This window comes from Pimephales promelas, chromosome 14 (assembly GCF_988280905.1).
Source record: "Pimephales promelas chromosome 14, fPimPro1.hap1.1, whole genome shotgun sequence".
Taxonomy (NCBI): domain Eukaryota; kingdom Metazoa; phylum Chordata; class Actinopteri; order Cypriniformes; family Leuciscidae; genus Pimephales; species Pimephales promelas.
This window is the reverse complement of record NC_142782.1, coordinates 12847398-12991576: the sequence shown is the minus strand read 5'-3', so window position 1 is coordinate 12991576 and position 144179 is coordinate 12847398. Positions and strand designations below refer to the sequence as shown.

Below are 144179 nucleotides of genomic sequence, written 5' to 3'. Positions count from 1 at the left end.
CTCTGGAAGGGGCTAGAGCCTCAATTTTTGCACTCAGGTCTAAGTCTCATGACCCTCTATCAGAATCCAGAGTTTTGGGAAGATTGGAGAAACTTAATTTTTCGCCCCCCCAAAAAAAACGTAAGGGGTACCACTGTCGTTTTTTTTTTCGGGCCGAATTTTTTTGTTTCGATATCTCAGCTCTGGAAGGGGCTAGAGCCTCCATTTTTGCACTCAGGTCTAAGTCTCATGGCCCTCTATCAGAATCCAGAGTTTTGGGAAGATTGGAGAAACTTAATTTTTCGCCCAAAAAAAAAAAACGTAAGGGGTACCACTGTCGTTTTTTTTTCGGGCCGAATTTTTGAGTTTCGATATCTCAGCTCTGGAAGGGGCTAGAGCCTCCATTTTTGCACTCAGGTCTAAGTCTCATGGCCCTCTATCAGAATCCAGAGTTTTGGGAAGATTGGAGAAACTTAATTTTTCGCCCCCCCAAAAAAACTTAAGGGGTACCACTGTCGTTTTTTTTTTCGGGCCGAATTTTTGAGTTTCGATATCTCAGCTCTGGAAGGTGCTAGAGCCTCCATTTTTGCACTCAGGTCTAAGTCTCATGGCCCTCTATCAGAATCCAGAGTTTTGGGAAGATTGGAGAAACTCAATTTGTCGCCCAAAAAAAAAAAAAAACCTAAGGGGTACCACTGTCGTTTTTTTTTTTTCGGGCCGAATTTTTGAGTTTCGATATCTCAGCTCTGGAAGGGACTAGAGCCTCCATTTTTGCACTCAGGTCTAAGTCTCATGGCCCTCTATCAGAATCCAGAGTTTTGGGAAGATTGGAGAAACTTAATTTTTCGCCCCCAAAAAAAAACGTAAGGGGTACCACTGTCGTTTTTTTTTTTCGGGCCGAATTTTTGAGTTTCGATATCTCAGCTCTGGAAGGGGCTAGAGCCTCCATTTTTGCACTCAGGTCTAAGTCTCATGGCCCTCTATCAGAATCCAGAGTTTTGGGAAGATTGGAGAAACTTAATTTTTCGCCCCCCAAAAAAAACGTAAGGGGTACCACTGTCGTTTTTTTTTTTCGGGCCGAATTTTTGAGTTTCGATATCTCAGCTCTGGAAGGGGCTAGAGCCTCCATTTTTGCACTCAGGTCTAAGTCTCATGGCCCTCTATCAGAATCCAGAGTTTTGGGAAGATTGGAGAAACTTAATTTTTCGCCCAAAAAAAAAAACGTAAGGGGTACCACTGTCGTTTTTTTTTCGGGCCGAATTTTTGAGTTTCGATATTTCAGCTCTGGAAGGGGCTAGAGCCTCCATTTTTGCACTCAGGTCTAAGTCTCGTGGCCCTCTATCAGAATCCAGAGTTTGGGGAAGATTGGAGAAACTTAATTTTTCGCCCAAAAAAAAAAAACGTAAGGGGTACCACTGTCGTTTTTTTTTTTCGGGCTGAATTTTTGAGTTTCGATATCTCAGCTCTGGAAGGGGCTAGAGCCTCCATTTTTGCACTCAGGTCTAAGTCTCATGGCCCTCTATCAGAATCCAGAGTTTTGGGAAGATTGGAGAAACTTAATTTTTCGCACCCCCAAAAAAAACGTAAGGGGTACCACTGTCGTTTTTTTTTTCGGGCCGAATTTTTGAGTTTCGATATCTCAGCTCTGGAAGGGGCTAGAGCCTCCATTTTTGCACTCAGGTCTAAGTCTCATGGCCCTCTATCAGAATCCAGAGTTTTGGGAAGATTGGAGAAACTTAATTTTTCGCCCCAAAGAAAAAAACGTGAGGGGTACCACTGTCGTTTTTTTTTCGGGCCGAATTTTTTAGTTTCGATATCTCAGCTCTGGAAGGGGCTAGAGCCTCCATTTTTGCACTCAGGTCTAAGTCTCATGGCCCTCTATCAGAATCCAGAGTTTTGGGAAGATTGGAGAAACTTAATTTTTCGCCCCCCAAAAAAAACGTAAGGGGTACCACTGTCGTTTTTTTTTTTCGGGCCGAATTTTTTAGTTTCGATATCTCAGCTCTGGAAGGGGCTAGAGCCTCCATTTTTGCACTCAGGTCTAAGTCTCATGGCCCTCTATCAGAATCCAGAGTTTTGGGAAGATTGGAGAAACTTAATTTTTCACCCCCCCAAAAAAAACGTAAGGGGTACCACTGTCGTTTTTTTTTTTTCAGGCCGAATTTTTGAGTTTCGATATCTCAGCTCTGGAAGGGGCTAGAGCCTCCATTTTTGCACTCAGGTCTAAGTCTCATGGCCCTCTATCAGAATCCAGAGTTTTGGGAAGATTGGAGAAACTTAATTTTTCGCCCAAAAAAAAAAACGTAAGGGGTACCACTGTCGTTTTTTTTTTTTCGGGCCGAATTTTTGAGTTTCGATATCTCAGCTCTGGAAGGGGCTAGAGCCTCCATTTTTGCACTCAGGTCTAAGTCTCATGGCCCTCTATCAGAATCCAGAGTTTTGGGAAGATTGGAGAAACTTAATTTTTTGCCCCAAAGAAAAAAACGTGAGGGGTACCACTGTCGTTTTTTTTCGGGCCGAATTTTTGAGTTTCGATATCTCAGCTCTGGAAGGGGCTAGAGCCTCCATTTTTGCACTCAGGTCTAAGTCTCATGGCCCTCTATCAGAATCCAGAGTTTTGGGAAGATTGGAGAAACTTAATTTTTCGCCCAAAAAAAAAAACCGTAAGGGGTACCACTGTCGTTTTTTTTTCGGGCCGAATTTTTGAGTTTCGATATCTCAGCTCTGGAAGGGGCTAGAGCCTCCATTTTTGCACTCAGGTCTAAGTCTCATGGCCCTCTATCAGAATCCAGAGTTTTGGGAAGATTGGAGAAACTTAATTTTTCGCCCAAAAAAAAAAACGTAAGGGGTACCACTGTCGTTTTTTTTTTTTCGGGCCGAATTTTTGAGTTTCGATATCTCAGCTCTGGAAGGGGCTAGAGCCTCCATTTTTGCACTCAGGTCTAAGTCTCATGGCCCTCTATCAGAATCCAGAGTTTTGGGAAGATTGGAGAAACTTAATTTTTTGCCCCAAAGAAAAAAACGTGAGGGGTACCACTGTCGTTTTTTTTTCGGGCCGAATTTTTGAGTTTCGATATCTCAGCTCTGGAAGGGGCTAGAGCCTCCATTTTTGCACTCAGGTCTAAGTCTCATGGCCCTCTATCAGAATCCAGAGTTTTGGGAAGATTGGAGAAACTTAATTTTTCGCCCCAAAAAAAAAAAACGTAAGCGGTACCACTGTCGTTTTTTTTTCGGGCCGAATTTTTGAGTTTCGATATCTCAGCTCTGGAAGGGGCTAGAGCCTCCATTTTTGCACTCAGGTCTAAGTCTCATGGCCCTCTATCAGAATCCAGAGTTTTGGGAACATTGGAGAAACTTAATTTTTCGCCCCCAAAAAAAAACGTAAGGGGTACCACTGTCGTTTTTTTTTTCGGGCCAAATTTTTGAGTTTCGATATCTCAGCTCTGGAAGGGGCTAGAGCCTCCATTTTTGCACTCAGGTCTAAGTCTCATGGCCCTCTATCAGAATCCAGAGTTTTGGGAAGATTGGAGAAACTTAATTTTTCGCCCCAAAAAAAAAAAAACGTAAGCGGTACCACTGTCGTTTTTTTTTCGGGCCGAATTTTTGAGTTTCGATATCTCAGCTCTGGAAGGGGCTAGAGCCTCCATTTTTGCACTCAGGTCTAAGTCTCATGGCCCTCTATCAGAATCCAGAGTTTTGGGAACATTGGAGAAACTTAATTTTTCGCCCCCAAAAAAAAACGTAAGGGGTACCACTGTCGTTTTTTTTTTCGGGCCAAATTTTTGAGTTTCGATATCTCAGCTCTGGAAGGGGCTAGAGCCTCCATTTTTGCACTCAGGTCTAAGTCTCATGGCCCTCTATCAGAATCCAGAGTTTTGGGAAGATTGGAGAAACTTAATTTTTCGCCCCAAAAAAAAAAAACGTAAGGGGTACCACTGTCGTTTTTTTTTTTCGGGCCGAATTTTTGAGTTTCGATATCTCAGCTCTGGAAGGGGCTAGAGCCTCCATTTTTGCACTCAGGTCTAAGTCTCATGGCCCTCTATCAGAATCCAGAGTTTTGGGAAGATTGGAGAAACTTAATTTTTCGCCCCCCAAAAAAAAAACGTAAGGGGTACCACTGTCGTTTTTTTTTTCGGGCCGAATTTTTGAGTTTCGATATCTCAGCTCTGGAAGGGGCTAGAGCCTCCATTTTTGCACTCAGGTCTAAGTCTCATGGCCCTCTATCAGAATCCAGAGTTTTAGGAAGATTGGAGAAACTTAATTTTTCGCCCCAAAAAAAAACTTAAGGGGTACCACTGTCGTTTTTTTTTTCGGGCCGAATTTTTGAGTTTCGATATCTCAGCTCTGGAAGGGGCTAGAGCCTCCATTTTTGCACTCAGGTCTAAGTCTCATGGCCCTCTATCAGAATCCAGAGTTTTGGGAAGATTGGAGAAACTTAATTTTTCGCCCCAAAAAAAAAAACGTAAGGGGTACCACTGTCGTTTTTTTTTTCGGGCAGAATTTTTGAGTTTCGATATCTCAGCTCTGGAAGGGGCTAGAGCCTCAATTTTTGCACTCAGGTCTAAGTCTCATGACCCTCTATCAGAATCCAGAGTTTTGGGAAGATTGGAGAAACTTAATTTTTCGCCCCCCCCAAAAAAAACGTAAGGGGTACCACTGTCGTTTTTTTTTTCGGGCCGAATTTTTTTGTTTCGATATCTCAGCTCTGGAAGGGGCTAGAGCCTCCATTTTTGCACTCAGGTCTAAGTCTCATGGCCCTCTATCAGAATCCAGAGTTTTGGGAAGATTGGAGAAACTTAATTTTTCGCCCAAAAAAAAAAAACGTAAGGGGTACCACTGTCGTTTTTTTTTTCGGGCCGAATTTTTGAGTTTCGATATCTCAGCTCTGGAAGGGGCTAGAGCCTCCATTTTTGCACTCAGGTCTAAGTCTCATGGCCCTCTATCAGAATCCAGAGTTTTGGGAAGATTGGAGAAACTTAATTTTTCGCCCCCCCAAAAAAACTTAAGGGGTACCACTGTCGTTTTTTTTTTCGGGCCGAATTTTTGAGTTTCGATATCTCAGCTCTGGAAGGTGCTAGAGCCTCCATTTTTGCACTCAGGTCTAAGTCTCATGGCCCTCTATCAGAATCCAGAGTTTTGGGAAGATTGGAGAAACTCAATTTGTCGCCCAAAAAAAAAAAAAACCTAAGGGGTACCACTGTCGTTTTTTTTTTTTTCGGGCCGAATTTTTGAGTTTCGATATCTCAGCTCTGGAAGGGACTAGAGCCTCCATTTTTGCACTCAGGTCTAAGTCTCATGGCCCTCTATCAGAATCCAGAGTTTTGGGAAGATTGGAGAAACTTAATTTTTCGCCCCCAAAAAAAAACGTAAGGGGTACCACTGTCGTTTTTTTTTTTCGGGCCGAATTTTTGAGTTTCGATATCTCAGCTCTGGAAGGGGCTAGAGCCTCCATTTTTGCACTCAGGTCTAAGTCTCATGGCCCTCTATCAGAATCCAGAGTTTTGGGAAGATTGGAGAAACTTAATTTTTCGCCCCCCAAAAAAAACGTAAGGGGTACCACTGTCGTTTTTTTTTTTTCGGGCCGAATTTTTGAGTTTCGATATCTCAGCTCTGGAAGGGGCTAGAGCCTCCATTTTTGCACTCAGGTCTAAGTCTCATGGCCCTCTATCAGAATCCAGAGTTTTGGGAAGATTGGAGAAACTTAATTTTTCGCCCAAAAAAAAAAACGTAAGGGGTACCACTGTCGTTTTTTTTTCGGGCCGAATTTTTGAGTTTCGATATCTCAGCTCTGGAAGGGGCTAGAGCCTCCATTTTTGCACTCAGGTCTAAGTCTCGTGGCCCTCTATCAGAATCCAGAGTTTGGGGAAGATTGGAGAAACTTAATTTTTCGCCCAAAAAAAAAAAACGTAAGGGGTACCACTGTCGTTTTTTTTTTTCGGGCTGAATTTTTGAGTTTCGATATCTCAGCTCTGGAAGGGGCTAGAGCCTCCATTTTTGCACTCAGGTCTAAGTCTCATGGCCCTCTATCAGAATCCAGAGTTTTGGGAAGATTGGAGAAACTTAATTTTTCGCACCCCCAAAAAAAACGTAAGGGGTACCACTGTCGTTTTTTTTTTCGGGCCGAATTTTTGAGTTTCGATATCTCAGCTCTGGAAGGGGCTAGAGCCTCCATTTTTGCACTCAGGTCTAAGTCTCATGGCCCTCTATCAGAATCCAGAGTTTTGGGAAGATTGGAGAAACTTAATTTTTCGCCCCAAAGAAAAAAACGTGAGGGGTACCACTGTCGTTTTTTTTTCGGGCCGAATTTTTTAGTTTCGATATCTCAGCTCTGGAAGGGGCTAGAGCCTCCATTTTTGCACTCAGGTCTAAGTCTCATGGCCCTCTATCAGAATCCAGAGTTTTGGGAAGATTGGAGAAACTTAATTTTTCGCCCCCCAAAAAAAACGTAAGGGGTACCACTGTCGTTTTTTTTTTTCGGGCCGAATTTTTTAGTTTCGATATCTCAGCTCTGGAAGGGGCTAGAGCCTCCATTTTTGCACTCAGGTCTAAGTCTCATGGCCCTCTATCAGAATCCAGAGTTTTGGGAAGATTGGAGAAACTTAATTTTTCACCCCCCCAAAAAAAACGTAAGGGGTACCACTGTCGTTTTTTTTTTTTCAGGCCGAATTTTTGAGTTTCGATATCTCAGCTCTGGAAGGGGCTAGAGCCTCCATTTTTGCACTCAGGTCTAAGTCTCATGGCCCTCTATCAGAATCCAGAGTTTTGGGAAGATTGGAGAAACTTAATTTTTCGCCCAAAAAAAAAAACGTAAGGGGTACCACTGTCGTTTTTTTTTTTTCGGGCCGAATTTTTGAGTTTCGATATCTCAGCTCTGGAAGGGGCTAGAGCCTCCATTTTTGCACTCAGGTCTAAGTCTCATGGCCCTCTATCAGAATCCAGAGTTTTGGGAAGATTGGAGAAACTTAATTTTTTGCCCCAAAGAAAAAAACGTGAGGGGTACCACTGTCGTTTTTTTTCGGGCCGAATTTTTGAGTTTCGATATCTCAGCTCTGGAAGGGGCTAGAGCCTCCATTTTTGCACTCAGGTCTAAGTCTCATGGCCCTCTATCAGAATCCAGAGTTTTGGGAAGATTGGAGAAACTTAATTTTTCGCCCAAAAAAAAAAACCGTAAGGGGTACCACTGTCGTTTTTTTTTCGGGCCGAATTTTTGAGTTTCGATATCTCAGCTCTGGAAGGGGCTAGAGCCTCCATTTTTGCACTCAGGTCTAAGTCTCATGGCCCTCTATCAGAATCCAGAGTTTTGGGAAGATTGGAGAAACTTAATTTTTCGCCCAAAAAAAAAAACGTAAGGGGTACCACTGTCGTTTTTTTTTTTTCGGGCCGAATTTTTGAGTTTCGATATCTCAGCTCTGGAAGGGGCTAGAGCCTCCATTTTTGCACTCAGGTCTAAGTCTCATGGCCCTCTATCAGAATCCAGAGTTTTGGGAAGATTGGAGAAACTTAATTTTTTGCCCCAAAGAAAAAAACGTGAGGGGTACCACTGTCGTTTTTTTTTCGGGCCGAATTTTTGAGTTTCGATATCTCAGCTCTGGAAGGGGCTAGAGCCTCCATTTTTGCACTCAGGTCTAAGTCTCATGGCCCTCTATCAGAATCCAGAGTTTTGGGAAGATTGGAGAAACTTAATTTTTCGCCCCAAAAAAAAAAAACGTAAGCGGTACCACTGTCGTTTTTTTTTCGGGCCGAATTTTTGAGTTTCGATATCTCAGCTCTGGAAGGGGCTAGAGCCTCCATTTTTGCACTCAGGTCTAAGTCTCATGGCCCTCTATCAGAATCCAGAGTTTTGGGAAGATTGGAGAAACTTAATTTTTCGCCCAAAAAAAAAAACCGTAAGGGGTACCACTGTCGTTTTTTTTTCGGGCCGAATTTTTGAGTTTCGATATCTCAGCTCTGGAAGGGGCTAGAGCCTCCATTTTTGCACTCAGGTCTAAGTCTCATGGCCCTCTATCAGAATCCAGAGTTTTGGGAACATTGGAGAAACTTAATTTTTCGCCCCCAAAAAAAAACGTAAGGGGTACCACTGTCGTTTTTTTTTTCGGGCCAAATTTTTGAGTTTCGATATCTCAGCTCTGGAAGGGGCTAGAGCCTCCATTTTTGCACTCAGGTCTAAGTCTCATGGCCCTCTATCAGAATCCAGAGTTTTGGGAAGATTGGAGAAACTTAATTTTTTGTCAAAAAAAAAAAAACGTAAGGGGTACCACCCAAAAACGTCGACTTCAGCTGTATTAACACTTAATACAGCTGAAGTCGACGTTTTTGGGTGGTACCCCTTACGTTTTTTTTTTTTTTTGGGCGAAAAATTAAGTTTCTCCAATCTTCCCAAAACTCTGGATTCTGATAGAGGGCCATGAGACTTAGACCTGAGTGCAAAAATGGAGTTTCTAGCCCCTTCCAGAGCTGAGATATCGAAACTCAAAAATTCGGCCCGAAAAAAAAAACGACAGTGGTACCCCTTACGGTTTTTTTTTTTGGGGCGAAAAATTAAGTTTCTCCAATCTTCCCAAAACTCTGGATTCTGATAGAGGGTCATGAGACTTAGACCTGAGTGCAAAAATGGAGGCTCTAGCCCCTTCCAGAGCTGAGATATCGAAACTCAAAAATTCGGCCCGAAAAAAAAACGACAGTGGTACCCCTTACTTTTTTTTTTGGGGGCGAAAAATTAAGTTTCTCCAATCTTCCCAAAACTCTGGATTCTGATAGAGGGCCATGAGACTTAGACCTGAGTGCAAAAATGGAGGCTCTAGCCCCTTCCAGAGCTGAGATATCGAAACTCAAAAATTCAGCCCGAAAAAAAAAACGACAGTGGTACCCCTTACGTTTTTTGGGGGGGGCGAAAAATTGAGTTTCTCCAATCTTCCCAAAACTCTGGATTCTGATAGAGGGCCATGAGACTTAGACCTGAGTGCAAAAATGGAGGCTCTAGCCCCTTCCAGAGCTGAGATATCGAAACTCAAAAATTCGGCCTGAAAAAAAAAACGACAGTGGTACCCCTTACGTTTTTTTTTGGGGGGGCGAAAAATTAAGTTTCTCCAATCTTCCCAAAACTCTGGATTCTGATAGAGGGCCATGAGACTTAGACCTGAGTGCAAAAATGGAGGCTCTAGCCCCTTCCAGAGCTGAGATATCGAAACTCAAAAATTCGGCCCGAAAAAAAAAACGACAGTGGTACCCCTTACGTTTTTTTTTTTGGGCGAAAAATTAAGTTTCTCCAATCTTCCCAAAACTCTGGATTCTGATAGAGGGCCATGAGACTTAGACCTGAGTGCAAAAATGGAGGCTCTAGCCCCTTCCAGAGCTGAGATATCGAAACTCAAAAATTCGGCCCGAAAAAAAAACGACAGTGGTACCCCTTACTTTGTTTTTTTGGGGCGAAAAATTAAGTTTCTACAATCTTCCCAAAACTCTGGATTCTGATAGAGGGCCATGAGACTTAGACCTGAGTGCAAAAATGGAGGCTCTAGCCCCTTCCAGAGCTGAGATATCGAAACTCAAAAATTCGGCCCGAAAAAAAAAACGACAGTGGTACCCCTTACGTTTTTTTCTTTCGGGCGAAAAATTAAGTTTCTCCAATCTTCCCAAAACTCTGGAGTCTGATAGAGGGCCATGAGACTTAGACCTGAGTGCAAAAATGGAGGCTCTAGCCCCTTCCAGAGCTGAGATATCGAAACTCAAAAATTCAGCCCGAAAAAAAAAAAACGACAGTGGTACCCCTTACGTTTTTTTTTTTTTTGGGCGAAAAATTAAGTTTCTCCAATCTTCCCCAAACTCTGGATTCTGATAGAGGGCCACGAGACTAGACCTGAGTGCAAAAATGGAGGCTCTAGCCCCTTCCAGAGCTGAGATATCGAAACTCAAAAATTCGGCCCGAAAAAAAAACGACAGTGGTACCCCTTACGTTTTTTTTTTGGGGCGAAAAATTAAGTTTCTCCAACCCCAAAACTCTGGATTCTGATGGAGCCATGAGACTTAGACCTGAGTGCAAAAATGGAGGCTCTAGCCCCTTCCAGAGCTGAGATATCGAAACTCAAAAATTCGGCCTGAAAAAAAAAAAACGACAGTGGTACCCCTTACGTTTTTTGGGGGGGGCGAAAAATTAAGTTTCTCCAATCTTCCCAAAACTCTGGATTCTGATAGAGGGCCATGATGAGACTTAGACCTGAGTGCAAAAATGGAGGCTCTAGCCCCTTCCAGAGCTGAGATATCGAAACTCAAAAATTCGGCCCGAAAAAAAAAACGACAGTGGTACCCCTTACGTTTTTTTTTTGGGGCGAAAAATTAAGTTTCTCCAGTCTTACCAAAACTCTGGATTCTGATAGAGGGCCATGAGACTTAGACCTGAGTGCAAAAATGGAGGCTCTAGCCCCTTCCAGAGCTGAGATATCGAAACTCAAAAATTCGGCCTGAAAAAAAAAACGACAGTGGTACCGCTTACGTTTTTTTTTTTTGGGGCGAAAAATTAAGTTTCTCCAATCTTCCCAAATCTCTGGATTCTGATAGAGGGCCATGAGACTTAGACCTGAGTGCAAAAATGGAGGCTCTAGCCCCTTCCAGAGCTGAGATATCGAAACTCAAAAATTCGGCCCGAAAAAAAAACGACAGTGGTACCCCTTACGTTTTTTTCTCTCGGGCGAAAAATTAAGTTTCTCCAATCTTCCCAAAACTCTGGATTCTGATAGAGGGCCATGAGACTTAGACCTGAGTGCAAAAATGGAGGCTCTAGCCCCTTCCAGAGCTGAGATATCGAAACTCAAAAATTCGGCCCGAAAAAAAAACGACAGTGGTACCCCTTACGTTTTTTTTTGGGGGCGAAAAATTAAGTTTCTCCAATCTTCCCAAAACTCTGGATTCTGATAGAGGGCCATGAGACTTAGACCTGAGTGCAAAAATGGAGGCTCTAGCCCCTTCCAGAGCTGAGATATCGAAACTCAAAAATTCGGCCTGAAAAAAAAAAAACGACAGTGGTACCCCTTACGTTTTTTTGGGGGGGGGCGAAAAATTAAGTTTCTCCAATCTTCCCAAAACTCTGGATTCTGATAGAGGGCCATGAGACTTAGACCTGAGTGCAAAAAAGGAGTCTCTTGCCCCTTCCAGAGCTGAGATATCGAAACTCAAAAATTCGGCCTGAAAAAAAAACGACAGTGGTACCCCTTACGTTTTTTTCTTTCGGGCGAAAAATTAAGTTTCTCTAATCTTCCCAAAACTCTGGATTCTGATAGAGGGCCATGAGACTTAGACCTGAGTGCAAAAATGTAGGCTCTAGCCCCTTCCAGAGCTGAGATATCGAAACTCAAAAATTCGGCCCGAAAAGAAAAAACGACAGTGGTACCCCTTACGTTTTTTTTTGGGGCGAAAAATTAAGTTTCTCCAATCTTCCCAAAACTCTGGATTCTGATAGAGGGCCATGAGACTTAGACCTGAGTGCAAAAATGGAGGCTTTAGCCCCTTTCAGAGCTGAGATATCGAAACTTAAAAATTCGGCCCGAAAAAAAAACGACAGTGGTACCCCTTACGTTTTTTTTTTGGGGGCGAAAAATTAAGTTTCTCCAATCTTCCCAAAACTCTGGATTCTGATAGAGGGCCATGAGACTTAGACCTGAGTGCAAAAATGGAGGCTCTAGCCCCTTCCAGAGCTGAGATATCGAAACTCAAAAATTCGGCCCGAAAAAAAAACAACAGTGGTACCCCTTACGTTTTTTTTTTTGGGGGCGAAAAATTAAGTTTCTCCAATCTTCCCAAAACTCTGGATTCTGATAGAGGGCCATGAGACTTAGACCTGAGTGCAAAAATGGAGGCTCTAGACCCTTCCAGAGCTGAGATATCGAAACTCAAAAATTCGGCCCGAAAAAAAAACCACAGTGGTACCCCTTACGTTTTTTTTTTTTGGGGCGAAAAATTAAGTTTCTCCAATCTTCCCAAAACTCTGGATTCTGATAGAGGGCCATGAGACTTAGACCTGAGTGCAAAAATGGAGGCTCTAGCCCCTTCCAGAGCTGAGATATCGAAACTCAAAAATTCGGCCCGAAAAAAAAAAACGACAGTGGTACCCCTTACGTTTTTTTTTTTTGGGCGAAAAATTAAGTTTCTCCAATCTTCCAAAAACTCTGGATTCTAATAGAGGGCCATGAGACTTAGACCTGAGTGCAAAAATTGAGGCTCTAGCCCCTTCCAGAGCTGAGATATCGAAACTCAAAAATTCAGCCCGAAAAAAAAAAAAAGGACAGTGGTACCCCTTACGTTTTTTTTGGGGGGGGGGGCGAAAAATTAAGTTTCTCCAATCTTCCCAAAACTCTGGATTCTGATAGAGGGCCATGAGACTTAGACCTGAGTGCAAAAATGGAGGCTCTAGCCCCTTCCAGAGCTGAGATATCGAAACTCAAAAATTCGGCCCGAAAAAAAAAACGACAGTGGTACCCCTTACGTTTTTTTTTGGGGGGGGGCGAAAAATTAAGTTTCTCCAATCTTCCCAAAACTCTGGATTCTGATAGAGGGCCATGAGACTTAGACCTGAGTGCAAAAATGGAGGCTCTAGCCCCTTCCAGAGCTGAGATATCGAAACTCAAAAATTCGGCCCGAAAAAAAAAAACGACAGTGGTACCCCTTATGTTTTTTTTTTTGGGCGAAAAATTGAGTTTCTCCAATCTTCCCAAAACTCTGGATTCTGATAGAGGGCCATGAGACTTGGACCTGAGTGCAAAAATGGAGGCTCTAGCCCCTTCCAGAGCTGAGATATCGAAACTTAAAAATTCGGCCCGAAAAAAAAAACGACAGTGGTACCCCTTACGTTTTTTTTGGGGGGGCGAAAAATTAAGTTTCTCCAATCTTCCCAAAACTCTGGATTCTGATAGAGGGCCATGAGACTTAGACCTGAGTGCAAAAATGGAGGCTCTAGCCCCTTCCAGAGCTGAGATATCTAAACTCAAAAATTCGGCCCGAAAAAAAAAACGACAGTGGTACCCCTTACGTTTTTTTGGGGGGGGGCGAAAAATTAAGTTTCTCCAATCTTCCCAAAACTCTGGATTCTGATAGAGGGCCATGAGACTTAGACCTGAGTGCAAAAATGGAGGCTCTAGCCCCTTCCAGAGCTGAGATATCGAAACTCAAAAATTCGGCCCGAAAAAAAAAACGACAGTGGTACCCCTTACGTTTTTTTTTGGGGGGGCGAAAAATTAAGTTTCTCCAATCTTCCCAAAACTCTGGATTCTGATAGAGGGCCATGAGACTTAGACCTGAGTGCAAAAATGGAGGCTCTAGCCCCTTCCAGAGCTGAGATATCGAAACTCAAAAATTCGGCCCGAAAAAAAAACAACAGTGGTACCCCTTACGTTTTTTTTTTTGGGGCGAAAAATTAAGTTTCTCCAATCTTCCCAAAACTCTGGATTCTGATAGAGGGCCATGAGACTTAGACCTGAGTGCAAAAATGGAGGCTCTAGCCCCTTCCAGAGCTGAGATATCGAAATTCAAAAATTCGGCCCGAAAAAAAAAACGACAGTGGTACCCCTTACGTTTTTTTTTGGGGGGGCGAAAAATTAAGTTTCTCCAATCTTCCCAAAACTCTGGATTCTGATAGAGGGCCATGAGACTTAGACCTGAGTGCAAAAATGGAGGCTCTAGCCCCTTCCAGAGCTGAGATATCGAAACTCAAAAATTCGGCCCGAAAAAAAAACAACAGTGGTACCCCTTACGTTTTTTTTTTTGGGGCGAAAAATTAAGTTTCTCCAATCTTCCCAAAACTCTGGATTCTGATAGAGGGCCATGAGACTTAGACCTGAGTGCAAAAATGGAGGCTCTAGCCCCTTCCAGAGCTGAGATATCGAAACTCAAAAATTCGGCCTGAAAAAAAAACGACAGTGGTACCCCTTATATTTTTTTTTTTTGGGGCGAAAAATTAAGTTTCTCCAATCTTCCCAAAACTCTGGATTCTGATAGAGGGCCATGAGACTTAGACCTGAGTGCAAAAATGGAGGCTCTAGCCCCTTCCAGAGCTGAGATATCGAAACTCAAAAATTCGGCCCGAAAAAAAAAACAGGACAGTGGTACCCCTTACGTTTTTTTTTTTGGGCGAAAAATTAAGTTTCTCCAATCTTCCCAAAACTCTGGATTCTGATAGAGGGCCATGAGACTTAGACCTGAGTGCAAAAATGGAGGCTCTAGCCCCTTCCAGAGCTGAGATATCGAAACTCAAAAATTCGGCCCGAAAAAAAAAAAACGACAGTGGTACCCCTTACGTTTTTTTTTTTTTGGGCGAAAAATTAAGTTTCTCCAATCTTCCAAAAACTCTGGATTCTAATAGAGGGCCATGAGACTTAGACCTGAGTGCAAAAATGGAGGCTCTAGCCCCTTCCAGAGCTGAGATATCGACACTCAAAAATTCAGCCCGAAAAAAAAAAAACGACAGTGGTACCCCTTACGTTTTTTTTTTTTTTGGGCGAAAAATTAAGTTTCTCCAATCTTCCCCAAACTCTGGATTCTGATAGAGGGCCACGAGACTTAGACCTGAGTGCAAAAATGGAGGCTCTAGCCCCTTCCAGAGCTGAGATATCGAAACTCAAAAATTCGGCCCGAAAAAAAAAACGACAGTGGTACCCCTTACGTTTTTTTTGGGGGGGCGAAAAATTAAGTTTCTCCAATCTTCCCAAAACTCTGGATTCTGATAGAGGGCCATGAGACTTAGACCTGAGTGCAAAAATGGAGGCTCTAGCCCCTTCCAGAGCTGAGATATCGAAACTCAAAAATTCGGCCCGAAAAAAAAAACGACAGTGGTACCCATTACGTTTTTTTTGGGGGGGGCGAAAAATTAAGTTTCTCCAATCTTCCCAAAACTCTGGATTCTGATAGAGGGCCATGAGACTTAGACCTGAGTGCAAAAATTGAGGCTCTAGCCCCTTCCAGAGCTGAGATATTGAAACTCAAAAATTCGGCCCGAAAAAAAAACGACAGTGGTACCCCTTACGTTTTTTTTGGGGGGGGGTGGGCGAAAAATTAAGTTTCTCCAATCTTCCCAAAACTCTGGATTCTGATAGAGGGCCATGAGACTTAGACCTGAGTGCAAAAATGGAGGCTCTAGCCCCTTCCAGAGCTGAGATATCGAAAATCAAAAATTCGGCCCGAAAAAAAAAACGACAGTGGTACCCCTTACGTTTTTTTTTTTTGGGCGAAAAATTAAGTTTCTCCAATCTTCCCAAAACTCTGGATTCTGATAGAGGGCCATGAGACTTAGACCTGAGTGCAAAAATGGAGGCTCTAGCCCCTTCCAGAGCTGAGATATCGAAACTCAAAAATTCGGCCCGAAAAAAAAAAAACGACAGTGGTACCCCTTATGTTTTTTTTTTTGGGCGAAAAATTAAGTTTCTCCAATATTCCCAAAACTCTGGATTCTGATAGAGGGCCATGAGACTTAGACCTGAGTGCAAAAATGGAGGCTCTAGCCCCTTCCAGAGCTGAGATATCGAAACTCAAAAAATCGGCCCGAAAAAAAAAAACGACAGTGGTACCCCTTACGTTTTTTTTTTTTTTGGGCGAAAAATTAAGTTTCTCCAATCTTCCAAAAACTCTGTATTCTAATAGAGGGCCATGAGACTTAGACCTGAGTGCAAAAATGGAGGCTCTAGCCCCTTCCAGAGCTGAGATATCGAAACTCAAAAATTCAGCCCGAAAAAAAAAAAAGACAGTGGTACCCCTTACGTTTTTTTTTTTTGGGCGAAAAATTAAGTTTCTCCAATCTTCCCCAAACTCTGGATTCTGATAGAGGGCCACGAGACTTAGACCTGAGTGCAAAAATGGAGGCTCTAGCCCCTTCCAGAGCTGAGATATCGAAACTCAAAAATTCGGCCCGAAAAAAAAAACGACAGTGGTACCCCTTACGTTTTTTTTGGGGGGGCGAAAAATTAAGTTTCTCCAATCTTCCCAAAACTCTGGATTCTGATAGAGGGCCATGAGACTTAGACCTGAGTGCAAAAATGGAGGATCTAGCCCCTTCCAGAGCTGAGATATCGAAACTCAAAAATTCGGCCCGAAAAAAAAAACGACAGTGGTACCCATTACGTTTTTTTTGGGGGGGCGAAAAATTAAGTTTCTCCAATCTTCCCAAAACTCTGGATTCTGATAGAGGGCCATGAGACTTAGACCTGAGTGCAAAAATTGAGGCTCTAGCCCCTTCCAGAGCTGAGATATCGAAACTCAAAAATTCGGCCCGAAAAAAAAACGACAGTGGTACCCCTTACGTTTTTTTTGGGGGGGGTGGGCGAAAAATTAAGTTTCTCCAATCTTCCCAAAACTCTGGATTCTGATAGAGGGCCATGAGACTTAGACCAGAGTGCAAAAATGGAGGCTCTAGCCCCTTCCAGAGCTGAGATATCGAAACTCAAAAATTCGGCCCGAAAAAAAAAACGACAGTGGTACCCCTTAGGTTTTTTTTTTTTGGGCGAAAAATTAAGTTTCTCCAATCTTCCCAAAACTCTGGATTCTGATAGAGGGCCATGAGACTTAGACCTGAGTGCAAAAATGGAGGCTCTAGCCCCTTCCAGAGCTGAGATATCGAAACTCAAAAATTCGGCCCGAAAAAAAAAAACGACAGTGGTACCCCTTATGTTTTTTTTTTTGGGCGAAAAATTGAGTTTCTCCAATCTTCCCAAAACTCTGGATTCTGATAGAGGGCCATGAGACTTAGACCTGAGTGCAAAAATGGAGGCTCTAGCCCCTTCCAGAGCTGAGATATCGAAACTTAAAAATTCGGCCCGAAAAAAAAAACGACAGTGGTACCCCTTACGTTTTTTTTGGGGGGGCGAAAAATTAAGTTTCTCCAATCTTCCCAAAACTCTGGATTCTGATAGAGGGCCATGAGACTTAGAACTGAGTGCAAAAATGGAGGCTCTAGCCCCTTCCAGAGCTGAGATATCTAAACTCAAAAATTCGGCCCGAAAAAAAAACGACAGTGGTACCCTTACGTTTTTTTTGGGGGGGTGAAAAATTAAGTTTCTCCAATCTTCCCAAAACTCTGGATTCTGATAGAGGGCCATGAGACTTAGACCTGAGTGCAAAAATGGAGGCTCTAGCCCCTTCCAGAGCTGAGATATCGAAACTCAAAAATTCGGCCCGAAAAAAAAAACGACAGTGGTACCCCTTACGTTTTTTTTGGGGGGGCGAAAAATTAAGTTTCTCCAATCTTCCCAAAACTCTGGATTCTGATAGAGGGCCATGAGACTTAGACCTGAGTGCAAAAATGGAGGCTCTAGCCCCTTCCAGAGCTGAGATATCGAAACTCAAAAATTCGGCCCGAAAAAAAAACAACAGTGGTACCCCTTACGTTTTTTTTTTTTGGGGCGAAAAATTAAGTTTCTCCAATCTTCCCAAAACTCTGGATTCTGATAGAGGGCCATGAGACTTAGACCTGAGTGCAAAAATGGAGGCTCTAGCCCCTTCCAGAGCTGAGATATCGAAACTCAAAAATTCGGCCCGAAAAAAAAACGACAGTGGTACCCCTTATGTTTTTTTTTTTTGGGGCGAAAAATTAAGTTTCTCCAATCTTCCCAAAACTCTGGATTCTGATAGAGGGCCATGAGACTTAGACCTGAGTGCAAAAATGGAGGCTCTAGCCCCGTCCAGAGCTGAGATATCGAAACTCAAAAATTCGGCCCGAAAAAAAAAAACGACAGTGGTACCCCTTACGTTTTTTTTTTTGGGCGAAAAATTAAGTTTCTCCAATATTCCCAAAACTCTGGATTCTGATAGAGGGCCATGAGACTTAGACCTGAGTGCAAAAATGGAGGCTCTAGCCCCTTCCAGAGCTGAGATATCGAAACTCAAAAATTCGGCCCGAAAAAAAAAAAAACGACAGTGGTACCCCTTACGTTTTTTTTTTTTTTGGGCGAAAAATTAAGTTTCTCCAATCTTCCAAAAACTCTGGATTCTAATAGAGGGCCATGAGACTTAGACCTGAGTGCAAAAATGGAGGCTCTAGCCCCTTCCAGAGCTGAGATATCGAAACTCAAAAATTCGGCCCGAAAAAAAAAAAAAACGACAGTGGTACCCCTTACGTTTTTTTTTTTTTGGGCGAAAAATTAAGTTTCTCCAATCTTCCAAAAACTCTGGATTCTGATAGAGGGCCATGAGACTTAGACCTGAGTGCAAAAATGGAGGCTCTAGCCCCTTCCAGAGCTGAGATATCGAAACTCAAAAATTCGGCCCGAAAAAAAAACAACAGTGGTACCCCTTACGTTTTTTTTTTTTGGGGCGAAAAATTAAGTTTCTCCAATCTTCCCAAAACTCTGGATTCTGATAGAGGGCCATGAGACTTAGACCTGAGTGCAAAAATGGAGGCTCTAGCCCCTTCCAGAGCTGAGATATCGAAACTCAAAAATTCGGCCCGAAAAAAAAACGACAGTGGTACCCCTTATGTTTTTTTTTTTTGGGGCGAAAAATTAAGTTTCTCCAATCTTCCCAAAACTCTGGATTCTGATAGAGGGCCATGAGACTTAGACCTGAGTGCAAAAATGGAGGCTCTAGCCCCGTCCAGAGCTGAGATATCGAAACTCAAAAATTCGGCCCGAAAAAAAAAAACGACAGTGGTACCCCTTACGTTTTTTTTTTTGGGCGAAAAATTAAGTTTCTCCAATATTCCCAAAACTCTGGATTCTGATAGAGGGCCATGAGACTTAGACCTGAGTGCAAAAATGGAGGCTCTAGCCCCTTCCAGAGCTGAGATATCGAAACTCAAAAATTCGGCCCGAAAAAAAAAAAAAACGACAGTGGTACCCCTTACGTTTTTTTTTTTTTTGGGCGAAAAATTAAGTTTCTCCAATCTTCCAAAAACTCTGGATTCTAATAGAGGGCCATGAGACTTAGACCTGAGTGCAAAAATGGAGGCTCTAGCCCCTTCCAGAGCTGAGATATCGACACTCAAAAATTCAGCCCGAAAAAAAAAAAACGACAGTGGTACCCCTTACGTTTTTTTTTTTTTTGGGCGAAAAATTAAGTTTCTCCAATCTTCCCCAAACTCTGGATTCTGATAGAGGGCCACGAGACTTAGACCTGAGTGCAAAAATGGAGGCTCTAGCCCCTTCCAGAGCTGAGATATCGAAACTCAAAAATTCGGCCCGAAAAAAAAACGACAGTGGTACCCCTTACGTTTTTTTTGGGGGGGCGAAAAATTAAGTTTCTCCAATCTTCCCAAAACTCTGGATTCTGATAGAGGGCCATGAGACTTAGACCTGAGTGCAAAAATGGAGGCTCTAGCCCCTTCCAGAGCTGAGATATCGAAACTCAAAAATTCGGCCCGAAAAAAAAAAAAAAACGACAGTGGTACCCCTTACGTTTTTTTTTTTTTTGGGCGAAAAATTAAGTTTCTCCAATCTTCCAAAAACTCTGGATTCTAATAGAGGGCCATGAGACTTAGACCTGAGTGCAAAAATGGAGGCTCTAGCCCCTTCCAGAGCTGAGATATCGAAACTCAAAAATTCGGCCCGAAAAAAAAAAAAACGACAGTGGTACCCCTTACGTTTTTTTTTTTTTTTTGGGCGAAAAATTAAGTTTCTCCAATCTTCCAAAAACTCTGGATTCTGATAGAGGGCCATGAGACTTAGACCTGAGTGCAAAAATGGAGGCTCTAGCCCCTTCCAGAGCTGAGATATCGAAACTCAAAAATTCGGCCCGAAAAAAAAACAACAGTGGTACCCCTTACGTTTTTTTTTTTTGGGGCGAAAAATTAAGTTTCTCCAATCTTCCCAAAACTCTGGATTCTGATAGAGGGCCATGAGACTTAGACCTGAGTGCAAAAATGGAGGCTCTAGCCCCTTCCAGAGCTGAGATATCGAAACTCAAAAATTCGGCCCGAAAAAAAAACGACAGTGGTACCCCTTATGTTTTTTTTTTTTGGGGCGAAAAATTAAGTTTCTCCAATCTTCCCAAAACTCTGGATTCTGATAGAGGGCCATGAGACTTAGACCTGAGTGCAAAAATGGAGGCTCTAGCCCCGTCCAGAGCTGAGATATCGAAACTCAAAAATTCGGCCCGAAAAAAAAAAACGACAGTGGTACCCCTTACGTTTTTTTTTTTGGGCGAAAAATTAAGTTTCTCCAATATTCCCAAAACTCTGGATTCTGATAGAGGGCCATGAGACTTAGACCTGAGTGCAAAAATGGAGGCTCTAGCCCCTTCCAGAGCTGAGATATCGAAACTCAAAAATTCGGCCCGAAAAAAAAAAAAACGACAGTGGTACCCCTTACGTTTTTTTTTTTTTGGGCGAAAAATTAAGTTTCTCCAATCTTCCAAAAACTCTGGATTCTAATAGAGGGCCATGAGACTTAGACCTGAGTGCAAAAATGGAGGCTCTAGCCCCTTCCAGAGCTGAGATATCGACACTCAAAAATTCAGCCCGAAAAAAAAAAAACGACAGTGGTACCCCTTACGTTTTTTTTTTTTTTGGGCGAAAAATTAAGTTTCTCCAATCTTCCCCAAACTCTGGATTCTGATAGAGGGCCACGAGACTTAGACCTGAGTGCAAAAATGGAGGCTCTAGCCCCTTCCAGAGCTGAGATATCGAAACTCAAAAATTCGGCCCGAAAAAAAAACGACAGTGGTACCCCTTACGTTTTTTTTGGGGGGGCGAAAAATTAAGTTTCTCCAATCTTCCCAAAACTCTGGATTCTGATAGAGGGCCATGAGACTTAGACCTGAGTGCAAAAATGGAGGCTCTAGCCCCTTCCAGAGCTGAGATATCGAAACTCAAAAATTCGGCCCGAAAAAAAAAACGACAGTGGTACCCATTACGTTTTTTTTGGGGGGGGAGAAAAATTAAGTTTCTCCAATCTTCCCAAAACTCTGGATTCTGATAGAGGGCCATGAGACTTAGACCTGAGTGCAAAAATTGAGGCTCTAGCCCCTTCCAGAGCTGAGATATTGAAACTCAAAAATTCGGCCCGAAAAAAAAACGACAGTGGTACCCCTTACGTTTTTTTTGGGGGGGGGTGGGCGAAAAATTAAGTTTCTCCAATCTTCCCAAAACTCTGGATTCTGATAGATGGCCATGAGACTTAGACCTGAGTGCAAAAATGGAGGCTCTAGCCCCTTCCAGAGCTGAGATATCGAAAATCAAAAATTCGGCCCGAAAAAAAAAACGACAGTGGTACCCCTTAGGTTTTTATTTTTTGGGCGAAAAATTAAGTTTCTCCAATCTTCCCAAAACTCTGGATTCTGATAGAGGGCCATGAGACTTAGACCTGAGTGCAAAAATGGAGGCTCTAGCCCCTTCCAGAGCTGAGATATCGAAACTCAAAAATTCGGCCCGAAAAAAAAAAAACGACAGTGGTACCCCTTATGTTTTTTTTTTTGGGCGAAAAATTAAGTTTCTCCAATATTCCCAAAACTCTGGATTCTGATAGAGGGCCATGAGACTTAGACCTGAGTGCAAAAATGGAGGCTCTAGCCCCTTCCAGAGCTGAGATATCGAAACTCAAAAATTCGGCCCGAAAAAAAAAAAACGACAGTGGTACCCCTTACGTTTTTTTTTTTTTTGGGCGAAAAATTAAGTTTCTCCAATCTTCCAAAAACTCTGTATTCTAATAGAGGGCCATGAGACTTAGACCTGAGTGCAAAAATGGAGGCTCTAGCCCCTTCCAGAGCTGAGATATCGAAACTCAAAAATTCAGCCCGAAAAAAAAAAAACGACAGTGGTACCCCTTACGTTTTTTTTTTTGGGGCGAAAAATTAAGTTTCTCCAATCTTCCCCAAACTCTGGATTCTGATAGAGGGCCACGAGACTTAGACCTGAGTGCAAAAATGGAGGCTCTAGCCCCTTCCAGAGCTGAGATATCGAAACTCAAAAATTCGGCCCGAAAAAAAAACGACAGTGGTACCCCTTACGTTTTTTTTGGGGGGGCGAAAAATTAAGTTTCTCCAATCTTCCCAAAACTCTGGATTCTGATAGAGGGCCATGAGACTTAGACCTGAGTGCAAAAATGGAGGATCTAGCCCCTTCCAGAGCTGAGATATCGAAACTCAAAAATTCGGCCCGAAAAAAAAAACGACAGTGGTACCCATTACGTTTTTTTTGGGGGGGCGAAAAATTAAGTTTCTCCAATCTTCCCAAAACTCTGGATTCTGATAGAGGGCCATGAGACTTAGACCTGAGTGCAAAAATTGAGGCTCTAGCCCCTTCCAGAGCTGAGATATCGAAACTCAAAAATTCGGCCCGAAAAAAAAACGACAGTGGTACCCCTTACGTTTTTTTTGGGGGGGGTGGGCGAAAAATTAAGTTTCTCCAATCTTCCCAAAACTCTGGATTCTGATAGAGGGCCATGAGACTTAGACCTGAGTGCAAAAATGGAGGCTCTAGCCCCTTCCAGAGCTGAGATATCGAAACTCAAAAATTCGGCCCGAAAAAAAAAACGACAGTGGTACCCCTTAGGTTTTTTTTTTTTGGGCGAAAAATTAAGTTTCTCCAATCTTCCCAAAACTCTGGATTCTGATAGAGGGCCATGAGACTTAGACCTGAGTGCAAAAATGGAGGCTCTAGCCCCTTCCAGAGCTGAGATATCGAAACTCAAAAATTCGGCCCGAAAAAAAAACAACAGTGGTACCCCTTACGTTTTTTTTTTTGGGGCGAAAAATTAAGTTTCTCCAATCTTCCCAAAACTCTGGATTCTGATAGAGGGCCATGAGACTTAGACCTGAGTGCAAAAATGGAGGCTCTAGCCCCTTCCAGAGCTGAGATATCGAAACTCAAAAATTCGGCCCGAAAAAAAAAACGACAGTGGTACCCCTTACGTTTTTTTTGGGGGGGGCGAAAAATTAAGTTTCTCCAATCTTCCCAAAACTCTGGATTCTGATAGAGGGCCATGAGACTTAGACCTGAGTGCAAAAATGGAGGCTCTAGCCCCTTCCAGAGCTGAGATATCGAAACTCAAAAATTCGGCCCGAAAAAAAAACAACAGTGGTACCCCTTACGTTTTTTTTTTTGGGGCGAAAAATTAAGTTTCTCCAATCTTCCCAAAACTCTGGATTCTGATAGAGGGCCATGAGACTTAGACCTGAGTGCAAAAATGGAGGCTCTAGCCCCTTCCAGAGCTGAGATATCGAAACTCAAAAATTCGGCCTGAAAAAAAAACGACAGTGGTACCCCTTATGTTTTTTTTTTTTGGGGCGAAAAATTAAGTTTCTCCAATCTTCCCAAAACTCTGGATTCTGATAGAGGGCCATGAGACTTAGACCTGAGTGCAAAAATGGAGGCTCTAGCCCCTTCCAGAGCTGAGATATCGAAACTCAAAAATTCGGCCCGAAAAAAAAAAAACGACAGTGGTACCCCTTACGTTTTTTTTTTTGGGCGAAAAATTAAGTTTCTCCAATATTCCCAAAACTCTGGATTCTGATAGAGGGCCATGAGACTTAGACCTGAGTGCAAAAATGGAGGCTCTAGCCCCTTCCAGAGCTGAGATATCGAAACTCAAAAATTCGGCCCGAAAAAAAAAAAAACGACAGTGGTACCCCTTACGTTTTTTTTTTTTGGGCGAAAAATTAAGTTTCTCCAATCTTCCAAAAACTCTGGATTCTAATAGAGGGCCATGAGACTTAGACCTGAGTGCAAAAATGGAGGCTCTAGCCCCTTCCAGAGCTGAGATATCGACACTCAAAAATTCAGCCCGAAAAAAAAAAAACGACAGTGGTACCCCTTACGTTTTTTTTTTTTTGGGCGAAAAATTAAGTTTCTCCAATCTTCCCCAAACTCTGGATTCTGATAGAGGGCCACGAGACTTAGACCTGAGTGCAAAAATGGAGGCTCTAGCCCCTTCCAGAGCTGAGATATCGAAACTCAAAAATTCGGCCCGAAAAAAAAACGACAGTGGTACCCCTTACGTTTTTTTTGGGGGGGCGAAAAATTAAGTTTCTCCAATCTTCCCAAAACTCTGGATTCTGATAGAGGGCCATGAGACTTAGACCTGAGTGCAAAAATGGAGGCTCTAGCCCCTTCCAGAGCTGAGATATCGAAACTCAAAAATTCGGCCCGAAAAAAAAAACGACAGTGGTACCCATTACGTTTTTTTTGGGGGGGGCGAAAAATTAAGTTTCTCCAATCTTCCCAAAACTCTGGATTCTGATAGAGGGCCATGAGACTTAGACCTGAGTGCAAAAATTGAGGCTCTAGCCCCTTCCAGAGCTGAGATATTGAAACTCAAAAATTCGGCCCGAAAAAAAAACGACAGTGGTACCCCTTACGTTTTTTTTGGGGGGGGTGGGCGAAAAATTAAGTTTCTCCAATCTTCCCAAAACTCTGGATTCTGATAGAGGGCCATGAGACTTAGACCTGAGTGCAAAAATGGAGGCTCTAGCCCCTTCCAGAGCTGAGATATCGAAACTCAAAAATTCGGCCTGAAAAAAAAACGACAGTGGTACCCCTTACGTTTTTTTTGGGGGGGCGAAAAATTAAGTTTCTCCAATCTTCCCAAAACTCTGGATTCTGATAGAGGGCCATGAGACTTAGACCTGAGTGCAAAAATGGAGGCTCTAGCCCCTTCCAGAGCTGAGATATCGAAACTCAAAAATTCGGCCCGAAAAAAAAACGACAGTGGTACCCCTTACGTTTTTTTTTTTGGGCGAAAAATTAAGTTTCTCCAATCTTCCCAAAACTCTGGATTCTGATAGAGGGCCATGAGACTTAGACCTGAGTGCAAAAATGGAGGCTCTAGCCCCTTCCAGAGCTGAGATATCGAAACTCAAAAATTCGGCCCGAAAAAAAAACGACAGTGGTACCCCTTACTTTGTTTTTTTGGGGCGAAAAATTAAGTTTCTACAATCTTCCCAAAACTCTGGATTCTGATAGAGGGCCATGAGACTTAGACCTGAGTGCAAAAATGGAGGCTCTAGCCCCTTCCAGAGCTGAGATATCGAAACTCAAAAATTCGGCCCGAAAAAAAAAACGACAGTGGTACCCCTTACGTTTTTTTCTTTCGGGCGAAAAATTAAGTTTCTCCAATCTTCCCAAAACTCTGGAGTCTGATAGAGGGCCATGAGACTTAGACCTGAGTGCAAAAATGGAGGCTCTAGCCCCTTCCAGAGCTGAGATATCGAAACTCAAAAATTCAGCCCGAAAAAAAAAAACGACAGTGGTACCCCTTACGTTTTTTTTTTTTGGGCGAAAAATTAAGTTTCTCCAATCTTCCCCAAACTCTGGATTCTGATAGAGGGCCACGAGACTTAGACCTGAGTGCAAAAATGGAGGCTCTAGCCCCTTCCAGAGCTGAGATATCGAAACTCAAAAATTCGGCCCGAAAAAAAAACGACAGTGGTACCCCTTACGTTTTTTTTTTGGGGCGAAAAATTAAGTTTCTCCAATCTTCCCAAAACTCTGGATTCTGATAGAGGGCCATGAGACTTAGACCTGAGTGCAAAAATGGAGGCTCTAGCCCCTTCCAGAGCTGAGATATCGAAACTCAAAAATTCGGCCTGAAAAAAAAAAACGACAGTGGTACCCCTTACGTTTTTTGGGGGGGGCGAAAAATTAAGTTTCTCCAATCTTCCCAAAACTCTGGATTCTGATAGAGGGCCATGAGACTTAGACCTGAGTGCAAAAATGGAGGCTCTAGCCCCTTCCAGAGCTGAGATATCGAAACTCAAAAATTCGGCCCGAAAAAAAAAACGACAGTGGTACCCCTTACGTTTTTTTTTTGGGGCGAAAAATTAAGTTTCTCCAGTCTTACCAAAACTCTGGATTCTGATAGAGGGCCATGAGACTTAGACCTGAGTGCAAAAATGGAGGCTCTAGCCCCTTCCAGAGCTGAGATATCGAAACTCAAAAATTCGGCCTGAAAAAAAAAACGACAGTGGTACCGCTTACGTTTTTTTTTTTTGGGGCGAAAAATTAAGTTTCTCCAATCTTCCCAAATCTCTGGATTCTGATAGAGGGCCATGAGACTTAGACCTGAGTGCAAAAATGGAGGCTCTAGCCCCTTCCAGAGCTGAGATATCGAAACTCAAAAATTCGGCCCGAAAAAAAAACGACAGTGGTACCCCTTACGTTTTTTTCTCTCGGGCGAAAAATTAAGTTTCTCCAATCTTCCCAAAACTCTGGATTCTGATAGAGGGCCATGAGACTTAGACCTGAGTGCAAAAATGGAGGCTCTAGCCCCTTCCAGAGCTGAGATATCGAAACTCAAAAATTCGGCCCGAAAAAAAAACGACAGTGGTACCCCTTACGTTTTTTTTTGGGGGCGAAAAATTAAGTTTCTCCAATCTTCCCAAAACTCTGGATTCTGATAGAGGGCCATGAGACTTAGACCTGAGTGCAAAAATGGAGGCTCTAGCCCCTTCCAGAGCTGAGATATCGAAACTCAAAAATTCGGCCTGAAAAAAAAAAAACGACAGTGGTACCCCTTACGTTTTTTTGGGGGGGGGCGAAAAATTAAGTTTCTCCAATCTTCCCAAAACTCTGGATTCTGATAGAGGGCCATGAGACTTAGACCTGAGTGCAAAAAAGGAGTCTCTTGCCCCTTCCAGAGCTGAGATATCGAAACTCAAAAATTCGGCCTGAAAAAAAAACGACAGTGGTACCCCTTACGTTTTTTTCTTTCGGGCGAAAAATTAAGTTTCTCTAATCTTCCCAAAACTCTGGATTCTGATAGAGGGCCATGAGACTTAGACCTGAGTGCAAAAATGTAGGCTCTAGCCCCTTCCAGAGCTGAGATATCGAAACTCAAAAATTCGGCCCGAAAAGAAAAAACGACAGTGGTACCCCTTACGTTTTTTTTTGGGGCGAAAAATTAAGTTTCTCCAATCTTCCCAAAACTCTGGATTCTGATAGAGGGCCATGAGACTTAGACCTGAGTGCAAAAATGGAGGCTTTAGCCCCTTTCAGAGCTGAGATATCGAAACTTAAAAATTCGGCCCGAAAAAAAAACGACAGTGGTACCCCTTACGTTTTTTTTTTGGGGGCGAAAAATTAAGTTTCTCCAATCTTCCCAAAACTCTGGATTCTGATAGAGGGCCATGAGACTTAGACCTGAGTGCAAAAATGGAGGCTCTAGCCCCTTCCAGAGCTGAGATATCGAAACTCAAAAATTCGGCCCGAAAAAAAAACAACAGTGGTACCCCTTACGTTTTTTTTTTTGGGGGCGAAAAATTAAGTTTCTCCAATCTTCCCAAAACTCTGGATTCTGATAGAGGGCCATGAGACTTAGACCTGAGTGCAAAAATGGAGGCTCTAGACCCTTCCAGAGCTGAGATATCGAAACTCAAAAATTCGGCCCGAAAAAAAAACCACAGTGGTACCCCTTACGTTTTTTTTTTTTGGGGCGAAAAATTAAGTTTCTCCAATCTTCCCAAAACTCTGGATTCTGATAGAGGGCCATGAGACTTAGACCTGAGTGCAAAAATGGAGGCTCTAGCCCCTTCCAGAGCTGAGATATCGAAACTCAAAAATTCGGCCCGAAAAAAAAAAACGACAGTGGTACCCCTTACGTTTTTTTTTTTTGGGCGAAAAATTAAGTTTCTCCAATCTTCCAAAAACTCTGGATTCTAATAGAGGGCCATGAGACTTAGACCTGAGTGCAAAAATTGAGGCTCTAGCCCCTTCCAGAGCTGAGATATCGAAACTCAAAAATTCAGCCCGAAAAAAAAAAAAAGGACAGTGGTACCCCTTACGTTTTTTTTGGGGGGGGGGGGCGAAAAATTAAGTTTCTCCAATCTTCCCAAAACTCTGGATTCTGATAGAGGGCCATGAGACTTAGACCTGAGTGCAAAAATGGAGGCTCTAGCCCCTTCCAGAGCTGAGATATCGAAACTCAAAAATTCGGCCCGAAAAAAAAAACGACAGTGGTACCCCTTACGTTTTTTTTTGGGGGGGGGCGAAAAATTAAGTTTCTCCAATCTTCCCAAAACTCTGGATTCTGATAGAGGGCCATGAGACTTAGACCTGAGTGCAAAAATGGAGGCTCTAGCCCCTTCCAGAGCTGAGATATCGAAACTCAAAAATTCGGCCCGAAAAAAAAAAACGACAGTGGTACCCCTTAAGTTTTTTTTTTTGGGCGAAAAATTGAGTTTCTCCAATCTTCCCAAAACTCTGGATTCTGATAGAGGGCCATGAGACTTGGACCTGAGTGCAAAAATGGAGGCTCTAGCCCCTTCCAGAGCTGAGATATCGAAACTTAAAAATTCGGCCCGAAAAAAAAAACGACAGTGGTACCCCTTACGTTTTTTTTGGGGGGGCGAAAAATTAAGTTTCTCCAATCTTCCCAAAACTCTGGATTCTGATAGAGGGCCATGAGACTTAGACCTGAGTGCAAAAATGGAGGCTCTAGCCCCTTCCAGAGCTGAGATATCTAAACTCAAAAATTCGGCCCGAAAAAAAAAACGACAGTGGTACCCCTTACGTTTTTTTGGGGGGGGGCGAAAAATTAAGTTTCTCCAATCTTCCCAAAACTCTGGATTCTGATAGAGGGCCATGAGACTTAGACCTGAGTGCAAAAATGGAGGCTCTAGCCCCTTCCAGAGCTGAGATATCGAAACTCAAAAATTCGGCCCGAAAAAAAAAACGACAGTGGTACCCCTTACGTTTTTTTTTGGGGGGGCGAAAAATTAAGTTTCTCCAATCTTCCCAAAACTCTGGATTCTGATAGAGGGCCATGAGACTTAGACCTGAGTGCAAAAATGGAGGCTCTAGCCCCTTCCAGAGCTGAGATATCGAAACTCAAAAATTCGGCCCGAAAAAAAAACAACAGTGGTACCCCTTACGTTTTTTTTTTTGGGGCGAAAAATTAAGTTTCTCCAATCTTCCCAAAACTCTGGATTCTGATAGAGGGCCATGAGACTTAGACCTGAGTGCAAAAATGGAGGCTCTAGCCCCTTCCAGAGCTGAGATATCGAAATTCAAAAATTCGGCCCGAAAAAAAAAACGACAGTGGTACCCCTTACGTTTTTTTTTGGGGGGGCGAAAAATTAAGTTTCTCCAATCTTCCCAAAACTCTGGATTCTGATAGAGGGCCATGAGACTTAGACCTGAGTGCAAAAATGGAGGCTCTAGCCCCTTCCAGAGCTGAGATATCGAAACTCAAAAATTCGGCCCGAAAAAAAAACAACAGTGGTACCCCTTACGTTTTTTTTTTTGGGGCGAAAAATTAAGTTTCTCCAATCTTCCCAAAACTCTGGATTCTGATAGAGGGCCATGAGACTTAGACCTGAGTGCAAAAATGGAGGCTCTAGCCCCTTCCAGAGCTGAGATATCGAAACTCAAAAATTCGGCCTGAAAAAAAAACGACAGTGGTACCCCTTATATTTTTTTTTTTTGGGGCGAAAAATTAAGTTTCTCCAATCTTCCCAAAACTCTGGATTCTGATAGAGGGCCATGAGACTTAGACCTGAGTGCAAAAATGGAGGCTCTAGCCCCTTCCAGAGCTGAGATATCGAAACTCAAAAATTCGGCCCGAAAAAAAAAAGGACAGTGGTACCCCTTACGTTTTTTTTTTTGGGCGAAAAATTAAGTTTCTCCAATCTTCCCAAAACTCTGGATTCTGATAGAGGGCCATGAGACTTAGACCTGAGTGCAAAAATGGAGGCTCTAGCCCCTTCCAGAGCTGAGATATCGAAACTCAAAAATTCGGCCCGAAAAAAAAAAAACGACAGTGGTACCCCTTACGTTTTTTTTTTTTTGGGCGAAAAATTAAGTTTCTCCAATCTTCCAAAAACTCTGGATTCTAATAGAGGGCCATGAGACTTAGACCTGAGTGCAAAAATGGAGGCTCTAGCCCCTTCCAGAGCTGAGATATCGACACTCAAAAATTCAGCCCGAAAAAAAAAAAACGACAGTGGTACCCCTTACGTTTTTTTTTTTTTTGGGCGAAAAATTAAGTTTCTCCAATCTTCCCCAAACTCTGGATTCTGATAGAGGGCCACGAGACTTAGACCTGAGTGCAAAAATGGAGGCTCTAGCCCCTTCCAGAGCTGAGATATCGAAACTCAAAAATTCGGCCCGAAAAAAAAAACGACAGTGGTACCCCTTACGTTTTTTTTGGGGGGGCGAAAAATTAAGTTTCTCCAATCTTCCCAAAACTCTGGATTCTGATAGAGGGCCATGAGACTTAGACCTGAGTGCAAAAATGGAGGCTCTAGCCCCTTCCAGAGCTGAGATATCGAAACTCAAAAATTCGGCCCGAAAAAAAAAACGACAGTGGTACCCATTACGTTTTTTTTGGGGGGGGCGAAAAATTAAGTTTCTCCAATCTTCCCAAAACTCTGGATTCTGATAGAGGGCCATGAGACTTAGACCTGAGTGCAAAAATTGAGGCTCTAGCCCCTTCCAGAGCTGAGATATTGAAACTCAAAAATTCGGCCCGAAAAAAAAACGACAGTGGTACCCCTTACGTTTTTTTTGGGGGGGGGTGGGCGAAAAATTAAGTTTCTCCAATCTTCCCAAAACTCTGGATTCTGATAGAGGGCCATGAGACTTAGACCTGAGTGCAAAAATGGAGGCTCTAGCCCCTTCCAGAGCTGAGATATCGAAAATCAAAAATTCGGCCCGAAAAAAAAAACGACAGTGGTACCCCTTACGTTTTTTTTTTTTGGGCGAAAAATTAAGTTTCTCCAATCTTCCCAAAACTCTGGATTCTGATAGAGGGCCATGAGACTTAGACCTGAGTGCAAAAATGGAGGCTCTAGCCCCTTCCAGAGCTGAGATATCGAAACTCAAAAATTCGGCCCGAAAAAAAAAAAACGACAGTGGTACCCCTTATGTTTTTTTTTTTGGGCGAAAAATTAAGTTTCTCCAATATTCCCAAAACTCTGGATTCTGATAGAGGGCCATGAGACTTAGACCTGAGTGCAAAAATGGAGGCTCTAGCCCCTTCCAGAGCTGAGATATCGAAACTCAAAAAATCGGCCCGAAAAAAAAAAACGACAGTGGTACCCCTTACGTTTTTTTTTTTTTTGGGCGAAAAATTAAGTTTCTCCAATCTTCCAAAAACTCTGTATTCTAATAGAGGGCCATGAGACTTAGACCTGAGTGCAAAAATGGAGGCTCTAGCCCCTTCCAGAGCTGAGATATCGAAACTCAAAAATTCAGCCCGAAAAAAAAAAAAGACAGTGGTACCCCTTACGTTTTTTTTTTTTGGGCGAAAAATTAAGTTTCTCCAATCTTCCCCAAACTCTGGATTCTGATAGAGGGCCACGAGACTTAGACCTGAGTGCAAAAATGGAGGCTCTAGCCCCTTCCAGAGCTGAGATATCGAAACTCAAAAATTCGGCCCGAAAAAAAAAACGACAGTGGTACCCCTTACGTTTTTTTTGGGGGGGCGAAAAATTAAGTTTCTCCAATCTTCCCAAAACTCTGGATTCTGATAGAGGGCCATGAGACTTAGACCTGAGTGCAAAAATGGAGGATCTAGCCCCTTCCAGAGCTGAGATATCGAAACTCAAAAATTCGGCCCGAAAAAAAAAACGACAGTGGTACCCATTACGTTTTTTTTGGGGGGGCGAAAAATTAAGTTTCTCCAATCTTCCCAAAACTCTGGATTCTGATAGAGGGCCATGAGACTTAGACCTGAGTGCAAAAATTGAGGCTCTAGCCCCTTCCAGAGCTGAGATATCGAAACTCAAAAATTCGGCCCGAAAAAAAAACGACAGTGGTACCCCTTACGTTTTTTTTGGGGGGGGTGGGCGAAAAATTAAGTTTCTCCAATCTTCCCAAAACTCTGGATTCTGATAGAGGGCCATGAGACTTAGACCAGAGTGCAAAAATGGAGGCTCTAGCCCCTTCCAGAGCTGAGATATCGAAACTCAAAAATTCGGCCCGAAAAAAAAAACGACAGTGGTACCCCTTAGGTTTTTTTTTTTTGGGCGAAAAATTAAGTTTCTCCAATCTTCCCAAAACTCTGGATTCTGATAGAGGGCCATGAGACTTAGACCTGAGTGCAAAAATGGAGGCTCTAGCCCCTTCCAGAGCTGAGATATCGAAACTCAAAAATTCGGCCCGAAAAAAAAAAACGACAGTGGTACCCCTTATGTTTTTTTTTTTGGGCGAAAAATTGAGTTTCTCCAATCTTCCCAAAACTCTGGATTCTGATAGAGGGCCATGAGACTTAGACCTGAGTGCAAAAATGGAGGCTCTAGCCCCTTCCAGAGCTGAGATATCGAAACTTAAAAATTCGGCCCGAAAAAAAAAACGACAGTGGTACCCCTTACGTTTTTTTTGGGGGGGCGAAAAATTAAGTTTCTCCAATCTTCCCAAAACTCTGGATTCTGATAGAGGGCCATGAGACTTAGAACTGAGTGCAAAAATGGAGGCTCTAGCCCCTTCCAGAGCTGAGATATCTAAACTCAAAAATTCGGCCCGAAAAAAAAACGACAGTGGTACCCTTACGTTTTTTTTGGGGGGGTGAAAAATTAAGTTTCTCCAATCTTCCCAAAACTCTGGATTCTGATAGAGGGCCATGAGACTTAGACCTGAGTGCAAAAATGGAGGCTCTAGCCCCTTCCAGAGCTGAGATATCGAAACTCAAAAATTCGGCCCGAAAAAAAAAACGACAGTGGTACCCCTTACGTTTTTTTTGGGGGGGCGAAAAATTAAGTTTCTCCAATCTTCCCAAAACTCTGGATTCTGATAGAGGGCCATGAGACTTAGACCTGAGTGCAAAAATGGAGGCTCTAGCCCCTTCCAGAGCTGAGATATCGAAACTCAAAAATTCGGCCCGAAAAAAAAAACAACAGTGGTACCCCTTACGTTTTTTTTTTTTGGGGCGAAAAATTAAGTTTCTCCAATCTTCCCAAAACTCTGGATTCTGATAGAGGGCCATGAGACTTAGACCTGAGTGCAAAAATGGAGGCTCTAGCCCCTTCCAGAGCTGAGATATCGAAACTCAAAAATTCGGCCCGAAAAAAAAACGACAGTGGTACCCCTTATGTTTTTTTTTTTTGGGGCGAAAAATTAAGTTTCTCCAATCTTCCCAAAACTCTGGATTCTGATAGAGGGCCATGAGACTTAGACCTGAGTGCAAAAATGGAGGCTCTAGCCCCGTCCAGAGCTGAGATATCGAAACTCAAAAATTCGGCCCGAAAAAAAAAAACGACAGTGGTACCCCTTACGTTTTTTTTTTTGGGCGAAAAATTAAGTTTCTCCAATATTCCCAAAACTCTGGATTCTGATAGAGGGCCATGAGACTTAGACCTGAGTGCAAAAATGGAGGCTCTAGCCCCTTCCAGAGCTGAGATATCGAAACTCAAAAATTCGGCCCGAAAAAAAAAAAAACGACAGTGGTACCCCTTACGTTTTTTTTTTTTTTGGGCGAAAAATTAAGTTTCTCCAATCTTCCAAAAACTCTGGATTCTAATAGAGGGCCATGAGACTTAGACCTGAGTGCAAAAATGGAGGCTCTAGCCCCTTCCAGAGCTGAGATATCGAAACTCAAAAATTCGGCCCGAAAAAAAAAAAAACGACAGTGGTACCCCTTACGTTTTTTTTTTTTTGGGCGAAAAATTAAGTTTCTCCAATCTTCCAAAAACTCTGGATTCTGATAGAGGGCCATGAGACTTAGACCTGAGTGCAAAAATGGAGGCTCTAGCCCCTTCCAGAGCTGAGATATCGAAACTCAAAAATTCGGCCCGAAAAAAAAACAACAGTGGTACCCCTTACGTTTTTTTTTTTTGGGGCGAAAAATTAAGTTTCTCCAATCTTCCCAAAACTCTGGATTCTGATAGAGGGCCATGAGACTTAGACCTGAGTGCAAAAATGGAGGCTCTAGCCCCTTCCAGAGCTGAGATATCGAAACTCAAAAATTCGGCCCGAAAAAAAAACGACAGTGGTACCCCTTATGTTTTTTTTTTTTGGGGCGAAAAATTAAGTTTCTCCAATCTTCCCAAAACTCTGGATTCTGATAGAGGGCCATGAGACTTAGACCTGAGTGCAAAAATGGAGGCTCTAGCCCCGTCCAGAGCTGAGATATCGAAACTCAAAAATTCGGCCCGAAAAAAAAAAACGACAGTGGTACCCCTTACGTTTTTTTTTTTGGGCGAAAAATTAAGTTTCTCCAATATTCCCAAAACTCTGGATTCTGATAGAGGGCCATGAGACTTAGACCTGAGTGCAAAAATGGAGGCTCTAGCCCCTTCCAGAGCTGAGATATCGAAACTCAAAAATTCGGCCCGAAAAAAAAAAAAAACGACAGTGGTACCCCTTACGTTTTTTTTTTTTTTGGGCGAAAAATTAAGTTTCTCCAATCTTCCAAAAACTCTGGATTCTAATAGAGGGCCATGAGACTTAGACCTGAGTGCAAAAATGGAGGCTCTAGCCCCTTCCAGAGCTGAGATATCGACACTCAAAAATTCAGCCCGAAAAAAAAAAAACGACAGTGGTACCCCTTACGTTTTTTTTTTTTTTGGGCGAAAAATTAAGTTTCTCCAATCTTCCCCAAACTCTGGATTCTGATAGAGGGCCACGAGACTTAGACCTGAGTGCAAAAATGGAGGCTCTAGCCCCTTCCAGAGCTGAGATATCGAAACTCAAAAATTCGGCCCGAAAAAAAAACGACAGTGGTACCCCTTACGTTTTTTTTGGGGGGGCGAAAAATTAAGTTTCTCCAATCTTCCCAAAACTCTGGATTCTGATAGAGGGCCATGAGACTTAGACCTGAGTGCAAAAATGGAGGCTCTAGCCCCTTCCAGAGCTGAGATATCGAAACTCAAAAATTCGGCCCGAAAAAAAAAACGACAGTGGTACCCATTACGTTTTTTTTGGGGGGGGAGAAAAATTAAGTTTCTCCAATCTTCCCAAAACTCTGGATTCTGATAGAGGGCCATGAGACTTAGACCTGAGTGCAAAAATTGAGGCTCTAGCCCCTTCCAGAGCTGAGATATTGAAACTCAAAAATTCGGCCCGAAAAAAAAACGACAGTGGTACCCCTTACGTTTTTTTTGGGGGGGGGTGGGCGAAAAATTAAGTTTCTCCAATCTTCCCAAAACTCTGGATTCTGATAGATGGCCATGAGACTTAGACCTGAGTGCAAAAATGGAGGCTCTAGCCCCTTCCAGAGCTGAGATATCGAAAATCAAAAATTCGGCCCGAAAAAAAAAACGACAGTGGTACCCCTTAGGTTTTTATTTTTTGGGCGAAAAATTAAGTTTCTCCAATCTTCCCAAAACTCTGGATTCTGATAGAGGGCCATGAGACTTAGACCTGAGTGCAAAAATGGAGGCTCTAGCCCCTTCCAGAGCTGAGATATCGAAACTCAAAAATTCGGCCCGAAAAAAAAAAACGACAGTGGTACCCCTTATGTTTTTTTTTTTTGGGCGAAAAATTAAGTTTCTCCAATATTCCCAAAACTCTGGATTCTGATAGAGGGCCATGAGACTTAGACCTGAGTGCAAAAATGGAGGCTCTAGCCCCTTCCAGAGCTGAGATATCGAAACTCAAAAATTCGGCCCGAAAAAAAAAAAACGACAGTGGTACCCCTTACGTTTTTTTTTTTTTTGGGCGAAAAATTAAGTTTCTCCAATCTTCCAAAAACTCTGTATTCTAATAGAGGGCCATGAGACTTAGACCTGAGTGCAAAAATGGAGGCTCTAGCCCCTTCCAGAGCTGAGATATCGAAACTCAAAAATTCAGCCCGAAAAAAAAAAAACGACAGTGGTACCCCTTACGTTTTTTTTTTTGGGGCGAAAAATTAAGTTTCTCCAATCTTCCCCAAACTCTGGATTCTGATAGAGGGCCACGAGACTTAGACCTGAGTGCAAAAATGGAGGCTCTAGCCCCTTCCAGAGCTGAGATATCGAAACTCAAAAATTCGGCCCGAAAAAAAAACGACAGTGGTACCCCTTACGTTTTTTTTGGGGGGGCGAAAAATTAAGTTTCTCCAATCTTCCCAAAACTCTGGATTCTGATAGAGGGCCATGAGACTTAGACCTGAGTGCAAAAATGGAGGATCTAGCCCCTTCCAGAGCTGAGATATCGAAACTCAAAAATTCGGCCCGAAAAAAAAAACGACAGTGGTACCCATTACGTTTTTTTTGGGGGGGCGAAAAATTAAGTTTCTCCAATCTTCCCAAAACTCTGGATTCTGATAGAGGGCCATGAGACTTAGACCTGAGTGCAAAAATTGAGGCTCTAGCCCCTTCCAGAGCTGAGATATCGAAACTCAAAAATTCGGCCCGAAAAAAAAACGACAGTGGTACCCCTTACGTTTTTTTTGGGGGGGGTGGGCGAAAAATTAAGTTTCTCCAATCTTCCCAAAACTCTGGATTCTGATAGAGGGCCATGAGACTTAGACCTGAGTGCAAAAATGGAGGCTCTAGCCCCTTCCAGAGCTGAGATATCGAAACTCAAAAATTCGGCCCGAAAAAAAAAACGACAGTGGTACCCCTTAGGTTTTTTTTTTTTGGGCGAAAAATTAAGTTTCTCCAATCTTCCCAAAACTCTGGATTCTGATAGAGGGCCATGAGACTTAGACCTGAGTGCAAAAATGGAGGCTCTAGCCCCTTCCAGAGCTGAGATATCGAAACTCAAAAATTCGGCCCGAAAAAAAAACAACAGTGGTACCCCTTACGTTTTTTTTTTTGGGGCGAAAAATTAAGTTTCTCCAATCTTCCCAAAACTCTGGATTCTGATAGAGGGCCATGAGACTTAGACCTGAGTGCAAAAATGGAGGCTCTAGCCCCTTCCAGAGCTGAGATATCGAAACTCAAAAATTCGGCCCGAAAAAAAAAACGACAGTGGTACCCCTTACGTTTTTTTTTGGGGGGGCGAAAAATTAAGTTTCTCCAATCTTCCCAAAACTCTGGATTCTGATAGAGGGCCATGAGACTTAGACCTGAGTGCAAAAATGGAGGCTCTAGCCCCTTCCAGAGCTGAGATATCGAAACTCAAAAATTCGGCCCGAAAAAAAAACAACAGTGGTACCCCTTACGTTTTTTTTTTTGGGGCGAAAAATTAAGTTTCTCCAATCTTCCCAAAACTCTGGATTCTGATAGAGGGCCATGAGACTTAGACCTGAGTGCAAAAATGGAGGCTCTAGCCCCTTCCAGAGCTGAGATATCGAAACTCAAAAATTCGGCCTGAAAAAAAAACGACAGTGGTACCCCTTATGTTTTTTTTTTTTGGGGCGAAAAATTAAGTTTCTCCAATCTTCCCAAAACTCTGGATTCTGATAGAGGGCCATGAGACTTAGACCTGAGTGCAAAAATGGAGGCTCTAGCCCCTTCCAGAGCTGAGATATCGAAACTCAAAAATTCGGCCCGAAAAAAAAAAACGACAGTGGTACCCCTTACGTTTTTTTTTTTGGGCGAAAAATTAAGTTTCTCCAATATTCCCAAAACTCTGGATTCTGATAGAGGGCCATGAGACTTAGACCTGAGTGCAAAAATGGAGGCTCTAGCCCCTTCCAGAGCTGAGATATCGAAACTCAAAAATTCGGCCCGAAAAAAAAAAAACGACAGTGGTACCCCTTACGTTTTTTTTTTTTTGGGCGAAAAATTAAGTTTCTCCAATCTTCCAAAAACTCTGGATTCTAATAGAGGGCCATGAGACTTAGACCTGAGTGCAAAAATGGAGGCTCTAGCCCCTTCCAGAGCTGAGATATCGACACTCAAAAATTCAGCCCGAAAAAAAAAAAACGACAGTGGTACCCCTTACGTTTTTTTTTTTTTGGGCGAAAAATTAAGTTTCTCCAATCTTCCCCAAACTCTGGATTCTGATAGAGGGCCACGAGACTTAGACCTGAGTGCAAAAATGGAGGCTCTAGCCCCTTCCAGAGCTGAGATATCGAAACTCAAAAATTCGGCCCGAAAAAAAAACGACAGTGGTACCCCTTACGTTTTTTTTGGGGGGGCGAAAAATTAAGTTTCTCCAATCTTCCCAAAACTCTGGATTCTGATAGAGGGCCATGAGACTTAGACCTGAGTGCAAAAATGGAGGCTCTAGCCCCTTCCAGAGCTGAGATATCGAAACTCAAAAATTCGGCCCGAAAAAAAAAACGACAGTGGTACCCATTACGTTTTTTTTGGGGGGGGCGAAAAATTAAGTTTCTCCAATCTTCCCAAAACTCTGGATTCTGATAGAGGGCCATGAGACTTAGACCTGAGTGCAAAAATTGAGGCTCTAGCCCCTTCCAGAGCTGAGATATTGAAACTCAAAAATTCGGCCCGAAAAAAAAACGACAGTGGTACCCCTTACGTTTTTTTTGGGGGGGGTGGGCGAAAAATTAAGTTTCTCCAATCTTCCCAAAACTCTGGATTCTGATAGAGGGCCATGAGACTTAGACCTGAGTGCAAAAATGGAGGCTCTAGCCCCTTCCAGAGCTGAGATATCGAAAATCAAAAATTCGGCCTGAAAAAAAAACGACAGTGGTACCCCTTATGTTTTTTTTTTTTGGGGCGAAAAATTAAGTTTCTCCAATCTTCCCAAAACTCTGGATTCTGATAGAGGGCCATGAGACTTAGACCTGAGTGCAAAAATGGAGGCTCTAGCCCCTTCCAGAGCTGAGATATCGAAACTCAAAAAATCGGCCCGAAAAAAAAAAAACGACAGTGGTACCCCTTACGTTTTTTTTTTTTGGGCGAAAAATTAAGTTTCTCCAATATTCCCAAAACTCTGGATTCTGATAGAGGGCCATGAGACTTAGACCTGAGTGCAAAAATGGAGGCTCTAGCCCCTTCCAGAGCTGAGATATCGAAACTCAAAAATTCGGCCCGAAAAAAAAAAAACGACAGTGGTACCCCTTACGTTTTTTTTTTTTTGGGCGAAAAATTAAGTTTCTCCAATCTTCCAAAAACTCTGGATTCTAATAGAGGGCCATGAGACTTAGACCTGAGTGCAAAAATGGAGGCTCTAGCCCCTTCCAGAGCTGAGATATCGACACTCAAAAATTCAGCCCGAAAAAAAAAAAACGACAGTGGTACCCCTTACGTTTTTTTTTTTTTTGGGCGAAAAATTAAGTTTCTCCAATCTTCCCCAAACTCTGGATTCTGATAGAGGGCCACGAGACTTAGACCTGAGTGCAAAAATGGAGGCTCTAGCCCCTTCCAGAGCTGAGATATCGAAACTCAAAAATTCGGCCCGAAAAAAAAACGACAGTGGTACCCCTTACGTTTTTTTTGGGGGGGCGAAAAATTAAGTTTCTCCAATCTTCCCAAAACTCTGGATTCTGATAGAGGGCCATGAGACTTAGACCTGAGTGCAAAAATGGAGGCTCTAGCCCCTTCCAGAGCTGAGATATCGAAACTCAAAAATTCGGCCCGAAAAAAAAAACGACAGTGGTACCCATTACGTTTTTTTTGGGGGGGGCGAAAAATTAAGTTTCTCCAATCTTCCCAAAACTCTGGATTCTGATAGAGGGCCATGAGACTTAGACCTGAGTGCAAAAATTGAGGCTCTAGCCCCTTCCAGAGCTGAGATATTGAAACTCAAAAATTCGGCCCGAAAAAAAAACGACAGTGGTACCCCTTACGTTTTTTTTGGGGGGGGTGGGCGAAAAATTAAGTTTCTCCAATCTTCCCAAAACTCTGGATTCTGATAGAGGGCCATGAGACTTAGACCTGAGTGCAAAAATGGAGGCTCTAGCCCCTTCCAGAGCTGAGATATCGAAAATCAAAAATTCGGCCCGAAAAAAAAAACGACAGTGGTACCCCTTACGTTTTTTTTTTTTGGGCGAAAAATTAAGTTTCTCCAATCTTCCCAAAACTCTGGATTCTGATAGAGGGCCATGAGACTTAGACCTGAGTGCAAAAATGGAGGCTCTAGCCCCTTCCAGAGCTGAGATATCGAAACTCAAAAAATCGGCCCGAAAAAAAAAAACGACAGTGGTACCCCTTACGTTTTTTTTTTTTTGGGCGAAAAATTAAGTTTCTCCAATCTTCCAAAAACTCTGTATTCTAATAGAGGGCCATGAGACTTAGACCTGAGTGCAAAAATGGAGGCTCTAGCCCCTTCCAGAGCTGAGATATCGAAACTCAAAAATTCAGCCCGAAAAAAAAAAAAAGACAGTGGTACCCCTTACGTTTTTTTTTTTTGGGCGAAAAATTAAGTTTCTCCAATCTTCCCCAAACTCTGGATTCTGATAGAGGGCCACGAGACTTAGACCTGAGTGCAAAAATGGAGGCTCTAGCCCCTTCCAGAGCTGAGATATCGAAACTCAAAAATTCGGCCCGAAAAAAAAAACGACAGTGGTACCCCTTACGTTTTTTTTGGGGGGGCGAAAAATTAAGTTTCTCCAATCTTCCCAAAACTCTGGATTCTGATAGAGGGCCATGAGACTTAGACCTGAGTGCAAAAATGGAGGATCTAGCCCCTTCCAGAGCTGAGATATCGAAACTCAAAAATTCGGCCCGAAAAAAAAAACGACAGTGGTACCCATTACGTTTTTTTTGGGGGGGCGAAAAATTAAGTTTCTCCAATCTTCCCAAAACTCTGGATTCTGATAGAGGGCCATGAGACTTAGACCTGAGTGCAAAAATTGAGGCTCTAGCCCCTTCCAGAGCTGAGATATCGAAACTCAAAAATTCGGCCCGAAAAAAAAACGACAGTGGTACCCCTTACGTTTTTTTTGGGGGGGGTGGGCGAAAAATTAAGTTTCTCCAATCTTCCCAAAACTCTGGATTCTGATAGAGGGCCATGAGACTTAGACCAGAGTGCAAAAATGGAGGCTCTAGCCCCTTCCAGAGCTGAGATATCGAAACTCAAAAATTCGGCCCGAAAAAAAAAACGACAGTGGTACCCCTTAGGTTTTTTTTTTTTGGGCGAAAAATTAAGTTTCTCCAATCTTCCCAAAACTCTGGATTCTGATAGAGGGCCATGAGACTTAGACCTGAGTGCAAAAATGGAGGCTCTAGCCCCTTCCAGAGCTGAGATATCGAAACTCAAAAATTCGGCCCGAAAAAAAAAAACGACAGTGGTACCCCTTATGTTTTTTTTTTTGGGCGAAAAATTGAGTTTCTCCAATCTTCCCAAAACTCTGGATTCTGATAGAGGGCCATGAGACTTAGACCTGAGTGCAAAAATGGAGGCTCTAGCCCCTTCCAGAGCTGAGATATCGAAACTTAAAAATTCGGCCCGAAAAAAAAAACGACAGTGGTACCCCTTACGTTTTTTTTGGGGGGGCGAAAAATTAAGTTTCTCCAATCTTCCCAAAACTCTGGATTCTGATAGAGGGCCATGAGACTTAGACCTGAGTGCAAAAATGGAGGCTCTAGCCCCTTCCAGAGCTGAGATATCTAAACTCAAAAATTCGGCCCGAAAAAAAAACGACAGTGGTACCCTTACGTTTTTTTTGGGGGGGTGAAAAATTAAGTTTCTCCAATCTTCCCAAAACTCTGGATTCTGATAGAGGGCCATGAGACTTAGACCTGAGTGCAAAAATGGAGGCTCTAGCCCCTTCCAGAGCTGAGATATCGAAACTCAAAAATTCGGCCCGAAAAAAAAAACGACAGTGGTACCCCTTACGTTTTTTTTGGGGGGGCGAAAAATTAAGTTTCTCCAATCTTCCCAAAACTCTGGATTCTGATAGAGGGCCATGAGACTTAGACCTGAGTGCAAAAATGGAGGCTCTAGCCCCTTCCAGAGCTGAGATATCGAAACTCAAAAATTCGGCCCGAAAAAAAAACAACAGTGGTACCCCTTACGTTTTTTTTTTTGGGGCGAAAAATTAAGTTTCTCCAATCTTCCCAAAACTCTGGATTCTGATAGAGGGCCATGAGACTTAGACCTGAGTGCAAAAATGGAGGCTCTAGCCCCTTCCAGAGCTGAGATATCGAAACTCAAAAATTCGGCCCGAAAAAAAAACGACAGTGGTACCCCTTATGTTTTTTTTTTGGGGGGCGAAAAATTAAGTTTCTCCAATCTTCCCAAAACTCTGGATTCTGATAGAGGGCCATGAGACTTAGACCTGAGTGCAAAAATGGAGGCTCTAGCCCCGTCCAGAGCTGAGATATCGAAACTCAAAAATTCGGCCCGAAAAAAAAAAACGACAGTGGTACCCCTTACGTTTTTTTTTTTGGGCGAAAAATTAAGTTTCTCCAATATTCCCAAAACTCTGGATTCTGATAGAGGGCCATGAGACTTAGACCTGAGTGCAAAAATGGAGGCTCTAGCCCCTTCCAGAGCTGAGATATCGAAACTCAAAAATTCGGCCCGAAAAAAAAAAAACGACAGTGGTACCCCTTACGTTTTTTTTTTTTTGGGCGAAAAATTAAGTTTCTCCAATCTTCCAAAAACTCTGGATTCTAATAGAGGGCCATGAGACTTAGACCTGAGTGCAAAAATGGAGGCTCTAGCCCCTTCCAGAGCTGAGATATCGACACTCAAAAATTCAGCCCGAAAAAAAAAAAACGACAGTGGTACCCCTTACGTTTTTTTTTTTTTTGGGCGAAAAATTAAGTTTCTCCAATCTTCCCCAAACTCTGGATTCTGATAGAGGGCCACGAGACTTAGACCTGAGTGCAAAAATGGAGGCTCTAGCCCCTTCCAGAGCTGAGATATCGAAACTCAAAAATTCGGCCCGAAAAAAAAACGACAGTGGTACCCCTTACGTTTTTTTTGGGGGGGCGAAAAATTAAGTTTCTCCAATCTTCCCAAAACTCTGGATTCTGATAGAGGGCCATGAGACTTAGACCTGAGTGCAAAAATGGAGGCTCTAGCCCCTTCCAGAGCTGAGATATCGAAACTCAAAAATTCGGCCCGAAAAAAAAAAAACGACAGTGGTACCCCTTACGTTTTTTTTTTTTGGGCGAAAAATTAAGTTTCTCCAATCTTCCAAAAACTCTGGATTCTAATAGAGGGCCATGAGACTTAGACCTGAGTGCAAAAATGGAGGCTCTAGCCCCTTCCAGAGCTGAGATATCGACACTCAAAAATTCAGCCCGAAAAAAAAAAAACGACAGTGGTACCCCTTACGTTATTTTTTTTTTTGGGCGAAAAATTAAGTTTCTCCAATCTTCCCCAAACTCTGGATTCTGATAGAGGGCCACGAGACTTAGACCTGAGTGCAAAAATGGAGGCTCTAGCCCCTTCCAGAGCTGAGATATCGAAACTCAAAAATTCGGCCCGAAAAAAAAACGACAGTGGTACCCCTTACGTTTTTTTTGGGGGGGCGAAAAATTAAGTTTCTCCAATCTTCCCAAAACTCTGGATTCTGATAGAGGGCCATGAGACTTAGACCTGAGTGCAAAAATGGAGGCTCTAGCCCCTTCCAGAGCTGAGATATCGAAACTCAAAAATTCGGCCCGAAAAAAAAAACGACAGTGGTACCCATTACGTTTTTTTTGGGGGGGAGAAAAATTAAGTTTCTCCAATCTTCCCAAAACTCTGGATTCTGATAGAGGGCCATGAGACTTAGACCTGAGTGCAAAAATTGAGGCTCTAGCCCCTTCCAGAGCTGAGATATTGAAACTCAAAAATTCGGCCCGAAAAAAAAACGACAGTGGTACCCCTTACGTTTTTTTTGGGGGGGGGTGGGCGAAAAATTAAGTTTCTCCAATCTTCCCAAAACTCTGGATTCTGATAGATGGCCATGAGACTTAGACCTGAGTGCAAAAATGGAGGCTCTAGCCCCTTCCAGAGCTGAGATATCGAAAATCAAAAATTCGGCCCGAAAAAAAAAACGACAGTGGTACCCCTTAGGTTTTTATTTTTTGGGCGAAAAATTAAGTTTCTCCAATCTTCCCAAAACTCTGGATTCTGATAGAGGGCCATGAGACTTAGACCTGAGTGCAAAAATGGAGGCTCTAGCCCCTTCCAGAGCTGAGATATCGAAACTCAAAAATTCGGCCCGAAAAAAAAAAAACGACAGTGGTACCCCTTATGTTTTTTTTTTTGGGCGAAAAATTAAGTTTCTCCAATATTCCCAAAACTCTGGATTCTGATAGAGGGCCATGAGACTTAGACCTGAGTGCAAAAATGGAGGCTCTAGCCCCTTCCAGAGCTGAGATATCGAAACTCAAAAATTCGGCCCGAAAAAAAAAAAACGACAGTGGTACCCCTTACGTTTTTTTTTTTTTTGGGCGAAAAATTAAGTTTCTCCAATCTTCCAAAAACTCTGTATTCTAATAGAGGGCCATGAGACTTAGACCTGAGTGCAAAAATGGAGGCTCTAGCCCCTTCCAGAGCTGAGATATCGAAACTCAAAAATTCAGCCCGAAAAAAAAAAAACGACAGTGGTACCCCTTACGTTTTTTTTTTTGGGGCGAAAAATTAAGTTTCTCCAATCTTCCCCAAACTCTGGATTCTGATAGAGGGCCACGAGACTTAGACCTGAGTGCAAAAATGGAGGCTCTAGCCCCTTCCAGAGCTGAGATATCGAAACTCAAAAATTCGGCCCGAAAAAAAAACGACAGTGGTACCCCTTACGTTTTTTTTGGGGGGGCGAAAAATTAAGTTTCTCCAATCTTCCCAAAACTCTGGATTCTGATAGAGGGCCATGAGACTTAGACCTGAGTGCAAAAATGGAGGATCTAGCCCCTTCCAGAGCTGAGATATCGAAACTCAAAAATTCGGCCCGAAAAAAAAAACGACAGTGGTACCCATTACGTTTTTTTTGGGGGGGCGAAAAATTAAGTTTCTCCAATCTTCCCAAAACTCTGGATTCTGATAGAGGGCCATGAGACTTAGACCTGAGTGCAAAAATTGAGGCTCTAGCCCCTTCCAGAGCTGAGATATCGAAACTCAAAAATTCGGCCCGAAAAAAAAACGACAGTGGTACCCCTTACGTTTTTTTTGGGGGGGGTGGGCGAAAAATTAAGTTTCTCCAATCTTCCCAAAACTCTGGATTCTGATAGAGGGCCATGAGACTTAGACCTGAGTGCAAAAATGGAGGCTCTAGCCCCTTCCAGAGCTGAGATATCGAAACTCAAAAATTCGGCCCGAAAAAAAAAACGACAGTGGTACCCCTTAGGTTTTTTTTTTTTGGGCGAAAAATTAAGTTTCTCCAATCTTCCCAAAACTCTGGATTCTGATAGAGGGCCATGAGACTTAGACCTGAGTGCAAAAATGGAGGCTCTAGCCCCTTCCAGAGCTGAGATATCGAAACTCAAAAATTCGGCCCGAAAAAAAAAAAACGACAGTGGTACCCCTTATGTTTTTTTTTTTGGGCGAAAAATTGAGTTTCTCCAATCTTCCCAAAACTCTGGATTCTGATAGAGGGCCATGAGACTTAGACCTGAGTGCAAAAATGGAGGCTCTAGCCCCTTCCAGAGCTGAGATATCGAAACTTAAAAATTCGGCCCGAAAAAAAAAACGACAGTGGTACCCCTTACGTTTTTTTTTTTGGGCGAAAAATTAAGTTTCTCCAATCTTCCCAAAACTCTGGATTCTGATAGAGGGCCATGAGACTTAGACCTGAGTGCAAAAATGGAGGCTCTAGCCCCTTCCAGAGCTGAGATATCTAAACTCAAAAATTCGGCCCGAAAAAAAAACGACAGTGGTACCCCTTACGTTTTTTTTGGGGGGGCGAAAAATTAAGTTTCTCCAATCTTCCCAAAACTCTGGATTCTGATAGAGGGCCATGAGACTTAGACCTGAGTGCAAAAATGGAGGCTCTAGCCCCTTCCAGAGCTGAGATATCGAAACTCAAAAATTCGGCCCGAAAAAAAAAACGACAGTGGTACCCCTTACGTTTTTTTTGGGGGGGCGAAAAATTAAGTTTCTCCAATCTTCCCAAAACTCTAGATTCTGATAGAGGGCCATGAGACTTAGACCTGAGTGCAAAAATGGAGGCTCTAGCCCCTTCCAGAGCTGAGATATCGAAACTCAAAAATTCGGCCCGAAAAAAAAACAACAGTGGTACCCCTTACGTTTTTTTTTTTGGGGCGAAAAATTAAGTTTCTCCAATCTTCCCAAAACTCTGGATTCTGATAGAGGGCCATGAGACTTAGACCTGAGTGCAAAAATGGAGGCTCTAGCCCCTTCCAGAGCTGAGATATCGAAACTCAAAAATTCGGCCCGAAAAAAAAAAACGACAGTGGTACCCCTTACGTTTTTTTTTTGGGCGAAAAATTAAGTTTCTCCAATATTCCCAAAACTCTGGATTCTGATAGAGGGCCATGAGACTTAGACCTGAGTGCAAAAATGGAGGCTCTAGCCCCTTCCAGAGCTGAGATATCGAAACTCAAAAATTCGGCCCGAAAAAAAAAAAAACGACAGTGGTACCCCTTACGTTTTTTTTTTTTGGGCGAAAAATTAAGTTTCTCCAATCTTCCAAAAACTCTGGATTCTAATAGAGGGCCATGAGACTTAGACCTGAGTGCAAAAATGGAGGCTCTAGCCCCTTCCAGAGCTGAGATATCGACACTCAAAAATTCAGCCCGAAAAAAAAAAACGACAGTGGTACCCCTTACGTTTTTTTTTTTTTGGGCGAAAAATTAAGTTTCTCCAATCTTCCCCAAACTCTGGATTCTGATAGAGGGCCATGAGACTTAGACCTGAGTGCAAAAATGGAGGCTCTAGCCCCTTCCAGAGCTGAGATATCGAAACTCAAAAATTCGGCCCGAAAAAAAAAAAACGACAGTGGTACCCCTTACGTTTTTTTTTTTTTTGGGCGAAAAATTAAGTTTCTCCAATCTTCCAAAAACTCTGTATTCTAATAGAGGGCCATGAGACTTAGACCTGAGTGCAAAAATGGAGGCTCTAGCCCCTTCCAGAGCTGAGATATCGAAACTCAAAAATTCAGCCCGAAAAAAAAAAAACGACAGTGGTACCCCTTACGTTTTTTTTTTTTGGGCGAAAAATTAAGTTTCTCCAATCTTCCCCAAACTCTGGATTCTGATAGAGGGCCACGAGACTTAGACCTGAGTGCAAAAATGGAGGCTCTAGCCCCTTCCAGAGCTGAGATATCGAAACTCAAAAATTCGGCCCGAAAAAAAAACGACAGTGGTACCCCTTACGTTTTTTTTGGGGGGGCGAAAAATTAAGTTTCTCCAATCTTCCCAAAACTCTGGATTCTGATAGAGGGCCATGAGACTTAGACCTGAGTGCAAAAATGGAGGATCTAGCCCCTTCCAGAGCTGAGATATCGAAACTCAAAAATTCGGCCCGAAAAAAAAAACGACAGTGGTACCCATTACGTTTTTTTTGGGGGGGCGAAAAATTAAGTTTCTCCAATCTTCCCAAAACTCTGGATTCTGATAGAGGGCCATGAGACTTAGACCTGAGTGCAAAAATTGAGGCTCTAGCCCCTTCCAGAGCTGAGATATCGAAACTCAAAAATTCGGCCCGAAAAAAAAACGACAGTGGTACCCCTTACGTTTTTTTTGGGGGGGGTGGGCGAAAAATTAAGTTTCTCCAATCTTCCCAAAACTCTGGATTCTGATAGAGGGCCATGAGACTTAGACCTGAGTGCAAAAATGGAGGCTCTAGCCCCTTCCAGAGCTGAGATATCGAAACTCAAAAATTCGGCCCGAAAAAAAAAACGACAGTGGTACCCCTTAGGTTTTTTTTTTTGGGCGAAAAATTAAGTTTCTCCAATCTTCCCAAAACTCTGGATTCTGATAGAGGGCCATGAGACTTAGACCTGAGTGCAAAAATGGAGGCTCTAGCCCCTTCCAGAGCTGAGATATCGAAACTCAAAAATTCGGCCCGAAAAAAAAAAAACGACAGTGGTACCCCTTATGTTTTTTTTTTTTTGGGCGAAAAATTGAGTTTCTCCAATCTTCCCAAAACTCTGGATTCTGATAGAGGGCCATGAGAGACCTGAGTGCAAAAATGGAGGCTCTAGCCCCTTCCAGAGCTGAGATATCGAAACTTAAAAATTCGGCCCGAAAAAAAAACGACAGTGGTACCCCTTACGTTTTTTTTTTTTGGGCGAAAAATTAAGTTTCTCCAATCTTCCCAAAACTCTGGATTCTGACAGAGGGCCATGAGACTTAGACCTGAGTGCAAAAATGGAGGCTCTAGCCCCTTCCAGAGCTGAGATATCGAAACTCAAAAATTCAGCCCGAAAAAAAAAAACGACAGTGGTACCCCTTACGTTTTTTTTTTTTTGGGCGAAAAATTAAGTTTCTCCAATCTTCCCCAAACTCTGGATTCTGATAGAGGGCCACGAGACTTAGACCTGAGTGCAAAAATGGAGGCTCTAGCCCCTTCCAGAGCTGAGATATCGAAACTCAAAAATTCGGCCCGAAAAAAAAACGACAGTGGTACCCCTTACGTTTTTTTTGGGGGGGCGAAAAATTAAGTTTCTCCAATCTTCCCAAAACTCTGGATTCTGATAGAGGGCCATGAGACTTAGACCTGAGTGCAAAAATGGAGGATCTAGCCCCTTCCAGAGCTGAGATATCGAAACTCAAAAATTCGGCCCGAAAAAAAAAACGACAGTGGTACCCATTACGTTTTTTTTGGGGGGGGAGAAAAATTAAGTTTCTCCAATCTTCCCAAAACTCTGGATTCTGATAGAGGGCCATGAGACTTAGACCTGAGTGCAAAAATTGAGGCTCTAGCCCCTTCCAGAGCTGAGATATTGAAACTCAAAAATTCGGCCCGAAAAAAAAACGACAGTGGTACCCCTTACGTTTTTTTTGGGGGGGGGTGGGCGAAAAATTAAGTTTCTCCAATCTTCCCAAAACTCTGGATTCTGATAGATGGCCATGAGACTTAGACCTGAGTGCAAAAATGGAGGCTCTAGCCCCTTCCAGAGCTGAGATATCGAAAATCAAAAATTCGGCCCGAAAAAAAAAACGACAGTGGTACCCCTTAGGTTTTTATTTTTTGGGCGAAAAATTAAGTTTCTCCAATCTTCCCAAAACTCTGGATTCTGATAGAGGGCCATGAGACTTAGACCTGAGTGCAAAAATGGAGGCTCTAGCCCCTTCCAGAGCTGAGATATCGAAACTCAAAAATTCGGCCCGAAAAAAAAAAAACGACAGTGGTACCCCTTATGTTTTTTTTTTTGGGCGAAAAATTAAGTTTCTCCAATATTCCCAAAACTCTGGATTCTGATAGAGGGCCATGAGACTTAGACCTGAGTGCAAAAATGGAGGCTCTAGCCCCTTCCAGAGCTGAGATATCGAAACTCAAAAATTCGGCCCGAAAAAAAAAAAACGACAGTGGTACCCCTTACGTTTTTTTTTTTTTTGGGCGAAAAATTAAGTTTCTCCAATCTTCCAAAAACTCTGGATTCTAATAGAGGGCCATGAGACTTAGACCTGAGTGCAAAAATGGAGGCTCTAGCCCCTTCCAGAGCTGAGATATCGACACTCAAAAATTCAGCCCGAAAAAAAAAAAACGACAGTGGTACCCCTTACGTTATTTTTTTTTTTGGGCGAAAAATTAAGTTTCTCCAATCTTCCCCAAACTCTGGATTCTGATAGAGGGCCACGAGACTTAGACCTGAGTGCAAAAATGGAGGCTCTAGCCCCTTCCAGAGCTGAGATATCGAAACTCAAAAATTCGGCCCGAAAAAAAAACGACAGTGGTACCCCTTACGTTTTTTTTGGGGGGGCGAAAAATTAAGTTTCTCCAATCTTCCCAAAACTCTGGATTCTGATAGAGGGCCATGAGACTTAGACCTGAGTGCAAAAATGGAGGCTCTAGCCCCTTCCAGAGCTGAGATATCGAAACTCAAAAATTCGGCCCGAAAAAAAAAACGACAGTGGTACCCATTACGTTTTTTTTGGGGGGGGAGAAAAATTAAGTTTCTCCAATCTTCCCAAAACTCTGGATTCTGATAGAGGGCCATGAGACTTAGACCTGAGTGCAAAAATTGAGGCTCTAGCCCCTTCCAGAGCTGAGATATTGAAACTCAAAAATTCGGCCCGAAAAAAAAACGACAGTGGTACCCCTTACGTTTTTTTTGGGGGGGGGTGGGCGAAAAATTAAGTTTCTCCAATCTTCCCAAAACTCTGGATTCTGATAGATGGCCATGAGACTTAGACCTGAGTGCAAAAATGGAGGCTCTAGCCCCTTCCAGAGCTGAGATATCGAAAATCAAAAATTCGGCCCGAAAAAAAAAACGACAGTGGTACCCCTTAGGTTTTTATTTTTTGGGCGAAAAATTAAGTTTCTCCAATCTTCCCAAAACTCTGGATTCTGATAGAGGGCCATGAGACTTAGACCTGAGTGCAAAAATGGAGGCTCTAGCCCCTTCCAGAGCTGAGATATCGAAACTCAAAAATTCGGCCCGAAAAAAAAAAAACGACAGTGGTACCCCTTATGTTTTTTTTTTTGGGCGAAAAATTAAGTTTCTCCAATATTCCCAAAACTCTGGATTCTGATAGAGGGCCATGAGACTTAGACCTGAGTGCAAAAATGGAGGCTCTAGCCCCTTCCAGAGCTGAGATATCGAAACTCAAAAATTCGGCCCGAAAAAAAAAAAACGACAGTGGTACCCCTTACGTTTTTTTTTTTTTGGGCGAAAAATTAAGTTTCTCCAATCTTCCAAAAACTCTGTATTCTAATAGAGGGCCATGAGACTTAGACCTGAGTGCAAAAATGGAGGCTCTAGCCCCTTCCAGAGCTGAGATATCGAAACTCAAAAATTCAGCCCGAAAAAAAAAAAACGACAGTGGTACCCCTTACGTTTTTTTTTTTGGGGCGAAAAATTAAGTTTCTCCAATCTTCCCCAAACTCTGGATTCTGATAGAGGGCCACGAGACTTAGACCTGAGTGCAAAAATGGAGGCTCTAGCCCCTTCCAGAGCTGAGATATCGAAACTCAAAAATTCGGCCCGAAAAAAAAACGACAGTGGTACCCCTTACGTTTTTTTTGGGGGGGCGAAAAATTAAGTTTCTCCAATCTTCCCAAAACTCTGGATTCTGATAGAGGGCCATGAGACTTAGACCTGAGTGCAAAAATGGAGGATCTAGCCCCTTCCAGAGCTGAGATATCGAAACTCAAAAATTCGGCCCGAAAAAAAAAACGACAGTGGTACCCATTACGTTTTTTTTGGGGGGGCGAAAAATTAAGTTTCTCCAATCTTCCCAAAACTCTGGATTCTGATAGAGGGCCATGAGACTTAGACCTGAGTGCAAAAATTGAGGCTCTAGCCCCTTCCAGAGCTGAGATATCGAAACTCAAAAATTCGGCCCGAAAAAAAAACGACAGTGGTACCCCTTACGTTTTTTTTGGGGGGGGTGGGCGAAAAATTAAGTTTCTCCAATCTTCCCAAAACTCTGGATTCTGATAGAGGGCCATGAGACTTAGACCTGAGTGCAAAAATGGAGGCTCTAGCCCCTTCCAGAGCTGAGATATCGAAACTCAAAAATTCGGCCCGAAAAAAAAAACGACAGTGGTACCCCTTAGGTTTTTTTTTTTTGGGCGAAAAATTAAGTTTCTCCAATCTTCCCAAAACTCTGGATTCTGATAGAGGGCCATGAGACTTAGACCTGAGTGCAAAAATGGAGGCTCTAGCCCCTTCCAGAGCTGAGATATCGAAACTCAAAAATTCGGCCCGAAAAAAAAAAACGACAGTGGTACCCCTTATGTTTTTTTTTTTGGGCGAAAAATTGAGTTTCTCCAATCTTCCCAAAACTCTGGATTCTGATAGAGGGCCATGAGACTTAGACCTGAGTGCAAAAATGGAGGCTCTAGCCCCTTCCAGAGCTGAGATATCGAAACTTAAAAATTCGGCCCGAAAAAAAAAACGACAGTGGTACCCCTTACGTTTTTTTTTTTGGGCGAAAAATTAAGTTTCTCCAATCTTCCCAAAACTCTGGATTCTGATAGAGGGCCATGAGACTTAGACCTGAGTGCAAAAATGGAGGCTCTAGCCCCTTCCAGAGCTGAGATATCTAAACTCAAAAATTCGGCCCGAAAAAAAAACGACAGTGGTACCCCTTACGTTTTTTTTGGGGGGGCGAAAAATTAAGTTTCTCCAATCTTCCCAAAACTCTGGATTCTGATAGAGGGCCATGAGACTTAGACCTGAGTGCAAAAATGGAGGCTCTAGCCCCTTCCAGAGCTGAGATATCGAAACTCAAAAATTCGGCCCGAAAAAAAAAACGACAGTGGTACCCCTTACGTTTTTTTTGGGGGGGCGAAAAATTAAGTTTCTCCAATCTTCCCAAAACTCTAGATTCTGATAGAGGGCCATGAGACTTAGACCTGAGTGCAAAAATGGAGGCTCTAGCCCCTTCCAGAGCTGAGATATCGAAACTCAAAAATTCGGCCCGAAAAAAAAACAACAGTGGTACCCCTTACGTTTTTTTTTTTGGGGCGAAAAATTAAGTTTCTCCAATCTTCCCAAAACTCTGGATTCTGATAGAGGGCCATGAGACTTAGACCTGAGTGCAAAAATGGAGGCTCTAGCCCCTTCCAGAGCTGAGATATCGAAACTCAAAAATTCGGCCCGAAAAAAAAAAACGACAGTGGTACCCCTTACGTTTTTTTTTTGGGCGAAAAATTAAGTTTCTCCAATATTCCCAAAACTCTGGATTCTGATAGAGGGCCATGAGACTTAGACCTGAGTGCAAAAATGGAGGCTCTAGCCCCTTCCAGAGCTGAGATATCGAAACTCAAAAATTCGGCCCGAAAAAAAAAAAAACGACAGTGGTACCCCTTACGTTTTTTTTTTTTTGGGCGAAAAATTAAGTTTCTCCAATCTTCCCCAAACTCTGGATTCTGATAGAGGGCCATGAGACTTAGACCTGAGTGCAAAAATGGAGGCTCTAGCCCCTTCCAGAGCTGAGATATCGACACTCAAAAATTCAGCCCGAAAAAAAAAAACGACAGTGGTACCCCTTACGTTTTTTTTTTTTTGGGCGAAAAATTAAGTTTCTCCAATCTTCCCCAAACTCTGGATTCTGATAGAGGGCCATGAGACTTAGACCTGAGTGCAAAAATGGAGGCTCTAGCCCCTTCCAGAGCTGAGATATCGAAACTCAAAAATTCGGCCCGAAAAAAAAAAAACGACAGTGGTACCCCTTACGTTTTTTTTTTTTTTGGGCGAAAAATTAAGTTTCTCCAATCTTCCAAAAACTCTGTATTCTAATAGAGGGCCATGAGACTTAGACCTGAGTGCAAAAATGGAGGCTCTAGCCCCTTCCAGAGCTGAGATATCGAAACTCAAAAATTCAGCCCGAAAAAAAAAAAACGACAGTGGTACCCCTTACGTTTTTTTTTTTTTGGGCGAAAAATTAAGTTTCTCCAATCTTCCCCAAACTCTGGATTCTGATAGAGGGCCACGAGACTTAGACCTGAGTGCAAAAATGGAGGCTCTAGCCCCTTCCAGAGCTGAGATATCGAAACTCAAAAATTCGGCCCGAAAAAAAAACGACAGTGGTACCCCTTACGTTTTTTTTGGGGGGGCGAAAAATTAAGTTTCTCCAATCTTCCCAAAACTCTGGATTCTGATAGAGGGCCATGAGACTTAGACCTGAGTGCAAAAATGGAGGATCTAGCCCCTTCCAGAGCTGAGATATCGAAACTCAAAAATTCGGCCCGAAAAAAAAAACGACAGTGGTACCCATTACGTTTTTTTTGGGGGGGCGAAAAATTAAGTTTCTCCAATCTTCCCAAAACTCTGGATTCTGATAGAGGGCCATGAGACTTAGACCTGAGTGCAAAAATTGAGGCTCTAGCCCCTTCCAGAGCTGAGATATCGAAACTCAAAAATTCGGCCCGAAAAAAAAACGACAGTGGTACCCCTTACGTTTTTTTTGGGGGGGGTGGGCGAAAAATTAAGTTTCTCCAATCTTCCCAAAACTCTGGATTCTGATAGAGGGCCATGAGACTTAGACCTGAGTGCAAAAATGGAGGCTCTAGCCCCTTCCAGAGCTGAGATATCGAAACTCAAAAATTCGGCCCGAAAAAAAAAACGACAGTGGTACCCCTTAGGTTTTTTTTTTTGGGCGAAAAATTAAGTTTCTCCAATCTTCCCAAAACTCTGGATTCTGATAGAGGGCCATGAGACTTAGACCTGAGTGCAAAAATGGAGGCTCTAGCCCCTTCCAGAGCTGAGATATCGAAACTCAAAAATTCGGCCCGAAAAAAAAAAAACGACAGTGGTACCCCTTATGTTTTTTTTTTTTTGGGCGAAAAATTGAGTTTCTCCAATCTTCCCAAAACTCTGGATTCTGATAGAGGGCCATGAGAGACCTGAGTGCAAAAATGGAGGCTCTAGCCCCTTCCAGAGCTGAGATATCGAAACTTAAAAATTCGGCCCGAAAAAAAAACGACAGTGGTACCCCTTACGTTTTTTTTTTTTGGGCGAAAAATTAAGTTTCTCCAATCTTCCCAAAACTCTGGATTCTGACAGAGGGCCATGAGACTTAGACCTGAGTGCAAAAATGGAGGCTCTAGCCCCTTCCAGAGCTGAGATATCGAAACTCAAAAATTCAGCCCGAAAAAAAAAAACGACAGTGGTACCCCTTACGTTTTTTTTTTTTTGGGCGAAAAATTAAGTTTCTCCAATCTTCCCCAAACTCTGGATTCTGATAGAGGGCCACGAGACTTAGACCTGAGTGCAAAAATGGAGGCTCTAGCCCCTTCCAGAGCTGAGATATCGAAACTCAAAAATTCGGCCCGAAAAAAAAACGACAGTGGTACCCCTTACGTTTTTTTTGGGGGGGCGAAAAATTAAGTTTCTCCAATCTTCCCAAAACTCTGGATTCTGATAGAGGGCCATGAGACTTAGACCTGAGTGCAAAAATGGAGGATCTAGCCCCTTCCAGAGCTGAGATATCGAAACTCAAAAATTCGGCCCGAAAAAAAAAACGACAGTGGTACCCATTACGTTTTTTTTGGGGGGGGAGAAAAATTAAGTTTCTCCAATCTTCCCAAAACTCTGGATTCTGATAGAGGGCCATGAGACTTAGACCTGAGTGCAAAAATTGAGGCTCTAGCCCCTTCCAGAGCTGAGATATTGAAACTCAAAAATTCGGCCCGAAAAAAAAACGACAGTGGTACCCCTTACGTTTTTTTTGGGGGGGGGTGGGCGAAAAATTAAGTTTCTCCAATCTTCCCAAAACTCTGGATTCTGATAGATGGCCATGAGACTTAGACCTGAGTGCAAAAATGGAGGCTCTAGCCCCTTCCAGAGCTGAGATATCGAAAATCAAAAATTCGGCCCGAAAAAAAAAACGACAGTGGTACCCCTTAGGTTTTTATTTTTTGGGCGAAAAATTAAGTTTCTCCAATCTTCCCAAAACTCTGGATTCTGATAGAGGGCCATGAGACTTAGACCTGAGTGCAAAAATGGAGGCTCTAGCCCCTTCCAGAGCTGAGATATCGAAACTCAAAAATTCGGCCCGAAAAAAAAAAACGACAGTGGTACCCCTTATGTTTTTTTTTTTGGGCGAAAAATTAAGTTTCTCCAATATTCCCAAAACTCTGGATTCTGATAGAGGGCCATGAGACTTAGACCTGAGTGCAAAAATGGAGGCTCTAGCCCCTTCCAGAGCTGAGATATCGAAACTCAAAAATTCGGCCCGAAAAAAAAAAAACGACAGTGGTACCCCTTACGTTTTTTTTTTTTTTGGGCGAAAAATTAAGTTTCTCCAATCTTCCAAAAACTCTGTATTCTAATAGAGGGCCATGAGACTTAGACCTGAGTGCAAAAATGGAGGCTCTAGCCCCTTCCAGAGCTGAGATATCGAAACTCAAAAATTCAGCCCGAAAAAAAAAAAACGACAGTGGTACCCCTTACGTTTTTTTTTTTGGGGCGAAAAATTAAGTTTCTCCAATCTTCCCCAAACTCTGGATTCTGATAGAGGGCCACGAGACTTAGACCTGAGTGCAAAAATGGAGGCTCTAGCCCCTTCCAGAGCTGAGATATCGAAACTCAAAAATTCGGCCCGAAAAAAAAACGACAGTGGTACCCCTTACGTTTTTTTTGGGGGGGCGAAAAATTAAGTTTCTCCAATCTTCCCAAAACTCTGGATTCTGATAGAGGGCCATGAGACTTAGACCTGAGTGCAAAAATGGAGGATCTAGCCCCTTCCAGAGCTGAGATATCGAAACTCAAAAATTCGGCCCGAAAAAAAAAACGACAGTGGTACCCATTACGTTTTTTTTGGGGGGGCGAAAAATTAAGTTTCTCCAATCTTCCCAAAACTCTGGATTCTGATAGAGGGCCATGAGACTTAGACCTGAGTGCAAAAATTGAGGCTCTAGCCCCTTCCAGAGCTGAGATATCGAAACTCAAAAATTCGGCCCGAAAAAAAAACGACAGTGGTACCCCTTACGTTTTTTTTGGGGGGGGTGGGCGAAAAATTAAGTTTCTCCAATCTTCCCAAAACTCTGGATTCTGATAGAGGGCCATGAGACTTAGACCTGAGTGCAAAAATGGAGGCTCTAGCCCCTTCCAGAGCTGAGATATCGAAACTCAAAAATTCGGCCCGAAAAAAAAAACGACAGTGGTACCCCTTAGGTTTTTTTTTTTTGGGCGAAAAATTAAGTTTCTCCAATCTTCCCAAAACTCTGGATTCTGATAGAGGGCCATGAGACTTAGACCTGAGTGCAAAAATGGAGGCTCTAGCCCCTTCCAGAGCTGAGATATCGAAACTCAAAAATTCGGCCCGAAAAAAAAAAAACGACAGTGGTACCCCTTATGTTTTTTTTTTTGGGCGAAAAATTGAGTTTCTCCAATCTTCCCAAAACTCTGGATTCTGATAGAGGGCCATGAGACTTAGACCTGAGTGCAAAAATGGAGGCTCTAGCCCCTTCCAGAGCTGAGATATCGAAACTTAAAAATTCGGCCCGAAAAAAAAAACGACAGTGGTACCCCTTACGTTTTTTTTTTTGGGCGAAAAATTAAGTTTCTCCAATCTTCCCAAAACTCTGGATTCTGATAGAGGGCCATGAGACTTAGACCTGAGTGCAAAAATGGAGGCTCTAGCCCCTTCCAGAGCTGAGATATCTAAACTCAAAAATTCGGCCCGAAAAAAAAACGACAGTGGTACCCCTTACGTTTTTTTTGGGGGGGCGAAAAATTAAGTTTCTCCAATCTTCCCAAAACTCTGGATTCTGATAGAGGGCCATGAGACTTAGACCTGAGTGCAAAAATGGAGGCTCTAGCCCCTTCCAGAGCTGAGATATCGAAACTCAAAAATTCGGCCCGAAAAAAAAAACGACAGTGGTACCCCTTACGTTTTTTTTGGGGGGGCGAAAAATTAAGTTTCTCCAATCTTCCCAAAACTCTAGATTCTGATAGAGGGCCATGAGACTTAGACCTGAGTGCAAAAATGGAGGCTCTAGCCCCTTCCAGAGCTGAGATATCGAAACTCAAAAATTCGGCCCGAAAAAAAAACAACAGTGGTACCCCTTACGTTTTTTTTTTTGGGGCGAAAAATTAAGTTTCTCCAATCTTCCCAAAACTCTGGATTCTGATAGAGGGCCATGAGACTTAGACCTGAGTGCAAAAATGGAGGCTCTAGCCCCTTCCAGAGCTGAGATATCGAAACTCAAAAATTCGGCCCGAAAAAAAAAAACGACAGTGGTACCCCTTACGTTTTTTTTTTGGGCGAAAAATTAAGTTTCTCCAATATTCCCAAAACTCTGGATTCTGATAGAGGGCCATGAGACTTAGACCTGAGTGCAAAAATGGAGGCTCTAGCCCCTTCCAGAGCTGAGATATCGAAACTCAAAAATTCGGCCCGAAAAAAAAAAAAACGACAGTGGTACCCCTTACGTTTTTTTTTTTTGGGCGAAAAATTAAGTTTCTCCAATCTTCCAAAAACTCTGGATTCTAATAGAGGGCCATGAGACTTAGACCTGAGTGCAAAAATGGAGGCTCTAGCCCCTTCCAGAGCTGAGATATCGACACTCAAAAATTCAGCCCGAAAAAAAAAAACGACAGTGGTACCCCTTACGTTTTTTTTTTTTTGGGCGAAAAATTAAGTTTCTCCAATCTTCCCCAAACTCTGGATTCTGATAGAGGGCCATGAGACTTAGACCTGAGTGCAAAAATGGAGGCTCTAGCCCCTTCCAGAGCTGAGATATCGAAACTCAAAAATTCGGCCCGAAAAAAAAAAAACGACAGTGGTACCCCTTACGTTTTTTTTTTTTTTGGGCGAAAAATTAAGTTTCTCCAATCTTCCAAAAACTCTGTATTCTAATAGAGGGCCATGAGACTTAGACCTGAGTGCAAAAATGGAGGCTCTAGCCCCTTCCAGAGCTGAGATATCGAAACTCAAAAATTCAGCCCGAAAAAAAAAAACGACAGTGGTACCCCTTACGTTTTTTTTTTTTTGGGCGAAAAATTAAGTTTCTCCAATCTTCCCCAAACTCTGGATTCTGATAGAGGGCCACGAGACTTAGACCTGAGTGCAAAAATGGAGGCTCTAGCCCCTTCCAGAGCTGAGATATCGAAACTCAAAAATTCGGCCCGAAAAAAAAACGACAGTGGTACCCCTTACGTTTTTTTTGGGGGGGCGAAAAATTAAGTTTCTCCAATCTTCCCAAAACTCTGGATTCTGATAGAGGGCCATGAGACTTAGACCTGAGTGCAAAAATGGAGGATCTAGCCCCTTCCAGAGCTGAGATATCGAAACTCAAAAATTCGGCCCGAAAAAAAAAACGACAGTGGTACCCATTACGTTTTTTTTGGGGGGGCGAAAAATTAAGTTTCTCCAATCTTCCCAAAACTCTGGATTCTGATAGAGGGCCATGAGACTTAGACCTGAGTGCAAAAATTGAGGCTCTAGCCCCTTCCAGAGCTGAGATATCGAAACTCAAAAATTCGGCCCGAAAAAAAAACGACAGTGGTACCCCTTACGTTTTTTTTGGGGGGGGTGGGCGAAAAATTAAGTTTCTCCAATCTTCCCAAAACTCTGGATTCTGATAGAGGGCCATGAGACTTAGACCTGAGTGCAAAAATGGAGGCTCTAGCCCCTTCCAGAGCTGAGATATCGAAACTCAAAAATTCGGCCCGAAAAAAAAAACGACAGTGGTACCCCTTAGGTTTTTTTTTTTTTGGGCGAAAAATTAAGTTTCTCCAATCTTCCCAAAACTCTGGATTCTGATAGAGGGCCATGAGACTTAGACCTGAGTGCAAAAATGGAGGCTCTAGCCCCTTCCAGAGCTGAGATATCGAAACTCAAAAATTCGGCCCGAAAAAAAAAAAACGACAGTGGTACCCCTTATGTTTTTTTTTTTTTGGGCGAAAAATTGAGTTTCTCCAATCTTCCCAAAACTCTGGATTCTGATAGAGGGCCATGAGAGACCTGAGTGCAAAAATGGAGGCTCTAGCCCCTTCCAGAGCTGAGATATCGAAACTTAAAAATTCGGCCCGAAAAAAAAACGACAGTGGTACCCCTTACGTTTTTTTTTTTTGGGCGAAAAATTAAGTTTCTCCAATCTTCCCAAAACTCTGGATTCTGACAGAGGGCCATGAGACTTAGACCTGAGTGCAAAAATGGAGGCTCTAGCCCCTTCCAGAGCTGAGATATCGAAACTCAAAAATTCAGCCCGAAAAAAAAAAACGACAGTGGTACCCCTTACGTTTTTTTTTTTTGGGCGAAAAATTAAGTTTCTCCAATCTTCCCCAAACTCTGGATTCTGATAGAGGGCCACGAGACTTAGACCTGAGTGCAAAAATGGAGGCTCTAGCCCCTTCCAGAGCTGAGATATCGAAACTCAAAAATTCGGCCCGAAAAAAAAACGACAGTGGTACCCCTTACGTTTTTTTTGGGGGGGCGAAAAATTAAGTTTCTCCAATCTTCCCAAAACTCTGGATTCTGATAGAGGGCCATGAGACTTAGACCTGAGTGCAAAAATGGAGGATCTAGCCCCTTCCAGAGCTGAGATATCGAAACTCAAAAATTCGGCCCGAAAAAAAAAACGACAGTGGTACCCATTACGTTTTTTTGGGGGGGCGAAAAATTAAGTTTCTCCAATCTTCCCAAAACTCTGGATTCTGATAGAGGGCCATGAGACTTAGACCTGAGTGCAAAAATTGAGGCTCTAGCCCCTTCCAGAGCTGAGATATCGAAACTTAAAAATTCGGCCCGAAAAAAAAACGACAGTGGTACCCCTTACGTTTTTTTTTTTGGGCGAAAAATTAAGTTTCTCCAATCTTCCCAAAACTCTGGATTCTGACAGAGGGCCATGAGACTTAGACCTGAGTGCAAAAATGGAGGCTCTAGCCCCTTCCAGAGCTGAGATATCTAAACTCAAAAATTCGGCCCGAAAAAAAAACGACAGTGGTACCCCTTATGTTTTTTTTTTTTGGGGCGAAAAATTAAGTTTCTCCAATCTTCCCAAAACTCTGGATTCTGATAGAGGGCCATGAGACTTAGACCTGAGTGCAAAAATGGAGGCTCTAGCCCCTTCCAGAGCTGAGATATCGAAACTCAAAAAATCGGCCCGAAAAAAAAAAAACGACAGTGGTACCCCTTACGTTTTTTTTTTTGGGCGAAAAATTAAGTTTCTCCAATATTCCCAAAACTCTGGATTCTGATAGAGGGCCATGAGACTTAGACCTGAGTGCAAAAATGGAGGCTCTAGCCCCTTCCAGAGCTGAGATATCGAAACTCAAAAATTCGGCCCGAAAAAAAAAAAACGACAGTGGTACCCCTTACGTTTTTTTTTTTTTGGGCGAAAAATTAAGTTTCTCCAATCTTCCAAAAACTCTGGATTCTAATAGAGGGCCATGAGACTTAGACCTGAGTGCAAAAATGGAGGCTCTAGCCCCTTCCAGAGCTGAGATATCGACACTCAAAAATTCAGCCCGAAAAAAAAAAAACGACAGTGGTACCCCTTACGTTTTTTTTTTTTTTGGGCGAAAAATTAAGTTTCTCCAATCTTCCCCAAACTCTGGATTCTGATAGAGGGCCACGAGACTTAGACCTGAGTGCAAAAATGGAGGCTCTAGCCCCTTCCAGAGCTGAGATATCGAAACTCAAAAATTCGGCCCGAAAAAAAAACGACAGTGGTACCCCTTACGTTTTTTTTGGGGGGGCGAAAAATTAAGTTTCTCCAATCTTCCCAAAACTCTGGATTCTGATAGAGGGCCATGAGACTTAGACCTGAGTGCAAAAATGGAGGCTCTAGCCCCTTCCAGAGCTGAGATATCGAAACTCAAAAATTCGGCCCGAAAAAAAAAACGACAGTGGTACCCATTACGTTTTTTTTGGGGGGGGCGAAAAATTAAGTTTCTCCAATCTTCCCAAAACTCTGGATTCTGATAGAGGGCCATGAGACTTAGACCTGAGTGCAAAAATTGAGGCTCTAGCCCCTTCCAGAGCTGAGATATTGAAACTCAAAAATTCGGCCCGAAAAAAAAACGACAGTGGTACCCCTTACGTTTTTTTTGGGGGGGGTGGGCGAAAAATTAAGTTTCTCCAATCTTCCCAAAACTCTGGATTCTGATAGAGGGCCATGAGACTTAGACCTGAGTGCAAAAATGGAGGCTCTAGCCCCTTCCAGAGCTGAGATATCGAAAATCAAAAATTCGGCCCGAAAAAAAAAACGACAGTGGTACCCCTTACGTTTTTTTTTTTTGGGCGAAAAATTAAGTTTCTCCAATCTTCCCAAAACTCTGGATTCTGATAGAGGGCCATGAGACTTAGACCTGAGTGCAAAAATGGAGGCTCTAGCCCCTTCCAGAGCTGAGATATCGAAACTCAAAAAATCGGCCCGAAAAAAAAAAACGACAGTGGTACCCCTTACGTTTTTTTTTTTTTGGGCGAAAAATTAAGTTTCTCCAATCTTCCAAAAACTCTGTATTCTAATAGAGGGCCATGAGACTTAGACCTGAGTGCAAAAATGGAGGCTCTAGCCCCTTCCAGAGCTGAGATATCGAAACTCAAAAATTCAGCCCGAAAAAAAAAAAAAGACAGTGGTACCCCTTACGTTTTTTTTTTTTGGGCGAAAAATTAAGTTTCTCCAATCTTCCCCAAACTCTGGATTCTGATAGAGGGCCACGAGACTTAGACCTGAGTGCAAAAATGGAGGCTCTAGCCCCTTCCAGAGCTGAGATATCGAAACTCAAAAATTCGGCCCGAAAAAAAAAACGACAGTGGTACCCCTTACGTTTTTTTTGGGGGGGCGAAAAATTAAGTTTCTCCAATCTTCCCAAAACTCTGGATTCTGATAGAGGGCCATGAGACTTAGACCTGAGTGCAAAAATGGAGGATCTAGCCCCTTCCAGAGCTGAGATATCGAAACTCAAAAATTCGGCCCGAAAAAAAAAACGACAGTGGTACCCATTACGTTTTTTTTGGGGGGGCGAAAAATTAAGTTTCTCCAATCTTCCCAAAACTCTGGATTCTGATAGAGGGCCATGAGACTTAGACCTGAGTGCAAAAATTGAGGCTCTAGCCCCTTCCAGAGCTGAGATATCGAAACTCAAAAATTCGGCCCGAAAAAAAAACGACAGTGGTACCCCTTACGTTTTTTTTGGGGGGGGTGGGCGAAAAATTAAGTTTCTCCAATCTTCCCAAAACTCTGGATTCTGATAGAGGGCCATGAGACTTAGACCAGAGTGCAAAAATGGAGGCTCTAGCCCCTTCCAGAGCTGAGATATCGAAACTCAAAAATTCGGCCCGAAAAAAAAAACGACAGTGGTACCCCTTAGGTTTTTTTTTTTTGGGCGAAAAATTAAGTTTCTCCAATCTTCCCAAAACTCTGGATTCTGATAGAGGGCCATGAGACTTAGACCTGAGTGCAAAAATGGAGGCTCTAGCCCCTTCCAGAGCTGAGATATCGAAACTCAAAAATTCGGCCCGAAAAAAAAAAACGACAGTGGTACCCCTTATGTTTTTTTTTTTGGGCGAAAAATTGAGTTTCTCCAATCTTCCCAAAACTCTGGATTCTGATAGAGGGCCATGAGACTTAGACCTGAGTGCAAAAATGGAGGCTCTAGCCCCTTCCAGAGCTGAGATATCGAAACTTAAAAATTCGGCCCGAAAAAAAAAACGACAGTGGTACCCCTTACGTTTTTTTTGGGGGGGCGAAAAATTAAGTTTCTCCAATCTTCCCAAAACTCTGGATTCTGATAGAGGGCCATGAGACTTAGACCTGAGTGCAAAAATGGAGGCTCTAGCCCCTTCCAGAGCTGAGATATCTAAACTCAAAAATTCGGCCCGAAAAAAAAACGACAGTGGTACCCTTACGTTTTTTTTGGGGGGGTGAAAAATTAAGTTTCTCCAATCTTCCCAAAACTCTGGATTCTGATAGAGGGCCATGAGACTTAGACCTGAGTGCAAAAATGGAGGCTCTAGCCCCTTCCAGAGCTGAGATATCGAAACTCAAAAATTCGGCCCGAAAAAAAAAACGACAGTGGTACCCCTTACGTTTTTTTTGGGGGGGCGAAAAATTAAGTTTCTCCAATCTTCCCAAAACTCTGGATTCTGATAGAGGGCCATGAGACTTAGACCTGAGTGCAAAAATGGAGGCTCTAGCCCCTTCCAGAGCTGAGATATCGAAACTCAAAAATTCGGCCCGAAAAAAAAACAACAGTGGTACCCCTTACGTTTTTTTTTTTGGGGCGAAAAATTAAGTTTCTCCAATCTTCCCAAAACTCTGGATTCTGATAGAGGGCCATGAGACTTAGACCTGAGTGCAAAAATGGAGGCTCTAGCCCCTTCCAGAGCTGAGATATCGAAACTCAAAAATTCGGCCCGAAAAAAAAACGACAGTGGTACCCCTTATGTTTTTTTTTTTGGGGGCGAAAAATTAAGTTTCTCCAATCTTCCCAAAACTCTGGATTCTGATAGAGGGCCATGAGACTTAGACCTGAGTGCAAAAATGGAGGCTCTAGCCCCGTCCAGAGCTGAGATATCGAAACTCAAAAATTCGGCCCGAAAAAAAAAAACGACAGTGGTACCCCTTACGTTTTTTTTTTTGGGCGAAAAATTAAGTTTCTCCAATATTCCCAAAACTCTGGATTCTGATAGAGGGCCATGAGACTTAGACCTGAGTGCAAAAATGGAGGCTCTAGCCCCTTCCAGAGCTGAGATATCGAAACTCAAAAATTCGGCCCGAAAAAAAAAAAACGACAGTGGTACCCCTTACGTTTTTTTTTTTTTGGGCGAAAAATTAAGTTTCTCCAATCTTCCAAAAACTCTGGATTCTAATAGAGGGCCATGAGACTTAGACCTGAGTGCAAAAATGGAGGCTCTAGCCCCTTCCAGAGCTGAGATATCGACACTCAAAAATTCAGCCCGAAAAAAAAAAAACGACAGTGGTACCCCTTACGTTTTTTTTTTTTTTGGGCGAAAAATTAAGTTTCTCCAATCTTCCCCAAACTCTGGATTCTGATAGAGGGCCACGAGACTTAGACCTGAGTGCAAAAATGGAGGCTCTAGCCCCTTCCAGAGCTGAGATATCGAAACTCAAAAATTCGGCCCGAAAAAAAAACGACAGTGGTACCCCTTACGTTTTTTTTGGGGGGGCGAAAAATTAAGTTTCTCCAATCTTCCCAAAACTCTGGATTCTGATAGAGGGCCATGAGACTTAGACCTGAGTGCAAAAATGGAGGCTCTAGCCCCTTCCAGAGCTGAGATATCGAAACTCAAAAATTCGGCCCGAAAAAAAAAAAACGACAGTGGTACCCCTTACGTTTTTTTTTTTTGGGCGAAAAATTAAGTTTCTCCAATCTTCCAAAAACTCTGGATTCTAATAGAGGGCCATGAGACTTAGACCTGAGTGCAAAAATGGAGGCTCTAGCCCCTTCCAGAGCTGAGATATCGACACTCAAAAATTCAGCCCGAAAAAAAAAAAACGACAGTGGTACCCCTTACGTTATTTTTTTTTTTGGGCGAAAAATTAAGTTTCTCCAATCTTCCCCAAACTCTGGATTCTGATAGAGGGCCACGAGACTTAGACCTGAGTGCAAAAATGGAGGCTCTAGCCCCTTCCAGAGCTGAGATATCGAAACTCAAAAATTCGGCCCGAAAAAAAAACGACAGTGGTACCCCTTACGTTTTTTTTGGGGGGGCGAAAAATTAAGTTTCTCCAATCTTCCCAAAACTCTGGATTCTGATAGAGGGCCATGAGACTTAGACCTGAGTGCAAAAATGGAGGCTCTAGCCCCTTCCAGAGCTGAGATATCGAAACTCAAAAATTCGGCCCGAAAAAAAAAACGACAGTGGTACCCATTACGTTTTTTTTGGGGGGGAGAAAAATTAAGTTTCTCCAATCTTCCCAAAACTCTGGATTCTGATAGAGGGCCATGAGACTTAGACCTGAGTGCAAAAATTGAGGCTCTAGCCCCTTCCAGAGCTGAGATATTGAAACTCAAAAATTCGGCCCGAAAAAAAAACGACAGTGGTACCCCTTACGTTTTTTTTGGGGGGGGGTGGGCGAAAAATTAAGTTTCTCCAATCTTCCCAAAACTCTGGATTCTGATAGATGGCCATGAGACTTAGACCTGAGTGCAAAAATGGAGGCTCTAGCCCCTTCCAGAGCTGAGATATCGAAAATCAAAAATTCGGCCCGAAAAAAAAAACGACAGTGGTACCCCTTAGGTTTTTATTTTTTGGGCGAAAAATTAAGTTTCTCCAATCTTCCCAAAACTCTGGATTCTGATAGAGGGCCATGAGACTTAGACCTGAGTGCAAAAATGGAGGCTCTAGCCCCTTCCAGAGCTGAGATATCGAAACTCAAAAATTCGGCCCGAAAAAAAAAAAACGACAGTGGTACCCCTTATGTTTTTTTTTTTGGGCGAAAAATTAAGTTTCTCCAATATTCCCAAAACTCTGGATTCTGATAGAGGGCCATGAGACTTAGACCTGAGTGCAAAAATGGAGGCTCTAGCCCCTTCCAGAGCTGAGATATCGAAACTCAAAAATTCGGCCCGAAAAAAAAAAAACGACAGTGGTACCCCTTACGTTTTTTTTTTTTTTGGGCGAAAAATTAAGTTTCTCCAATCTTCCAAAAACTCTGTATTCTAATAGAGGGCCATGAGACTTAGACCTGAGTGCAAAAATGGAGGCTCTAGCCCCTTCCAGAGCTGAGATATCGAAACTCAAAAATTCAGCCCGAAAAAAAAAAAAACGACAGTGGTACCCCTTACGTTTTTTTTTTTGGGGCGAAAAATTAAGTTTCTCCAATCTTCCCCAAACTCTGGATTCTGATAGAGGGCCACGAGACTTAGACCTGAGTGCAAAAATGGAGGCTCTAGCCCCTTCCAGAGCTGAGATATCGAAACTCAAAAATTCGGCCCGAAAAAAAAACGACAGTGGTACCCCTTACGTTTTTTTTGGGGGGGCGAAAAATTAAGTTTCTCCAATCTTCCCAAAACTCTGGATTCTGATAGAGGGCCATGAGACTTAGACCTGAGTGCAAAAATGGAGGATCTAGCCCCTTCCAGAGCTGAGATATCGAAACTCAAAAATTCGGCCCGAAAAAAAAAACGACAGTGGTACCCATTACGTTTTTTTTGGGGGGGCGAAAAATTAAGTTTCTCCAATCTTCCCAAAACTCTGGATTCTGATAGAGGGCCATGAGACTTAGACCTGAGTGCAAAAATTGAGGCTCTAGCCCCTTCCAGAGCTGAGATATCGAAACTCAAAAATTCGGCCCGAAAAAAAAACGACAGTGGTACCCCTTACGTTTTTTTTGGGGGGGGTGGGCGAAAAATTAAGTTTCTCCAATCTTCCCAAAACTCTGGATTCTGATAGAGGGCCATGAGACTTAGACCTGAGTGCAAAAATGGAGGCTCTAGCCCCTTCCAGAGCTGAGATATCGAAACTCAAAAATTCGGCCCGAAAAAAAAAACGACAGTGGTACCCCTTAGGTTTTTTTTTTTTGGGCGAAAAATTAAGTTTCTCCAATCTTCCCAAAACTCTGGATTCTGATAGAGGGCCATGAGACTTAGACCTGAGTGCAAAAATGGAGGCTCTAGCCCCTTCCAGAGCTGAGATATCGAAACTCAAAAATTCGGCCCGAAAAAAAAAAAACGACAGTGGTACCCCTTATGTTTTTTTTTTTGGGCGAAAAATTGAGTTTCTCCAATCTTCCCAAAACTCTGGATTCTGATAGAGGGCCATGAGACTTAGACCTGAGTGCAAAAATGGAGGCTCTAGCCCCTTCCAGAGCTGAGATATCGAAACTTAAAAATTCGGCCCGAAAAAAAAAACGACAGTGGTACCCCTTACGTTTTTTTTTTTGGGCGAAAAATTAAGTTTCTCCAATCTTCCCAAAACTCTGGATTCTGATAGAGGGCCATGAGACTTAGACCTGAGTGCAAAAATGGAGGCTCTAGCCCCTTCCAGAGCTGAGATATCTAAACTCAAAAATTCGGCCCGAAAAAAAAACGACAGTGGTACCCCTTACGTTTTTTTTGGGGGGGCGAAAAATTAAGTTTCTCCAATCTTCCCAAAACTCTGGATTCTGATAGAGGGCCATGAGACTTAGACCTGAGTGCAAAAATGGAGGCTCTAGCCCCTTCCAGAGCTGAGATATCGAAACTCAAAAATTCGGCCCGAAAAAAAAAACGACAGTGGTACCCCTTACGTTTTTTTTGGGGGGGCGAAAAATTAAGTTTCTCCAATCTTCCCAAAACTCTAGATTCTGATAGAGGGCCATGAGACTTAGACCTGAGTGCAAAAATGGAGGCTCTAGCCCCTTCCAGAGCTGAGATATCGAAACTCAAAAATTCGGCCCGAAAAAAAAACAACAGTGGTACCCCTTACGTTTTTTTTTTTGGGGCGAAAAATTAAGTTTCTCCAATCTTCCCAAAACTCTGGATTCTGATAGAGGGCCATGAGACTTAGACCTGAGTGCAAAAATGGAGGCTCTAGCCCCTTCCAGAGCTGAGATATCGAAACTCAAAAATTCGGCCCGAAAAAAAAAAACGACAGTGGTACCCCTTACGTTTTTTTTTTGGGCGAAAAATTAAGTTTCTCCAATATTCCCAAAACTCTGGATTCTGATAGAGGGCCATGAGACTTAGACCTGAGTGCAAAAATGGAGGCTCTAGCCCCTTCCAGAGCTGAGATATCGAAACTCAAAAATTCGGCCCGAAAAAAAAAAAAACGACAGTGGTACCCCTTACGTTTTTTTTTTTTTGGGCGAAAAATTAAGTTTCTCCAATCTTCCAAAAACTCTGGATTCTAATAGAGGGCCATGAGACTTAGACCTGAGTGCAAAAATGGAGGCTCTAGCCCCTTCCAGAGCTGAGATATCGACACTCAAAAATTCAGCCCGAAAAAAAAAAACGACAGTGGTACCCCTTACGTTTTTTTTTTTTTGGGCGAAAAATTAAGTTTCTCCAATCTTCCCCAAACTCTGGATTCTGATAGAGGGCCATGAGACTTAGACCTGAGTGCAAAAATGGAGGCTCTAGCCCCTTCCAGAGCTGAGATATCGAAACTCAAAAATTCGGCCCGAAAAAAAAAAAACGACAGTGGTACCCCTTACGTTTTTTTTTTTTTTGGGCGAAAAATTAAGTTTCTCCAATCTTCCAAAAACTCTGTATTCTAATAGAGGGCCATGAGACTTAGACCTGAGTGCAAAAATGGAGGCTCTAGCCCCTTCCAGAGCTGAGATATCGAAACTCAAAAATTCAGCCCGAAAAAAAAAAAACGACAGTGGTACCCCTTACGTTTTTTTTTTTTGGGCGAAAAATTAAGTTTCTCCAATCTTCCCCAAACTCTGGATTCTGATAGAGGGCCACGAGACTTAGACCTGAGTGCAAAAATGGAGGCTCTAGCCCCTTCCAGAGCTGAGATATCGAAACTCAAAAATTCGGCCCGAAAAAAAAACGACAGTGGTACCCCTTACGTTTTTTTTGGGGGGGCGAAAAATTAAGTTTCTCCAATCTTCCCAAAACTCTGGATTCTGATAGAGGGCCATGAGACTTAGACCTGAGTGCAAAAATGGAGGATCTAGCCCCTTCCAGAGCTGAGATATCGAAACTCAAAAATTCGGCCCGAAAAAAAAAACGACAGTGGTACCCATTACGTTTTTTTTGGGGGGGCGAAAAATTAAGTTTCTCCAATCTTCCCAAAACTCTGGATTCTGATAGAGGGCCATGAGACTTAGACCTGAGTGCAAAAATTGAGGCTCTAGCCCCTTCCAGAGCTGAGATATCGAAACTCAAAAATTCGGCCCGAAAAAAAAACGACAGTGGTACCCCTTACGTTTTTTTTGGGGGGGGTGGGCGAAAAATTAAGTTTCTCCAATCTTCCCAAAACTCTGGATTCTGATAGAGGGCCATGAGACTTAGACCTGAGTGCAAAAATGGAGGCTCTAGCCCCTTCCAGAGCTGAGATATCGAAACTCAAAAATTCGGCCCGAAAAAAAAAACGACAGTGGTACCCCTTAGGTTTTTTTTTTTGGGCGAAAAATTAAGTTTCTCCAATCTTCCCAAAACTCTGGATTCTGATAGAGGGCCATGAGACTTAGACCTGAGTGCAAAAATGGAGGCTCTAGCCCCTTCCAGAGCTGAGATATCGAAACTCAAAAATTCGGCCCGAAAAAAAAAAAACGACAGTGGTACCCCTTATGTTTTTTTTTTTTTGGGCGAAAAATTGAGTTTCTCCAATCTTCCCAAAACTCTGGATTCTGATAGAGGGCCATGAGAGACCTGAGTGCAAAAATGGAGGCTCTAGCCCCTTCCAGAGCTGAGATATCGAAACTTAAAAATTCGGCCCGAAAAAAAAACGACAGTGGTACCCCTTACGTTTTTTTTTTTTGGGCGAAAAATTAAGTTTCTCCAATCTTCCCAAAACTCTGGATTCTGACAGAGGGCCATGAGACTTAGACCTGAGTGCAAAAATGGAGGCTCTAGCCCCTTCCAGAGCTGAGATATCGAAACTCAAAAATTCAGCCCGAAAAAAAAAAACGACAGTGGTACCCCTTACGTTTTTTTTTTTTTTGGGCGAAAAATTAAGTTTCTCCAATCTTCCCCAAACTCTGGATTCTGATAGAGGGCCACGAGACTTAGACCTGAGTGCAAAAATGGAGGCTCTAGCCCCTTCCAGAGCTGAGATATCGAAACTCAAAAATTCGGCCCGAAAAAAAAACGACAGTGGTACCCCTTACGTTTTTTTTGGGGGGGCGAAAAATTAAGTTTCTCCAATCTTCCCAAAACTCTGGATTCTGATAGAGGGCCATGAGACTTAGACCTGAGTGCAAAAATGGAGGATCTAGCCCCTTCCAGAGCTGAGATATCGAAACTCAAAAATTCGGCCCGAAAAAAAAAACGACAGTGGTACCCATTACGTTTTTTTTGGGGGGGGAGAAAAATTAAGTTTCTCCAATCTTCCCAAAACTCTGGATTCTGATAGAGGGCCATGAGACTTAGACCTGAGTGCAAAAATTGAGGCTCTAGCCCCTTCCAGAGCTGAGATATTGAAACTCAAAAATTCGGCCCGAAAAAAAAACGACAGTGGTACCCCTTACGTTTTTTTTGGGGGGGGGTGGGCGAAAAATTAAGTTTCTCCAATCTTCCCAAAACTCTGGATTCTGATAGATGGCCATGAGACTTAGACCTGAGTGCAAAAATGGAGGCTCTAGCCCCTTCCAGAGCTGAGATATCGAAAATCAAAAATTCGGCCCGAAAAAAAAAACGACAGTGGTACCCCTTAGGTTTTTATTTTTTGGGCGAAAAATTAAGTTTCTCCAATCTTCCCAAAACTCTGGATTCTGATAGAGGGCCATGAGACTTAGACCTGAGTGCAAAAATGGAGGCTCTAGCCCCTTCCAGAGCTGAGATATCGAAACTCAAAAATTCGGCCCGAAAAAAAAAAAACGACAGTGGTACCCCTTATGTTTTTTTTTTTGGGCGAAAAATTAAGTTTCTCCAATATTCCCAAAACTCTGGATTCTGATAGAGGGCCATGAGACTTAGACCTGAGTGCAAAAATGGAGGCTCTAGCCCCTTCCAGAGCTGAGATATCGAAACTCAAAAATTCGGCCCGAAAAAAAAAAAACGACAGTGGTACCCCTTACGTTTTTTTTTTTTTTGGGCGAAAAATTAAGTTTCTCCAATCTTCCAAAAACTCTGGATTCTAATAGAGGGCCATGAGACTTAGACCTGAGTGCAAAAATGGAGGCTCTAGCCCCTTCCAGAGCTGAGATATCGACACTCAAAAATTCAGCCCGAAAAAAAAAAAACGACAGTGGTACCCCTTACGTTATTTTTTTTTTTGGGCGAAAAATTAAGTTTCTCCAATCTTCCCCAAACTCTGGATTCTGATAGAGGGCCACGAGACTTAGACCTGAGTGCAAAAATGGAGGCTCTAGCCCCTTCCAGAGCTGAGATATCGAAACTCAAAAATTCGGCCCGAAAAAAAAACGACAGTGGTACCCCTTACGTTTTTTTTGGGGGGGCGAAAAATTAAGTTTCTCCAATCTTCCCAAAACTCTGGATTCTGATAGAGGGCCATGAGACTTAGACCTGAGTGCAAAAATGGAGGCTCTAGCCCCTTCCAGAGCTGAGATATCGAAACTCAAAAATTCGGCCCGAAAAAAAAAACGACAGTGGTACCCATTACGTTTTTTTTGGGGGGGGAGAAAAATTAAGTTTCTCCAATCTTCCCAAAACTCTGGATTCTGATAGAGGGCCATGAGACTTAGACCTGAGTGCAAAAATTGAGGCTCTAGCCCCTTCCAGAGCTGAGATATTGAAACTCAAAAATTCGGCCCGAAAAAAAAACGACAGTGGTACCCCTTACGTTTTTTTTGGGGGGGGGTGGGCGAAAAATTAAGTTTCTCCAATCTTCCCAAAACTCTGGATTCTGATAGATGGCCATGAGACTTAGACCTGAGTGCAAAAATGGAGGCTCTAGCCCCTTCCAGAGCTGAGATATCGAAAATCAAAAATTCGGCCCGAAAAAAAAAACGACAGTGGTACCCCTTAGGTTTTTATTTTTTGGGCGAAAAATTAAGTTTCTCCAATCTTCCCAAAACTCTGGATTCTGATAGAGGGCCATGAGACTTAGACCTGAGTGCAAAAATGGAGGCTCTAGCCCCTTCCAGAGCTGAGATATCGAAACTCAAAAATTCGGCCCGAAAAAAAAAAAACGACAGTGGTACCCCTTATGTTTTTTTTTTTGGGCGAAAAATTAAGTTTCTCCAATATTCCCAAAACTCTGGATTCTGATAGAGGGCCATGAGACTTAGACCTGAGTGCAAAAATGGAGGCTCTAGCCCCTTCCAGAGCTGAGATATCGAAACTCAAAAATTCGGCCCGAAAAAAAAAAAACGACAGTGGTACCCCTTACGTTTTTTTTTTTTTTGGGCGAAAAATTAAGTTTCTCCAATCTTCCAAAAACTCTGTATTCTAATAGAGGGCCATGAGACTTAGACCTGAGTGCAAAAATGGAGGCTCTAGCCCCTTCCAGAGCTGAGATATCGAAACTCAAAAATTCAGCCCGAAAAAAAAAAAACGACAGTGGTACCCCTTACGTTTTTTTTTTTGGGGCGAAAAATTAAGTTTCTCCAATCTTCCCCAAACTCTGGATTCTGATAGAGGGCCACGAGACTTAGACCTGAGTGCAAAAATGGAGGCTCTAGCCCCTTCCAGAGCTGAGATATCGAAACTCAAAAATTCGGCCCGAAAAAAAAACGACAGTGGTACCCCTTACGTTTTTTTTGGGGGGGCGAAAAATTAAGTTTCTCCAATCTTCCCAAAACTCTGGATTCTGATAGAGGGCCATGAGACTTAGACCTGAGTGCAAAAATGGAGGATCTAGCCCCTTCCAGAGCTGAGATATCGAAACTCAAAAATTCGGCCCGAAAAAAAAAACGACAGTGGTACCCATTACGTTTTTTTTGGGGGGGCGAAAAATTAAGTTTCTCCAATCTTCCCAAAACTCTGGATTCTGATAGAGGGCCATGAGACTTAGACCTGAGTGCAAAAATTGAGGCTCTAGCCCCTTCCAGAGCTGAGATATCGAAACTCAAAAATTCGGCCCGAAAAAAAAAACGACAGTGGTACCCCTTACGTTTTTTTTTTTGGGCGAAAAATTAAGTTTCTCCAATCTTCCCAAAACTCTGGATTCTGATAGAGGGCCATGAGACTTAGACCTGAGTGCAAAAATGGAGGCTCTAGCCCCTTCCAGAGCTGAGATATCTAAACTCAAAAATTCGGCCCGAAAAAAAAACGACAGTGGTACCCCTTACGTTTTTTTTGGGGGGGCGAAAAATTAAGTTTCTCCAATCTTCCCAAAACTCTGGATTCTGATAGAGGGCCATGAGACTTAGACCTGAGTGCAAAAATGGAGGCTCTAGCCCCTTCCAGAGCTGAGATATCGAAACTCAAAAATTCGGCCCGAAAAAAAAAACGACAGTGGTACCCCTTACGTTTTTTTTGGGGGGGCGAAAAATTAAGTTTCTCCAATCTTCCCAAAACTCTAGATTCTGATAGAGGGCCATGAGACTTAGACCTGAGTGCAAAAATGGAGGCTCTAGCCCCTTCCAGAGCTGAGATATCGAAACTCAAAAATTCGGCCCGAAAAAAAAACAACAGTGGTACCCCTTACGTTTTTTTTTTTGGGGCGAAAAATTAAGTTTCTCCAATCTTCCCAAAACTCTGGATTCTGATAGAGGGCCATGAGACTTAGACCTGAGTGCAAAAATGGAGGCTCTAGCCCCTTCCAGAGCTGAGATATCGAAACTCAAAAATTCGGCCCGAAAAAAAAAAACGACAGTGGTACCCCTTACGTTTTTTTTTTGGGCGAAAAATTAAGTTTCTCCAATATTCCCAAAACTCTGGATTCTGATAGAGGGCCATGAGACTTAGACCTGAGTGCAAAAATGGAGGCTCTAGCCCCTTCCAGAGCTGAGATATCGAAACTCAAAAATTCGGCCCGAAAAAAAAAAAACGACAGTGGTACCCCTTACGTTTTTTTTTTTTTGGGCGAAAAATTAAGTTTCTCCAATCTTCCCCAAACTCTGGATTCTGATAGAGGGCCATGAGACTTAGACCTGAGTGCAAAAATGGAGGCTCTAGCCCCTTCCAGAGCTGAGATATCGACACTCAAAAATTCAGCCCGAAAAAAAAAAACGACAGTGGTACCCCTTACGTTTTTTTTTTTTTGGGCGAAAAATTAAGTTTCTCCAATCTTCCCCAAACTCTGGATTCTGATAGAGGGCCATGAGACTTAGACCTGAGTGCAAAAATGGAGGCTCTAGCCCCTTCCAGAGCTGAGATATCGAAACTCAAAAATTCGGCCCGAAAAAAAAAAAACGACAGTGGTACCCCTTACGTTTTTTTTTTTTTGGGCGAAAAATTAAGTTTCTCCAATCTTCCAAAAACTCTGTATTCTAATAGAGGGCCATGAGACTTAGACCTGAGTGCAAAAATGGAGGCTCTAGCCCCTTCCAGAGCTGAGATATCGAAACTCAAAAATTCAGCCCGAAAAAAAAAAAACGACAGTGGTACCCCTTACGTTTTTTTTTTTTTGGGCGAAAAATTAAGTTTCTCCAATCTTCCCCAAACTCTGGATTCTGATAGAGGGCCACGAGACTTAGACCTGAGTGCAAAAATGGAGGCTCTAGCCCCTTCCAGAGCTGAGATATCGAAACTCAAAAATTCGGCCCGAAAAAAAAACGACAGTGGTACCCCTTACGTTTTTTTTGGGGGGGCGAAAAATTAAGTTTCTCCAATCTTCCCAAAACTCTGGATTCTGATAGAGGGCCATGAGACTTAGACCTGAGTGCAAAAATGGAGGATCTAGCCCCTTCCAGAGCTGAGATATCGAAACTCAAAAATTCGGCCCGAAAAAAAAAACGACAGTGGTACCCATTACGTTTTTTTTGGGGGGGCGAAAAATTAAGTTTCTCCAATCTTCCCAAAACTCTGGATTCTGATAGAGGGCCATGAGACTTAGACCTGAGTGCAAAAATTGAGGCTCTAGCCCCTTCCAGAGCTGAGATATCGAAACTCAAAAATTCGGCCCGAAAAAAAAACGACAGTGGTACCCCTTACGTTTTTTTTGGGGGGGGTGGGCGAAAAATTAAGTTTCTCCAATCTTCCCAAAACTCTGGATTCTGATAGAGGGCCATGAGACTTAGACCTGAGTGCAAAAATGGAGGCTCTAGCCCCTTCCAGAGCTGAGATATCGAAACTCAAAAATTCGGCCCGAAAAAAAAAACGACAGTGGTACCCCTTAGGTTTTTTTTTTTGGGCGAAAAATTAAGTTTCTCCAATCTTCCCAAAACTCTGGATTCTGATAGAGGGCCATGAGACTTAGACCTGAGTGCAAAAATGGAGGCTCTAGCCCCTTCCAGAGCTGAGATATCGAAACTCAAAAATTCGGCCCGAAAAAAAAAAAACGACAGTGGTACCCCTTATGTTTTTTTTTTTTTGGGCGAAAAATTGAGTTTCTCCAATCTTCCCAAAACTCTGGATTCTGATAGAGGGCCATGAGAGACCTGAGTGCAAAAATGGAGGCTCTAGCCCCTTCCAGAGCTGAGATATCGAAACTTAAAAATTCGGCCCGAAAAAAAAACGACAGTGGTACCCCTTACGTTTTTTTTTTTTGGGCGAAAAATTAAGTTTCTCCAATCTTCCCAAAACTCTGGATTCTGACAGAGGGCCATGAGACTTAGACCTGAGTGCAAAAATGGAGGCTCTAGCCCCTTCCAGAGCTGAGATATCGAAACTCAAAAATTCAGCCCGAAAAAAAAAAACGACAGTGGTACCCCTTACGTTTTTTTTTTTTTGGGCGAAAAATTAAGTTTCTCCAATCTTCCCCAAACTCTGGATTCTGATAGAGGGCCACGAGACTTAGACCTGAGTGCAAAAATGGAGGCTCTAGCCCCTTCCAGAGCTGAGATATCGAAACTCAAAAATTCGGCCCGAAAAAAAAACGACAGTGGTACCCCTTACGTTTTTTTTGGGGGGGCGAAAAATTAAGTTTCTCCAATCTTCCCAAAACTCTGGATTCTGATAGAGGGCCATGAGACTTAGACCTGAGTGCAAAAATGGAGGATCTAGCCCCTTCCAGAGCTGAGATATCGAAACTCAAAAATTCGGCCCGAAAAAAAAAACGACAGTGGTACCCATTACGTTTTTTTTGGGGGGGGAGAAAAATTAAGTTTCTCCAATCTTCCCAAAACTCTGGATTCTGATAGAGGGCCATGAGACTTAGACCTGAGTGCAAAAATTGAGGCTCTAGCCCCTTCCAGAGCTGAGATATTGAAACTCAAAAATTCGGCCCGAAAAAAAAACGACAGTGGTACCCCTTACGTTTTTTTTGGGGGGGGGTGGGCGAAAAATTAAGTTTCTCCAATCTTCCCAAAACTCTGGATTCTGATAGATGGCCATGAGACTTAGACCTGAGTGCAAAAATGGAGGCTCTAGCCCCTTCCAGAGCTGAGATATCGAAAATCAAAAATTCGGCCCGAAAAAAAAAACGACAGTGGTACCCCTTAGGTTTTTATTTTTTGGGCGAAAAATTAAGTTTCTCCAATCTTCCCAAAACTCTGGATTCTGATAGAGGGCCATGAGACTTAGACCTGAGTGCAAAAATGGAGGCTCTAGCCCCTTCCAGAGCTGAGATATCGAAACTCAAAAATTCGGCCCGAAAAAAAAAAACGACAGTGGTACCCCTTATGTTTTTTTTTTTGGGCGAAAAATTAAGTTTCTCCAATATTCCCAAAACTCTGGATTCTGATAGAGGGCCATGAGACTTAGACCTGAGTGCAAAAATGGAGGCTCTAGCCCCTTCCAGAGCTGAGATATCGAAACTCAAAAATTCGGCCCGAAAAAAAAAAAACGACAGTGGTACCCCTTACGTTTTTTTTTTTTTTGGGCGAAAAATTAAGTTTCTCCAATCTTCCAAAAACTCTGTATTCTAATAGAGGGCCATGAGACTTAGACCTGAGTGCAAAAATGGAGGCTCTAGCCCCTTCCAGAGCTGAGATATCGAAACTCAAAAATTCAGCCCGAAAAAAAAAAAACGACAGTGGTACCCCTTACGTTTTTTTTTTTGGGGCGAAAAATTAAGTTTCTCCAATCTTCCCCAAACTCTGGATTCTGATAGAGGGCCACGAGACTTAGACCTGAGTGCAAAAATGGAGGCTCTAGCCCCTTCCAGAGCTGAGATATCGAAACTCAAAAATTCGGCCCGAAAAAAAAACGACAGTGGTACCCCTTACGTTTTTTTTGGGGGGGCGAAAAATTAAGTTTCTCCAATCTTCCCAAAACTCTGGATTCTGATAGAGGGCCATGAGACTTAGACCTGAGTGCAAAAATGGAGGATCTAGCCCCTTCCAGAGCTGAGATATCGAAACTCAAAAATTCGGCCCGAAAAAAAAAACGACAGTGGTACCCATTACGTTTTTTTTGGGGGGGCGAAAAATTAAGTTTCTCCAATCTTCCCAAAACTCTGGATTCTGATAGAGGGCCATGAGACTTAGACCTGAGTGCAAAAATTGAGGCTCTAGCCCCTTCCAGAGCTGAGATATCGAAACTCAAAAATTCGGCCCGAAAAAAAAACGACAGTGGTACCCCTTACGTTTTTTTTGGGGGGGGTGGGCGAAAAATTAAGTTTCTCCAATCTTCCCAAAACTCTGGATTCTGATAGAGGGCCATGAGACTTAGACCTGAGTGCAAAAATGGAGGCTCTAGCCCCTTCCAGAGCTGAGATATCGAAACTCAAAAATTCGGCCCGAAAAAAAAAACGACAGTGGTACCCCTTAGGTTTTTTTTTTTTGGGCGAAAAATTAAGTTTCTCCAATCTTCCCAAAACTCTGGATTCTGATAGAGGGCCATGAGACTTAGACCTGAGTGCAAAAATGGAGGCTCTAGCCCCTTCCAGAGCTGAGATATCGAAACTCAAAAATTCGGCCCGAAAAAAAAAAAACGACAGTGGTACCCCTTATGTTTTTTTTTTTGGGCGAAAAATTGAGTTTCTCCAATCTTCCCAAAACTCTGGATTCTGATAGAGGGCCATGAGACTTAGACCTGAGTGCAAAAATGGAGGCTCTAGCCCCTTCCAGAGCTGAGATATCGAAACTTAAAAATTCGGCCCGAAAAAAAAAACGACAGTGGTACCCCTTACGTTTTTTTTTTTGGGCGAAAAATTAAGTTTCTCCAATCTTCCCAAAACTCTGGATTCTGATAGAGGGCCATGAGACTTAGACCTGAGTGCAAAAATGGAGGCTCTAGCCCCTTCCAGAGCTGAGATATCTAAACTCAAAAATTCGGCCCGAAAAAAAAACGACAGTGGTACCCCTTACGTTTTTTTTGGGGGGGCGAAAAATTAAGTTTCTCCAATCTTCCCAAAACTCTGGATTCTGATAGAGGGCCATGAGACTTAGACCTGAGTGCAAAAATGGAGGCTCTAGCCCCTTCCAGAGCTGAGATATCGAAACTCAAAAATTCGGCCCGAAAAAAAAAACGACAGTGGTACCCCTTACGTTTTTTTTGGGGGGGCGAAAAATTAAGTTTCTCCAATCTTCCCAAAACTCTAGATTCTGATAGAGGGCCATGAGACTTAGACCTGAGTGCAAAAATGGAGGCTCTAGCCCCTTCCAGAGCTGAGATATCGAAACTCAAAAATTCGGCCCGAAAAAAAAACAACAGTGGTACCCCTTACGTTTTTTTTTTTGGGGCGAAAAATTAAGTTTCTCCAATCTTCCCAAAACTCTGGATTCTGATAGAGGGCCATGAGACTTAGACCTGAGTGCAAAAATGGAGGCTCTAGCCCCTTCCAGAGCTGAGATATCGAAACTCAAAAATTCGGCCCGAAAAAAAAAAACGACAGTGGTACCCCTTACGTTTTTTTTTTGGGCGAAAAATTAAGTTTCTCCAATATTCCCAAAACTCTGGATTCTGATAGAGGGCCATGAGACTTAGACCTGAGTGCAAAAATGGAGGCTCTAGCCCCTTCCAGAGCTGAGATATCGAAACTCAAAAATTCGGCCCGAAAAAAAAAAAAACGACAGTGGTACCCCTTACGTTTTTTTTTTTTGGGCGAAAAATTAAGTTTCTCCAATCTTCCAAAAACTCTGGATTCTAATAGAGGGCCATGAGACTTAGACCTGAGTGCAAAAATGGAGGCTCTAGCCCCTTCCAGAGCTGAGATATCGACACTCAAAAATTCAGCCCGAAAAAAAAAAACGACAGTGGTACCCCTTACGTTTTTTTTTTTTTGGGCGAAAAATTAAGTTTCTCCAATCTTCCCCAAACTCTGGATTCTGATAGAGGGCCATGAGACTTAGACCTGAGTGCAAAAATGGAGGCTCTAGCCCCTTCCAGAGCTGAGATATCGAAACTCAAAAATTCGGCCCGAAAAAAAAAAAACGACAGTGGTACCCCTTACGTTTTTTTTTTTTTTGGGCGAAAAATTAAGTTTCTCCAATCTTCCAAAAACTCTGTATTCTAATAGAGGGCCATGAGACTTAGACCTGAGTGCAAAAATGGAGGCTCTAGCCCCTTCCAGAGCTGAGATATCGAAACTCAAAAATTCAGCCCGAAAAAAAAAAACGACAGTGGTACCCCTTACGTTTTTTTTTTTTTGGGCGAAAAATTAAGTTTCTCCAATCTTCCCCAAACTCTGGATTCTGATAGAGGGCCACGAGACTTAGACCTGAGTGCAAAAATGGAGGCTCTAGCCCCTTCCAGAGCTGAGATATCGAAACTCAAAAATTCGGCCCGAAAAAAAAACGACAGTGGTACCCCTTACGTTTTTTTTGGGGGGGCGAAAAATTAAGTTTCTCCAATCTTCCCAAAACTCTGGATTCTGATAGAGGGCCATGAGACTTAGACCTGAGTGCAAAAATGGAGGATCTAGCCCCTTCCAGAGCTGAGATATCGAAACTCAAAAATTCGGCCCGAAAAAAAAAACGACAGTGGTACCCATTACGTTTTTTTTGGGGGGGCGAAAAATTAAGTTTCTCCAATCTTCCCAAAACTCTGGATTCTGATAGAGGGCCATGAGACTTAGACCTGAGTGCAAAAATTGAGGCTCTAGCCCCTTCCAGAGCTGAGATATCGAAACTCAAAAATTCGGCCCGAAAAAAAAACGACAGTGGTACCCCTTACGTTTTTTTTGGGGGGGGTGGGCGAAAAATTAAGTTTCTCCAATCTTCCCAAAACTCTGGATTCTGATAGAGGGCCATGAGACTTAGACCTGAGTGCAAAAATGGAGGCTCTAGCCCCTTCCAGAGCTGAGATATCGAAACTCAAAAATTCGGCCCGAAAAAAAAAACGACAGTGGTACCCCTTAGGTTTTTTTTTTTTTGGGCGAAAAATTAAGTTTCTCCAATCTTCCCAAAACTCTGGATTCTGATAGAGGGCCATGAGACTTAGACCTGAGTGCAAAAATGGAGGCTCTAGCCCCTTCCAGAGCTGAGATATCGAAACTCAAAAATTCGGCCCGAAAAAAAAAAAACGACAGTGGTACCCCTTATGTTTTTTTTTTTTTGGGCGAAAAATTGAGTTTCTCCAATCTTCCCAAAACTCTGGATTCTGATAGAGGGCCATGAGAGACCTGAGTGCAAAAATGGAGGCTCTAGCCCCTTCCAGAGCTGAGATATCGAAACTTAAAAATTCGGCCCGAAAAAAAAACGACAGTGGTACCCCTTACGTTTTTTTTTTTTGGGCGAAAAATTAAGTTTCTCCAATCTTCCCAAAACTCTGGATTCTGACAGAGGGCCATGAGACTTAGACCTGAGTGCAAAAATGGAGGCTCTAGCCCCTTCCAGAGCTGAGATATCGAAACTCAAAAATTCAGCCCGAAAAAAAAAAACGACAGTGGTACCCCTTACGTTTTTTTTTTTTGGGCGAAAAATTAAGTTTCTCCAATCTTCCCCAAACTCTGGATTCTGATAGAGGGCCACGAGACTTAGACCTGAGTGCAAAAATGGAGGCTCTAGCCCCTTCCAGAGCTGAGATATCGAAACTCAAAAATTCGGCCCGAAAAAAAAACGACAGTGGTACCCCTTACGTTTTTTTTGGGGGGGCGAAAAATTAAGTTTCTCCAATCTTCCCAAAACTCTGGATTCTGATAGAGGGCCATGAGACTTAGACCTGAGTGCAAAAATGGAGGATCTAGCCCCTTCCAGAGCTGAGATATCGAAACTCAAAAATTCGGCCCGAAAAAAAAAACGACAGTGGTACCCATTACGTTTTTTTGGGGGGGCGAAAAATTAAGTTTCTCCAATCTTCCCAAAACTCTGGATTCTGATAGAGGGCCATGAGACTTAGACCTGAGTGCAAAAATTGAGGCTCTAGCCCCTTCCAGAGCTGAGATATCGAAACTTAAAAATTCGGCCCGAAAAAAAAACGACAGTGGTACCCCTTACGTTTTTTTTTTTGGGCGAAAAATTAAGTTTCTCCAATCTTCCCAAAACTCTGGATTCTGACAGAGGGCCATGAGACTTAGACCTGAGTGCAAAAATGGAGGCTCTAGCCCCTTCCAGAGCTGAGATATCTAAACTCAAAAATTCGGCCCGAAAAAAAAACGACAGTGGTACCCCTTATGTTTTTTTTTTTGGGCGAAAAATTGAGTTTCTCCAATCTTCCCAAAACTCTGGATTCTGATAGAGGGCCATGAGACTTAGACCTGAGTGCAAAAATGGAGGCTCTAGCCCCTTCCAGAGCTGAGATATCGAAACTCAAAAATTCGGCCCGAAAAAAAAAACGACAGTGGTACCCCTTACGTTTTTTTTGGGGGGGCGAAAAATTAAGTTTCTCCAATCTTCCCAAAACTCTGGATTCTGATAGAGGGCCATGAGCAGAGCCGGCTGCAGAAACAAACCAATGGACGGGCATTTAATATTGTAGGGGGGGCCTAATTATGACATCCAATACATTTTTCTATAGGACAAAAACCAACTATTACGCCGATTTCAAGTACCAGGCGTAATTTGCGGGTGGGATATGTCCCCACCGTCGATATTGTAACCACCACTTTTGAAACATTCCGGCACGAATGTACCAATACAAATAAACAAAACATCTTCAGTTAACTAGCAGAGCATTCGTTTCGTTCGTTTTTTAAATAAGAGGCGATCTAGCGCTGAAATGTGTTTTTAAAATCAACTGTTCAAATTAATGCTCGTTGCCGCTGGCGCGGATAGGCTAATGTGTTTTTTTTTCTGGCTTGCGCACAGTCTTCACTCGGACACGCAATCCGTTGTGGAGAGACTCTATTCATTACGGTGAAATTAAAACACAAAATGTTCTGAAGATGTTTTGTCTGTGCCTGATATACAACCACTGATAAACATAATCAGTTTTGATGGAAAAAAAAATGTTATTAGAACGGATTAGAACCCAGAATCTCTGGCACGCTTGGCAAAAGTTCTACCCCTGGACCATTATTTACATTCACATTTAATACAAATATAAACGCGTAATTGAACGACCACATAAACCTAAATCAATAACTATTTAAATCGATTAAAGGATATTGTAATGTTATTGTACATATCTGTTTTATGATTTAGCATTTTGTCAGGGCTGGTGCAACTTAAGAAGAGTAATAAAAATAACTGGCCCACTCATGTTCTTAATACAGCTGAAGTCGACGTTTTTGGGAGTGGAATCTCCGCATGAGTTATTCAATACATTATTTTTATTTTTAAAATAAATTTCTTTTTAAAATTTATTAATTGCAAATTGCATGGAGAGGGGGGCACAGGCGCTCGGTAGGCGGGCCCGGCCCCCTAAGGCCCGCCCATAGCGCCGGGTATGTCAATATGTGAAGAGTTTCAACCAGTATAACAAATAGTGTTTATTAAAAGAAAATGCCTAGCCTACCTTACATTTAACTGAGTTTCATTTAAATTAAATTGTGTATAAAATGAAACTTTTCTTTCCTAAAGTGACATCTAGAGCCTGCCTTGATTTTTTTCCGTCGGGAATTGACCTTATGATCGTGTTTGCTTTCCCACCAGTAAACACATCATCAGAGAAGAGATGTCCTTACATCTCTATTTAGATGAAAGATTTTTAGGGCACATGGATAAAAAAATAATAATAATGATGTGCACGGAGAAATTATTTATAAATACTATTACATAAAAAATAAATTGTCAATTTTGATTTCATTGTGACTGTATGTCGTTTGACTTCACTACATTTTGAAGAGGAAATTAATACTTTTACTTCAAAGCATTTCTCTAGATCCTTTCATTACATTTGTGCTGAAGGAGAACAGTTACATCAGGAAGTGCTGGCCCTCTGTCAGCAGTGTAACAAGAGAATCGTCATACTGATCTCATCAGAGATCTTTTTACTGCAGGACATAATGAAAATACTGACCCCCTCGGACTAAAGATGAGCAAATGTCAAACTAGAGGGCACAGAAGCCTCAAAACTGAAATATGACTCCGGGAACTCGGAGGAAACTGATATGTGATGAGTGGAACCCATTGAAATGAAACCGAGTCATTGGTTAATATTAACCTGCATAATTAATGTCAAGAATGAAAGTTTACCACTAGCTGTATCTCAAAACTTACCGAGTTAAATGCATTCAATTATCTAAAATATTAAAACCTCTCTAGACACAACCCCAAAATTACTTTAGGTTTAGATCAAATTCTAAATAGTTAAACCTTTAAAAAAAAAAGTACATTTTTAACTTATAAATTCATAAGCGCATGAACATACATAATTAAAAGTAGGGTAGAAAACACGAATATTTATTCAAATGAGTCACCAAATTGCCACACCACCAACTTGTGACTATCATTAACTAAAGACAACATTACTTTTTAAGTAAATAAAACATTTACTGAATTAAAATTAAATATTAAAAAATTACTTTAAGCTAGTTGCCAAGGCAAAATATCTAATTTTTAAGTTGAAATACTAAATGAATACTACAATAAATTATACTAAAATAAAACCAACCTGCAGTGTGATTAAAAAAACAACAACTGTATAATTAATCAACAATTGTACAGCCATTTTTGAAAACCATTTCAGATGAAGTGCGTCATCCCACTCTGCAGGACACGGCTTGACATGTCAATTCATCCTCAATAAGACAAATACGGGAACAATCGGAACATTGAAAAGAATTTTATTTTTTCACTACATTTCTTTCCCTTCACAAAAAGACCAGATTTTTCATAATTATTATTTTGTAGGGTTGAACAATAAAATATAAAAGGAAATTAAGTTAAAAAATAAACAACAATAAAAATACAACAGGAAGCATTTTTGGAATCTAGAAACATGACTGACTGAAAACAAGATGAAAGTTTTGACAATCAAGTCGACACATCTTACATACACACACACGGTTCTGACAAGAACAGTAAAATATTGGTTGCTTAGGGGCAAATTAACAAAACAAACCTATTGCAGGGAATGTAACATGCATGTAATTTGCACATGCATGTGTAAATGTCCATTATTAGTCTTAAAACAACAAAAACCTTTACCATCATTACAATTCAAAACTCCAAAATATTAAGGCACTATTTTAAATGCTATTATAGTTTTCCCGTCAATGTTGACATGAACAACCGTCACAGCAGTTTTCCACTATCATACTACATCAAATAAATTGCTTTGTCTTAACAGTGCTGGTGGTTAACCCCGTGTTATAGGCAGGATAAACTGGCAGTTTGTTAATTTTATTATTTAGCATGAGCTAATTAGCAGCAAAAGTCTTTGTACCTCTGCATAGTTGATTGTTCTGCTTACTGGTTACACTGTACGCATTTATTTAAAGGCCAATGCAAGTTACATGTCAATAACCAATGAGTAGTAGAAGAACCGCACAACTGGTCAGTTATACCAGAGGAATGTCTTCATTGATACCTAAAAATTCAGTTTTATAATGGCTAAAACCAAAACAAGGTGTGCTAATCTATGGCTAGCATAATAAAAGGTCAGTCGCAGCCAGTTAGACTTCAAATAATACTGATCTCCAAGTAAGAGTTTTTGGTTTGGTACATATGTTCATGAATAAGGAAAAATCGGGAGATGACATGACAGTGTTCAGCTTTCAGTGTCTTAAAGCTGAAAATTATTGATCCAAACAAACAAAAACAAGACGGGCACATGGAAAACAGGCAAGAGAGAGAGAGGGTGGGAGAGGCACGAGGGACATGATGAGAGATCCAATGAGGTGAGGCCTGATGAGGAAGAGGAGAGGTCTGCAGGGTGAGGGTGTTCATGAACATGGTCCATGCACACCGGAGCACAGAGGTACGACACAAGGAGGCTTTCATTTCTGCAAAGACAGAGTGACACAGCAAGTCAAAAGAGTTCGTTCATTCAAATTCCAAATGCTGAAACAGCACAACCATTTTCAATATTGATAAAAAATGTTTCTTGAGCACCAAATCCACATTTTAGTATTAGTGGTGCAATTTTTTACACATCAGTATCGTTCCAATGTCATAATAGGGCCCGATGTGAACAGGCCGATAATCATACCGGTGTATTTGACATGCGTGTAGATGTCAGTGTGAGGGCGGGGATGTTTGTTTTTTCACGAGCTAATACATTACTAGCGCAAGTCCTGTCAGTTTAAACAGCAAGCGGAGGAAGACTGGAACTGGTGTGCTGCTTCTGTCAGCCTTACTAAGGCGTATTTTTGTCCAGCCAAAGCCTTATTTGACCAGTGAGTGATGTAGATGTAGATGACCGACTGCTGCGCTTGTTTAACAGAACGAGCAGAGACAGTGAAAGCCTGGTCGCGCTCCGTTTTCAAACTCTCTCTCCCACACATGTTAATGAATTGAGTTGAGTGAATATCTTTGATATTGTAAATCTTTGATATTTGATGGTAAAAGGTCGGAAGACCGAAGTTTTTTTTTTTTTTCCTGAACTACCACTGGTTGTGAATTGTGCTAAAATAACATTGCCTCATCTTCTCTAAAAAGCTTCCACACATTCAGATGACAAACCACACTTCTATCTCAAATGTTTTCTGTGTTGTTCAGACAAATCTTGTGCGATGTCCTAAACTGCCTGGATAATCACACAAACGTGTGCCGTGGTCCGTTGACATGTGCGATTCGCAAACTAATAACTCCTTTGAACCGATTCACTTGAATGAATGGTTAAAACAACTGACCTGTCCAACACTGAACTCAAGAGACATCAATCGGAAACACTTTACAATAAGGTTATTAAAGTCTAGTTAACCCTTGTGCATCAATTAAAAAAAGTTACACAGGTAAAAAGAGGACAAAAATGTCCATGTCAAAAAACTGTCATAAAAATGTGACGCTTTGGAGCACAGACTTAAGTTTGGTATCATTTTAAAGAAGACCCTTTGCAGATTATTGCTGAAGTAAAAAAATAATAATAAGTAAATCCAAAAAAAAGTTAGATAGGTATAAGTTTATGAAAATTATTTATAAAATAATATTTTATATAAAATATATATTTTTTTAAATCAGGTTGAACTCAAAACTACAATAAAATCAAAGCCATAAATCTAAATAGGTTGTGTTCCAAATTTGAGGATGATATCTCAAAAAATGAGCTTTCGGTAACAGTTTGTTTGGGCGTAGTAACATATTTTCCCCATTGGGTCCCAGCAAAACCCCACTGGTGCTCACAGTGGTTGGATTTGAATTTGCAGTTTTTCTCTCTCAGTCTGACAAACACACACATGCCCACACACACACATATTTTTTTATAACACACATACTAACCACACTCTGACATCCATACCAACACACCGACACAAATATCGTTGCATAATTTATCCAGTTGGCTATAGTATGCCGAACCAGAAAACAGGAATAAAGCGACAATTGTTTTATAGGCCAAACTTTAAAAAAAATTAAACCATCTGATAAAAAAAATAGTAAAAAATAAAATTTTGAAGCCTTGCCATCAGAATGAAAGCCTCTTAACAAAGATAGCATAATTTTATAGTTAACTGAACCGGGGATTAAAAATGGCAGTTTTAATGGGTTTCAATGGGGGCATTTTTGTCCAAAAGGGGCTGAGAGGGAGTATTTTTTGTACCTAATGCAAAAAATATTTTTTTAAGAAAATGACGGTGAAATAGTAAAATTCGAATAAAAATACACACCTGTGCCAAGTTTTTTGCAGTTAGCTTTAACACAAGCAAAGTGATCAAAAAAACAAAACTGAAAAGGACAAAAATGTCCACAAGGATGCACAAGGGTTAACTTAAGCCCTATTCGCACAAGATTAGTATTACCTGGGGACCACGTGTGAATTTCAAATTACCCACCCACATGTAAATTTCGTGTGGCGCATTCGCACGGGATAAGTGAAGCCTGTGATTTTACTCGAATTTACTGACTTATCTCCCAGATATGATGTCATTAGGCTATAGCTTTGAAATGTCTTGTCGTTATTATGTCTAGCTGTACATAACAAACAGAAGAATTGTCCTTACCGTATGCTGCTAACATGTCATTCATCACCATCTAATCGTTCTTTTTTATGCTCTTCTGATGGTTTTCAGCTTTCTCTTTCTGCAAATTGTATAGTTGTACTAGCTATATGACCCCACACCAAAAATACTATCAAAACACTCCACCTCAGCCTCTTTTCTTCGCGAAAGATGGATAAAAAGGCGCAGATGAAACAAAAACCTTGAAAAAATGATATACGATCCGGCCAAATCACAGAGATGTCGATTCGCGCAGGACTAATATTATCAGAGGACCTCGGTGTTCGGCAAAATATAGTAGGTAATTTGCGGGGGAATTTTTACTTTACAAATTACAGACATGGCCGATTCGCACGGGACTAAGATCACAGACAAACTTCGCAATTATTACAAATTACTACAGGTCACCAGATAATACTAATTTTGTCATTCTAGAATGACTGTGGTGGTTTTTGTCATGGAGTGAATCCACATAGAAACTAATATTAATAGAATGATAACTAATGTAGTTAACTAGACTTTAATAAATGGAACCTTATTGTAAAGTGTTTCTGATTTATGTGAATGACATCTGGTGAAATTGTTTTTATACTGCAGAAAAACAAAATATCCCAATGTCATTTTTTCCCAATATCGTGCGGCCCTAATCCTCGCTATGTGTTTTCTATACAGAGATATCGACATCGGTAAATATCGGTATCAGCCATATTAATATCGGTTATCGGTATCGGACACAAATTTTCACATCGGTGCATCACTAATTAGAATGATTTTTTTTAAGGATCGTGTGACACTTGTGGCTTCTGAAGATTCAGTTTTCATGTGTTTTCACTTGTTAATGACAGCTTTGATGAAAAGCCCAACTGTTGTTAGAAACATCAACATCATTCTGAATGTCTCTATGTATGTTTTTTGTAATAGTATTATCGGAGTTAGTTGTAAAATTTAGTTACTTTTTATGTAAAACTGAGCTTTTACGTGGCTCTGTACTTTGCCTGTCGTGTGTAAGTGTGTGTTGACTTGTTTGCTGCATCAACACCTCTTTGCTGTTTTTGGAGTGGATCTTGTCGCCTCTTAATCTCACGACTCGGGTTGGAGATGATTTTCTCAACAAAATCCTGACATGAGTTTGAATGGCTCGCTAACCTAGAGGATGTTTCGGTCTTACAGGCTAATGATGCTTTCCGGTGTTTATCTGATGGACTGTACGGAGCGGACTGACTGCTGGGAGATGCTACACTTAAGGTTGCCCGAGGGAGAAATTTGGATTGCGTTGTAGATGCCGTATTAGAACAAGCAAAGCGACTCAAAGTAGTTCCCTCAGCAGATCGGGATTTAGAGACGTTAGACAGCTTTTTGAGAAACGCACGTTCTGCATTGGACTTTTTCGAAAGTTTAAGATCATTTTCCTCCATCGTAACCTTACGTCTTTTCTCTGATCCGTCAGTTCTACCTAATCGTGTGGCAAGAGCTTCGACAGCATGTGAGCCAGCTTCGTTCAGAGGTAAAGATGTGCGACGTGCTTTAATAAACGTGTTGCTGCGAAACGGTGCCGACACTTTCAGGCGGTTTGCCTGTGACTCATTAACTTTGGGTTGTCGTGACTGAATGGCGAAGGGTCCCAACCCTCCAGTAGAGTCATCTAAGGAGCGAGACGATCTTGACCCGTGACTCCGAACGAAAGTAGTGTCGCGCACAAGACCGACAGATGCTAAACTCTGCGTGGACGTAGAGGACTCGGTTTGGTTTGAGGCAGAAAAAGACGAGCATGAGGAAGAAGATGAGGGCACTCTTACGGGGCTGCTGTGAAGGCTACGAGAGAACACCCTCAAGTGGCTGCTTATGTTCTGCGGGCCAGAAGAAACCAGCACTGGACTGGAGCGTGGACTGCTTCTCATGGGGCTCCGCGGTGCTCGGCCCGATTTGGTCAGATGCTTGGTCCGGGAATAGCGTGGGCTCCCACCGTTACTGAGAGGAGACAGAGGAGTCTCCAGGTCCTCCAGCCGCTGGGTCAATGCCAGTTTCTGCTGAATGGCCATGCGGAGGAGAGAGTTGAGTGTCTTTTTCTCATCCTCAGCGGCGGCGAGCTGTCTCTGCATCTCTTCTAACTGAGTAACGTACTGGTCACATCTGTGAAAACGGGGAGATAATAAGAATACAGTAAACGAGAATGGAGATACATATAGAATGAAATAACAAAAGAATAAAAGGGATTACACTTTGCATAAACATCCTTTATTTTTATTTATTTTTTTATTAAAAACTGATGCAAGAATGTTTGGAATAGTGTTTTGTGTCTGTCCTCATGAGAGCGCTACACACACACACACAAAACAGAGCATAAGCCTTTGATGCCTAAAAAATTAAATGACAATAAACCAGCAAATAGTAAACCTTGATAATTATGCTTGCGTCACCATTACTATTGACATACTTTAGTTTAGAACAAATCCTTAATCCAATCCAAAAGTATATATTTGGCCTGTAACTTGTTAGGCACTAATCAAGTTAGACATGACAGAAAAACTGAGTTCTGTTAAGGAGAGACTTGTGCAAACTCACAATTTTAGCCTGGCGGTGGAAAAAGTGGGTGGAGAAAAAAGAAATTCAAATCAATCCCATAGATTTACACTGAAAATATCTAAGGTTCAAAACAGAAAGACACAGAAGAGAGCTCCTTTGGCTTGGGAGTTTAACCAACCATCTAGTAACTAGAGGTCTTTTTTTAAAGGTGCAGTATGTATTTTTTTGACTGCACTAGAGCATAAAAATAGCATAATATGTTTGCAGATATATGGGAAATATGCTAAGTTCACATGTGTTTCTTCAAAAAACAACGATACAGCCAGTTATTCCACTTCAAAATGTGTGTTCCGTGTCAGAAAGTCCCAATTACTATTTCGACACCCCTAGGTTGCCAATTAATGGGAAAAAAAGCTTATTACAGCAATGGAAGCCAGCAAACGAACTGGGTCAGAGAACACATTCTAATCAACCTAAAAAGCCTCAGCATCCATTGGTCCAGAGACATTTTAAACATGGATACATACAACTCAATAACTTACAGTGTAAGGCTCGTCGCCTTCCATAGTCAATTTCGCTTGTTCCTGTTGCGTGTCCTCAATTTGGCGACCCATGTGAGTGTTCAGTCTGAGGAGGAGGGGGCGGGGGAAACAACCCTCTCCAATACTTTGAATTTAGACTGCAGTACCAATTTCAACCACTAGCTGTCAATCTTACATACTGCAACTTTAAAACTGCTGATGCCGATATTTTTGAAATGAGGTTGGCCTATGGCCAGTATAAATTAAATACATACACAACCATTCAAAAGATTGGGGTGGTACGTTTTTATTTTTTTTTAAATAATAGTTATTTAGGAAGGATGCACAGTAAAGACATTTAATGTCAAAAATTTCTACTTATAATAAAGGGCTCCAGACTAACTTTTCCAGTGGTTGAACTGGTGCTACCAACTTTCTCAGTTGGTCGCACCTGCATTTGATTTGGTCGCACCTTTTTTTTTTCTTTTTTTTTTGCTACATGCCATGGGATTAATCAATGCATGCTAATGAATAGTGGTTTTAATGGACCAAAGCTAGCAAAGGCTTTCTGGATTGCAGCATAAATACCTGTAATATATTAATTTAATTATCATTGCCAAATTTCATGATTTTCATGGATTATGGACAGTAATTTTAATCTGTAATGTTAAGCACTTTACATTTGAATTATATACAATCAATTTACATTTGAATCATAATCTTCTGCATTTTATAATAAATTCCTTTTCCTCAGTCAAGTGATTACTCTCATCTAACCGCTGAAAAGACGTAGGAAGGGGCGCGCTGTTTGGGGCGCGTGAGACATTTTCATTTTTATATATGCCTTAATTTGTGAATTTGTAATTGGCACGTTCCAACATCAGTGTGCAAAGCGTGTGACGTCTATGTTCGTCAATAAATAAACTGCACGTGTCTTGCGTAGTGTTGTCAAAAAACTCGGTACTTCGGTACCAAGTCGGTACTAAAAAAAAAAAATTGTTACGGTACCAGCTTTTCTAGGTACCGAATACCAGGTTAATCCAGTTCTAGACGCGCTGTCTGAAAGGTGCACAGTTGCGTCCTCTTCATAACGCTGATATGGCTCTCTCTCTCTGAATCCACTTGTTGACACGAAAGGAGGAAAGAGACACATATGGAAATATTTTGGATTAGGCTAATGTCACGTTGCCATAAGAGGCCGATTACATGCAAATTCGCAATTTCAAATATAGGCACGAGGCAAGCGCGCTCATAATAAAAACTCGTTGCATAGCAACGACAGACGCCGCGTGAGAGCAAGCGCTTTGGAAAGAATAAGCACGCGCAAAAATATAATAAAAAAAAAACACGCGCGATATGTGAACGGCCTCTAAAGTGCTTTCGGGGTAGTTTTACAAGTACATGAGCACAGTAGTATCCAACCAACACCAGAGTACTGGTATTAGTATCGATGCATCCCTATTTATGTCATTTAATGTCAGTGCCAGTTCTAGGCGTATTCTTGCCTTTATAACTCAGCAGTTTTAAAAAGCCTTTTCAAAATTAAATATGAATGCAGTTTTAGATTAAATAAAAGTACAGTCAAATCAAATAAAACATGTTTTTTTCTCCTGTAGCCTATAGTTTGGTAATGCTACAATAAGATACCATTTATCAACATTAGCTACTTCACATCAACACATTGAGTGAACAATATATTTTTACAACATTAATTAATGTTTGTAAATGTTATTTAATAGAAACACTTGATTGTTCATGTTTGTTCACTTCATTCATTGTGCATTAAATAAATGTTAACGGATTAGAACTTTACAAACAACTTTAAAAATGTGTTAGTGTATACTATTGTTTATTTTAGGTAATTTTATCTATTTTTTTCTAAAGTGTTTATAATACAAATGTACAGTTTCCATACTTGTAACCGTGATAAACACTTAAATATATGTCAATTTAAACTAAGCTTTGGTACCGAAATTGGTACAGAGAACCGTGAATTTTTACTGGTATTGGTACCGAATACTGAAATTTTGGTACCGTGACAACACTAGTCTTGCGGAAGAATAATGGAGAGAAGTAGCTCCGGCTACAGTAATGTCTATGGCGAGTCACGCAGGCACTGGGCCGACCCTGGGATAAAATAGTCAGAATATAAACACTTATTATAGGCGTACCCTAGTGATTCAGGATAAGTCAAAAACACGGTTTGGAAAATGGATTCATGATGTAGCCTACTCGTTCATTTTGAACATAAGTTACGGACTGCAGAAGCTGATACAATGGCGTTCTGTTGCGTGAGCGTCCACTCGCACATATGCGACCACATAAAATTTTAACTCGCACATTCTCAAAAAATGGTCGCAGTCTGGAACCCTGTTATAAAAATGGTTTATATTGGCATCGGCCATAAAAAAAATATATCGGTTGACCACTACATATCCAAACAAACAAAATTAATGTTCTATAGGTCTAGATTTTTCTTTTTAAAGTTACATGACTCAAAACGTTATCCCTGCTTCCACTACTCACTGTTCCCTTGACACTTGATCTATGACTTGAGCTCAGAGCAAGCTGCCCTTGCCAGCACACGGGATCAGAGAGCTGCACGTTAATCAGCATGTGAGGAACTCGTGGGAGAACAGGCCTTGATATTATAATCTTATTAGTGTGCTTTTAAAACAGGGTCATGACTGTCTAATCTCTATGACTATATCCCAAAGACCTCTCATAAGTCTTTCAATATATGTAAACAAACACTGCCTGCAGTCTTTCACCATGATGCAGGTTGTACTATTGCTAAAAAACACCCTATAAATCCTTATTATCACTTCAGCTGATTATTTATGATTTCTTAGCTCCCCCAAGACATAAAAGAAGAGGAAGATATAAAATATATATCCCCCAAGAATATATAAAAGTTAAAATACTACAACTAAAATTGATTAGTTTGTTTTCTGAATTGACGAGGGAAATCTGGAATTTCAATTGAGAGAATCAACTATGAACTCATCTGCATTCTTTCCATAAATCAAACCAGTGTACAAACAACTAGTTTTACTCTAAAACCCCTATAGACAGGAGCTATGTGTTGCAAGAATGATGACCTTAGAAACTTCCTTGAGCCAGCGAGTACACAAAGCAATTTGTGCACATGTAATCCCATCATACCTGCTAGCAAACATGACCCGTAGGGAGGAGAAGGTGGCTGCATCCTCCTTCAAAGCTTTCAGTTCATTTCTCAGCTTCATCATCGTCTCGGTCACAATGCACTTCTCTGTCTCATACTTTGTCTTCAGGTTGGTCAAAGCCAATTCGGCCGTCTGGAGAAGAAAAATGACTAAATCAGACATCACATCAAAAGAAACCACGTGCTTCATTTTAGAAATATACTCGAACTGCACAGAGTAAAGGAAATTACAAAACTGGTCAATCAATTCCCAATAAAAGTAGTGATGGACTGATATATTAGCCAGGCCAAGTAGTTTACCAATATATGGCTATTTCAAGAGTTGTGTCTGCTCTATCATTGACAAGTTTGTCTGTCGATTTCAATGTACATTTTCTGTATAAATATGTTAAGTAAGTGTTTACTGCACAGTACAGGATTAGAGCAGAAAAGTAGGGCTTTTGAAAAGTTAAGTTTAAAGGTAAAGGTCTTAACATTTGTAAGAATTTTTATCTATTAATCGCTTTTTTAGTGTGTGAACAACTTGTACAGAAACTTAGAAAATGAGACCTTCCCTGACTTCCTAGGTTCTCTATGAAAGCCTGTTGACTGATTTTTATGTGAAGGACTCGGGACGTTTATTCCTTCCTGAAAATGAATGAAGTAATGAGGCATTTACATTTGTACTACTGTACACCCAAAGCGCTTTACAATCATATCAGGGGATCTCTCCTCAATCACCACCAGAGTGTGCAGCATCCACAGTACAATGGCGCCAGTGTGCTCACCACACACCACCAGCAACAGGTGGAAAGGAGAGAGAGTGATAGAGCCAATCTAGTGGATGGGGATTATTAGGAGGCCATGATTGGCAAGGGCCAATGGGTGGAATGTGGCCAGACGGGGGTTAAACCCCTACTCTTTACGAGAAGTGCCATGGGATTTTGAATGACCACAGAGAGTTAAGAGTCAAGGTTTTACGTCTCACCCAAAGCTATGTTTACACACGCTAAACTGTTGTTTACTCTTCTTCCGTTCAAAGACAAAATTACCTCACCTATAAACTGCAGAGCTGGAATCCCCACCGCTATGATCAGATGCTTTCTAAACTGCTGCTTTCTCGCTACTGTAATTTTAGTTGTGTTTATTTTTGCTAATGAGTAGAAAGCACGCAGGAAATTTTACATACTCCCCTAAACGTCACTCTCAGCAGTGTGGGTGGCGTCGGGGCGTTTGTTAAAAGTATATCGCTACAAAAGTTGTTTTTACTTCCAAGCGAAAAAGAATAAAAAAAGAACAACACCGCGAGCAAATCAGGTCATTGTTACATATACATAAGTAATAATTTGCTGGCTGCAGTTCACTTAACGGCCACCTGTGTCACAAATAACAAGCGTTTCTGAATTCTACATATGGCCCCTTTTAATATAATATTTGGAAAAAGGTTGTTGTTTTTTTTAGTATAACTTTGAAACACATTTTACTATTTAGTATGCATTTAATTTCTATTTAATCTTGCATATCTAACATCTGTACCTGTTTGTTGGCTTTTAGGACAGTTCTGAGAGTGGCTATCTGCTCTCTCTTGGTACTAAGCAGGGACTTCAGTTTTAACACTTCCTCAAGCAGTGCCTCTGTCTCACGGTCTGAATCAGTGCTTTCTCCTGCTGCTGGATAGGACAACAGGTTGCGCTGCCTGCATAGGTCCACCGCCACCTGAAAATTTAGCAAAAGCAATTTATTCATAAAATAAATCAAACAATGTAAAAAAAAAAATACAATAAAATAAATTAAATACACCAAAAGCCCCCAAAAACAAAGCATAGATTTTGAAATTAATTTTATAATTATTTAACACTGTTTTGTTTACTTAAATTGATTTGAAGCAAAAAAAATAAATAAATAAAATATTCAGGCAGACATCCTAATGCAGCTTTGTCAGATCGGTTCATATTCCAAGTCTACCCAAAAAAGCGGCTTAAAGGCTTACTATAAAATAATAACAGTCCACCCAAAATTCATCATTTACTCACCCTCATCTTCCAAACCTCTATTTCCAAACCTTCCATTTCTGGAACTTTAGATAACAAATTGTCCATACAATGAAAGTCAATGGCAACCAAAACTGATTGGATGCCAAATTCTTTAATATCTTCTTTTGTGTTTCACAAAAAAACTGATACAAATTTAGAATGACATAATTTATTATTCTCCTATAATAAGCTAAGACATACCTGTAAATGTTTAATCTGGCAGCGTATGACAGCTACCAGATTGCGCACATTAGTTGGGTCCCTGAAGTCTAATGTAGGAGACCCTGGACAACTTCCGCAGCTAGAGGACGTTTCTCCGCTTCCTCCGCTGCCCAAGTCCAACACTTCACCCGACCGCCTGTGCATGCGGAAGGATCCGCGATAGTGGTGGGGCTGTGAATGGTTGTGCGTTCTCCCTGCTTGGGCTCCTTCACGATAGTAATCCAGTGTAACGCGACTAGGCGTGAGGTTATTACAAACACACACATGATGGTAAAGGTTAGCCAGCTCCTCAGAGAAGGCCAGAAGCTCCTCCTGCGCAACACTGAGGTGGCCTTCAGAGTCGGTGGCGACTTGTCGCGTAGCGCCGATTTCTCGCTCCAATTGTCCTATTCGCTCCTGGTCCTGACGGCTAGCAGTGATACACTGTCGAATTTTATCAACGAGTTCATGAGCCTCACCCCTCCAGCGTTCTTTCTCCTGCTTGCAGCGCCCCTCCAGGGCCTTTGAGCGTTCGCCAGCCACTTTCAGCTCCTTGCGCAGATGTGCAAGCTCCTCATTTGCCGCTTGCATGCGAATCTCTAGTACTTCTGTGCTTTTTGCATCCACTTCGTAATAGTTGATGCCGCTATCAGACTCTTGGTTTTGAAGGGATCTGGGAGACAGGCTCATTCCATTCCCTTGTTCACAAGTCCTTTTCGAGACTGTACTCTGAAGGGTCTCCAAACATTGGGTCAGCTGATCCATCTTCACCTGTTGCTCACTGAGAGCATCTTTAGACTGGACTAACTGCTGCTGAAGGTCATGCACAGTGCTGCTCAGTGTGGCTTTCTCTCTCTCCACCTGGACATGGGTACACAATATGGCACAACAATAGTATTGTCACAAAACAAGGTTTATTCCAATTGACCAACTCAATCCTAACACTCAAGAGAAATTATACTTAAGAGACTAGAACTGAAAACTCTTGAAACCTGGAAAAAGGAAGGACCACTTTAGACTCATATAAGTTAATTAGGGCTTTAAATTTAATCCACAATTCTCTTAGATGTGCCTAAAGCCCTATTCGGAAAGGATTAGTTTAACATGGAGAGGTGGTTTAACATCTCATTAATTTAACAAAGTAATTATTACTCGACAACATTCTCAGTGATTTTAGTCCCACCCGCATGTGCCATCTCAGTAATCATAACGGACACTGTCATTAAAGATTACAGTGACTTTTACCTTCTGTAAAAACGTCTGGAAAAATTACCTCAGGTAATACTAATCCCGTGCGAATAGACCCGCTGTAGATATGTACGTAAATATTCCATCATTTCCTGTTTAAAAGTACGTTTCCATGGTTTTTCAAGTATGGAGGCGCTTGAAAAAGCATTCAGTAAAGTTCTAGGCTAAGCATTGGACAAATCTGTGGCAAAACTCATTTTCCTTGCACCATTTAGATAAAAAAGGCGGCATTTTGTCAGAGGCAAAAAACTTATTTTAGCTTATTTTAGACTTATTACCAACAGAATCCAATCACAATTCCCACTTCTAGTTTTACTGAGATTTCTTATTGGTCATTATTAATATTACAGATGTCCTGTGATCAAATTACATTACTTCATCTACCCTTGTAAAAAGTGTCATTAATTATGAAAATCACAACAAAGTATCCTTTGGCAATCCCATTCCTTATATCCACTCCCTTCATGTGTCTCCTAAATTTCCAATCAGATATATAAAAAATAGCAAAACCAAAAAGTACCTTAATAAATAAATAAAAAGAAATAATGAAAATCTATTATCAATTATACATTTTATAAATACATTTAAACAAGGAAAAAAAACTGGGCTATCTGCTAGGTAAGGTAAAAGCTGGGTGGGTGAAAGACACTGTTACTTAGTAAAACTGACTTGATGGTACGAAGGAAGTAATCATCAATCAGATGAGGGTATTATGCATGAAACTGCAGAGTTAAAAATTAAAAGCCATCAACATTTTAAACAGATGTTTACACCATGGGGTTTGAATGTTTTAAAGATTAGTCTGAGGTTAGATCTGAACCTGGTTACTCTTTGATTTCACTTGCTCCCCTGATTTATAAACATAATCAGAAACCCATATCATTTTGCTGGAGCATCATTTCAATAACTTTAGCTATTTCAATAACAAGATATTTTAATTATTTAAAACAGAGTAAAATATAATAGACAATGATTAGACAAATATTAGGGGGCAGCCCTAAATAGTATAATATAGCATACACAACAGATTTTTCTGGTTCTCGAATCTGATTGGCTGAGAGCCATTTCCAGCCATGGAATATTAAATAGTTTCATACTACAAAAAATAAATATATTCATACTACAAAAAAAATACTACTCCTGCATCACGAAATGTAGTTTTAAGAGTTTTTTTTAGGCGAGATCTTAAATTTTAGACCTCAAATGTGTGACTCATGTCCAGTGGTGGAAAGAGTACTGAAAAAACATACTCAAGTAAAAGTACCATTACATTCCAAAAAATGTAGTGTGAGTAGAGTAAAAAGTACTTGTCCAAAAAACTACTGGAGTAAGAGTAAAAAAGTAGCTTATTTAAAAGTACTCAAGAGTACCCCTTATAATAAACACTGTGCACTAAAATTTATAAATTAAAAAAAATGCACATACTGTAATTCACATTATATTTTGTTCTTTGTAAGAAAGATTGAAGAATATCTATGATCCATCTTTTTAAAATGCATCAAATCAGTACACTTATCACCATTTAAATCATATTATTTGGGGGGAAAAAAGCATTTAAAATTAGACGAAAAGTCACTGGGCCGGAGCATGCTATTGTTGCACATAAAATATAAATATTCATAACTGTGCAAAGAATTCAAAAACCTTTAGAAACTCATATGATTGTTCAGCATCACACACCAAGAGATGGATTAAATAAAATAAAAAAAATACCCAATTTCTCTCCAAAACAGTACCAATGTTAGTGTTTGATAAATGAGAATCACTAATATTTAGTGATCGACCGATATATCGGCCGGCCGATATATCGGGCCGATATTTGAGGTTTTTACGTGTATCGGAATCGGCCGATACACCGCTGCGCGTTCGCCGATAGTTTTTTTTTCCCGCCGTTATTTATAGACAGGCGGCCACGGGCAGCTCCGTGCTTCTGGAGATGCTGCAGTTCACGTGCCCCGCCCTCCTCCACTAGCAGAGTGCAACCTGCTCTTCACGAGAATGGTAACTTAAACTTTCAAAGGATCTTTTAAATGTTTGACTCCTGAAATATTGTCAAACACTTTGAAAATGGAAACACGTCGCCCTATAACTGTTATGTGCTTGCAACTAAGCAAGTTTGTGGGTCCAAATGGAAAACGCGAATGCCTCGTCTATAAAACTTAACTGCTTGCCATTGTATTAAGAAGCTGCAAATAGTTAAGGTGTAGGTTATCCGTTCAGTATGCATTAGGACTGTCTATGAATATTCTACATTCGAATATCTATTAATTTTGAAGGTGAAAATTAATATTTGAATGTGGAAAAACACGCCCGCGGTTGCAGACTAATAACGTTACCACAGCTGCACAGCTCGCTCGGAGCGCTCACTGTCGGTTCTATACTGTGAAACTTCAATCACTGAATGAACTGAAGCCTGCTATATTTGGGACAAGAGTCGCGACTCGCAACCTTAAATTGCTTGCACAAAACTCTTGTTTAGCACTCAACATTTGTTTGTTGTTCATTTAACCGACGCGCAGAGAGCGTGAGGGCGAGAGAGAGAGTGCCTGAGCGAGTCCAGGGTGAGACAGAGTGAGCTCTGCGGTCTTGGCCATTAGTTGATTTACTTGCTTTTTATACGTTGTCAAATATGTTTAAACTCAAATAAACCATCTAATACTAGTAGTTATGTCTTTTTTATTAATGTGTCCTGTTATTGATGTAATGCGCGTCAACAACAAAACGCGCAACGGGATGTTCGAATATGTTTTTTAGAGGGAATATGCAAACGCCATTTGAGCAATTTTGACAGCCCTAGTATGCATACGGTAACGAACTCTGGTCATAGGATTAAGGAATGCCAACGTTATGGGCTCTATGCACGGCGGTATTTCCGGTGAAGCATTAGGGATGCTCGATAACTTCCGCCGATCATAGAGTCCAATGCAATAGCAAGAATTTATATTGAATTTTATACTCCATGGTTATACTAATGAAACGTTAGTCACAAAAACAGATAAAACAGACACCCCTCGTTGTGTTTATGCTTCTTTTTAAAATTATATTAAATAAACATAACTATATATAAAATTACATCTAAACGTATGTACGTTTCGTTTCAAAGACGGGAGGACAGTAAATATTGAAGACTCTGCCATAATCCCGTTTTCTCCGGTTTTCCTCCGCTTTAATCTACACAACCGGAAATAGACGAGCATCCTTACGTCAAATGCGGAACTTATGCGTGCATATAGCCCATTCTGTGCTTTTTGTGGGAGATTTATTCAGCGCTCACCTGGCTGAGGTTTGGGGCGTGTGGAGTTTGTCTCCCTCGCAATCGCAGTAATATTAGAGACTAGACATGCTCATTTTATTTTATGTAGGAAAATTGAAACCATGCAGTACATAGTTCGTTTCTTTTAAAATGAAGTACAGTGTGCACTGTGCACTTTATTATGCTGGTATAAATAAATATCCATTTTCAGCACTGAACGTTTTTTGTTCTACTTCATGTTTTTAATATTTTTTAAATTGTTTATCTACTTGTTCTTGTTCTACCTCACATGTTTTTACTATTTGTTAAATATTAATTTTTGAAGTTAGTTAAATGTTACTTTTATTAAATTGAGACCTGTAACATTTGTTAACATCATGTTATTTTTAAGATGTAAATTGAGGGAGCAAAATGTATCGGCTCCAAATATCGGCTCAAGAAAATCGGCAGCCCGTATCGGTCATCGGCTAAGGCTGATGGGAAAAAAATCGGTATCGGTATCGGCACTAAAAAATCCATATCGGTCGATCCCTACTAATATTATCATATTACCTCAACTAATGCACTGAAAAAGGCTAAGATAGTGAGCTAACACTTATTACACACTTTTATTCCATGCTATTAAATATGTTACAATTTAAACGTAAATGCATTGTTCTAGAAGGGTGGCATCATCCCATTTTTTTAAGGGATTAATTTAATATGCCATAAAATGTAATTACATTTTACACGGCTACAACTCACATTGTAATGCTGATGATATAATTTGTAAGGAAAATTGTGCATTAAATAGGGAAGTTATATCCAGGAAACTTTTAAAAAAGAAACAAAAATACTTTGTCTCTGAAGTCTCGGCGAAGCCGTTTTATCAGCAGCATCCACAAAAAAAAAAAAAAAAAAAAAGTTCAGCATGAAAAATGTTTTTGCGGAAGTGCACTTGCCAAATAAAGACGCATCATATAATGGATCAATCAAAAAACGCTGTTTATTAACAAGCTGTGCTGATTTCTTATTAAGTAATGCAGTTCAAGTTAACGACATGGTGCACTGATTCTGAATCTGGCGGCATGGCGAGCGCGAGAAGCGGCAGTGCATAGAGGTTGACGCGCGTCTCTCTATAATGTGATTGTGAAGTAAATGGGAGCGGGAATTCACCGCATTATGAACTCGTCTCGCAATTCCCCCAACCTCAGACCAAATGTTAGGCCCTGTTGACAGGCCAGCCTATATAAATATCACATTAAGCAAAAATGTGAAATGTAGGCTACCTTAGCATTTTAGAGGAAGACGCTGATATCTGGATTGAATTGGTGAATGCACTTCCACAGCAGTCACGAGTTAACAGCAGGAATAGGCGGTTAAAGTTTTCTATGCTTAATTTTAATTGATGACAGTCACGAGACCGATGACTCGATCCAATCACGTTGATGGATAAAAATAAAATTAAAACAAGCATGTAACGAGTAACGGCCACAAAAAGAAGGAAAATAGCGGAGAAAAAGTACCGATACATCACTAAAAATGTACTCAAGTAAAATTACACAATTTTAAACTTACTCAAAAAAGTACAATTTCGGAAAAAAACTACTTAATTACAGTAACGTGAGTATTTGTAATTCGTTACTTTACACACCTGCTCATGTCTGATATCTAATCATAGTGCCTATTTTACACTCCGTTTAGAGCATAGGTCTTCAACCCTGCTCCTGGAGGCCCACCGTCCTGCAGAGTTTTACTCCAACCCTAATCAAAGACACCTAAACCAGCAAGTCAAGCTCTTCAGGATCGCTTGAAAATCACAGACTGAAGCAGGTTTTATATAAACTCTGCAGGGCAGGGAGCCTCTAAGAGTAGGGTTGAAGACCTCCATCAGCGGCCGTTCAGTGCTCATGAACCCGCAGAAAACACATCGTATCGGATGGTCCTTCGGAAATTTGCCACTGGCTCTTATGTAGATAGTGGTTAAACATGAGATATAATTTATTTGGGGTATATCAAATGGGAAATCTTTGGTTTTAATAATCTAATACTTGTTCCAGAACAAATTGATTAAGTGGTTAACTCCAGCGATGAACCTCTGAATGAAAAATTCTGCCACAGCTCAAGAAATGAGGAAGGAGCAAGAAGGGTGTAAACAGGTTTCCTCACCTGCAGCAGTTGCTGCTTGAGTTTCTGGCTGTCGGACAGATGCAGCTCACTCAGAAGGTCGGACACCAGCCCAGGAGCCTGAGGTCTGAGGAACACATCACTGTTTCTGGGTGTGGAGCACCTGTTTCTCTCCATCCCTTTAGAGTTATTATACCCACTGTCCATCTCCTCCTCCTCCCCCTCTCTGTCCTTCTCTCCATCCCGGCTGTCATCCAGCTGTAGCTCTAAGTGGCCAATAGAGTCGAAGGGGTTGAGGGTAAGGGCGGTGAGTTCTCGTCTGAGGCTGTTCTTCTGCTCCCTCTCCTCTTTCAGGGCCTCGAGTGCCTCATCCAGCTGGCGCTCTGCAATCTCCCTCAGACGCTCGGCCTCTTCCAGCTGTGCCCTCATCAGCTCCAGCTCCTCGTCTTTATGGGTCAACTCCAACTTCACTGACTCAAACTCCACCTGTGGAAACAAATGTTAATGTTTAGGGTTAGTCTGTCTAGTTGTAATAGTATAACACATTCATTAACTTGCTTGGATAAAAAGAAAGTTATTTTTTATTTAACCAAACCTGCCTGTTAGAGATCTGAACATGAAGACCAGTGTCATTTACATGCTATTAAAGCATTTATAAATTTTTCAATATTTTTAACTTTTTATTTTCTGTGTTAATTTTAGTTTGGTAATTTTGTCATTTGTTTATATATATATATATATATATATATATATATATATATATATATATATATATATATATATATATATATATATTTTTTTTTTTTTTCAGTTTTAGCAATTTTAGTGCCTAAAAGGAAATTAGAAACTTTGCCAAAACAACTAACTAAAATAAGTTTGTTTTTCCTGTAATATTTATATTTTAGGTTTATGTCAATTACTGAAAATGTTTTTTAATAGTAGTTGCTTTTTGTCTTTGGCAGTGTTGTTATTGCTAACTAAAACTATTTTGAATAAGGTTACTAGAAGTCATACACTTAATGTCGCTTGTCTACTTCCCATGCAGCACCCTGCCCCCAAAACACAGGGATAACTTGTTAGCCTGTCTTTATGGTTCAGGTCAGATAACAAATATTACAAAGTTTGATGACAAATTACAATCAATACATTTTACTAGGGGAAAATCAGGAACCCAGCTCTGTATCCTCTTTGTGACATCATAGCCACTGTTGGGCTATTTTAACACTGGATTTGGTCCGTATTGTGTCTTCACATTTACATTAAAATCACACTTACATAAAACCTTCAAATTTTGACCAATTTAACATCAGATGGGTTCAATTGTTAGCATTCAGAGTCGAGCTGCAGTGTCAAACCCATAACTTTGCATACGATGAGAACACAACTCGGCTTTTAGTCCAATAGGGAAAATTCCTGTGTCTGAATATTTATGCAGGAAGTGAATAAAACCTTTCTCTTGTGTGTTCCCTCAGAAGGAAGGCATTGTCAAAAATCAGCTGAGACTAGAACAGAAGTGTTTGTACTGCAGTGACAGCAGCTGCAAGAAACACATTCAAAGTCATAAGACATCTCTCTAGTGAAGCACATTCCACAAGGAGAGACTTATGTTCAGCAAACACTAAAAGTAAGGGCTTAACATTGCATGTAAAATTGTATTAGAAGATTACTTGGTCTTATTTATGGGAACCAGCTGGCTATTCAATACAGAAAACAATTACAAAAACTTAAATATGAGCCTTCTCCAGATCTGCAGCAACACCTCCCACCCATTTTCTCACACACCTGGTTCTCCTTAAGCACTGAGACTTGTTTCTGCAGGGAGATGTTCTCCTCTTCCAGCTCACTGTTATCCTGAAGCAGCTGCACCTCTCTTGTCTTGTACTCCTTTATCTCCTCTCTCGCACGGGTCCTCTCCACCTCCAAACACTCGTACTCCTAGAAAGCAGGTCCACAGAATTCAGAATAGACCGAAAAGTAGTTATTAGATCTGCACAGCAATTACATGGTGGTAGCTTCATAAAATGTTGCAGCTGTAAATCCAATCAATACAAATTATTTTAAACGATGGCTTACTCAATTTAAATTTCTGTCATGATTTGCAAACCTTACCTTAGGTTTAATTCCAAACCTTACTTTGAACAAAAAATGTGAAGTTTAGCACAATGTCCTAGATGCACTTTTCCATACTGTAATTGAACTGCCATTAACATCAAAATTTTCTTTAGAATTTATATTCATTTTAATCTTTGAAGTGCTTGCTTATTAGCTAAAATTAATTTATTTTGACTGAAAAAACACCATTATTAAAAGTCAATATTTTTCCACACTCTTAAAGGTGCCCTATAATTTGAAATTGAATTTATCTTGGCATAGTTAAATAATAAGAGTTCAGTACATGGACATGACATACAGTGAGTCTCAAACATCGTTTTCTCCTCATTTAAATCTCCACATAACTCAGACTGTGACGCAACAGTCGGGATCATTACTATGTGCAATGTGCATATGCCAGCCCACGTTCAATGCCAGGCAGAACAGCGCAGAATCATCGGAAGTTCCGCAGGTGAAGGAACAAGCGAGGATCATAGGGAAAATGGCAGATCATGGAAACAAATGTTATGGTCCAGACTGTGCAGGGGATGCGAGGACTTTTCATAGCCTTCCCACAGAAAAGAAACGTCAACAGCCGTGGTTGACGTTTATCTATAATTAGATACGCAACAGTTTATTTCACCCATTTCATTTCATTTGCCCATTTCACCTTGGACTTATTTTCTAACCTGGGACAATATCAAGCAGACTTCTCTCAGCATCTCATACTGAAGAAGGGGGGAATTCCAACTCCAATTCCGCAAGCGGTAACTAGTGATTTAGTTAACTATAATTACACTGTGTTATTTAGATCCAGAGCAAGATTCTAGTACAGTAACAATTGCAAACTCCAAGTAATGAGCATATATATCTAAATAGTATGACAAAGTATTTACGTTAAGGTCAATATTTCTTGTCTGTGTTGCCATATAAATCTACAAAATAAAACTGTACACGTGTAAATTATTTGACAAAAGGGAATTTTATTTTCGACTATTTCATCAACAACATGTCATGGGCCAACTACGTTAGTTTAGTTGCTCAGATAATGTTAGCTCACTCGATCCTTCTAGCTAACGTCGCATTCCACACCACAATGTTAGGCATCTAAAATTAGTCAATTTTTTTAAATGTTTTAATTTTTGAAAACTGACAAATGATTATTTTGCACAATTGTATTTCAGTCAGAGTGTGTGAAGTGAAACATCCAATCAGATCAGAACTCATTACTATTCATGACCCTTCCAAATATTCGTCTGAAAGACAAATGTCATGTACATCTAGGATGGCTTAAGGGTGAATAAATCATGGGCTAATTTTCATTTTAAAGTGAACTAGGCCTTCTCCTTTAAAGTCGGCATGAAACTGAAGTTGAGATTATCATTTTTTCCTTGTTTAATCCGAGTGAAACGGCTTCTGAAATGAGAAAAAAAGGGCTTGATTTCGTCACCGATAGCCACACCCTCATCGGACTCAGTCGCACCCTTTCGCCATTCCATGTGACCGAAATAGAAGAGGGGTCGTTTCGGTGGGGGAGGGAAGGGTAATGTATTTGATTAAAGATTATAAGTGTGCATGAATTTTTAAAAAAATAATGAAGTGCACAGATAAATCATTTATAATAAACACTACAACATTACATATAAAAAGAAGATTTGTCAAATTTGATTTCATGCCGACTTTAAATTTTACACACATACACATAATAAATATATATATGCGAGTGTATACATATATAAATGATATATTTTTTGTTTCTTGGAATTACAAAATTATATATATATATATATATATATATATTATAAAAAAGGTTTTGGCCCAGTGTCTAAAATAAATTGACCAAATTAATGCAGTGCATTAATACCTTTAAATATGCATGACATTTATACATCTATTACTTATAGATGTGACGAGCATATTGTATTGTACAATAACTCTGTTAGTTCACTGTATGGACTCTCTTCACTTCAAGCTGACTTTGAAACTCAATACGGTTTTGTGTCACATGATCAGGCCTCATGAAAACAAGGAATCATATTTCTACTTTTACTTTGATCAGCTAGCATGCAAGCAGAGGTTACATTAATGAGTGCCATTTCAGCTTAGAATTTTCATTAGTTTGATGCTGCTACAAAAAAAGAGGAAGATGGATGGATGATGCTGCTATAACACATAAAACCTCTTGGCTCATGAACCCCATAATACAGCTTATATAACAAAGTCAAAAAACGTTTTATTGGACTTGAGTCTATGTGGTTAGGAACATTTTATGTAAAACTGGCCTTCTGAATGATGATGGTGTTTGTACCTTCTTCAGCTGGTTGCAGAGCACGGACAGTCTCTCGTTTTCAGCAGAGACATTGGCCAGCATAACGCGGGCCTGTTTAAGCTCCGCCTGCAGCTCCTCCATGCGAATCTCCATGGCCGTCTCTTTAGTGGCCGACTCTTGCAGGAGCCTCTCTTCTCGACTTTCCCCATCTGCAGCTGCACGCTTATGGCTGCTCACAGAGTCTGCCAGAGCCTATAAACATTTACACCAATCAAAAAATTTAAATTAATCAAACCCTCTCATCTCCACCAAAGCCAAGACTCTGAATTACACTAGAAAAGTTCTTGCCAGTTCCCAACAAAAGAAGAAACAAAATGATTTAGTTGATTGACTGAATGAACCAGCAACATTGACACAATTTACAGCCTTCTGCTATTTTGCGTGAATGTCTGAAATTCTTTAAACGAGTTTTCACTTTTCAGAGCTGTTGAAAGTTAAGAAGTTGTTAGTCTTCAATTATTTTGAGTAATTTGTTTACTTGCTTAGGCCTGTATTGAGAGCTGGTGAAGTGAAACATAATATTCCAGCTTCACTGGCAAACAGAGGGTGTACTTACAATGGGTTTAACTCATGCTAAAGCCGCTTTTGTGCTAGGACAAACCGTAACAAACATACCCCAGACTGTCTTACACTGAATTGAACTGTTACCAGATGAACCAATACTGTACGGTTGCCTTTGCGTAGCCAGCCACACACTTTTCTCTGAACATTAATTTGAATCACATGAGAAAACATGCTTGTGCTGCTCTATAATTAACGATGAAAGGCAGAGTGAAGAGGGGGAAGTGAAGTGTACTTGACAGAGTCAGGGGAATTTTTTTTACCTCTGTACATTATGTGAAGGAGCAGAACATGCAGTTTAAAAGACATAAAATGAAGATGTCCCCCAAAATGATTTCTTTAAGTGAAAGTTGAAACACAAAATGGGATGTTGGAATATCTCAGCAGCTCTATTCCATGCAACAAAAACAGAAGGTGATTTAAAAGACTAAGCTCTAAAGCAACAAATAAGCACCATAAAAACATCCTACGTGGTTCATGGTTCTGAAGACATGCAATATTTGTAGGGCTGCAGCTATGGATTATTTTAGTAATCAAGTATTCTACCCATTATTCCATCGATTAATCGAGTAAACGGAGAAACAAAAAAATGGAGGTAATAAAAATAGATCCAAATGAACAAGAGCCTTTAAAATGACTTAAAATATAAATATATTACAACAAGCAATAATATTTGTTTCAAATAAAGTATCAAAATAATCATATGAGTTTTATTGAACACCACTGTTGAAATACACAAATAAAAGATATAAACTAATAAACATAACTTATGTAATAATATAACATTATTATAACAGATGCCTCCTGCATCATCAAACCATATTTATTTTAAATGTCCACTTAATCTTTAATATTTGGTCACTTCTATCCGATAGAAATTCAACAGCCACTGTAATTTCTTAAGCAAGAATATGTGCATATCAAAACATGCAAACTCGGTTTAAGTGCAACGTTTAAACTTTAGAAATCGCAATGAACCACAATTTGGATATTTAGAAACATTTATGTATTCTCCTGTGCTGGCGTAGATTTACAAATGAGTTAAGTTACAAATCTTGTAAAATGACGCAAATTGCGTTCCCAGTTTAATGTTATTAGCAACTCAAACTCAAAGCATGCAGAGATGGAGTGCAACTATGAAACACAAACCGCATCCAACTTTTTGCATTCCCAAATGAGTGTTATTGGAAACTTTGGAAACCTAAACAAACCTGCGGTAATGTAATACCATGCAAATAATTACATCATTGTGCTTCTCTGTGGAAAAAAAGTGCATATTTATTTAACTGAATCGCAGCCTTTAGCACTATGCTATATTATGATAACTGGTTTTAAATATATTGGGTAGCCTTAAAAAAAACAGTGTAATATGGCGGTTTATGGATTCTAGTCTGTGGAAACCCCACTTCAGGATTTTATTTAATTGAGTACTCGACTTTAATCAAGAAATCGTGACAGTTCTAAATAATATAAACTGCAAATTGGTAGGTTTTTTTTTTTGTATTATAGAGTTTCTAGATTTTATAAATATTGGGGGGGGGGGGGGGGTAGATTTTTTTTATCATTTTAATGTTTCAGTCATTTTGTTGTGCATTTTGTCATTTGTTTATCACGACTATAGTTTTTATACATTTTTTTATTTCAGTTTAAGTTATTATAGTAAATCAGGAACTAAATAAAAAAAAGCGTTGCAACTACCAGAAATAACACAAGTTTATTTTATTTCAGTTTACATTTTTTATGGTTTTAGTATTAGTTAACTATAATAACTTATCTTTCATAGGAGCTCTCAAACACACAAGAACCAATGGCATTTAGCTTCAACACACTAATTTTTTTAATTCATTGTATGGAAAAGAGCTGCTTGGACATTACATTCTGCCATTTGTGTTTCAAGAGAGCAAGAAAATAATATTGGTTTGAAACAGCACAGGAGAGGCAGGTCAGTCAATTTTCATTTGTGGATGAACTATTGAATGAAAAAGACGATTCAATAAAAGTATTGATCAGTAGAATCTTAGAGGACTACACAGGAAATGACAACTGCAATGTGAACCACATCTACATCTCTAGAATATCACACTAGACCCAGATCTGTTCACTTCAGTCATCTCACTCTACCACACTCACCTACTTTGCAGATTTCATGCTCTACTAATCAGACACACAGAGAGAGAAATACATGAGCCCAATCTTCATACCAGAGGGAGTGAGTCAACAATGTACCACATATGTAGACTTCATATAAAATATGAGTGACATATCGATATTAGCCGAAGTTAGCCAGCCAATAATGCCTGCACATATGTCCATGTGCTGCAAATTTGTAGAATTGTCAAAGACTAAACGCAGGGATTTTGGGCCACAGATTTATGTAATAAATCAGTTAACAAAGAGCCAAAAAAAAAACTAATTCGTCCCAGGCTTACAGCCTAGGCCTATTTTTTTTCTTCTTTGGCAGTGGACCACAAAGACTGATCTGTCTGAACAGATGATCTATTAAAATTGTAGTGCACAACAAAATGAGAACGTAATAGATGTACTCAATTTTAAAATTCAAGAAAGCACCTTAAATTCAAACAGCTATACATTTTCCTATAAAACATTTGGAAAAAAATATTTTTTTAAATGGGGATACAAGGCAATTTAAATAAATACATGTGACCTGATAATCTGGCAAGAAGTAAAGTCCTTACATTTCACAGGAGCTCATTAATCTAGAGAAAGATAGGACAGATTTTATCATTCATTATTTCACAGATTATTCAATGGTTATTATCAAAAGAATAACGTGCAAACCACTCGATCAAGCTCTATTTGGCTTGAGGAATCAAAGCTACACTATTTTCCATTTTGCCATCATTAAATTTTGTATAAATATCTGACTACTTCTGGTTAGTCGCCTCCACTGTATGGGGTCCCAAAGAACAGTTTGTGTGTCATGTGATTAGCATTCAATTTAAATGTCAAGTTTTGGTTTGGTAAGATTTTACAGATCACTGCAGGGAAAAGCTGTTGCTAATTTACCAATTATCCCCAAGTTTTCAACCTAAAATGAAATGACAAATCCAGCAATGATACTGACAAAAAGGGAAAACAGGTCACTGAAAGTGGTGTCCTATCTCCAGACAAAACATATGCAAACCATCCTATTTTAACACCACAAGGATATGAATCACACAGGGATCATGATTCTGAATCTGATCATTCAACAGAAGAAGGGCAAAGAGAAAGTCCCCAGGCTGGTTTGTAACAGCTAAATGACATTACTTCTCAATGCTTGATTGTTACTTGGACAAAATCCCTTCAAGAAGCAAATCACAAGTTCAATGATTTTTTAATGGTTCAGAACTGGTTGGTCATGAATCATGAGTAAACAAATGAATAGGCTTTTGAACTTTTAAAAGGAAAGCAAAAACACAGTTTCATGGCAAAGTTTATGTCTCCACCGTCCAATCAAATTCTCTCTCTCTCTCTCTCTCTCTCTCTCTCTCTCTCTCTCTCTCTATATATATACACACACACACACACACACATCCATCCATCCATCCATGGGTGGTGATGGCGCAGTGGATAAGACACATGCCTTTGGTGTGAGAGACCCGGCTTCGAATCTACTGTGAGACACCAATGTGTCCCTGAGCAAGACACTTAATCCCTAATTGCTCCAGAGGCATGCAACCTCTGACATAGCAATTGTAAGTCGCTTTGGATAAAAGCGTCAGCTAAATGAATAAATGTAAATGTAAATATAAATCAACAAATTCATCTGTTTTCAGATGCAAACATGAACAGGTTGTTGTGATATGCCCTCATCGCTCATCCTCAAGTAAACAAAACCACTCAAGGTCAAGGTGAGTCAGTCAAGGTAATAGAAAACATGACCCAGACTACATTTAACACAGGTTCACTTGCTTCAATAATAGGGATGGGCAACGATTAATCGCATCCAAAATAAAAGTTTGTGTTTACATGTTTGTGTAGTGTGTATAATTAATTTGTATATATAAATACACACACATACATGTACATATTTAAGAAAAATGTGCATGTAAATATTTTATATATATTTATTCACAATTAATATTATATATAAATATTTGATATATTAACAAAAGATTTTTCTTAAATATATACATGCATGTGTGGGTATTTATATATACAAATTAATTATACACACTACACACATATATATTATGTAAACACAAACTTTTATTTTGGATGCGATTAATCGCGATTAATCGTTGCCCATCCCTATTTTTGTTTAGACAAAAGATGTGTGCAGAAAATTATTGTCTGCCAAGAGAATTAAAAAAAAAAAAAATCCTCATACCTATACAATAAATCATTTCACAAGTTCCTTTGCCCATGTAATCTTTAAATCTGATACAATTTCTAATCTATAAGGTTAAGCGTAATTGGCTTGCTGTCCGTAATGGAGGGGAGAAATTTCCTATTTCTTAAAAGAAAAAAATATTTTTAAATAAGTTTGAGAGTTTTCCTACATCTTGAAACTTTCAGGTTTATAAATGGGAGTCATCTTTGAAGGATGAACAGATAATGTTTTGGTCATCACATTAAAAATAACATTTAAATATATATTTATTTTATAATATTTGAGTTTTGAAGTGCTGGAAAAAGATGTGTGAAGTACTTGAAAGCATTTCAATATTCCAGCCAAACTGGTTAGTTAGTGTTACTATATTAAATCCATGGTGAATGTTGCTGGTCTGTGGACGTAAATTATTACTAGTTCATTCACAGCACAATGTTTCTCCTGGTTTCCAAGTCAGCTAATAATGTTTGTTCTAATAGAGATATCATAAATAGCACTGGGGGAAAAAGCTCTGGTTTCATGTTACACTTCCTCAATAGCTAAATCCAAGCTTCTGCCACTCTTTCCTTCTCTATATATCTTTCTCTTGACTGACCTCTCTGAGCTGTTGCATTTCCATCTTAAGGGCTTCATGTTCTTCTTCCAGTTGGCTGTGTTTGGTCTTCAGAGCAGCGCTCTCCTCCAGAACGGCCAGGCCGTACCGTGCAGCCTGTAACTTCTCCTCATTGGCCTCCTGGAGTTCAGCCGTCAGCCTCTCCACCTCTGCTTGAAGCCCCTCTTCTCCGATCCCTTCCACCTCTGTATCACCCTCCTCATGCATCCTCTGCCCAACCTCACGCTCCGGCCAAGAACAGACACGTCACTCCTGTCTCGTCATCCTTGAAGTCAGCAAGAAAACAAGGACTAGAGTTAAGGCCATTCACATGTAGAGATACATATCATCCACACTCTGCAGTTATGTTGTCTGGCGTTTAAAAGAGCTCACACATTTGAACTCGGGTGGATTCTTTATGGCTGTTTATGTTTTGATCGTTCATCAGCTGAGGGAAAACATGTCTAGAAAACGATTCCTATGATATTGTTCCTCTGTGTTGTTATTGTTATAGCTATGCTGCGTACTTTCCTTTTCTCATAAAATTAGAACAACTATTGAAATTTTGTAAGTACATTTTTGAAAGAACAAGAAGTCTCTAATGCTCAACAAAACGGCATTTATTTGATCAAAAATTAAGCGTATCGTCATTTCTGGCAGGTTACATTAGTCAAGCTCTCATCAGCTGACTCTCAGCTAAACCAAATCTACCAACAGGAAAATGACGCCTATCACTTTATACATATAAACTCCTTCAGCCACCTCCATTGGTGGCAATGTTTCTACAATCAACTTAGGCTAACGTGCTTTGGGAAACACAGCCCTGCTAAACATCATCTTTTGTGTGCCATGCAAGAAAGTAGAATGCATTTGGAACAACATCATGACAGCTAAATTATTTGTGGGTAAACTTTTACATTCATGATTTCGAATGTCTATTAAAATGTACAATATGCAAGATTGTTTCGCCACCAGGGGTCGCTAACCTCTTAAAATAACAAAGGCATATTAGTGACGTATATTCCGCATTAAGCGGAATTATGGATCTTGTCGTCAAGCTAATGGATCTTTTATGGATGAGTGAATACATTGCTCTAACAGTTTCACTATCACACTAAACGGCATTTGTGTGTGGTGTTGAATGTTGTTAGATAGGTTGTTTGTTGGCTGTATGAGAATAAGCTAGATTAACATTAGAGAATAACATACAGATCATATTCTAACTTTTTATCATGTTGAACTACATAACATTGATTAATTTTAAATACATTGATTTGCTCACCAGTTTGCTCAAGTAACATGCAACACTCACGTCTCTGTCAAGTCGAAGTTAGTCGCGGACGTGGAGCTCTCTCGAAAGATGTTGATCTTCATTTTAGTCCTCTTTTTGTCTCAAAGTCTGCTTGCCATGGTCCATAATGTTTGAATAAAACTCTACTAGGGACGGTCACGCTGTTGAGCATGCATAACGGGCATAACCGACCCAGTTGTCCATGTCCGTCGCCATGGTTACTTTTGCCGTACGAGGTCAAACCTGGCGGAAACCGGGGGTAACGTGGATATGACGACATTGACTGGTGACTCCTCACATGCCCCATTTCCTTAGTTAAAAATCGCAATTTTCTCACGATTTACAAATAGTTGGAAACATTTGGGATATTTTAAGTAATCAAAACATATAACATTGGCCTACTAGTAGTGGTTTTGGATATTTTACTTCAAAAATCCTGCACATTGTACCTTTAAGATTACCATCAGTCCTAACATAATGAAGCTTCTTCAAACGGAACTGCACAGCTCGAAGACCCCAGACGTAACATTATTATGAGATTATCAGAGTGGTTTCCCTTAAGACCAGCTGGACTCAGCCCAATGAGATTAACTCTAGCAGCTTAAAAGACCTTTACACTTTCACTCCTGCAAGTAAATGTTATACGTTCATCTAATGACATGATGGTTCGACATGGATTACTGAACGGATAGCTCACCCAAAACTGAGAATACGTCATCGTTTACTAAACTTAATTTAATTCCAAACCTGCATGACTTTTTTTTTTTACTGTGGAACACACAAGAAGAATAAATGATAGTCTGAAACACCATTCACTTTAATGGTGGCGGAAATGTCATTTTTGGGTGAACTGTCTCTTTAACATCATCCAATATGTCTGTGTAAACCGAGTGTTTCAAAACATCAGAAACACGGACAGTTTAACGTTAACATTATTCCTTTTAGCCCTGCTTTCTCACATAAGCACTGCCGCATTTTGGATTCAAGCTCAGGTTGTGTCAAAAAGGGTAGCTAATTTCTGGTGGCTTACTGACATTTTTCAGTTCAGGAAGTATCTTTCATGTTTGTTATTGTCTGGTTACAAAAGCTCACCGTTAGTAATAACATGTTGGTTTCTAACTTAACGTTAAACCTTCAGGTTTTTACAAGGTGACTTTGTAAATTTTCAAAACATTAACGACAGCTGCTAGCTAGTTTTGGGAATAGTTTACGGTAACTTAGCCACGGTGCTAACACATAAAATAGTACGGTTCTTACGATTTAGTTAAATGGTAACCAAATATTTACCTTGTCATTATAAAAGTAGCAAATGTTGCTAAAAATGACCAACCGTCCATTTGTTAAAGTGACTGTTATCTTTATAGTCAACACATCCGGCTTATATTTTATTTGCTAACGTTACAAGGTTAGCTTCGGAGAAATTGTCAGCTGGAGCAGCCTAAAGATAAGAATGTCGCTTTTAATTGTACCTTACCTTTATGTTTGATTTACAGAATCATGCGGTAAGCGGATGAAACATGAATTTGAGCTTGAAGGAAGATCAAGCCTTTCCTCCTTGCGCGCGCTCCAGAAGTCAGCCGTTTGAATGAATATACGAGCACGAGCACAACTCTGAAGAGGAGCTCAACAGCCAATGACGCGCGTCCACTTCCGCCTCTCGCTCCTCGAGCAGCTTCAGTGAACATGTCACAGCGGATGTGGTTCTGCCGCTGAAAATAAAAATAAGATTAAGTTGTCACCATAATCTATGGTGACTCTATAAAACGGTTGTCACGTATGATACACATGTGAAAGTTTTAAACGAGTATTACTCAGTTTTTCTTGTTGGGTATCTTAAAATAAGTAGTCACAAGAAGCAAACAATAAAGTAGGCTACCAATAAAATAAAACTGATATAAAATGAACTGACCAACTGCATTGCCAAAGAAGGCCACAAAAAATGTGGTTTCTGCTAATAAACAAGCCATTTTACAATAAATTATACATTTCAGAACAATATGGGACCACACTGCTAAACAGATTCAATAGTTTAATGACACTAAATGCAAGTTTCCAAATAGTGTATGAAGTAAGCCTAATTTTTTAATCTAAAAAAGGAGATGTTATCCATATATTGTTCATGCAACAACCAAACAGTCAACACCAATCTCTGTCACCATGAAAATGGGCAATTCAATTATTTTTTTTAATGGAATAGCCTATTGCAGTAGCTATTTAGCTGTTATAAATGTTTTTCTGTGCACATCATATATAAAAAAATAACCTCATAATCTTTAATCAAAATAACTTCCCCTCTCTCTTTGCAGTGACCTCTGTGATGAGGTGTTCACTGGCTCGAGGATGGAACAACCTGTCACTCACATGAGATCCACCAACAGAAATCCACAATAATCTAACCAATCAATTCCAGATGGACAAAATCAAGTCTTGCTCCCCTTGGTCTTGCCCTACATTTGAGTTCTTGTTTGAGAAGTTGTTTCAGCTTGTGTATGCCTCAGAACAAAAAGGTATGACTTTTTATTTCACAATTCTGACTTTTTTTCTCACAAACCAGAAAAAAAGTGAATTGCAAGAAATAAAGTCAAAAACGCAAATATAAACTTGCAATTTCAAGTACTCTTTGATATCACACAAAACACAGTAGCAACCACTCCTAGAAACGTAAACAAATGTTCTCATTGATATTGAAACAATAGAATAGAGTATTGATAGGATTTTCCTTCAGGTCAGAATAAAGCAATAAAGAATCCTAATATCTGCATATTACATAAATAATCCTAGAATAGGCCTATCGGCATAATATCTGGGTTTCCCATGCCCTGACATTTGTCAGTTGCGTTTTCCTTCTTCGTGTTCACAAGTTTCAGTCAAATCAAGAAGATTTGAGTGTGAAGATCTCAGCACTGAAAAAAAAAAAAACTCTGGCATTTTGACCTTTCAGAAATTGGCAGTGGGGACGTCCACTCAGAAGTGAGTCGTATTATATAGATTCTGTGAGATTATAAACCTTTTACCTTTCTTATGTTTAATAAGATGTGCATTGAAGAACCTGACTCATCATTAATCTCTTTGGATGGTAAAAAAAAAAAATAATAATAATAAAATGCCTTCCCCCAGAATGAAGTCAGATTGTTCAGTCTTGTGGTGTGAACTTTGTGGCCACACATTGAGTTTGTGGAGAATTTGAAATTTGAACTTTGTCCACTTTATCAAGCAGATGCTTTCCCGACCTTTTGAACTGCTCTGCATTTTTTAAAGGAACACTCTGACTTTTTGGGACTTTAGCGTATTAACCATATCCCCCAGAGTTAGAGTTAGTCCACATAGACTTTCCATCTCCGTGCATGCTGTAACTCTGTCTGACGCACCCACCGCTAGCCTAGCTTAGCACAAATACTGGATATAAATGGATACAGCTACCATACTAATCCCAAATAAGTGACAAAATAACGCAAACATCATATGAGACACAGCCCTCTTTTAACCGTAGCCTAAATATTGGGAACTATATTTTCAGAAGCACTGCTACTTGGGCGGAGTGATTACCACAGCACCTGAGACGCACTATGGTGAGGGTAAGAGTTTGTTTAGAGTTGGAGTAATAGAGTCGGCAATTACTATAAAAGCATAGTTTACAGTCATGGGTGTTTGTTTTATTGTAAAGAACTGCAACAATACACAGGGGAGACCAGAATGAACACACAGTAGCCTACCTGTACTGGACAAAGTCACTGTTTATCAAAAAAAAAAAAAAAAAAAAAAAAAAAATATATATATATATATATATATATATATATATACAGTATATATATATAGTTACCTATATCAATACGGTTAAAAGAGGGCTGTGTCTCATATGACCTTGTTATTTGTACACTCTGTGACTATGCAAATTACAACATGTAAATAGAAAAATGTTTGCCTAATTTTGTCAAGTCTATTAGTATGCTAGCTGTATCCATTTACATCCAGTTTTGGTGCTAAGCTAGGTTATAGTGGTGGGTGTGTCAGACAGAGTTACAGCACGCAGATGAAGATGAAAAAGGTATGTATGGACTTATCTAACTCTTGGGGATATGGTGAATAAGCTAAAGTGTTCCTTTAATATTCAGATTTTTTGGCGGGATTGTAAGGAATTATGAGTGTTCTCCAAAAGTCCCAATCTATTGTGGTATTTATTGGGACTGTTTGGGTCTGTATTGTGGTTGTTTGGCTGTTGGGGATTAACCAGTTGTTGGATCTAACTGTTTTTTTTTTTTTGTTTGTTTTTTTTTATTATTTGTAGTTAAGTCATTATTATAGCCTAGCCTACTGTACATTCAAAACCGTAAATGCCAAACACATCTCTCCTCATGTTCATGCTAACCAATTAGCCAGATAATCAATCAAAGTCAGTTACGAAAGATTTTTCTTTTAGTTATAGCCTGCATTACCTTATGAACTCTGATTCGTGGTTGAGAGTATACTCATGTTTAGTTTTTTTCATAAGTAAGGTCTACATTTACCAAACTCTGAGTACTATTATCACAACAGGCCATCAAAAGTCCAAGTTTTTCAAACATTTCAGCTTATTTTCAATTATGTTAGTACAATATACAAAATCACAAAGTTTCCTTTTCACTACACAAAATAACGGTTTCATCTATATAAATGTTTCATTCACAGTAACTACCTTTCATAAAGCTCTTACTGTCAAACTTTTGATTTTCAACTCTTCTCGTTCAGTTTAATACATTTGTGTATTATTTACCAGTTTTTATTCGTTTTGGTACTATTTTAAACTAAGAAGATCATATGTTGTGTTTTGGTGATTAAACCAAATGTTCTCATTACACAGTACAATAATCTCGTGTTTGAATCAATGATTATGTGGACTGAGATTTTTTATAATGAAAGCATGGGATCAGGTTTTGAAAGATTGACCAGACGATGGAATAGATACTAGGTTTTAGGATTAAATGTTTATAGGGATTGCCATAAACGTGTTGTATACTGAGCAAACTCAATTAGAAAACACGATAACGTTTGCTGTCTTCTCCAAAGGTTGAATTACCCCATTTGTTGATCAGTAGCTATACTTCAACTTTGTCACAAAATAGGTTTTGATGAAAAATGTGACATAAAGATACACTAAAAAAAATTGATTATATCAGTTAATTCCCCCCAGTGTGTTTATTGCACCAATATGACATCTAGTGGTTGATGATGGTAAGTGCAACCAAATATTCACTCACTACATGGTTAGCATGAGCCAAGTGTGGGTCTCTGCAGGTTGGAGTAATGGAAAGTTAGAGGGTGTAGTAGAGAAAGGTTTTTGTCTTGGTCGCATAAGCTGTCTGTCAGGGTGTGGGCCCCAGCAAGTGTCAAGTACCGATTGTGATAGCATCATCATATTAGCTGAGTGCCAGCAGCTGACTATAAGTTCACTTCATTTATATTCTGACATAAAAATAGATGTAATTTCAGATGTGCCAATTGCTGTATGGCAGCTGCTATGCAAGTTTTACCTCTGACTCTGAGGCCAACTAATGTAGGTGGGATTCTGCCAAACGCTGTTTTATGTCTAACTTATGTTTTAGCCACTGCGGGGAGTCATAAGTCATCTGCTGGGCAGCTGCTAGCCTAAATAAGATGCCAATTTTCATGGTTGGTGCTCCTCCCCAAATACTGAATGTCATACTGTGAAGTATTATAGTGCAGGCTGGTTTATCTTCTTTAGCGAGGACTAGTCAAGTCATCTTCATTTATAAAGCATGCTTTTAACAATGTAGATTGTTCAAAAGCGGCTTTGCCGTGATAATAGGAAATTAAAGTTGTTTTGGCTTTATGGCAGCTTTAGAGTAAATTTATTTTCCAGCTATAGTTAGTTTTGATTGATTTACATTTACCGTCGCAACGATCATTAGAAAACTCTTAAGTTCTTTCTATGCAAGCTTTAAAAACATGAACCTGTGACAACACTGATTATTAAGAGTTCATTATACACCCCTTTTCAGTGGGCGGTGCTTAGGTGGAGGCTGAACTTAATTGTTTTTTTAAAAATTACTGGAGAAAATTAGATTTTATCTTAATGTGTAAAGGTCACGCACTGTCCAGGACTGCGATTGTTATTTGCAAAAGTTCATTTTAGCGGACGGAACCAGATTGGCCGACCCGTACACGCTCGCTCAATAGATGGACGATCTGACAGGATTAATGTTAACACTACCTCAGTTGAGTGGCCTGACATACACCAACCTGATAGAGAAAACAAGCATACAGAGAAAATGAGGGCATATAAATCTTTAGATGCCTATGTAAATATGTGATTAATGGTCACGTACAAGACTTGTGTTGCGGGGTACGATCCGAAGCTCTGCCTGGCCGGCGCCAAGGCCAGAAGACGACCATGTAAAGAGTGACATTACAGTGCAATTTTAATGATGCGAATATTTTCTAGATATAAAAATTCCAGTTGTTTAACTGTATTTTATTATACTTTCTTGCAGGTTCTCGAAAAAATCTAGTCACAATCAAACACAACAATGTAGGCTATAAACACAGATGATTCACAAATAGTCACAATAGTTTAGAAAACATTATGCGATAAAAATTCAAATTGGAGCCTGTACTCCATCGATTCTTGCACCCAACAAGATGACATTTAATTATAATAATAATATTTAAGCTCCTTTTTATGTAGCCAGCTAACACCGTGACGTAATTGTGATGGCGGTTCTAATGGGGTCTATAGGTGTCCGCGTTTGAATATGTGCGCAGGCATGTAGACTACTTGTAGGCATTTTGTCTGTAGACTAAACCTGCGAGTCCTTCTAAAACGACTAACCAATAAAAACTGCTCCACATCAATGAAACGCCTTAAAATATTGAGCCTACAGGGAAAATAAACAGAGGAAGATGTAAAAGATGACGTCTATGTGTGGAGCTTCCCATGAGGAAATGTCAGGGAAAGAGACTGGGCTTTGCCCATTACTGTGGGAAACCCAGTTCTAGGCTTCCACACTGCCCCTAAGTTTAAAGGTCAAGGGTCATCCAGTAGCTGCCCTTACAAACAAGCCAAGGACGTCAGTGCCATGCATGGCAGAGATGTGGTCATTGATGTAAATGTAAGACCACACATATCAGCTAAGAATAAAAACCAAATCGAATAATACTTTAATTGACAGTAAAGACTTTCACATTGTCGCAACATATTTCTATTTCAAATAAGTGCTGTTCTTTTGAACTTTCTATTCATCAGAGAATCGTGAAAAAAATTTTCCCAACCATTTTAAGCAACAAAATGTTGGTTAAAAAAATCCAACAAAATGTTACTTTGGTAGCAAATTAGCATATTAGAATGATTTCTGAAGGATTATGTGACACTGAAAGACTGAGGTAATGATATGGAAAATTCAGTTTTTCTATCGCAGGAATAAATTACATAAATGACATTACACAATTGTAATGATATTACACAATATTACTTTTTTACTGTATTGTTGATAATAATAGTAAAATAATAAAATAATAGTAGTAAAGAGTTAACATAAAAAAAAAAAATTCTTACCAACCCCAAATATTTGAACCATGGTGTGTAACGTATAATGAGTTATTAAATCGATCAGTGATTAATGTTTTTAACACATTAACAACAACAATTTTTTTTTTTTTTACAATATCCATCCAGGTATCCAGGTATGCAGCAAAGCATTTGTGAAGCCACAGCAAGCACCTTGAAGCGGATGGGCTACAACAGCAGAAGACCCCACCGGTTACCACTAATCTCGACTACAAATAGGAAAAAGAGGCTACAATTTGAAAGAGCTCACCAAAATTGGACAGGTTGAAGACTGGAAAAATGTTGCCTGGTCTGATGATGGAAACAGATTAGACATTCAGAATTTGGCGTAAACAGAATGAGAATGTGGATCCATCATGCCTTGTTACCACTGTGCAGGCTGGTGGTGGTGGTGTAATGGTGTGGAGGATGTTTTCTTGGCACACTTTAGGCCCCTTAGTGCCAATTGGGCATCATTTAAATGCCACGGCCTAACTGAGCATTGTTTCTGATCATGTCCATCGTTTTATGGCCACCATGTACCCATCCTTCCAGCTGGATAATGCACCATGTCACAAAGCTTGAATCATTTCAAATTGGTTTCTTGAACATGACAATGAGTTCACTGTACTAAAATGGCCCCCACAGTCACCAGATCTCAACCCAATACAGCATCTTTGGGATGTGGTGGAACAGGAGCTTCATGCCCTGGATGTGCATCCCACAAAAGTCCAACTACAAGATGCTATCGTATCAATATGGGCCAACATTTCTAAAGAATGCTTTCACCACCTTGTTGAATCAATGACGCGTAGAATTAAGGCAGTTCTGAAGGCGAAAGGGGGTCAAACACAGTGGTAGGTGAGTGTATATACTGTATACATACTGTATGTAGAAGTATGATAGATGTGTGGTTCTATATAAATATGATCATTTATAATGATCTTGTTTAAAGTGTCATATTCAAGTTCAAGTTCCGTTTATTTATAGAGCACATTTACAACCGGCTGGTAGCCGACCAAAGTGCTGTACAAAAATTACAATAAAACACAATAAAACAAACAGTGATAACTTAGGATCAGTGAGTACAAGTCAATTACATGTTAAAAGCTGCATCAAATAGATGAGTTTTCAGAGCAGATTTAAACTCAGATAAGGAAGAAGCCATTTTAATTTGAGTTGGGAGTTTGTTCCACAATGCGGGGCCCGCTACTTCGAACGCTCTATTTCCCCTGTTTTTCAGTCGGGTTCTGGGAATCTGAAGGAGGCATTTATTTACAGATCTAAGCCCTCGTTTAGGGGTATACAAGTGAAGTAGTTCCGATAAGTACAGTGGTGCAAGATTATTAAGTGATTTGTAGACAAGCAATAGAATTTTGTATTCAATTCTAAACTGAACCGGTAACCAATGTAGGGATTTCAGAAGGATATTCTTTAACAATATGCACAATTTGTTTGTCAACATTGTTTTCCCATACATCCAGAACGTTCAGGCCCACACAAGGATGATTTTATTAATTGAAGTGGTCTTAAATCACTGTGTGAGATGTGTTCCCCTGGACGGAGAGGTCACTCTGTTCAGGGAGCATTTATCAGAAGGGGGGGGGGTGAGAGGAGAGAGAAAGCTAGAGGTTTGTGTCAAGGTCAGAGCAGAGTGCAGGAGAAAAACGTATAAAAACACTGCAAGAAGGAAAGTCTCTCAAATAAAGCACTAAAGAGGAGAGAAGTTTTTAAAGGAGTCTGGGCATTAGATGTGTGGCACAAGTTACACAGGTCGGTTATTGGGTAGTTGAAGTGATTGGATCCATTTGTAAGGATGAATTTTCACTGCTTGACTCTTCTAGTTCTGTCACTCTCAGTAACCAACACACAGGCCTTATGGAGGTAAGTGAACTCTCTCCTCCTCAGTGGAGAAGCACTTCCTTCGTGACAATATTTGCAGTTCCTTTTCTGTATTATACAAGCTTCTGTAAACAGAAATATACTTAATAATGCCGTACTAAACCAAAATAGAAGAAAACCATAAAGCTGCATTACAAAAAAAAGTGGGTCCCAAAGGGCTGTAAGAGCCCAGCTAGCAAGCTAATGCTAATGTTTTGCTAGTGTTATAATTAATTTATGAAAACATTATATCTGAATGTTCTTTAAACTGAATTTTCCTTAATTTTTTAATCTTCATTTTCATTTTTAAAAACGTTTTTCTTGGTTATTAGAACATTTCTTAGTAGAACTTTAAGGGAACATTCCGTTATGGATGTTAGTTTTTTTTTTTTTTTTTTTTTTTATGTTTTTTGAATGTTCTGAAAGATTTAAAAAATGTTAGACGAACATGCAACTAAACATTTCCGAATTAATGATGTATAATTTTTTGTGATAACGTTTTTGTGATAATGTTTTGAGAACATTAGCTATTAAAGACCATAAACAAACATTCTATTAATGTTACTGGGATAATGTTTAATAATTTTGAGAGAACCTTGCCAGAACATTAGCCAAAGTTCTGAATGTTCCTGTTAGCTGGGATGGTGCTATAGGGGATCTTCAGGAAAAACAAAAACAAAACCCTGTTAACCTAATTCAAAGTAAATTTGGTAACACTTTATTTCAATAGTCCACTTTAGACATTCTACTAATTATAAGTAACTTTTCGACTACATGTCAACTAACTGTCAATAGAGTCTTAGTAGACTGTCAGCTTAATACCTGCTAACACTTTATTTTGTTGGTCCCCCAACAGACATTCAACTGACTATGAGTAACTTGGCGACTACAAGTAAACTTATTCTCCTAACCCAAAGCCTTACACCTAACCATAACCTAACAGTCTACTGAGAGTGTACTATCATATATTAATACTCTAATGAAAGTTAGTTGACATGTAGTTGAAAAGTTACTTATAATTAGTAGAACGTCTAAAGTGACTATCGAAATAAAGTTTAACCGTAAATTTTTGTTCCCTGTGATTAATACAGGCCAAATATTTAATTTGAGAATAAAAAAATGCGTATCTAATATGCATTAATTCATACTTAACACACAGATAATCATGAGTTAATGTATGACTCATGAATAACTAACTCATTAATGAATTATTACTGCATCAGCAACTAATTAAGAGTCTATATGATTAATAGATTAATAAACGAATCGCTATTAACTAAACGTGTCATCATGTATTAATTCCTTAATGACATATTTTATTAACTAACAGTGTAAATTACTGTCTGAATTACCACAATTAGTCAAAGCTATGCACTTCAACTTCCTGTTGTCTGCTTTAATTAATCATTAGCTGATGATTTGCAAAGGTATCATTATGTTATGACTTTTCTTGTTGAGGCACATGACGATTGTATTTAACTAATATGTCATTTTGGTTTTGACATCCACACTATGGATTTCAATTTCCCGCCTTCTACAACCGGGATTCCACTGTGCCAGATGAACCGCCGCATCCAACAGTTCATGGCACATGTGTCAGGTTAAGCTGGAGCTCTAGGATTTAAAGGAAGAACACTGAGAATATGCGGCCGGGCTTTGCTATTTCATAACAGTGTGTCTAGACCAGACAAAGAAACAAGAACCAGTGATACTAGAACCAAAGAAACTAGATCCAGACAACACTGGATGCGACACAACACGACACAACAAAACCTCGACAGTAAACTGATGCCTCACTCTATTTCTGACGTACTCCGCGCTCTTGTGCTACTTCTGTTATGAAGGACAAATGGACTTGCAATGGTCTGTCATGTCCAGTGTAGACAGCTGTAATGGTCTCATCCAGTTTAAACAAGGTGTAACAGCGTCAATATCTCAGATACTGGTGTGCTGATATTTGTGTGTGGCCCAACTTACCCATGCTTCAAACACTCTCTGACATTACACTCACTGCATGTGCAATTGACCCACAGACCTTTAGTGGGGATGACATGACAAAACCCATAACCATAATGACATATTACTTAACAATCACTTAATAGTTATGTGCCTCAACAAGTAAAGTCACAACATAATGATACCTTTGCAAATCATTAGCTAATGATTAATTCAAGCAGACAAGGGGAAGTTGAAGTGCATAGCGTTGACAAATTGTGGTAATTAACACATTAATTTACACTATTAGTTAATAAAATATGTTATTAAAAAATTAATACATGATGAAATGATTAATTAATAGGAATTCATTTATTACTTAATCTATTAATCATATAGACTTTATTATTAGCTGATGCAGTAATAATTAATAATTAATTTAATAATTAATTAATGGTTTAGTTATTCACGAGTCATACTCATGATTATCTATGCAACTATGAAGTAATGCTTATTAGTGCCAAAAAATCGTCTCACACAGGCACATAGGCCCACCAAAAGGTCATGAAAATATAAAGCTGCCTTTATATTTTAGGAAAAGAGTCCCTTGAAAAGTAATCCTCATATTTGGGGGCCTTTGGCATAAAAAAAACCTAAACAGATGTATTTTATCTCTAATATTTCAACCAATAGTAAATATATGAAGAGTTCAGATGCAAAAGCTTCTAAGTGCCATTTGAAATTTTTTTCTAGAATGATCATTTTTATCAAGCTTGTATATTTAAATTCAGTAATTTCACTTAAATTGCAATGAAGATTACCTATTAATTGGTATTTAAGTGAAATTACTGAACTTGAATATATAAGCTTGATAAAAATGATCATTTTAGAAGAAAATTTCAAATGACACTTAGAGGCTTTTGCATCTGAACTCTTCATATGCTAAATATCTGTTATCTATTTTTACATTGACAAAGATAATATAAATATATTCAGATTTTTTCAGATACTTTATTATGTACACCTTGCTAGTATCGGGGGCTGGTCCCGATTTTGCCTTCAGAACTAACTGAACTCTTCATTCAACAAGGGACAGAAGGTTCCTCATAGATTTGCTGGAAACACAGTTTCTGCAGATCTGCCGGCTGCAAATCCATGATGCGAATCTCTCGTTCCAGCACATCCCAGTATTGGATTGAGATCTAGTGACTGTGGAGGCAGTTTGAGTTTAGTAAACTCATTGTGATGTTCAAGAAACCAGTTTGAGATTATTTGAGCCTTGTGATGGCGTGTCATCCTGCTGGAAGTAGGCATCAAAAGATGGGAACACTATGGTCATAAAGGGATGGACATGGTTCTCAGGTAGCCTGTGGCCTTTAAAAGATGCTCAATTGGCACTAAGAGGTCCAAAGTGTGCTGAGAAAATATCCTTCACAACATTACACCACCAGCAGCCTGATCTGCTGATACAAGACAGATGGATCAGACAGATAAACCAAATTCTGCCCCTACCATCTGAAAGTTGCCGCAGAAATCAGACCAGACTAAGTTTATCTGAATTTTCTCGTCCAATTTTGGTGAGCCCAAGCTAATTGCAACCTGGTGTGTTCTTCCACTACTTTAGAACATCTGCTTCAATGTTTGATGTGTTGTGCCTTCAGAGATTCTCTTCTGCAGACCTCAGTTGTAATAAGTGGTTATCCTCCCTGGATATTTTCGCTTTTTCGCACCATTCTCTGTAAACCCTAGAGATGGTTGAGCATGATAATCCCATCAGATGAAATACTCAGACCAGCCCGCCTGGCACCAACAACAATGCCACATTAAAAGTCACTTAAAGGAGTAGTTTGCTTAAAAAAAAAAAAAAAACTTTTTCTGATCATTTACTCACCCCCATGTCATCCAAGATGTCCACGTCTTTCTTTCTTCAGTCGAAAAGAAATTAAGGTTTTTGATGAAAACATTCCAGGATTTTCTCCATAATGGACGTCAATGGAAACCAAACAGTTCAAGGTCCAAATGAGAGTTTCAGTTCAGCTTCAAAGGCCTCTAAACGACACCAGATGATAAGTTTTAAGTTTTATAAGCACAAATGCTCGCCTTGCTCTGTTCTGTGATGCACGTTAAAATGATCAAATCTTTTTTCGAGTCATGACTCGAAGGGTCCTTGATAAGACCCTTATTCAAAGCCATTTGAAGCTGCACTGAAACTCTCATTTGGACCTTGAACCGTTTGGTTCCCACTGAAGTGCCATATATGGAGAAAAATCCTGCAATGTTTTCATCAAAAACCCTAATTTCTTTTCGACTGAAGAAAGAAAGACATGGACATCTTGGATGACATGGGGGTAAGTAAATTATCAGCAAAAGTTGTTTTTTTTTTTTTTTTTTTGTTTTTTTTAAAGTGAACTACTCCTTTAAATCACCTTTCTTCCCCATTCTGATGTGAGCATCAGTGTTTAGTGAGTTTGATGCAGGCTTGGCCATGTTTACATGCCTAAATGTATTGAGTTGCTGCTATCTGATTTGCTGGTTAGAAATTTGCTTTAACATGTAGTTAAACATGCCTAATGAAGTGGCTGATGGCTTATATAAAAATATCTAAGAGGGAAATCTAAAGTACATCAAAAATACATTTATATAAAAACATTTTTTAAAAGCTGTATTAATTTAGAAATATTATGAAATAAATATATGCATTTTATATGAAAATATCTGTCTTTGCGTTATGGGTAGTATCTTTTTTACTTAAAGTCCCCGAGAACCTATTTACTTTGTTAGCGCATATTACTAGTCTTGTGGTGAACAATTAATCCGTGCAAGTAAAAATATATTTAAAAAATGTTTTACCTTGGTAATCTTTAATCAAAATCTGAAAAGTTACTTCCGGTCTGGAAGGGTTTCTTTTTCTGATGACGTAGGTTTCACAACTTGGGTGGGGAAACGCTTAACCACTCCCCTCAAACCGTTAGTTTGCTATGAGCGAGAGATGGAGAGGAGGAGCGCTAGAGTAAAACCCTGCCCTCTGTTCAATATTCCGTTTCGCTTGGAAATACGTCACAGCACTGGAGAAAAATCGTTTGCAACTTCCGGTTCACGGGGACTTTAAATTAAAATTATATAATGCCCGATTCATCTAGCCTGGGTTTCTCCATTCTGCCTTGCCTCAGCGCGATTTAATTCGCTCTGTTAGGCAGTCTGGATACCATGAACCAAATTTTCCCCTGAAAAAGGGAACCAATAACAGAACGGGGAGGGAGCACAGGCGCATTTGATAGACGTACAGGCGCATTTGATAGACATTTGTAGCACCCAATAATACGGCTCTGGGCATTCATAAACCACGCCTCAAATATGAGAAATTGAACGTGTGGTTTCCAGACCACGTTCGATTCATCTCAAAATCAGAAAAAATGCACAATATGTCCTGTTGTTGCTGTTTTTTCAGTTGTAAAAAAAAAATTAATAATAATAAATATAACACAAGACACTTCTCTCTTCACTACTTAGGGTAAAACTGAAGAAAATGCCATCCATACGAGAAACCATCAAGGAGATGGGTGTCACCACAGCTCAAGTGTTTTCTGAGATTATGCCGAAATATGATGAACCATCGCCCACTAACGGCACAGCTCCAACACCTCTGATCAACTACTTAGATGTAACGCAGACTTAAAAATGGAAACGATCCACAATTTGGCGAAAGTGCAAATAATATAATAATATAATTGCGTTTGTCTCTTGTATTTCAGACTCAATACTTTGGCGAGATTAGTATTGGTTCACCAGCTCAGATGTTCAATGTTGTGTTCGACACAGGCTCTGCCAACCTCTGGGTTCCCTCACATAGTTGTTCTCCATTATACACAGCCTGCTGTGAGTCGTTTGCTAAAAGAAATCATATAAATCGGAAAAAAAAATAAGTGTTACAATGAAAAGCAAAAAACCTGCATTTTTGTCCTATAGCTCAAGTCTTCCTTTCTCCATATGTCTCTTAGTCACACACAACAGGTACGATGCTTCAAAATCCCTCACGCATATCTACAACGGCACAGGATTCTCCATCCAGTACGCTTCTGGAAACGTCCGGGGATTTCTGAGCGAGGACGTGGTTGTAGTGAGTAACAAAAAAGCCATTCATTTATGAATTGGGATATGAGTTTAAAGGGAATATCTTAATGAAAATAGCTAACCTTCGTGAGATAAGATGAAATATTTTAGCCATCCAGGTTACCAGAAAGTCAGGCACAGCAAAAGATCAACGGTTAACCAAATCCAGATGCTTGTGCACCATATTTTAACTACCATCAAGGCAAAATACGGAGTGACTTTCAAACAAATTGACTGTGATAATACAATCAGTAACATGTGATGGAATACCAAAACTGTTATTTGCACACAGTACTTGTCAGATCTGTTTGACCCTTGACCTCTTACATCTTTAGGTGGGTGGTATCCCAGTGGTGCAGGTTTTTGCAGAGGCCACAGCTCTTCCTGCGATCCCGTTCATCTTTGCCAAGTTCGACGGAGTGTTAGGGATGGGCTATCCAGATGCAGCCATTGATGGAATTACACCTGTGTTTGATCGCATTATGTCTCAACATGTTCTAAAAGAGGATGTTTTCTCTGTGTACTACAGCAGGTGAGCATCAGCGTCTCTTTGCATAGGGTGAGCAAGGGAGACAAATACATTTCATGATTCAATTCCTTGTCATTTGTATTACCACAAGGACCAAGTACATGAAAAAATAAGAATAATTGTAATATAAATTAAATAATAAACCCATTATTGTGTTAAATGTGGAAAACATCAAATGCGATACAAAGGTAGAAAAAAATATTGGGAACACTTTGCGATAAGGTTCATTATAACGTAATATTAACTAACAAACTAATAATGACAATACATTTGTATCTGTATTAGTGTAGTTAATGTTAGTTAATAAAACTACAGCTATTCATTGTTTGTTCATGTTAGTTCACAGTGCATTAACTAATGTTAACAAATATAACCTTTGATTTTAATAATGTATTAGTAAAAAAAATGTTGAAATTAAAGGAGTAGTTCACTTATTTTAAAAAACCTGTTGCTGATAATTTACTCACCCCCATGTCATCCAAGATGTCCATGTCATTCTTTCTTCAGTCGAAAAGAAATTAAGGTTTTTGATGAAAACATTCCAGGATTTTTCTCCATATAATGGACTTCAGTGGGAACCAAACGGTTCAAGGTCCAAAAGACAGTTTCAGTGCAAACTGTTCAAAGGGCTTTAAACATTTTCAGATGATGAATAAGGTCTTATCAAGCGAAACGATCGCTCATTTAAAAAAAACAAAACAAAGTTTAAGTTTTATAAGCTCAAATGGTCGCCTTGCTCTGTTCTGTGATGCACGTTCGTGACTCTCCTGTTCGAACTCGTTAATCAAAATGAACGAATCTTTTTTCGTGTCATTTGGTTCATTCAACGAACAAAACAAACGAGTTGACTCAGGAAAAGATTCATTCATTTTAATGAACGAGTTTGAAGAGGAGAGTCTCGAACGTGCATCACAGAACAGAGCAAGGCGACCATTTGAGCTTATAAATATACATTTTTTTTTAAATGAGTGATCATTCCGCTTATTCATGATCGCTTATTCGCTTATAAGACCCTTATTCATCGCCTGGAATCCTTTAAAGCCATTTGAACAGTTTGCAGTTTACACTGAAACTGTCTTTTGGACCTTGAACCGTTTCCCATTGAAGTCCATTATATGGAGAAAAATCCTAGAAAGTTTTCATCAAAAACCTTAATTTCTTAAAAAAATTATCAGCAAAAGTTTTTTTTTAAAGTGAACTACTGCTTTAACATTAATAACTAAGATTAACAAATGCACAAATAATGCTATGAAATTATGGGTTTTAATTGGGTATGAAAGTGGTGGTTCACTCAAAAATTAAAATACATTTACTCTCCTTCATGTCACTTCAAATCTGTATGAATGCATTTCTTCTGTGTAACATTATGGAGATAGTTTGAAAACTGTCTCTGGGTTTTCTTATATACAATAGGACATCAATGGTAACCAAAACAGTTCGGTTACCATCATTCTTCAGAATATTAAAAAGAAAGAAAGTCATACGGTCACATTGTGTATACTTTAGATGTATAATAGGCTACAGTTGCAAGCCTGTCTGTTACTAGTGCATATTTGTTTATGTATCTATAAGGGACCCAACACACATCCCTGGTGGAGAGCTGGTGCTGGGGGGCACAGACCCAAATTACCACACTGGATCTTTCCATTACATGAAAACCAAAGAGAAAGGCAAGTGGGAGGTCATCATGAAGGGGTAAGACTATTATCAACATCAATTTGAAAGAACAATGATGATTTCTTGCTATGCAGCTCTTTCTGTCATTCTACATCTGCTTTACATCACGGTTTTCACAAATACTCCTGGTTGTAATAGATATCCCATATCAGATATCCGGTAGCCATCCGTTTTTCATTTTGAGCAGAACCTCAAACCATATCCAGAGGTTTGAGGTTCTGCTCAATCCTTGCCCTGTGTCCTTTAAAAGAAAAGCAGCCGACCCAAAAATTCAATCATAAATCGGTTTTCATCCTTGAACCCTAAGCCAATGATAAGACATAATAATAGATTTAAGCCTTCCAAAGTGAGTAAACTACCTAATGACACAGGTGAATTTGAGGGTAAAATGATTTTTTGGTCAATTCCCACTGTTTTCCTCTGCAGAGTGTCTGTGGGGGCAGATATGCTGTTTTGCATGGACGGCTGTTCTGCTGTGATTGATACAGGCTCCTCCTACATCACAGGCCCCGCCTCCTCCATTTCCATTCTGATGAAAACCATCGGGGCCGTTGAACTGGCCGAAGGAGGGGTACGCTCTTTCAATCTTTTGACATTCCTTAAAAAGCTGTCTTTATTTAAAAGCTTACATATAATCTGTTAATAAAATGGGTTTTAGAGATTAAGCCATTAAAAGAGGGAACTATTTTGACTGGACAAAAAAATATGAATCCACTGCTTAGCATTGTAAACTAAAGTTGAAGAAGCCAAAATGTAATCCTTGAAAAAAATATTATGAAATCTTAGGAGTGGTGGCAAACCTTCAAACTTCTCTACAGCTATAAAAAAAAGAGAGAAATGTGTTCTGGTTATACACGAACAGAGAGCATATTATGCATGATGGACCTTTTAAAACATTCAGCAATGGCAATTGATTATACAACTCTGGATCTAACAAAAAAAATGTCAGATGTGCAGATATATGATACATGGTATCCCATATACATATCATATACAAAAGCTGTTATGAAACAATACCTTTATAGCCAATTCAGAATGAGTTGAGCATTCCTGTTTCTTATTGTTCCATTTCCTTTTCCTGTTGCACAACTATATGGGAACAGCTGCTTTGGTCTATCATGTTGCCTGTGCCTCATAACTTATGTCTAAAGAGCAAATGGAATGATTGAAAGCTGTTTTTTTGTCGCAGTTGTGGTTAATGATAATATGTGATTCTTTCCTTTCAAGTGTTAAGTTTAGTGTCATTTCAGTTTTGCAAAATGATGCAGCATGTTGTCTTTGTGTGGTTTTAAAGTCTCTCTCTCTCACTCTCAACTTGCTCTGTTTACAGTATACTGTGAGCTGTGATCTGGTCAAGTTGCTGCCCACTGTGGCTTTTCATCTTGGTGGTCAGGAATATTCTCTCACAGATGAGGACTATATTCTCTGGGTGAGGACTTTATATGTTTCTATTTCACATTTGGTGGTGCTAATCTTAGAATAAGTAATAAAAGCCCAGACAGCAAACTGACATTGAATCAACGTGGAAACGACGTCTCTCATGACATTGAAACAACGTTGATTTTGCTCATCGAATTAACGTTGAACCAACGTCAGACGCGGCATTCTTCAAAGCTAAATGAAAATCGAAAATTGGTTTGCTTTCATAACGTTGAAACAACGCGTTGATTTCAAGTTGATTTTCCGTTAGTTTTGAAAGAATGACGCGTCTGACGTTGGTTCAACGTTAATTCGATGAGCAAAACAATGTCATATCAACGTTGTTTCGATGTCATATTTCCACGTTGATTCAATGTCAGTTTGCTATCTGGGAGGCTGCCATTTTCTCCTGTATAGCTACTGAGATGATGAGATGCAGTTATATCAGTAGCCTGATAAAGTGTTTTTATTTTACATGTGGGGTAGTGAGAGGGCTTTTGGAGGGTGCCTTTAAATTTACATGACCTGATGTAACTTTCTCTCAGTAACCTTCTGTTATTGTTCCGTTTTGCTGTGAATTAAATTAGTCATGGCTGGCTGTTATTATTCCTTTTGCGGGAAGTCTTAAGCCGGTTTTAAGATTTTGGCGGTCTGAGACAATCCTGTTGACAATCCTAAAAAAAAAAAGGTTTTTGATGACTAGTTTGACAGGTTCGAAGATGTCAGACGATTTGACATACAGTCCTGCAGTGTGGCGTCTCCTAAGACAACCGTCAAATCAAACACCGGTCGAGTCTTCTTGTGTCACCTACAGTGTGACAGCAACAGTCATAAAGCATTGTTAAATCGTAGTGTGCATCCAGCTTTAGCCACACCGCTAGGTGTTCACGAGTTCACACTTACAAATAAGATAGAATAAACGCGTATTTGGCGTGCTATCTGAGGAGAGGGCTCCAGGCTCTGTCAAGAAGTTAGGTGTTAGGTGACTTGACAGAGAATATACAGTGGGGCCAAAAAGTATTTAGTCAGCCACTGATTGTTCAAGTTCTCCTACTTCGAATGATGAGAGAGGTCTGTAATTTTCATTATAGGTACACTTTAACTATGAGAGACAAAATGAGAGAAAAAACTAGGAAATCACTTTGTATGATTTTTAAAGAGTTTATTTGTAAATTATGGTGGAAAATAAGTATTTGGTCACCCACAAAGCAGCAAGATTTCTGGCTCTCACAGACCTGTAACTACTTCTTTAAGAAGGTCTTCGGTCCTCCACTCGTTACCTGTATTATTGGCACCTGTTTGAACCTGTTATCTGTATAAAAGACACCTGTCCACAGCCTCAAACAGTCACACCCCAAACTCAACCGTGGCCAAGACCAAAGAGCTGTCGAAGGACACCAGGAAGAAAATTGTAGACCTGCAGCAGGCTGGGAAGAGTGAATCTACAATAGGCAAGCAGCTTAGTGTTAAAAAAAATCAACTGTCTGAGCAACTGTAAGAAAATGGAAGACATACAAGACCACTGATAATCTCCCTCAATCTGGGGCTCCACGCAAGATCTTATCCTGTGGGGTCAAAATGATCATGAGAACAGTGAGCAAAAATCCCAGAACTACACAGAAGGACCTGATGAATGACCTGCAGAGAGCTGGGACCAAAGTAACAAAGGCTACCATAAGTAACACACTACACCGAGAGGGACTCAAATCCTGCAGTGCCAGACGTGTCCCCCTGCTTAAGCCAGTACATGTCCAGGCCCGCCTGAAGTTTGTCAGAGAGCATATGGATGATCCAGAACAGGATTGGGAGAATATCATGTGGTCAGATGAAACCCAAATAGAACTTTTTGGTAAAAACTCAACTTGTGTTTGGAGGAAGAATGCAGAGTTGCATCCCAAGAACACCATAGCTACTGTGAGGAGGAAACTGATGGGGAGGAAAACATGTTTTGGGGCTGTTTTTCTGCAAAGGGGACAGAAAAACTGATCCGTGTTGAGGGAAGAATGAACAGGGACATGTATAGTGAGATTTTAAGCCAAAACCTCCTTTAATCAGTGAGAGCCTTGAAGATGAAACGTGGCTGGATCTTCCAGCATGAAAATGATCCCAAACACACCGCCCGGGCAACGAAGGAGTGGCTCCGTAAAAAGCATTTCAAGGTCCTGGAGTGTCCTAGCCAGTCTCCAGACCTCAACCCCATAGACAATTTGTAGAGGGAGTTGATGTTACAAGACCATGTTGCCCCAAAACGTCACTGCTCTAGAGGAGATCTGCATGGAGGAACGGGCCAAAATACCAGCTACAGTGTGTGCAAACCTGGGGAAGACTTACAGGAAACGTTTAACCTCTGTCATTGCCAACAAAGGTAAGGTTACAAAGTATTGAGTTGAACTTTTGTTATTGACCAAATACTTATTTTCCACCATAATTTACAAATAAATTCTTTAAAAATCCTACAATGTGATTTCCTGGATTTTTTTTCTTCTCATTTTGTTTCTCATAGTTGAAGTGTACCTATGATGAAAATTACAGACCTCTCTCGTCATTCTAAGTAGGAGAACTTGGACAATTTGAACTTGGAGAATACTTACCCGTCCCATGTATATAAAGATACTAAATTCTTCGTTTACAAGGATAAGTCAGATAATTGGCAGAGATATTTGTACACCATTGAGGACATATTTATGAATAAAAATTGATTTTAAATAATAAATTACTTAAAGAGTTACAGTCCACATAGTCCCTTTAAGGCTAACACAGTCTCATCCCAAGAAGTCATATAACTGACGTCTTGGGACGTCTTTTGACCATACGTCAACATCCGCCTTTTTAGGGTACCCTTAAACGTCGGTTACATGACGATCCCGGGCCGTCACTCAACTGACGCTTTACCTTTAACGTCGGTTAGGTGACGGGGCAGGTTTAGGTCTGGGGTAGGGTTAGGATCCGATAACGTCATCTAACCGACGTTTAAGGGTACCCTAAAAAGGCGGATGTTGACGTATGGTCAAAAGACGTCCCAAGACGTCAGTTATATGACTTCTTGGGATGGCAGCCATCTTCGAAACGCCTCTTGGGCAACTATTTCAGTCATCCAAATCCATCAAACATCAAATTCATCAAATTTCATGGGATTGGGCAGAGCTAAAGAACTATTTTGTACAGCATAATGTTTTGTGTAAGAAAAATTATCAAATTTCAAACTTTATAAAGTAAACTAACTAAATTCCGGCCAAACGAACATACAGATTTCGGCATGAGCACAACTTATGCCAAGAAGGTCACTCTTCTTTTCACACTGCACGAGTCAGCACGACTATCTGGGGTAACACATTTGGTTGCTGGTGTGAACACTGTAAGACGGATCGGCGACAGGGGGTTTCACACTGCATGACTTTACAAGAGAAAGAATTACAGACAACCTCGGTCTCGTCTGCAAACTACGTTTCACATCAAACGCACGCAAAAGTGATAAAGAAATAATGCAAGATCACAAGACTAAAATGTTTTACTGTCAAAAGAGATGGCCTACATTTACGTAGCGTTGACTGACGTGTGGTTTTCATTGGAAATACTATGGCTGACTGTATTACGCTGTCAATCTGGCATTTCATTTAGCACTGAAGTCTGGGATCTATCCCACTAAGTGGAATGACTTTTTTTTTTCATTAAATTCAAAATGCCTCATGTTGTATTTGCATTTGGTTTTCCAGATGGCTTCTAAAGTTCAGCATCTGTTTCGAGAATCATCAATCTTTGTTACAGCTATATAGACTTTTCTAATGTCTCTTTTTCTTCTTCTTCCAGCAGTCAGAGTTCGGGGAGGACATCTGCACTGTGACGTTCAAAGCGTTGGATGTGCCGCCCCCTACTGGTCCCATCTGGATACTGGGAGCAAACTTCATTGCTCGATACTACACAGAGTTTGATCGGGGAAACAACCGCATTGGCTTTGCTCGAGCAGTCTAACAAATTGGGTTTTCTACTACGATCTTTTCGCTATTACATGTACACAACACAAAGGCAACTTGATCTGTCACATCAATAGCCGGTAGCCAAGTCATTGACTCCCTTGTGAAAAAGTAGTAGACTTTTGCATACTTTAAAAAAGGTACTTATTGTGGAAATAATATAATTTCCTTATAAAAAGAAAAAAGAAAATCCTTAAGTGTGAAATGAATGTAATGTTTTGTGGACTCACACTTGCAAGTTCATTTACTATTAAATTAGAATTTATTACAGTTTGAATTTTTAATAAATGCAACTTAAATGTATTTTGTTGACACACAAGTATAGGATTTAACGATTGTAATTTCATAATTGTCTTTGAAATATGATTAAAGTGCACTGCTGAATATACTGACAAGCATTTATGGTAAACTAAAATTTCGATTGACATTTGCATGCAATTACACTTGTAATGATGAAGTTGTATTTACAACATTTGAAATATATTAACTTTAAGTAATGTCAAATTACAGGCTATAGTTAAAATTTAAATCAAGTATTTTACATGTGCTTTAGTATGGTAATCAACACACCTTGTGATTAATAAAACATAATGATTTAAATTTTACAATTAAGCAACTTTTTTTTTTCCACAAGGGTTCACAAGAGGTTGGCATTGCTAAATCTCATTCTAATGTCTGACTTCAATAGGAATTTATCTTATTCAAGATAGGAGAGAATGCATTGTACTTTGTCAGAAATGTCTTGCAACACCAGACTGAATGGGTTTATAATGTTTCCTTACTCAGACAGAGAAAAAAATAGGCAATGCTGAACTCTCTGAAGCAACACTTTGTGGGTTTTACTGACCATGACATTTGGTTTTAGTTTTAGTTGAATGTGTATTAATAGCCCTGAAAAAAATTTGGAGTAACTCAAAAAGACACACCCAATTTGGACATCTGCACCAAATAAAAGTTATTCAACTATAGTTATGTAAAATATATTTTAAGTTACATAAAACAAGTAATCTGTGCATGATTGCTACAAGCAATCCACTTGCATCAAGATTCTCCATTACTATAATCACCTTGTACAAAAGACTGTACAATAAATTGTTGTTGCTATAAAAGATGCAGTATGAACTAGTTTCACACGTTAATATTAGTGCCCTACATTGTGTGAATAACTCAATAAACCAAAACCAACAGTGTTTTTAGTTGGAAACACTTCTTTCACCTCTCAGAACTTCACAGTCCAAAAACACATATGAGGCGCACATGAGGCAAATCAAAGGCCTGGATGGATGGAGACAAATGCTTAATATCTCTTAAAACGTTTAGCCGTATTGGCCATGCCCATTTTCTGTCCCGTTATGTACTCTGGAAGCTGTTACAAAACCGCAGGACTGATGAACAGCCGTGCAACATCTTCATTGCTCTGGGGCGCACATCCAAATAAACACAGACTGAAGACATTCCCTGGTTCTTATTTTTTAATGTCTTCGTCTCTCTGTCCCAGTCTGTGCGTGTTTAGAAACTTGCTTGTGTTTCAGCGTTTCTCTTGAGAAAGGTTGTGAAATGGAATGCGAGATGTGATCTCCCGCTGTCACAGTCACGCTGAAGACGCCTTCCTCAGCAGGAGCTACAGATTTTTATCACTATCTTTTCTCCTCTTCTCTTTGTCTCTCCCTCCATTCCTTCCACACATTCTTTAGCTGCTTTGAAGTGTTTATCATCACTGTTGTTTAAACAGCTATAACAGATGTTCACATCATGTGTATATTTTATTGGATTAAATGTTCAATTTAAAATTTGGTTTCAAAATGCTGTTTCAAATTGCTTTCATTTGTCATCCATTTTTCTGTTTTCTCCTCAATGTCACGTTTCATCCTGCTAGTCTTTCATAATATCACTTTACAAAAGACTGTTATGACATTAACCTCCAGGAAGTGACATCATTTTGGCATCATGTTAGTCTTTCATAATATCTCTTTACCTAACAATAGAGAGTTACTCAATGACATCTAAGTAGTGACATAATTTTTGGTGGGAAAACAGCAGCAGAGGTTAATGAACTTGATGTTTTATGGTTTTAGATTATTTTTGCTTTACTCTTTACTCTTTCATTGAGATATACAACCATGTAAAGGTTGGGGGTAAAACCGGATTTTTTTTTTTTTTTGTAAAAGAGAAATCAAATCTTTTAATGCTCGAATTGATCTAAAATAACATTTATAGTGTTACTGTCGTCACAGTTATGTTAAGTTATTTTGTTTTCATGGACTTTCATTTTGTTTTCATCAGTCACATGTGTTCTTTGTTTTTGTTTCCTCCCAGTCATCAGTTGTCATGGATACTCATCAGATCATCACACCTGTTGCTTATCTCCTCCTCATCATCGATGGGTGCTTCTCATTTCTTATTTGTGTGTCCTCGTTTGGATGCAAGGAAGCGAGGAAAGGAAACGAGGATGGAGGAATCAAATAAATGCAATACTTTTTCATATACAATTGAATACTTGATCACTCGAGCGTCACTCCACAGTGTCATCAGCAGCGCTAAAAGGACGTGCCTTTATGTTGTTGAAGTTTGGTTATTTAATAAATTCATAATAAATAATAATAAAGATAGGCTACAATGTTGAAATATGTGAGATGTTGAAATGATTGTGACAGATGTGAAGGGGAAGGAGAATTGATACGTGCATCACGTATAGTCAATAAAACACTTCCGAATAGGATTTGTTTCATTATTGAAAAACTAAAAAGTAAAAGCACAAAAGACTACATAATATACATTACTTATAACATTTAAACAGAATACAATACAGTTTTGCCAGGGGAAGCCTATGGGCCATTACAAAGAAAAAAAGGACAATATATTGACAGTTTTAATTGCCTTTTTGGGTAATGATAACTACACGCAAATAATCATTAGTTAAGCATGAGTAAACAAGTAATCCATCATTCATAAAGCATTAATAGACATTAAGAAGCAGTCTACAAATACAGCTATAAATGCTTTCTTCTCGATTTAAAAGCATATCTATAATTGTATTTTCTTCTTTTATTAATGATCAATTTATCATTTCTAAATGAAGAATTTCATTTTTTTATAAACCAGTTATTTAAGAGTTGTCAGTGGTTCATAAGATTACTTAGAACGTGTAAGTAAATGATTAATAAACTATTTAAATGTACATTCATGCGTCTTATTATTATCAGACGTATAGTGATGGTTAATAAATGCTTTATTAACATGTATTTATGCTGTAATTCAGGGTTAATTCGGGTAGTTATAAAGCATTTAGTGGTCAGTTTGTGAGCTCATCTAAAGTGAGGACTATTCATGCCTTGTAAAGCATTTATAAAGGAGATTTAAAGGCTGTTAAATATTTCTATGTTCTGCATCACAGTGTTGTGTTTGTTACATTTTACTGTTTAGAAGATTGATGCACGTTTAAATCTCCTTTTTAAACGCTTTACAAGGTAAATATGCTTTTTTATGCAAAGGTATAATGCTTTATAACTACCTGTATTTACTACATTTTACTTACACTTTCTAAGTGATCTTAATGATTCACAACTCTTAAATAACTGCTTTGTAAATGATGCTATACTTCGTTTAGAAATTATTAATTGATCATTACCAAAGTATGAAAATACAATTATTAAACGTATTATGCTTATAAATCAAGAAAAAACACATTTATAGCTGTATTTATAAACTGCTTATTAAAGGGTTAGTTCACCCAAAAATGAAAATTCTGTCAGTATTTACTCACCCTCATGTTGTTCCAACCCCGTAAGACCTTCGTTCATCTTCGGAACACAAATTAAGATATTTAAGATATTAAGATCGCTCCTGCATACAGTCCATAGGCTTCTTGAGGGACTGGCTCTTGCTGTCCTCGAAAAGTCAATAAAGACATCGTTAAAATGGTCCAAGTGACTACAGGGGCTCAATCTTAAGTTTATCAAACGACGAGAACACTTTTGCGCGCAAAAAAACAACAAAAATAACGACTTTATTTCAACTATTCGTTTATTTCTCCCTCTGCGCGAGTCAGGTTACTAGTTTAATAGCGTAAGCTTCTGTTATTGTACGTCACACGCATCACACACACATGACCAGCGTCGGCCAAAAGTGAGCCTACGTGTGACGTAGCTCTACGCAATCACACTACGTTAACTGACTTACAGGTCTTTAATGACTTTTCGGGGACAGCAAGAGTCAGTCCCTCAATAAGCCTATGGACTGTATGCAGGAGCGATCTTAATATCTTAAATATCTTAATTTGTGTTCCGAAGATGAACGAAGGTCTTATGGGGTTGGAACAACATGAGGGTGAGTAAATACTGACAGAATTTTCATTTTTGGGTGAACTAACCCTTTAATAAATGATGAATTAACTGTTTACTCATGCTTAACAAATTATTAATAGCGTGCAGTTATTATAAATTGTTACCCCTTTTGGTTGTTGGAGCCAGAAATCAGATTAATATAGTGTACAACTTCATGGGAAAAATAGTACAAAATTAGTTTTTTAGAGCTGAATTTACATTCATGAATGTGAAATTTTGACAAAATGATGAACAAATTTATAATGAAATACACATCTTTTCTTTACTTTGACTTCTATAAAAGCAAAATACAACATTCTTGCTCAATAATGCAAAGTCTTCATAAATATGTTCAAGGATGAATCTACTTTTGCCAAAATTTTCTGGTGTGTGAGCAATACCAAAAGAGGTGCAACACAGTTTCTGGGTGGTCCTCGCAAAAAGAACAGTTTGTATTTATGTCTCTTAAACTATGGCTAGGAGGATAATGACTGTGAATTATTCTGAACGACACTTCTTTTACCTTGTTTACTACCAAGTATCTGTGAGGAATCATCCAAACCTTTTTCCAGTCAATTTCATTAACAAATCGGTTCCAATAAAACGTGGCATTTGAAATAGAGACAATTTCTTTCTGAAATAAAGCACGAATGTTCTTATTATTTTGAGGGATTTGGGAAAAAACTATTTACAAGGACCGCAACGTCGCCCGGTATGGCGCAGCCGGGGCCCCACCCTGGAGCCAAAACCACACTCAGTTCTGGAACCACACTCCTTGAGAGAGGATGGACTCTTCACCACTCTCGAGTTGCCCATGGTGAGAGGCGGCAGGCTGGTGTGGGTTTGCTTATAGCCCCCCAGCTCAGCCGCCATGTGTTGGAGTTTACCCCGGTGAACGAGAGGGTCGTTTCCCTGCGCCTACGGGTCGGGGATAGGTCTCTCACTGTCGTTTGTGCCTACGGGCCAAACGGCAGTGCAGAGTACCCGGCCTTCTTGGAGTCTCTGGGAGGGGTGCTGGAAAGTGCCCCGACTAGGGACTCCGTTGTTCTACTGGGGGACTTCAACGCTGGGCGTGATTGGGAGGAACGCCCCCCCCCACCCCCCACCCCCCCCCCCCCCCCCTGAACCCGAGTGGTGTTCAGTTATTGGACTTCTGTGCTAGTTACAGTTTGTCCATAATGAACACCATGTTCAAGCATAAGGGTGTCCACCAGTGCACGTGGCACCAGGACACCCTAGGTCGTAGGTCGATGATCGACTTTGTGGTCGTTTCATCTGACCTGCGGCCTTATGTCTTGGACACTCGGGTGAAGAGAGGGGCGAAGCTATCAACTGGAGGCAAAAACTCGGGCCTGGGAGGAGTTTGGTGAGGCCATGGAGAAGGAGTATCAGTTGGCCTCGAAGAGATTCTGGCAAACTGTCCGGCGCCTCAGGAGAGGGAAACAGTCCCCTACCAATGCTGTTTACAGTAGGGGTGGGCGGCTGTTGACCTCGACTGGGGATGTCGTCGGACGGTGGAAGGAATACTTCGAGGACCTCCTCAATCCCGCCGTCACGTCTTCCATTGAGGAAGCAGAGGCTGAGGGCTCAGGGGTGGACTCGTACATCACCCTAGCTGAGGTCACCGAGGTAGTCAAGAAACTCCTCGGTGGCAAGGCACCGGGGGTGGATGAGATCCGCCCCGAATACCTCAAGTCTCTAGATGCTGTGGGACTGTCTTGGTTGACACGCCTCTGCAGCATCGCGTGGCGGTCGGGGACAGTGCCTCTGGGATGGCAGACCGGGGTGGTGGTTCCTCTTTTTAAGAAGGGGGACCGGAGGGTGTGTTCCAACTATAGGGGGATCACACTTCTCAGCCTCCCTGGGAAAGTCTATGCCAGGGTACTGGAGAGGAGAATACGGCCGATAGTGGAACCGCGGATTCAGGAGGAACAGTGCGGTTTTCGTCCCGGGCTGTGGAACACTGGACCAGCTCTATACTCTCTACGGGGTGCTGGAGGGTTCATGGGAGTTTGCCCAACCAGTCCACATGTGTTTTGTGGATTTGGAGAAGTCATTCGACTGTGTCCCCCGAGGCGGCCTGTGGAGGGTGCTCCGGGAATATGGGGTCCGGGGTCCTTTGCTAAGGGCTGTCCGGTCCCTCTATGACCGAAGCAGGAGCTTGGTTCGCATTGCCGGTAGTAAGTCAGACTTCTTCCCGGTGCATGTTGGACTCCGGCAGGGCTGCCCTTTGTCGCCGGTTCTGTTCATAATTTTTATGGACAGAATTTCTAGGCGCAGCCAGGGGCCGGAGGGTGTCAGGTTTGGGGACCACACGATTTCGTCTCTGCTCTTCGCGGATGATGTTTTCGTGTTGGCCCCTTCATACCAGGACCTTCAGCATGCAGTGGGACGGTTTGCAGCCGAGTGTGAAGCGGCTGGGATGAAAATCAGCACCTCCAAATCCGAGGCCATGGTCCTCAGCCGGAAAAGGGTGGCTTGCCCACTTCAGGTTGGTGGAGAGATCCTTCCTCAAGTGGAGGAGTTTAAGTATCTTGGGGTTTTGTTCACGAGTGAGGGAAGGATGGAACGGGAGATTGACAGACGGATCAGTGCAGCTTCAGCAGTAATGCTGTCGATGTACTGGTCTGTTGTGGTGAAGAAGGAGCTGGGCCGTAAGGCAAAGCTCTCGATTTACCGGTCAATCTACGTTCCTACTCTCACCTATGGTCATGAGCTTTTTGGTCATGACCGAAAGGACAAAATCCCGGATACAGGCTGCTGAAATGAGCTTTCTCTGCAGGGTGGCGGGGCGATCCCTTAGAGATAGGGTGAGAAGCTCGGTCACTCGGGAGGAGCTCAGAGTAGAGCCGCTGCTCCTCCACATCGAGAGGGGTCAGCTGAGGTGGCTCGGGCATCTGTTCCGGATGCCTCTTGGACGCCTTCCTGGGGAGGTGTTCCGGGCACGTCCCACTGGGCGGAGGCCCCGGGGAAGACCTAGGACACGCTGGAGAGACTATGTCTCCCGGCTGGCCTGGGAACGCCTCGGTATCCCCCCAGAAGAGCTGGAGGAAGTGTCTAGGGAGAGGGAAGTCTGGGCATCTCTGCTTAGACTGCTGCCCCCGCGACCCGGCCCCGGATGAGCGGCAGAAGATGGTATGGTATGGTATGGGAAAAAACTGATTTTTCCAACTGGTGATTCAGCCACATTGGGGAGGGAGACAGAAGTAGGTGGAAGTCTGCCAGAGTACCTAAAAAGCATGATTGTGCCTGATGGAATGGCGTCAAATACAAATGCAAATTCTCTTGGCGTAGACTTCCGAATAGGATACACTCGTGTATCCTCGCTCCTGACTCCTCAATCCTCGCAGTGCAATTATGGAGATGTCCTTCAAGATGGCTGAGCTCGATCGGTTTCCGGGTCATAGAACGGAGGACGGAGGAGCGAGGAGGCGAGTAGGGATATTGA

At 40.6% G+C, this 144179-nt stretch overlaps 2 protein-coding genes across 4 annotated transcripts; one reads left to right on the top strand and one right to left on the bottom strand.

Annotated features, from left to right (window-relative positions):
• Positions 1-84792: 84792 nt before the first annotated feature.
• Positions 84793-114984, bottom strand: LOC120485984 (protein bicaudal D homolog 2). Of its 2 annotated transcripts, none has more exons than XM_089119440.1 (10): positions 114894-114984; positions 112060-112342; positions 106547-106759; positions 103930-104082; positions 102190-102633; positions 95541-96401; positions 94843-95022; positions 93309-93460; positions 88896-89229; positions 84793-84948 (listed from the first exon to the last, which is right to left on the bottom strand). In XM_089119440.1, the coding sequence occupies exons 2-10, from the start codon at positions 112282-112284 to the stop codon at positions 84943-84945; spliced, it is 2568 nt and encodes an 855-aa protein (XP_088975566.1). In that variant the 5' UTR covers positions 112285-112342; positions 114894-114984; the 3' UTR covers positions 84793-84942. The 2 variants fall into 2 exon arrangements, with proteins under 2 accessions (XP_088975566.1, XP_088975565.1); XM_089119439.1 differs by having other exon boundaries at positions 114822-114959.
• Positions 114985-122568: 7584 nt separating this feature from the next.
• On the top strand, positions 122569-136971 carry ren (renin). 2 transcript variants are annotated; one of them, XM_089119437.1, is made up of 9 exons: positions 122569-122771; positions 128214-128364; positions 128456-128579; positions 128702-128820; positions 129149-129345; positions 130915-131037; positions 131446-131590; positions 132350-132448; positions 136249-136971. In XM_089119437.1, exons 1-9 carry the CDS (start codon positions 122704-122706, stop codon positions 136405-136407), a joined length of 1185 nt encoding a protein of 394 aa, XP_088975563.1. In that variant the 5' UTR covers positions 122569-122703; the 3' UTR covers positions 136408-136971. The 2 variants fall into 2 exon arrangements, with proteins under 2 accessions (XP_088975563.1, XP_088975564.1); XM_089119438.1 differs by having other exon boundaries at positions 122683-122771; positions 136246-136970.
• The last annotated feature ends 7208 nt before the right edge of the window (positions 136972-144179 follow it).

Coding starts and splice junctions, on each gene's coding strand:
- LOC120485984 (XM_089119440.1), bottom strand. CDS start 112,284: ATGCATGAGGAGGGTGATACAGAGGTGGAAGGGATCGGAGAAGAGGGG. Junction 102,634..103,929: donor CAGTGCTTAAGGAGAACCAG/GTGTGTGAGAAA, acceptor TTGTTTCCACAG/GTGGAGTTTGAGTCAGTGAA. Junction 89,230..93,308: donor CGGGTCATGTTTGCTAGCAG/GTATGATGGGAT, acceptor CCGTTTTCACAG/ATGTGACCAGTACGTTACTC.
- ren (XM_089119438.1), top strand. CDS start 122,704: ATGAATTTTCACTGCTTGACTCTTCTAGTTCTGTCACTCTCAGTAACC. Junction 128,580..128,701: donor TCCATTATACACAGCCTGCT/GTGAGTCGTTTG, acceptor TATGTCTCTTAG/TCACACACAACAGGTACGAT. Junction 128,821..129,148: donor TGAGCGAGGACGTGGTTGTA/GTGAGTAACAAA, acceptor TTACATCTTTAG/GTGGGTGGTATCCCAGTGGT.